Source organism: Notothenia rossii (genome assembly GCF_949606895.1).
Source record: "Notothenia rossii genome assembly, chromosome: 4".
Classification (NCBI taxonomy): Eukaryota; Metazoa; Chordata; class Actinopteri; order Perciformes; family Nototheniidae; genus Notothenia; species Notothenia rossii.
This window is the reverse complement of record NC_136902.1, coordinates 31496645-31626803: the sequence shown is the minus strand read 5'-3', so window position 1 is coordinate 31626803 and position 130159 is coordinate 31496645. Positions and strand designations below refer to the sequence as shown.

At 42.3% G+C, this 130159-nt stretch overlaps 4 protein-coding genes across 5 annotated transcripts; 2 read left to right on the top strand and 2 right to left on the bottom strand.

The window, feature by feature from the left end:
• Positions 1 to 18874: 18874 nt before the first annotated feature.
• znf341 (zinc finger protein 341) lies at positions 18875 to 44739 on the bottom strand. Of its 2 annotated transcripts, none has more exons than XM_079675952.1 (16): positions 44571 to 44739; positions 43397 to 43507; positions 42726 to 42940; positions 41745 to 41894; positions 33630 to 33956; positions 32778 to 32961; positions 27120 to 27213; positions 26922 to 27012; positions 26262 to 26442; positions 24637 to 24878; positions 22761 to 22969; positions 22555 to 22651; positions 22336 to 22468; positions 20760 to 20871; positions 20544 to 20614; positions 18875 to 19735 (listed from the first exon to the last, which is right to left on the bottom strand). In XM_079675952.1, the coding sequence occupies exons 1-16, from the start codon at positions 44599 to 44601 to the stop codon at positions 19224 to 19226; spliced, it is 2760 nt and encodes a 919-aa protein (XP_079532078.1). In that variant the 5' UTR covers positions 44602 to 44739; the 3' UTR covers positions 18875 to 19223. The 2 variants fall into 2 exon arrangements, with proteins under 2 accessions (XP_079532078.1, XP_079532079.1); XM_079675953.1 differs by having other exon boundaries at positions 42726 to 42916.
• LOC307036021 (zinc finger BED domain-containing protein 5-like) lies at positions 36207 to 41721 on the bottom strand. Its single transcript, XM_079675958.1, has 2 exons — positions 37843 to 41721; positions 36207 to 37604 (listed from the first exon to the last, which is right to left on the bottom strand). The coding sequence occupies exons 1-2, from the start codon at positions 39130 to 39132 to the stop codon at positions 37128 to 37130; spliced, it is 1767 nt and encodes a 588-aa protein (XP_079532084.1). The 5' UTR covers positions 39133 to 41721; the 3' UTR covers positions 36207 to 37127.
• Positions 44740 to 45221: 482 nt separating the features above from the next.
• On the top strand, positions 45222 to 55618 carry e2f1 (E2F transcription factor 1). The gene is made up of 7 exons (XM_079675959.1): positions 45222 to 46500; positions 46670 to 46769; positions 47525 to 47744; positions 47888 to 48040; positions 48737 to 48851; positions 50549 to 50831; positions 51631 to 55618. The coding sequence occupies exons 1-7, from the start codon at positions 46255 to 46257 to the stop codon at positions 51870 to 51872; spliced, it is 1359 nt and encodes a 452-aa protein (XP_079532085.1). The 5' UTR covers positions 45222 to 46254; the 3' UTR covers positions 51873 to 55618.
• Positions 55619 to 56330: 712 nt separating this feature from the next.
• LOC307036707 (protein-glutamine gamma-glutamyltransferase 5-like) lies at positions 56331 to 125707 on the top strand. Its single transcript, XM_079677251.1, has 16 exons — positions 56331 to 56588; positions 81770 to 82009; positions 82108 to 82226; positions 82322 to 82450; positions 83052 to 83229; positions 83776 to 83911; positions 85170 to 85273; positions 87014 to 87253; positions 87403 to 87444; positions 87529 to 87558; positions 87692 to 87742; positions 88925 to 88966; positions 104880 to 105092; positions 105652 to 105812; positions 120734 to 120873; positions 123057 to 125707. Exons 3-16 carry the CDS (start codon positions 82122 to 82124, stop codon positions 123211 to 123213), a joined length of 1728 nt encoding a protein of 575 aa, XP_079533377.1. The 5' UTR covers positions 56331 to 56588; positions 81770 to 82009; positions 82108 to 82121; the 3' UTR covers positions 123214 to 125707.
• The last annotated feature ends 4452 nt before the right edge of the window (positions 125708 to 130159 follow it).

The following is a 130159-nucleotide window of genomic DNA, read 5'->3' as shown; positions in this document are numbered from 1 at the left end:
TGTGTCATTGTGATGACAGTGAGGGTGAGTCAATCTGTTTGTTGGAAAGACAGTAGTTGAGTGATTACTGAGAGAAAATTATTAAAAGAGATAATTATTCAGTGTTGTTACTTTAAAGTGTTGTTACTGACCTTTTTCTCTTTTATTTTCTTTACCTCACCTGTAACTGCTGAGACCCTGAGGAACATGCACACTGACCTGCTCTGGCAACCTGATTTCCACTGTACGTAATAGTATTTGGTTATGGTATATTATTTATATACATCAAAGGCACAATGCACCCCCCAGAGACACACATGTATTGAGTGTGATATTTTGCATAGGTCATGTGAAATCATCTTTACATACTAGAAAACTGTAGGAGCGGCAACTTGTTTTGAAATTGAATTTTTAATATCCGATAATAAAGTTGATCTGTTTTCTTTATTCTTCTCTCTTCCCAGCTCCATCCATCACCGTTCTCTGTTCCTGCAGGTCCTGCTTGCTAATCAATGCTTTATCTTTTTACACAATTACAAATAAAGTCAATGTATTGTATGACATGAAGTTGTGCTTCATTCTGAGTCAATAATAAATTCATTCTGCCTTCAACTGCAAAATGATTGTGGACTGCACCAACATCCATGTAGCTGCCCCCAGTAAGATGAACCAAGCAAAGCTGACACTCAACATACAGCTGTGCTCTTAAGTTGACATGAAGAATTTGTGAAATATTGGTAATTATTTGGAAAAAATGACTTACGATGCAGAAAACTTTTTTTATTTAGGAACAGTGGTCAAGTGAAGCATTTATCACTACATATGTGTCACACTTAAAAGGCCAAACACACTGGCCAAACACACCTCGTTTACAACTCCCCAGTTGACAGCCATGACTCCGTCTAAATTGTACCCCCCAAGCACCCTCTTCATGAGGGACGCGCATGGAGTGGATGAAAGTCCCGACCTCAGCACAGCACCAAAATTGCTGGCTGTCAACCTGCCCTGCCTGTGTAACTGCCACGGAGGATTTGTCCGCTGTCCTACGTTGGCTGTCTGGATGGCAGCTTGCTGGTCTCTGCTCAGTTGCATTGAGGCAAGAATTGCCTCAAGCCCCCGACCCCCATGCTCCTTCACTAGCTCCGGCACGTTGAAAATGGCCTGATGTTGAGGCTGCAGCTCTGGCTCAGGTGACAAAAGCCATGCCATGCCACGCTGCGCCCCTCAGTGCAGACCTGAACCAGTCTACTTCCTCAGTGGCGATGTCTCTGGCCAGTGGGTTGTATGTCTCCTCTTGCTGTTGGTAGAGTTGAGACACCGGCTGGACTACTTTTGAAGTGCCAGGCTTCCTCCACTGGCACTCAACTTCTGTGGAGCTGATCTGCCACATGGCAAATATTGCCAATGCTGCAGCGTGGCTGCATTTGTACATCCCCCGTGCACAACCACAGACAGCGCTCTGCATCGCGCCATCCTCTCCCATGTAGATCTGTACAAATAAAGTAAGTACCATGTTTGTTAACATGCTATAATAGATTGAATGAGCAATACAAGGATGGTCCAGATCTGGGGGTGGGAGGGTTTATTTTTCCATAGTTTTTTCCTCTTGTCTGATTGTTGTTATTTTTAGTTTTTTCTGTATTTTTTGTCATTTGTGTTGTATTGGTTGTGATTGTACATTGTATTTTTTTAAATGTGTATTACATTTTTGAAAAACATTTGATCAAAAAAAAAGGATTTGGTCAGGATCTAGACTCAGTGTGTAGTTTATGAATTAATCAATGCTCTCTACATTAGGAAAACACATACCAGTGTACCAGACGGAGTCACACACAGCTGTGCCTAGATAACCAAACAAATTGACAAGATAACCAAAATCCTTGAATCTACACACAGCAAATAAACTCAAATGACACAACGAGATGTAAAAAGGAGATCACACATATAGTCGATATAAAACTGGCCGCTTCAATCTGAAGAGCAACTAAAACAAAACACGGGAGTGTACCTTGTTCTTGTGAACACTAATGTTATCCATAGCATACACACCCGTATACAGTACACCCGTTCTAGGTTCTGATTGGCTCTCTAGGTTGGCATTCTAGCTTCTGACTGACTGTCCAGGTTGTCAATCACAGCCGTGGGCATATTATACTAGTCGACTCGTAACATCGCTAAACTTTTTTTCTTGACGGTTTTCTCAGTCAACTAATGCTATTGATAACAGTAACATAAATTAAGCACACTGCATTCATTATATGCCGGGTCTGTGGTTCATCATCTTCTTTTTCATTCTCCTCCTTATTGACTGACATTAACGTTAAACATTGCACTTATGTTACTCACCGAAACCTTGTAAAGCCGGTCCCGCATGCTGGCTCTTACAGAACCGACTAACTCCCCTTTCGTGTATGTACAGCTCTCAACATGCCCAGACTTGTAGTGATTTTCACCTCGTTTTATACTTTTATTCTCATTCTGAAAGAATGAGGTGAAATGTGCCAACGTGACGGCCATCTTTGTGTTGGTGACGCGTATTGTGCGGGACCAGAGACATGTAGTTCACTGAGCGGCTTAACACAAAAAAATGTGTTTACGACACATTTTTATTTTTTTGACTTGCAAAATGTTCTTTTAAATTGACAAACATCATATGTGTAGTTCGTGGCACAATTCAAACGGGATCAAAAGATACGTTTTCTCTCTCCATTGAATTCAATGTATAATTTTCCGCTTCCGGGGTCCCATGAGCTCCCCCGGAAAGGGAGGGACTTCGCCTGTCATCTCCGTTCACTCCAATGGACCACTTTTTTACAGCAATGGCGGATCGTGGAGCCTCTCAATCGTTCCCCGGAAGTTAGCGCCAAGGCTAGCAGAGCTGTAGAGCTGCATAATAGACCGTTCGTGACGGACTTTTAAAGGTAAGAAGAAGTTTAAAGATTTATATTGCGGATATTATCAGTACATCTGATTCAAATTAACATGTGTATTAAAGGATGTCAGTGGATTATCCCTAAATTAGTAGATTTAGGGAACGTTTACAGATAACAGATAAAGCTAGGATACCGGATCAAGTTAGCAACACACGTTCAAAAGCCTTTTAATTGTAAATTCCGTTCTCTTAATGTCATTTCGTCCAACGTTGTTGAATTAGAGAAGAGGGGCTTCTAAACGGGATTGTGTGCGGGGGTGGAGGGAGTTAAATATTAGATAAATATAACTTTGGTGCGTGTAAGAGTGAGTGTTTATGGCAGAGCCATATTGTGTCCTTGTGATTATGTTGATTATTACCTGTCTGTATAATGTTGCAGCTCAGCTGATTTTGGATTGATGGCAAAGGGAGAGGGACTTAAGTGAGAGTGAAAACACAAGGTAAGTTTAATACTACTGTTTTATATAAGTAAGCATACTAAACATGTATTCTATCACTGTATTATATAAGTAATCTTGTTAGTAACCTACTGTATGGCAGGTGGAGGGGCAGTGATGTTACAGGTGGAGGAGCAAAACTGCAAGACTGCAAACTCACAAGACAGAGAAATCAAAGTTTGTTCTCCAGAGAAGAGGTTGATTTCACTTCATTTATTTCATATTTTCTAAAGATGTGGAAATGGCAAAAAAAAAAAAACTTGAGGGCTGTAACCAAGACAACTGTAACAACATGAGTAGAGAGCCACCAAGGTTTTTCAAGTCCCTCTCTTACTCCATTTTGCCAACCCAAACTTCCAGGTACATGACGGGACACCTTGCTTGTTTTTGTTGTTTGTGCTCCTCTGGCTGGGTGCTGGCAAGTGGAGGGCAGGGAGGTTGGCAGGTGGAGGGGCAGTGATGTTAGCTGTTACACACCAGGCTCAAACTTAACACATTGCATCCTTCTTTGCAGTGTCCTTATTCCTGGAAGGGGAATCTGTGGGTTTTGTAACCCGTTGGTCCGCACGCAAAGCAAATTTTTAAAGCCTTCTTAATTGTCTCATTGCTCCATTTCATCCTCTTTGTGGTGAGTCTGCCTAATGCCTTAAGTTGGTCTTTTGAAAACGTTTTCTTATATTTCTTGTCCCTAATTTTCATTGTTTTCTTGAGAGCTTCATTTTCCTTCCTGATTTTTCTTAGTGCAGACTTTGCTTTTTTGGTGATTCCTTCTTGGCTCTTTAATTTTCTCTTTAATTTTTTTAATAGATCTGTTTGACTGGCTGCTGGTTCCCTTGTATGCTGACTGGCTGCTGGTTCCCTCGTATGCTGACTGGCTGCTGGTTCCCTCGTATGCTGACTGGCTGCTGGTTCCCTCGTATGCTGACTGGCTGCTGGTTCCCTCGTATGCTGACTGGCTGCTGGCTGAGTGGATGGTGTCCGCCCTCCCTGTCTCTCCTCACTAGCCATGTCCTCTCTTTCTTCACCCTCACTTTCCTTTCTCTCAGTCTCCTCATCCCTTCTTCCCTCAATCTTTGAGACTAATGTAAGTAGAAGACATGGCACTGTAGATTTTCGAACATTTAAAATAAGAAATATGACTTTTGTTACTAAGAGTTCATACTTATTATACCTGTGTCACCTTTCACACTATAGCTGTGATCATGAGCAATGGGTTTTGTAGATACAGGTCCCAGGGTGAATCGTGGTGCAGGGGCCCTTCTCTTTTTGACCACAGGGCGATGCACGAAGATGGTGGGTATAGCCTCTGCTCTCAGCCTAGTCTTGCCCTTTTTTGTCTTGAAAAACTGGTCTGCATCAAAATGTGCCTGCGGAGTGACGTGAGGTTACTTCACACACAGAACAACTCAGTTTTGTCTGCCCACATACATATTCAATAGTGGTTGAATACACAGTATTAGGAAACACTTTATACTTACTGGACATGTTATACTCATTACATACTGTATATAAAATATGACCAAAAATGTGAGACAACTTTATAGAAATTCATATCACATCTGTTACTGATGCCATTTGTCATACTCACAAATAATAAAGTTCCATAACTTCAGTTGGGAACAAAGACCACACCTTATCTCCCCAAGGCAATTTCCCATCCAATAGGTGTGCTATATAGGTGTGTATAACCCTTTCTCCTGTCTGTTACTCCCTCTTTCAGCACAAGAACCAGAGGGGGATTCAATGGAGCCTGAATACCTGCATTGAGACCCTCACCCTGCACCCTGAGTCTCAACTCTGTGTTTTTCAAGCCTTTCCCTATTTTTGTATATTAAACAAAACATTAAGCTTTCCCAATGGTGTGGTTTTCGTTTTGTGAAAAAGTGCAAATGCAGTGTTTGTATATAATAACCTCACATATTTGTTTGCTGTTGGTCATGAAATTGCTCCTGTTGACTTGAGCCAGCCATTTTTTCCTGCGCTCTGTGTCAGTGGGGAAGCCGTACATTCGTACTCCTTTCTCTGAGCGATTTGAGCATCCCCAGGCAGCACAGCAAACCATGGTGGCGACTAGGAGGCAGCACAGCAAACCAGGACAACACGGAGGAAAAGGCACAGACAAACTGCATGATATGCTATTCAATGTTTATTGAATTCCATGTATTTGCAATGGATGTTCCTAAAACAACACATTTAACATCATCATCATGCTGCTGCTGTTAGTCCTTTGATAGTCACCTGTCGGTCTCCTGTCCTTTCTGAAAGCCATAACGATGACATTAGTCATTTAGATAACTTGTGTCCTCAATTACCATGGGATTACTGAAACTACCATGAATTTAAGAAAATGGTAGAAATTAATCTAATCTGGATTTTGAAGCATTCCTTTAGATCCCCTCCCTCTAAATATATCAATAAACATTAGAAAGTGATGCTCCTGACTACCATACAAGTTTAAGAAGATAATATTGATTTTAAAGAATTCAAAGCTATAAACAGCAACAGTCTCTTTAACCAAGGCACTGTTAGCCTAACATGTAAACTAGTTGTTCACACTAATCCTAATATTATCACTTAATATTAGCAAATTCTATTTTATTTTTTAAAACATATTGATGTAAATACATACACATATCGATTTGTTGTATAAATATTGCAAATCAAAACCTTTATTCACTAATAATTACCAAAAATCGTAGTTCTATCTCCTGTTATCAATGCATTCACATTGCCCGCAATGAGGAACAATCCTCGTCTGCATGAACCACGTGATGATAACCGTTTTTGGACTTCCGCTGTCGTAACTCTTCTATCTATATGGCGCCGCACACACCAAGACGGCTGTCACGCAGTGTTGGAGCTGGGGGGTGGCTGCCACCAGCCACCCCCAGCTGAATCCTGGCCACCCTATTGGCCACCCCAAACACCCTCACCACGGGGGCCCAAACCTTTTAGAACATTAAGGAAAAAAAATATATAAGTAACCTTTCATCATTCATCAATAATTAAAATAACGTTATATTGATAATGTACTCACTAAACTTACAATTCATTTAACTTATTTTCTTCCAAAGGTTAATTAACCAAACCCTCTACACCCCCTACTATTTACATGTAATGGTTTGGTCCCGCCTCTACCTCCAAACGGCACTTTCTAGCAGAGAGTGAGAGCATGTGAGCAGGGATGCTAGTACTTACGTGTGTGCCATGTCTCAACGACTAACAAAGTCAGGCTTTCAAAAAGAAAAGAAAGGAGAGAAAGAAAAGAGAGGGACTAAAGGGCGACAGTATATCACCCAGTATTTCAAAAGAAAAGGTGAGTGTGGTCCATGAGTGGTGGAAATTAGTCTGTTAGCTAAGCGTGGTCCATTTTAAATAATAATTTGTATGTTTTTTTTTTTACTAAGCTGACATTAAGTACTTTTAATGTATAGAAAATGCAGAGGTTTTTAATTTCCCTGCTCTTTTAGCTGGCATTTAACAAATGCAGTTGCATTTTTAGCAGCAATTCATACTAATTCAGTTGTCCCTCCCCCTGGTGCCAGGACCAACAGATCCATCTTTAGGCTCAGCAGTCCTGTCCCCCCATAATGCTGAACCAGCTTTTCTCCCAACTGAAGGAGGTGAGCAGCATTGTGTTGAATTGCATGCCACTTAACATATCTGAAGGGAGACTGGAATACAATATATATATATATATATATATATATATCAATATCAATACAAAAAGCTAACATCTCATTTCAATTATACATTTGAAACACAGTATTTTCCCACATATTTAAGTTATATTTATTTGGATTGATGCATTTGTGTTGAGAATGTTCCATTCAAAAATTGTATTATTAAAAAGCCATTTGCACCATAAAAGATGACTATTGAGATATATTGTCAGGAATGTTAGTCTTATAAGAATGCTCCAGAGGGCAGGACCTATAAAAACATTTACTACCCAATAGCATTGTGAGGCTGAACAAAAGGACCTTTTGACTATGTAAATGTAGACTTTTCAAAAAACTAAAACATTTACTGACTTTTTTGGATAGCTTAAAGTAATGTTGTAAAATTACAACAAGGGGCCTTACAGGGTTAAGGGCTATTGTTTATTGTTATTTACTTTAAGATGTTTATTCTTAACCAATAATTGAATTAAAAAACTCTTTAAATTATGTGTGTGTCTCTGTATTCCTGATGATACACTGAGAGAATGAGCTCGTGGGCTGCTGATCACCATAAGCTAAACAATCTGTATATTGCACTACATTTGTATAATGTAAGCTTCGTTGATACTTTGCCTGTGGGAATAAGAAAAAAGATATACTGAATATTATTTGATCTATTCCACCCTTATTTTATAATGACATGTATTTTTATGTTCATATAATAGTTATTTCAATGCCACCCCAAAATTATCACTTGTTCCATCCTGGCCATCCCACTGAAAATGTCCTGGCTCCGCCACTGCTGACACGTTGGCACATTTAAGTTCTTTCTTTCAGAATGAGGTGAAAAGTATTAAAAGAGGTGAAAATCACTACAAGTCTGGGCATGTTGAGAGCTGTACATACACTAAAGGGGAGTTAGACGGTTCCGTAAGAGCCAGCATGCGGGACCGGGATTATGGGATTTGTAGTTTTTCTAGTTGCTTATTTTTCATAGTCTTATATTTCAACAGTTTTAAGAAAAACTGTGACTTTTTTGACATGGAAATTGTTTTTTAAGATTGACAAACATCATATGTGTAATTCAGGGCACAATTAAAACGGGATCGAAAGATAATGTTTCTCTCCTCATTGACTTCAATACATAATTTTTCCGAAATAAGGTCCCATGGGTCGGAAGTAGATGGGCGGGACTTCGCCTCACTATGGTCAGTCGCAGCCAGCGCCGTATAGATAGGAACATAGGGCTCTGGTCCAACCCGGTATCACGGCAAGACGTGAACATGTGACGATTTACCATGCTGGGAAACGTGACAGTTACACGTTATTGTTAACATGGCCCAACCAGTGGAGATATACCCGGAAATGCCAAGCAAATGCTACCCAGACGGTCGGCTGTTATTGTCAATATTAATATAATAATGATTTCTTTTTTAATAGTCACACTCGATTTCGCCGATTTTCTTGTTGCCCCAGCTACACCTCTTTTAGCAGAAACAAAGGCTACATTAATGTATTAAATCAATGTTAATCCATGTGTGTGGATGCGGAATTAACGGACGTGACGTTGTGTGATTGCGTTGCCAGGCAACAGCTTCAGTTCATTTTAATTTACAAACTTTTCAACTAGAACCGTGGTTATATTTAAAAACATTTTAGAAGACCTCACAAAATACTTTAATGCTACTTTCTACGTTGGGGGCGGCGCGATTACATGTAAAGTCAATGCAGAAACACGATCAGACGCGAATTCGCTCCGACGGCGGGGATGAAGCGGTGGACGCGGCGCAAATCACGCAATTGAGGCGATTGAAGGGGGCCGGGTCAAACGCGAGAGTTCAATTTTTTCAACTCGAGCGTCAAATTCACGTGACGCGTTCTCGCGGAAGCCAATCAGAGGTGAGGATCTCAACCTGCCGTCACTGACGTTCAACCAGAAAACATCAGCCATTAGCTGTTAGCAGTTAGCACACAGAGATCACAGCTCCTCATATCTGTTCAGAAACTGTACAGAAGTTAAACAAGTACAAACCACAGACTGTCTGTGTCATGGCAAATACAGTCGCTGGTTTATTTATGTCTGTAGGCCGTTGTTATGAGTGTGGAGTGAGCATATACAACGTTAGCTTAGCCTGGTCGACCCAATCTCCATTCAGAAAACAAGCATTTAAAAAGGTTTTTCGCCTGCCGTCTTGTCTGCAGACTTATCAAGCATTAATTCATGGTTTTTACTAACCGATATCAGTATGTTGTTACGTCGGCATCATTTAGAAACGTGTATTACAATTTAATCACGGTAAAATATGTTCATTTTGTTGTAGTTGTAGCTCCCGAGCCAGCGCGTCTTGTTTGAATGATGCGAGTAAACACAGCTGGCAGCCGTAGTGAAACTCGAGCGACGAGAGCAGGGGTTTTCAAAGTGTGGGTAGGCGAGCCTCCCCTCAGAGAACATAAGAACAGCCGCGCCCCCCCTCCCAATTATTATTGCTGTTATTATTATTATTATTATTATTATTATTGTTGTTGTTGCTATAATGCAGGGGTATTCAATTGCATTTCAAAGAGGTCCAGTAAGAGAAAATGTAATTAAATGCTCTGTTTTCGCTGTCTACCTTCCGCCATTTGAAATTACTCCGACTGCTTCTCTCCTCTTGTCTCGTCTCTGTGTTTGAATCTATCGTGCTGACTGCACCGATTTGATTGGCTGAGTAGCGTCACCTCCTTAAAACATTAAACAATAACTTTTTAAAACCTTTTTATTTTTATGTTTTAAAAATATTGTATAAAACTCCCCCACTACTTGGACTATTCCTTGCACCCCTCTAGAATAAGCCCGAATGGTCTCAACCATATTGCATCAGTAACGTGCACTTGTTATTATAACAAGATCGCAAGGACGCTGGTAGCGATCGGAAAATTAAATGTTGTTCAGTTTGTGTGTTGTGGAACATGCGTGTCCGTGCATGAAAATATACCACACACCCAATTACAATTGCATGTTCAATTCACTACCCTGGAAGTTAATACAGTTGTTAAAGTTGGAACAACCTGTGGACAGCCGTTCTTCCTTGCATGTCAGTCGCCGACACCTTCTTACAGAGGACAGGCACATCTAGCTGCTGCACGACCCGTATATGTCCGCACGCCGTGTTCTCAAGACATATTTTTTTTAACATTTTCAACACGGTGGATAAATCCTTATATGCTCCCGGTAACACACTGAACGTTAACTTTGCCTCCTTATTACACTCACCCCTACTTTAGTGGGAACAATGAGTCTGCGTCTTTGATGCACACAGGAATAAACGCAGATCATCCTCTGGCTGCAGCCTTTACCGGTACTTGCTTTTGATCAAAGTCAATGCGGAAAACCTGCACTCACAGAGGTAGGTGGAGGTGAAGGGAATGAGCACTTTTACAGCCTTTTTGGCGAGGTGGGGGAACTCGGTCTCCACAGACAGCCACAAGTGGGCAAGTGTCACTTTACTCGTCTTTTTCTCGTTCTTTTGTGTCTCACGCTGCGCCTCCCCTGAAGCTCTAGGCGAGCCTCACACTTTGAAAACCGTTGGACTAGAGCGATGCGATAGGAGCGTTTAGAACACCAACAGGCTGATCAGGAGCCCGACGCGAAGCGGAGGGATCTAGATCGGCATGAAGGTGTTCTTTTCCTCATAATAACCGCGTCGCAGCACATTATCCCGCTTATTACATGGCCACATTCTCAACAAAGTAACGTTATGACTCCCAATATTAATTGAAATGCTTTAATGGATTTAGAAAAATATTTTATTGATTTAAAAAATAGTTGTATGTATTGATTTAAATTGACATGCATCCGCTAAGAAAAATAGTCTGTTGTTACCGTTTGAACTAACGTAGCAACGGCAGGAACTGCTTCGATAGCGTTTTTGAGGAGCTTTTTGATTACAGATTTGAAAACATCGCTGCTTGCTTTAAAAGTAGCACAATTCATTATGTCAAACCTTGGAAAGTATCTAGATGTCCTTGCCCTAATGCCAAAGTAACTGGCAACTGCATATGTGTCGCCGTATGATGTCTATGTCTGGACCGTTGCGTAAAAAGGAGGATTTCTGCCCGTTACTTCTCCGCTGTTTTCTTGTCGCTCTTGTCTTGTCAGTTAGAAAGCCAAACTGTATACAGTTAAATCGAATGGACTTGTTTGTGCAGAACGGTCAATAAGTCCTTGACAGCGGTTCGTCTGTTCGGTATTAACAACGTGTCACGTGTTCTGAATTGACCAATCAGAATCTAGTATTCAACTAAGTCATGTAATCATTCAAATTAAAATGTAAATGTGAAGGAATGTGTGTATAACAAAAAACATCCGTCATTAACAATACCGGAAACAGACGTCAAGATCCTCAGCAATGCACGTTGGGAAATGGTGTTTATGCGATGTGAAATCCGAAAACATTTTTTAAAAATAAAATAATACTTTGTTCCGAGTGTGCTTGCTTTTCTCTTTGAAAGTCATCACATAATGGCATTGTAATACACGGTTCGGCTGCATTAAATATTACAAATCTGCCATGGTTCTCTATTTATAGAGCCCTGATGAGAAGACTTCGAGACAAACAGGAAGAACTGCCGCCAAAACTGAAAACGTGACGTGGATCATAAATGTATCAGCAATTAAACAACAACTTCAATTTCTCTTCACACAATACGTCTCCTTGCAGTATCAATACTAATTCGGCTGACTTTCATTTTTGATCCAATTGGTAGATAGGTTATATTTAAACCATAACGGTGCACAGCTGATATAAAAGGACTTGTAGTTTTTAAAGATATTACTGATTTTCTTTGAATATAAGAATGTAAATACTGAGTTGAGAGAATAGTCAGGGGTTTTGGGTGATGGGAGGCACATCTATGGATTCAGAGTTTCAATATCTTACTGTTAAGATACGGATCTTAATACGGATATACCTATCTGTCTGTGATGTTTTACAAATCAGATATTAGAAGTAAAACATGTGAAATAATATAGCAATATCCTGTACAATTATGTGAAAACATGAATACAACTTCACATCTTCAGATGTTATACACAAGTGTCCTACACTAATAATACAAAGTTATTATGGCTGTGTGTACCTTGTGTGCATCGCCTAGTGGTTAAAGTACGTTATTGAATTAGTTGTGTATATAATATGTCAATAAACCTTAGAAATTCTTGAAATCTTGAAAGGGATATGCAAAATAGCCATTACATACAGTCTTTAATTAACTATTAGTACAGAATAACGAGTAATGAATATACTTTAAAGGAATCTGCAGATAAATGTTTAGTCTTCTCAAGCCCCAACTATCAAATATCTCGCCTGATTGTTGGCATTTGACAATCACCTTCCCTGAATTTTACTAAGGTGTAACCAGTGGTTAATTTGAGCCGGATCCTGCCGGAACAGGATCCGGCACCTCTTCATTTTGGCCACCCTGTGTTCCAGCACCCATTTGGGCAGATCCGGTACCTCTCACAAAAAATAAAAATTAAAAATGGTTAAAATGAAATAAAATATGCATATATTAATTTACAGAAAAAATCCCAAGAATTTTATGTCGTTTATTAAGATTAAGATTTGAAAGAGTCGGAGATCTGTGTTGACGCACTGAAAAGCTGGACCAACGGACAAACGTCTTTCACTTTTGAAATTCGCCACATGAGGAGCACGTCGCAGAGAGGAAGAAACGGTGATTCAATGCAAGCATGTCAAAAAGACAGTTACATTTACTGTCTTTCTTCAAAAAGAAGGAAGAGGTAATAGACACTTCAAAACGAGTCAGAAAATCCTCCACAAGCAGCGACGAGGGCAGCTGCAGCGGTCATGTTGATGGTCAAAACCAGGAGGTTAGCGCCGCAACAGCTAGCCAGCTAGCTAACCGACAGCTAGCCAAGCCCGGGCAGCGGGTCAGGTTCACCGCCAGCCGGAACAGGAGCCAGCTACCGTCAGCCAGGTGGACCACCAACAGCAACGGGTGGGTACCCTGGCATCAACTAGCCCGGTACAACAGCCGGAGCAAGAGGCGAGCGGAACCGCGACATCAGCTGGCTTACAGCAGGAAGATTCAGTAGGAGAGGAGAGCGCATTGAGCGTAGAAGAGTGTGGGACGTCCAGCGACAGGTCAGTTTTTTCTAACTGTGGCCAAGAACTTGGAGGACCGTATGTTATCTCAAGGAGGCCGGATGCCAGATAAAACTGGATATAACAAGTTCATTGAGGAGTTGAAGGTGCTTTACGCACAATACTGGCCCGAGGACGCAGGTGCGCTGTATGGAGAGACTGAGGTCGAGTCACTGTGTCAGCGCTTCAACATTGCCAACCCGCGCGCAGTCATACGGGCCTACAGAACGTACAGAGACTCAGATGGTAAAGACACCCCCGATGAGCTGATGGAGTTACTTGTTGCTGTCAACAGCATTCCCATTGCAAGTGCTGAATGTGAGCGCGGATTTTCTCAAATGAACTTGATTTGCACTCCCAACCGTAGCTCTTTGCTCACATCCACCATGTCATCTTTACTCTTCCTAAATCTTGTTGGACCCCCCCTGGCTAAATTCAATCCAGTCCCGTACGTGAGGTCCTGGGTGGCCAAAGGACACAGAACTGCCACAGACACACGCAGTAAAAGCAGAAAAAAAGAGATAGAGGACAATCCGGACATGCTCGTGATGTGGGGTGTTTTAAACAACTAAATATGGTGAGCAGACATACTGTCTATTAATAGGCCGCCGTGCCAATCTTTGAATAGGCCTAATAAATATTTTTTTTACACGTTAAACCTGTTGAGAAATTAATTGCTGGCTGTATACTGAAGTCCCACCTGTGGTGATGTGGGCATTTGCCTATGTTGTGCGTACTAGCCTAAACAATTATAAATTATCGTCATAACATTTATACCATAGATACTATTTGAAATTGAGGCTTATAAGTCCCACAGCGTTGCAAGTGGACATTTTCATGTTGTTTTCAGCACCTTTTCTGTATACGTTCCGGGACCTGTACGCGTCTCGTCATCCCTGAGCTGTCATATGTACTTTGCGTTCCGGCACCTTATGGTTTACAAATTAAGCACTGGGTGTAACTAAAGTCTGATTTAAGGGTTGTTTATATTTCACATCATTAATTAGAATCTCCAAAGTAACTAAAATAAATGTAGTGGAGTAAAAAATACCAGGTTAACCTCTGAATTGCTGTTTTATTTAGTAATGGATATTGAATATGGAATAAAGGTTTTGACAAGACCTGGTGTAACAATAATTAAAAAGGACATCTATACCTCATTCACACCAACGCAACTCCGGTTCAAGCTCCGTGCTAGAGCTTTTCAGGTTCAGAACCGGTTCTTCGGTTTAGCTCCGGCTCTTTTCACACAGCCCAGAGTCCGACTGGTGCTGCGTCATCGTTTGCGTCATGACGTTTGCGTGCCTGCTTCATAAACCCAAACCGCGCGGAAACCCCTTACAGCTGACACCGACAACAACAACAATGGCCGATTGTGCTCCAGCTTCCTCTGTAGCTCTTCGGAAGACCAGATTCCCGGTAGGTAGCTGGTCTCTTCAGTGGACCACTGCTGCTTGTTAAGTTTCTCCATCGTTGTGTACAAACTGGATAAAACGCGGGCTTTTTGTTGTTGTTCAGGAGTTGATCTGCCCCTACCACCGCCTCGACGTAAGCGTGACGTATGCGGTGCTTTTGCTCTGGCCGGACAATTTTTTGGTGCTCGAAATGAACCGGATTCCGGAGCTAAGAGGCTGCTCCGCTGCTGTGTGAACAGGAAAACCAGGTGCTTTTCAAGCTCCAGCTCCGAACTGGCCCTGAAGCACCGTTGGTGTGAATGAGGTATAAAAGAGCTCCAGATGTTAATTATCTAACAAAACAGCAAACCTGAAATGTATATTTAAATACTTTATTACGGGCAGTGAATTAATTTGTTCTGTATGTTTTTCAAATCAGTGTTATAAGTGTCAGACAGTGTTACATTGCTATTATTATCCTTAAAATATGTAAAACAAAACCACTTATAATTTTTTTATTTGACTGGTTTACTAATGACAGTTAATTCTGTTTTTGCTATTGATGGTTTCATTTTTGTGAAAAATAATAAAATAATAAGATTCAATAATGTGTTTTAACCACTAGGTGTCCCTTTCTATCAGCTGTGCACCGTTATGGTGTAAATACAGCCTATCTACCAATTGGATCAAATATAAAAGTCAGCCGAATTACTATTGATACTGCAAGGAGACGTATTGTGTGAAAAGAAATGTAAGATGTTGTTTAATTGCTGATATATTTATGATTCACGTCACGTTTTCAGTTTTGGCGGCAGTTCTTCCTGTTTGTCTGGAAAAAGGGGTCGGCAACCCCTGGCACGCGTGCCAGCATTGGCACGCGGCACGGTAACCAGTGGCACATTCGGAATAAGTGGAATAAGTGTGCAAAATATTTAAATTGTATCTTTGGATCCTGACCGAGACCGCCGCCAGAGCGCGTCTCCCCGTTACCTGCAGAAGGAAGCCATGCACGCAACGCAGCCCCGCTCTCTTTATAGGTGACTTTCTGCCACTTTCCTCCGTGGTGCAGTGCTGATCGTTTCCCCACGGAGGAAAGCACTTCACTAATTGCAGTACCCATAAGGAGCTGTACAAATGCTGCAGTTTTTGCGTGGCTGTGTATTTAGTTGAAAGCCCTCCGTCGATCTGTTATCGAAATAATATGCTACAAAGGGGCGGACTGGCCATCTTGTGTGTTGAACTTTCCTGTCGGCTCCCAGACCGTAGTCGAGGAGGGCAGAAGCAACAAGCTTCAGGTTCAATAACCCACTTTAGCTTCAATGACTGGAGAGAGGCGAGCTCTTCTTGGGAGGCCGTTGCATTTATTTAGCTGTTCTTCTGTTTCACTAAATACATCACAGACCTCTGTTTTTCTGCTGCCTCGTTTCACTTCCAGAAACATACACACGTTCCCTCACTGTCACACACACACACACACACACACACACACACACACACACACACACACACACACACACACACACACACACACACACACACACACACACACACACACACACACACACACACACACACACACACACACACACACACACACACACACACACACACACACACACACACACACACACACACACAAGCCACATCCCTCTCTCTCTTAAAGGGACAGCGATCTCATCTCACTCTGCATGACCCTAATATCATAACATGTGTGCTCTGGAGAATCACAGAACGGACGATCGTCCTTATTATTATGCCGTTTAAACCAATTATTTAAATGTGTTTGTTAAATTCGGCATCATGTAAGTTGCGCTGACAGGTCCACACACTTCTTCCCGCAGCGAGGCTCCCGCGGCCCGCGCCCTCCTGCTGATAGTTGACGAGCGTCAAGCTCCTCAATCCCCCCCCGTTGATAATTCTCGATCGTCGGCACGCTGATAACAATTTTTTTTTTTAAATGGCACTTCATATCAAAAAGGTTGCCGACCCCTGGTCTAGAAGTCTTCTCATCAGGGCTCTATAAATAGAGAACTACGGCAGATATGTAATATTTTATTCAGCCGAACTGTGTATTACAATGCCATTATGTGATGACTTTCAAAGAGAAAAGCAAGCACACTCGGAATAAAGTATTTTATTTTTAAAAAACGTTTTCGGATTTCACATCGCATAAACACCATTTCCCAACGTGCATTGCGGCTAAACCATCGAATCCCCGAGCTGAGGATCTTGCCTACGTCTGTTTCCGGTATTGTTAATGAAGAATGTATTTTGTTATACACACATTCATTCACATTAAAGTGTTTCGTGAGGCCTTCTAAAATGTTTTTAAATATAACTACGGTTCTAGTTGAAAAGTTTGTAAATGAACATGAACCGAAGCTGTTGCCTGGCAACGCAATCGCACAACGTCACATTTACTTAATTTAAATAAAAAGCAATGTTAATTTTGTTCACAATATGTTTAGTTCATTTACCTTATTTTTTTCAAAATAACCAATAAGATTACTGTTAAAGGAGCGGTATCGATAAAAGTAGTAGTACCGTACATTTTTAGACAATATTTGATACTCTGATCTTTTAATTTATTTTCAGTTTGCTTCAAGTAGTGGCTGTACGAGAAAGACGTGGAGGACCAAGAAAGGCTGGCCAGATTGGCAAAGACCGGAAGATACATAACAGAGAAGATAATGGCTATTAACAAGAAAAAGAAAAAAAATACTTTACTTTTTTTTTTTACAATTTCTTTGTTGCTATTTACATTTTGAATTATATTTGTTATTTTTTAAATCAAATGCATCTATTTTAGATTATATATGTATTTAGATTTAGGTTTTTTTCGTAATATTATTGTATTGTTAATGTATCATTTATTGAATAAAAATACTGTTATGAACACTATACAATGTCTTTATTTTGATAGTCACCAAAATACATTGTATATTTAATACTAACATAAGATGGTGATAGATAGATCCATACGGTGTCAGAAAATAAAACCCTCTCTTTTCCTCCGTGCGCAAATAAAAAAAAAACGGGGGTACAACGGAGCTGATCCAGATTTGCCATGCGATATGACGTGGTCCCACGAAACGTCGCTGTATCAGAAACAATTCCCGACGTGTTTTGGACGTAATGGTCTTTGTTTACATTAGCTAGCATCGCTAACACTCAGAGCTAAGCTGTACTGAAGAGAGCATGTGTAAGAAGCAGGATATAAAAAGGAGCTCACCTTGTGGTAAACCGGCAAGAGAGAAAGCCTTTGAGCTCCATACTGTTTCAGAAATAATCCTTGATCTAATAATCCTTGTTTCTCATCACCGCAGCATTTTAGACGTAGGCATAAGCTCCACCCCCTCTTATTTTTTTCAGTAAAAAAAACAAAGAAGCTTTATACCCAGAATCAGCACTTTTGTAACAGGATATGAGGCATGGCTAGAATGGGTGATCTGTTTGGTTTTCTGACCAAAACACTTCATAGACATGTTTTTTATATTTTTTTATATATCTGAGACCTATGCTACTGCCTAAAAATAGCATTATAGGTGACACTTAAGCAATGGCAGTTCTAGACTGGGGGAATGGGGGGGGGGGGGGGGGGGGCGATCATTTAATGCTGGAAGGAGATTTTAAATGTTTAGTTTAGTATAAAGTAAAATATAAAATACATTTATTGGTGTTTGATTTAGTAACAGAGTTTGTCTCTTTTTATTATTATTACTTTGGCCCAAGATACAGAACATACAAATACATTTGGGGTAACAATACATTATTTAAGCAGCCAAACCTCTGTTTTTATCTTATTTATTTAAATTAGTTTTAGTCACAACATTTGTTTCAGTAACTTACTTTCAACTTTTATTATTAAATAAAATTCATGAATTGTAATGTTATTTTAACTTTAGCCCACGTTACAGCACAGTTACTTAGTACTTTACACGAATTGCATTGTCATAGATTTATTCTTTTGGAGGGGGGGCACAGGGGGGACCAAGCTCTGTGTTACAGGGGCACTGGCCCCTGTTGGCCCCACCTAGAACCGCCCATGACCTCAAGTGTTGTATTTTGTGTCTATTTTTTCTTTGTCAGATTAATAACAGTTTTTCACCATGTTTTCATTTTTCTCACATCATGTGGGGAATTCCAGCAGCAGCACAGCCTGATAGTGTCTACATTACTAATTTAACCTTTCAATACTGCCCCTGATGGTCTCCCATCAGCTTTTTTCAGAAATCTAAAATATCCCCAACTAAAGTAGAAAATCAAGAAAGACTGAAGGAAAGTGGATACACCCATAAGTTAAACAAACTGAACGTCAAACAGATCATGTTTAACGGTACGAGTACCAGGGAGTATTTTTACTCAAAGTGCAAGAACATTGATACTGAGACAAATTCAAATAAGTTACTATTTGATGGATTAAAAAAAAATATATCTGTGGCTTAACTTGCACAAACTGCTATACACAGGTACAAAACAATGGTCCTCTGGTTATTTTTGGCAAATAAAGATCTACCAGGTTACATACTGTCCTTTCTTTACAGTTCAGTAAAAGCAGTTTGTATAGTGTAAATAACGTTTTAATTTAAAACAAATAATGAAACAAATTCTCAGACTTATTTAAAATCATGAATATCTTGGTTTGGTCCATGTTAAAAAAATAATGTTTAAAACTACAAACATGGCTGCCGCAGACAGTTTTGGTCATTGCTCTGAATCTGCTCCAGTGCCCCGTGTTCCATCCCATCATCCTCCTCTTCTCTGTCCTCCTGCCCTTCCATGGTGGAGATAGTCATTGCAGCCTGACACCCCTCGTCAGTCCCCCCCTCCTCCTCTTCCTCTTCCTCCTCCCCATGTGTTTCCACCTGCTCCTCCTCCGAGCTGTCATCCTTCTCCCCATCGTCTCCCCCGTTTGTGCTTCCTCCCCCGTCATCCTCTCCGTCGTTCTCCTCCGACATCTCCATCCCTATGCCCTCCTCCCCCTCTCCCGTCCCTCCCTCACTTCCTGGCACGTAACCCGCCACGGGACACTTGTGGGCTCTGTAGTAGCTGTGCCGGGTGAAGCCCTTGCTGCAGGTGGAGCATCTGAAGCGGTAGTTGTCAGTGTGGGACTGCTGGTGCTCCAGCATGTGGGCCCTGCGGCTGAACGCCTTCTGACAGAACAGACACTTGTAGGGTTTGATGCCTGGAGGAAGAGAGGATTATGGGTATCAATGTGACAATGTATTTTGAGTTAACCTACTGTATGTAACTGCAAATGTGGGGTCCACATTCCTACAGGAGTAATTTGAAACCTTTATTTACACTAGAGAAATAAAGCTGGGAGAATTCTGCATAATACACATCCTTGAGAACACACTGTTTATTGAGTCAAGGCTGTTAAAATTTAAAGATTCATTTAATTAAAGACTTCTTCAGTTATGCAAAAAGCTAAATACTACCAAAAAATATACAAAAATATTTTTGTTTTAAAGTCAGAGCATGAGCAACAAAGAAGGAAATGTAACTTTAAGCCTTGGTTTGCACAGACTACTTTAACGCAAATGTGCATCTATGTAGTTGGTGTTAAACTGTGGAAATCTTTATGAACATATTTAGGTTTAAGAAAATGTATACAGAAATAAGATGTCAGGTAACATGTTCCGCTGATGGTAGATCAGCGGAACAGCAGCACTGCAGTGATGTGCTTAAGTTTGTGTATAGTAAATGGATTTTTTTTTTTAACTAATGCATGCCTGGAAGTCCGTTTGTGTCCAAGTGTGCAACACAAACTGAGTAATGCAGACAATTATTTTCGAGCTTCTCTTGTAGAAAACTTGCTTCCATGTCTAAAGATAATATTCTATCACTCAATTTAATTTCTTGGCTTTTCAAATATGGACTAAGGATTTGTAGTCAACCTGGTTACTGTAAAAATTGAAACAAATAACATCGGAAAGGAAACGTTGTGTCTGCCGCTGGCTATCCAAACATCACTAGTATTATTCACTCACCAGAATGGGACAGGATGTGGGCTTTGAGTTTGTCCGGTCTGTTGAATTCTTTGGTGCAGCCCACATGTGTTCTGATTTTAAAAACAAAGCATTACATTTAATAACTTCAATAAGATTATTAGAAAGAAAATAATCTAATGACATGAAATGCCTGGGCAAGGATTCATAAGGCTTGAATGATAAAGGAATGAACTAAGGAGAGGAAAAAGGAGTTACCTGAAGGGGCACCTGTATTTCTTGAAGGGTTCGTGGATGAGCATGTGCCGCTTCACCTTGTCCTTCCTGTTGAATGTCGCCTCACAGAGGGAGCATTTGTAAGGCTTCTCCCCTGAAATATGGAATCAACATTTAAGCCTTTACTTTCATCAATGACTTGTACAGTTATCACTTTAATGAGGTGGCCTACAACTGGGGGGAAATGCATAGACTCTGTATAAAGGGTGAATGTAAGGGTTTGCTCTGGTAAAATTGAAATGCTAACATTTTAGCCAAAGCTACAAGAGATGAGAGTAAAAAAAAAAGCCTCTCGCGCAATCCTTCTTGATAGACTTTGAGTATGATCATATCAGAATTGGCATATTTAAATATGTTTGTTCTGATGAATAGCCTAGTTGTATAGTTTCAAATATAACTGTAACTACATCCTCTCTTTACAGCTTAGATGGCTTGTTGTGTTTTTGGAAATCATGTGATTATGAGCAGATGTGTTTCAAGTGCATTTTATATGCTGCAAATAGCTTTTTACATTTGTTTATATTTAATTTAGACAACCAGATATAGTGCAGTTAGTCTGATTTAGTTGATCTAGAGCAGAAGTCGGCAACCTTTTTGATATGAAGTGCCATTTAAAAAAAAAAAAAATTATCAGCGTGCCAACGATCGAGAATTATCAACGTGGGGGGGGGGGGGGGGGGTTGAGGAGCTTGACGCTCGTCAACTATCAGCAGGAGGGCGGGGGAGCCTCGCTGCGTCCCTTTAAGAGAGAGAGAGAGGGGTGTGGCTTGTGCATGTGTGTGTGTGGATGGTACAACGACAGTGAGGGAACGTGTGTATGTTTCTGGAAGTGAAACGAGGAAGCAGAAAAACAGAGGTCTGTGATGTATTTTGTGAAACAGAAGAACAGCTAAATAAATGCAACGGCCTCCCAAGAAGAGCTCGCCTCTCTCCAGGCATTTAAGCTAAAGTGGGTTATTGAACCTGAAGCTTGTTGCTGCTACCCTCCTCGACTACGGTCTGGGAGCCGACCGGAAAGTTCAACACACAGATGGCCAGTCCGCCCCTTTGTAGCATATTATTTCGATGAGAAATGAGCTGATCGCCACTGGGCTTTCATCTAAATACACAGCCACGCAAAAACTGCGGCATTTGTACAGCTCCTTATGGGTACTGCAATTAGAGAAGTGCTTTCCTCCGTGGTGAAACGATCAGCACTGCACCACGGAGGAAAGCGGCAGAAAGTCACCTGGAGATAAAGAGAGCGGGGCTGCGTTGCGTGCATGGCTTCCTTCTGCAGGTAACGGGGAGACGCGCTCTGGCGGCGGTCTCGTTCAGGATCCGAAAATACAATTTAAATATTTTGCACACTTATTCCACTTATTCCTAGTGTGCCACTGGTTACGGTGCCGTGTGCCAATGCTGGCACGCGTGCCAGGGGTTGCCGACCCCTGATCTAGAGCTTACGTGCTCATCATTTGGGAAAATGGTAGTTAGAATGTATGTCCTTTGGTTGACTTAAGTCTTAAATATCAGCGAACTAGACCTGACTTTGCTACAACTCGTCACAGTTCCAGACCTGAGTGAATGCGTGTGTGCAGTTTGAAGTAGTGCTCTGTCTTGAAGGCTTTCTTGCAGATCTGACACTTGAACCTCCCCCCGACGCCGTGAGTGGAGAGGTGGCGTCTGAAGTACCTTTCACACGGGAAAACCTGGAGGCCAATGAGAAAACAGATCAGACACAGCACGTATATCTTAAAAAGCGAAATACTACATCCTTACAGAGTGTGTATTGTACCTTTTGACAGTTCGGGCAGGGAAAGTTGTGTGTGGCCGTGAGTAGATGTTGTTCCAGTGCATCCTGGGTAGAGTATCTGCTCTGACACTTCCCACACCTGAGGGGAAATGAAAACATAATTTTTACTTCTGGGTTTTGTCTTATTTTCCTGAGGAGCTTAACTAACGAGAGAAACTTTTCACACCGAGTTGAGGGACGAGGCTGACCTGTAGATGGTGGGCTCCTTGCGGGTGCTCTGCTGGGGGCAGAAGCAGTGGGAGTACTGGTGGACCCCCAGCTCGAACAGGGAGGGGAACACCTTGCTGCAGAGGTGGCAGCGGTAGGTCAGCTGCTCCTGGTGCGTCCTGATGTGCTCCAGGAACTGATCCAGCTTCTGGAAGGTCTGGGAGCAGGACTTCATAACACACTTATAAACCTGCAGGGAAGGGTAGCTGGTCATTCATGTTGTAAAAATACAAACGTAGGATATTTTCTAAATATCCTATCCCATTTTGTCCGAATGAAGGATACTTTACTCATATCCTCTTCCTAATGCATACCCTCAGCTTCATATTACAAGCATGACTGAATAAAAAACATGCAAAGACAGACATTATGCTTGATAAATGCATGACAGTAGAGTGGTGCAGTGATGACTAGTTGTGTATGTGGACCAGGAAGTTTGCATTGCAAGGGCTCCCTTGACCAAAAGCGTAATTTTTCCATAACATTTTTAGAATATTGCAGGAAATAAAATCTGTGGCAAACACATGTTTAGGATCCTTACAAGTTTTGTCCAGGAAAATCTCCACATGTCAACACCACTTTTAACATTTTTCAATGTAAATAGCTAAAGTTACGCTATAAAGGAACCACTTGACGTCACTACTGCTAAGCTTAAGGCGGCCAATTATTGTTGCGTTGACATTTAGCAGTCCTATTTAGTCACTTTTTTCAAGACGTTAAAGACACAAATATGGTATTTTATGTGGTAGTACAACAAGGTCCAATGTCATGGCCTTTCTACTGAACATAATTCCATTGTTGAGGTCCAAATGTTCCAAACTCACATTGGTTTCTCATACAGCATCTCTGTATAGTATGTGTGTTCACTCTCTGTCCTAAACGGCTTGTTGGAGCTCCTGCCCCCCCTGTGAGCCCACTGTGCTCTGATTGGTCAGCTCGCCCACTCTGTTCTGATGAGTCAACCACCGTTATAGCGGAACATCAGTGATTATGTGTTACAATGGCGTTTGTTAGCAACCAGAAAACGACACCAGTAATGACAAACTGATGAGAATGCTGCGTGGTGTCTGGGTGCCGTGTTGGTGGGACGTTGCGGGGCTCACTGCTGGAGCAGACAGTGTGAGCTGGCTTGCTGCGGGGGATCTGCGAGACAGCGAGAACCCAGCCTGAATTCAGCCCGAGCACACACACACACCTGCAGCCTGGCTGTGAGTCTGCGTGTGTGCTCAGAACGAGCCCAGGCAGAGCCCGGACCGAGCCCGGGCCGAGCCCAGGCCGAGCCCCACCGCGTCTCTTCGTCTCAGGCTGAGTTTAGGCTGATAAATCTGCGGAGCTGCAGCTGAGAAAAGATTGAGTGTGTGTATGTGAGGAGACGTTACGTCACTGTACCCAATATGTCACTGTACTTACTAAATTATAAGAGGAAAACAATGGAAAAAGAAAAATCTCCAACGAGGCGTTCTGGGGCAGCATAGACAGGTCTTTTCTGTGTTAGAGTTTTACTCGCTACAGGGTGTACTTTGAGGGTTTGTGACTCTGCAGACCGTTTACATGCATAAAAAGCTACATAACACACAAGGGGACGGGTAATAACCAGAAAAGCATGACATGGGATCTTTGAGCTTATCTTAACCACATACCTTATTTCAGGCATCTAAAGAAATCATTAAAAACACAATGACTTGGAGGCGTGCTATATAAGTGCTAAATGCTAACTCATTCCTGCACAACTCTATGTACCTCATTGTTCATATTTCTTGTCAAAACCAATTGTGTGGTAATGTATTGATGCAAGACACTGTGCACTCTACTGTCAGATAATCCCATGAGATAAAAAGGGAGCAATCGCAGACTCACCTGCTCGCCTTTGTGCTGGGTCATGTGTGACTTCAGCTGGAAGTAGGTCTGGAACTTGTTGGCGCAGAACTGGCACTGGTAGGAGCTGTCTATCACCAGGACGGTCTGGGCTTGGCACTGTGGGTCCTGGTTGGTGGTCTGCATCTGGACCTGAAGGTGGCCGTTCTGCGCGGCCTGCCCTCGGCTGACCTCCGGATCAGCATGAGCCTCAGTAGCACTCTCCTCCATCTCCCCTGATGGTTCTGTAATCAAGAGTGTGTTTATAGTGAGAGCTGGAGCTGCTAATCTGATGCTGGATCAGAAACTCTTTTATGATAAAGAGTGCAGCAGGGATGATGTATTTCTGTAGTCCAGTTTGGAAGTTAGCATCACGCTGGTTTCCTTGACAGAAAGCCAATGGAATTTCTACACAAATGTTTGGTTTTTTGCAACACATATTTTCTGAAAAGGTACTTATTTTTGATACTTTCATCATATTTCAGGAAGAGAATCGCTTTTATTAATTTTGAAGCAAAAATACAATCGTCAGAAGGTAAAAGCTAACATTAAAGAATGCTAACAGCTAGCAAATGGCTCTAAATGTCCCGACAACTATGGAGTCAAACCTCTCTGAATATATTTATAAATCCACACAGAAGTATTCACCAATTTTCATGGTGAATATTATGCAAATGACACAAATATTTTTCAATGCACACAAAAATAGTTGCTGTACCAGTATTAACGTTATGTTTCTGTTATGCATTTAAGTGACGTTTTATTGAAATTCATATAATAAAAAATTAGATTTTCTTTAACAACTCTTTCGCTCTCTGAAGAACCAGCACCTTACCGTGGTAAAGTGTGCCCTGATGAACCTGGGGGCTGTGTTGTCTGGAACCTTGTGTTCCTGGTAGGGTCTCCCATGGCAAATTGGTCTCAGGCAAAGGGCCAGACTAAGATTGGTTCACAAGACCTCATGAAAGACGACACACGAAGTGAGGATACCCGGCCCGGAGGAAGCCCGGGGTCCCCTTCTGGAGCCAGGCCCAGAAGGAGGACTCATCGGCGAGCGTCTGGTGGCCGGGCTTGCCACGGAGCCCGGCCGGGCACAGCCCGAAAAGGCGACGTGGGCAACACCTCCGCTTCTCCGTCCCGCGGGCCCACCACCTACGGGAAACAGCGATGGGGTCGGGTGCGCTGCCAGAAGGGTGGCAGTGAAGGCAGAGGGTCTCGACGGACCAGACCCGGGCGACAGAAGCTGGCTTTGGGGACGTGGAACGTCACCTCTCTGGGGGGGAAGGAGTCGGAGCTTGTGCGGGAGGTGGAGCGTTACCAGTTGGATCTGGTTGGGCTCACCTCTACGCACAGCGTTGGCTCTGGAACCTTACTTCTGGAAAGGGGTTGGGATCCCCCAGTCAGAGCTGGTTGATGTGGCCGGGGAAAAGAAAGTTTGGGGCTCTGGGAACTGCTACCTCCGCGACCCGACCACGGATAAGCGGGAGAAGATGGATGGATGGATGGAACTCTGTAGCTAATAGGATGTATAGTCACTTTCCAGCCAATCACATTACTGCGCCCCATGGTACTTAACAACCAGGCAACTGGGTCTAATTTCCATACCGTCATTGAATATTGGCAATTACCTGTTTGAACTTCCTCCTCTTCTGTTTGTGTTGGACAGTGCTGCTGCTGTGGCTCCTCCTCCTCTTCTTCACCTTGCTGCTGCTGCTCCCCGCCCACTTCCTCCTCATTGGCTGACACTGGTACCACCTTCAGTGTGATTGGTAATCTGGACACTGTGCTGGCCACACCCCCAGGCCACACCTTTAACATAGAGACAGATGTTGATTTTCTGGCACTATGCTGCATTCAGTACTCATGGGAAATACTTTCTGATCTCTTTTATCAGTGTAGGATATCAAAATGTTCTGGTTTCAGTGGGGGACTGTGTTTAAGCTAACGTTATAAGCAATCTGAATACACCTCAAGTCTGGCGGTGACTGTCGTTAACAGCTAGAAGTGAGAGGCCTGCTTTTTGCCCATCTGAAATGCAAGACTCAATTCAAAAATGGCTATGAATCCTGCATCTATCACTATTTGAAACTGTGATGTGGCAAGAACAAAAAGGAAATTAGCATATCTTTGAGCTAGCGTTACCTCAAATCTAAGACAAACCGTAGATTTTTATAAGAATTAATTTTCTTAACTTTATCCATCATTTTATAATTTCATCCAAATTGTGGCAAGAGTGGACACTTTAGTAAAAAAAAACTAAAATGTGTGTTATCAAAAACTTTTCCCACCTTGTGTGTCTGCATGTGTTTCTTCACGTTGGACTTCTGGGCGAAAGCTCGACCACAGACGATGCACTGAAACGGTTTCTCTCCTGTGTGACTGTGGACAGAAAAGGGTCATTACTGTGAGGGAATTGAGTGGCTTTCTTCTGGGTACAATGTTTATTTTTAGATGGATAGAGTCGACCATTACAAATTCTAACTCACCTTCTGATGTGCTGCTGAAGGTCAAAGTTTTTCGAAAATATTTTGTCACAGAAATTGCACTTCAGCTTTGGAAGTTTTCCCTTCAGCTGCTCTGCTGAGGAAGGAAATCAAGTGGGTGAGTATTTATCCTATCATCATTTTTACAATTAAAACTGCGTGCTAAAAGTGTCATGTCCAAGAAACTTATAGTGAAAGTTTATTCTTTATGTTAGAGTTGTCATGTCCCTTTGTCTTGTGCTTTATGTCTATGCCCTTAATTATTTCTTCCTCTCATTTCAGGCCTCCACGCTCCCCGCCCCTTTCTGTCTCCTGCGTCCTTGATTATTTCCCCCGCCCTGATTGTTTCCAACTGTGTCCCCTTTACCTGTGTATATATTGTGTTAGTTCCCTCCTGTTAATTGTCAGTTCGTTGTCTCTCGAAGACCTACGTATCGGCTTACCTCACGGACCTTTCACGGACCTATGCTATAGATCACCATTCTAGTTTTCCTCGAAAGAGTGTTTTGTTTTCCTTATTTTATTACTGTGCAAAATTCCAGTAAAGTCTTTATTTTGAAACGCTATCTGAGTCTGAGTTTTGAGTCGTGCAATTGAGTTCATGCCTCAGTGTTCACCCCTTGACAGTACGAACTGACCATCAAAATGAACTCAGCCGACTCAGATCAGATTAAGAACGCTATCCGCTCTCAGGGCCAACGTCTTGGGCAACAAGAGGAGCATATGGCCACCATGCAGCAGGGAGTGCAGAATCTAACCAGCAGCCAGAGGGAACTACAAACATCGGTGACGACCCAAGTGAATCTACTGGCAGCAGAGGTTCAGCGTGTGCTCACTCACCTGCAGGCTGTTTCTCCTCCTACGACTCCTCCGGTTCCAGCGGTGACCGGATTCGATCCCAACCGGGTTACTGAGCCGCACAGTGCTTCCATGCGTCTGGCTCCACCCGAAAAGTACTCAGAAGGCTGCCGGCCGTTCATCGTGCAGTGTGAGTTACACTATCACCACCAACCGGCTGCTTTTCCCACGGACAATTCCAAAGTGGCTTTTATGATCTCTCATCTCTCCGGTCGAGCAGCAGCGTGGGCCACGGCAGAATGGTCCAGAGGCTCGCCTATCTGCGGGTCTCTGGAAAACTTCATAGACACTATGAGGAAGACCTTCGATCAAACCACGCCGGGCAGGGAAGCAGCTCGGGCTCTGATCAAGCTGCGACAACATCAGCGGAGTGTGGCTGACTACGCCATCGAGTTCCGGACTAAGGCAGCCGTCAGCGGCTGGAACTCCGCTGCATTGTTTGACGCTTTCTTCAGCGGTCTCTCGGATTCTTTACAAGACCAGCTGGCGCCTCTCGATCTGCCCGCTGACTTGGACTCTGTCATATCCATGGCTATAAGGATAGACAATCGTTTTTGACGGAGAGGAGAAGGAATAAATCCAAGGATGGGGTTGATCCGCCTCTCCAGAGGAGACGCTCGCCGCTTGATATTACTTCTTCTTGGAGGCTCCGTCACCCCTCACCACCTGCGTTCCGGACAACAGCGCCCCCTGGCTCCGTGGAGCCGCGCCAAGCTGTCGCTGGCAGAACGTCAGCGTCGATTCAAGGAGGGTCTCTGTTTCTACTGCGGGCAGCGCGGACACCCACAAGTGGCTTGTCCGGTAAAAGAGGAGGCTCACCAATAAAGAGGAGTACGTTGGTGAGCCGGATCTCTTCCTCTGACTTTCCTCCTCGCACCCTGACCCGGATCCAGGTAAAAATCAGAGACAATGTAGTTACTCATGGTGTTCTCATTGACTCAGGGGCGGACGAAAGTCTTATGGATTGGGGTTTAGTTAAAAAATGGGACATAAAAACTAAACCTCTACCCCAGCCTCTTGAAGCGAGTGCTCTCGATGGGCGGCTGTTGTTTAAAGTGACTCACCAAACAGAGCCTTTGGAAGTAAGATGTAATGATAACCACCACGAGACAATGTCTTTTCACTTATTTAACTCAGCCCAACATCCACTCATTTTGGGTTTTCCCTGGTTGAAACTTCATAACCCTCACATAGATTGGCAATCTGGGAGGGTGGAGGGGTGGGGAAAGAATTGCATTGATCACTGTTTTAAGCAGGTAGCAGAGATTGACAGGAGATGTAACACTGGGAGTGTTAGGCAGGATACAGTCCCAAAAATATATCTTCCGGATGTACTTTCAGTTCCTTCCTGCTACCACGACCTGAGTGAAGTCTTTAGTAAGTCCAAAGCTCTGGCTCTTCCTCCTCACCGCTCCTATGACTGTGCTATTGACTTGATTGCCGGGTCTCCCATTCCTAAGGGTCGACTTTATGCAATTTCAGGACCTGAGAAAGAGGCCATGAAGGACTATATTGATGCCTACCTCAAAACAGGGCTTATTCGTCATTCCTCATTCCCAGCAGGTGCAGGGTTTTTTTTCGTGGGCAAAAAGGATGGGTCTCTTAGGCCCTGTATCGACTACTCACCTCTCAATGACATTACGGTTAAAAACCGGTACCCCCTCCCTCTCATCTCGTCCGCTTTCGAGCAGCTTCAGGAAGCCAAGGTTTTCACCAAGTTAGACCTGCGTAACGCCTATTATTTGGTCAGGATCAGGGAGGGCGATGAATGGAAGACGGGTTTTAACACCCCTTCAGGACATTATGAATACCTGGTCATGCCGTTTGGCTTGTCAAACGCTCCTGCAGTCTTCCAGGCTATGATCAACGACGTGTTGAGTGAGTTTCTGAACCGTTTCGTTTTTGTTTATCTGGACGACATTCTGATCTACTCCCCTGACCTTCACACCCACAAACAACATGTCCGTCTGGTTCTACAGAAACTGCTCCAAAATAAGTTGTTTGTCAAAGCTGAAAAGTGTGAATTTCATGTAGAAACAGTCACTTTTTTGGGCTTCATCATTTCCCCAGGTCAGGTTAGGATGGACCCAGAAAAAGTTAGCGCAGTAGCCTGTTGGCCTACCCCTGACTCTCGCAAGAAAGTGCAGCAGTTTTTAGGCTTTGCTAATTTTTACAGACGTTTTGTGCAGAGCTTCAGCGCTATTGCAGCCCCTCTTCATGTCCTCACGTCCCCTCAGGTGCCTTTTGTGTGGTCTCCTCAGGCTGAGGAGGCTTTTTCTCGGCTGAAAAAGATGTTCACCACTGCCCCAATACTTACCATGCCGGATCCCAATCGCCAGTTCGTGGTGGAAGTGGATGCCTCCAACGAGGGGGGGGAGCGGTCCTCTCCCAGCAACAACAGAAGGACAACAAACTTCACCCCTGCGCTTTCCTGTCCAGGAAGCTCTCTCCGGCAGAGAGAAATTATGACGTGGGAAACCGTGAGTTGCTGGCCGTGAAGTTAGCGTTGGAAGAGTGGAGGCATTGGTTGGAGGGAGCCGAGCATCCTTTTGTGGTCTGGACCGATCACAAGAACCTGGAGTACATAAGAAAGGCAAAAAGACTGAACTCCCGCCAGGCTAGGTGGACCTTGTTTTTCAACCGTTTTGACTTTGTTCTTTCCTACAGGCCGGGGTCTCAGAATGTCAAGCCTGACGCTCTGTCCCGTCTGTTTGACCCTGTGCCTGCAGCCAAGGAGCCAGAACCCATCATCCCATTGAACCGGGTGGTAGGAGCGCTGACTTGGCCAGTAGAGAAGGAGGTAATACGTGCCAATGCTGGAGCTCCTGCACCAAGGGGTTGCCCGCCTAACCTGATTTTTGTTCAGGAGGCCGAGCGACCACAGGTGATCCACTGGGCTCACACTTCGCTGCTCACCTGTCACCCCGGAGTCAAGAGAACTATGTTCATTATTAAACAACGTTTCTGGTGGACATCCATGGAGAAGGAGGTGAAGGAGTATGTGGAGGCGTGCCCTATCTGCGCTTGAAACAAGACCTCTTCCAGGTCGCGAATAGGACTATTACAACCACTCCCTATTCCCAACAGGCCCTGGTCAGAGATCTCCATGGACTTCGTCACTGGCCTGCCCCTCTCTGGAGGTAAAACCACAGTTCTCACGGTAGTGGACAGATTTTCCAAGATGACACATTTCATTGCTCTGCCCTAGATGCCCTCAGCTAAGGAAACGGCGGAGGTCATGATGCAGAATGTGTTTCGGCTTCATGGTTTCCCTAAGGATATTGTCTCCGACCGGGGCCCCCAGTTTGTGTCACGCTTCTGGAAGGAGTTCTGCAGCCTCATCGGTGCCACGGTCAGTCTCTCGTCTGGATATCATCCGGAGTCTAACAGCCAGACAGAGCGCCTAAATCAAGAACTGGAGACCTGCCTGCGCTGCCTGGTGTCCCAGAATCCATCCTCCTGGAGCAAGCACCTCACCTGGGTTGAGTATGCACACAACATCCTCCCTACTTCTGCCACGGGCCTGTCCCCGTTTCACTGTGTTTATGGCTACCAGCCGCCACTGTTCCCAGCCACGGAGAGGGAGGTCACGGTCCCGTCTGCCCACGCTCTGGTCCGGCGTTGTCGGCGCGTGTGGGCTGCGGCTAGGAAGATACTCTGCAGGAATGCGCAACTGGTTAAAAGAGCAGCAGACCGAAAACGCCGACCAGCCCCTGTATACCAGCCAGGCCAAAAAGTCTGGCTCTCTACACGAGACCTTCCCCTCCACGTACTCTCCCGAAAACTGGCTCCCCGGTTTGTGGGTCCTTTTCCCATCACCAAGGTCATAAACCCAGTCTCAGTGAGACTACGGCTTCCCAGGGCCATGAAGGTACATCCCACCTTCCATGTAGGGAAATTAAAACCGTTGAAGGAGAGCGCTATGGTTCCCACCGTCAAACCCCCCCCGCCCCCCCGGATGATCGATGGAGGTCCGGTTTACACGGTCAAGTCACTATTGGCTAGTCGGAAAAGGGGTAGAGGGCGACAGTTACTGGTTGACTGGAAGGGTTATGGTCCTGAGGAGCGGCAATGGATTCCTTCCCGCTTCATCGTAGACAAAAACCTCATTGAGGATTTTGACCGCCTCAACTCAGAGGAGCCTGGGCCGTCAGGAGCCGTCCCTAGAAGGGGGGGTACTGTAATGTCCAAGAAACTCATAGTGAAAGTTTATTCTTTATGTTAGAGTTGTCATGTCCCTTTGTCTTGTGCTTTATGTCTATGCCCTTAATTATTTCTTCCTCTCATTTCAGGCCTCCACGCTCCCCGCCCCTTTCTGTCTCCTGCGTCCTTGATTATTTCCCCCGCCCTGATTGTTTCCAACTGTGTCCCCTTTACCTGTGTATATATTGTGTTAGCTCCCTCCTGTTAATTGTCAGTTCGTTGTCTCTCGAAGACCTACGTATCGGCTTACCTCACGGACCTTTCACGGACCTTTCACGGACCTATGCTATAGATCACCATTCTAGTTTTCCTCAAAGAGTGTTTTGTTTTCCTTATTTTATTACTGTGCAAAATTCCAGTAAAGTCTTTATTTTGAAACGCTATCTGAGTCTGAGTTTTGAGTCGTGCAATTGAGTTCATGCCTCAGTGTTCACCCCTTGACAAAAAGTTTAACAAATCAATACTTGTTTTTTATGCAATGAATACAATGTACAGTAGAGAGCTTGTGACACATCTCAAATATCATCTATGAAAGACTTCCGTTGGAATACTAAAAAAAAGCTGGTGTTGCAATGAGTGTTGATGTATTCCCTCTCCTACCTGTGGCTCCATCAGGGATCTTCTTGCTGCTCCTCGTCCTTTTGGGGATGATGACCTTTTCGAAGTGGCCCAGCTCTGTGAGGGTGGTGCTGATGCTGCAGGTCTTTGTTTTGGTGCACTGCTTCCCGGGGCTGTAGACCGGGGGGCTGTTGAAGGACTGGCTCTCCACACACTGACTGGGCACCTGAGGGAGAAACACACAGGCTCAGCTTTATGATTTCAGTCTTCCTCATACTCTGGACTTTGACACTTTACACTTTCCTCTGTCTGATAATCCTACGCATTTCCGTACAATACTACCACTTTTAAAACTGAAGAAGAATAAGATTAACCTTTATTGATCTCCCTAGGAGGAAATTTAGTTGCTGATGAACTGCGCAGTTCATCCAGTTTCACAGTACTTTTTCTTATTGTATTTCCTTTAATGTATAACTCAATTTTTTTTACACTTTTTGACATTTAATAATAGTTATTTTCATTATATCTTTTAATCTTAAATAAAAATAATATCTGCTTCTTTTTAATCATTCCACTGACTGGGTTTATATACACCATCATTTGGAGTTTTCTTAAAGGGGCAGTTCATGTTTCTACGTACGCTCCAACCACCTAAAACTCCCATCAAAACAATATGGATAAAAAGCACTAAAACGATTAGCTATACAAGAGAAAACACATAATTTCTCACCCACAAATATGTAGATTTGATTTAGGGTGAACTGTCCCTTTAATGTACTTCCTTCCGTCACCACGAACAGAAATAGCTTACATTTTGTTCTTGTGCAACACCTAAAAGTCTGGAAATATGTGGTGCATAACATATGTAATACTAAGCTGTTGAGCTGCACTCACTTGTACAGGATGGAAAGGCTGCAGACCCAAGGTATGGATCTCTGCCCCCCCACCCCCCACCATATGGGGCAGCGTGCTGTACACCTGCACCACCGAGTTGCTGTGGCTCGCCGGGACTTGTGAGGAGAGCGGCTGCTGGGGGGGCTGCCCGGACGGCAGGGGGTGGGCCGGGGTCTGTGTGTGGGGGTGTGAGGACTGCTGCTGCTGCTGCTGCTGCTGTTGCTGTTGTTGTTGTTGCTGTTGTTGTTGCTGCTGGGCGTGATGATGATGATGGTGATGATGGTGCTGCAGGTACGATACACCAGCTGCGTGCATGCTCAGGTTACTCTGCAACAGCAAAGAAAGCAGATTTGATTACAGAACAGCAACATTGATGAAGCATATAATGTAAACGAGAATGATTCCTAATGCACGTTTTTGTCCGAATATCATTGCTCTGAATATCACGTCACACTTTACAAACTAGAAATTATCATTTAAAGTTTATTTTTGAAGAATTTGTGAAAAAAGGAAGCTCCGGGGCCTCATTTATAAAGCCGTGCGTAGGATTCACGTGGGAAGGTTGCTTACGTAGTAGAAATCCCAAAAATAGGTACAGAAATGTTCCGACATTTTCCGATTCACCAAACATTGCGTACCGGTGAGGAAAGTGTGTACAGCACTTCCTACGCCAGTGTCGGTACCATATGTGTTCGCCCTACCATATGGATTCGTGGCGGGGTCCGTCGCTTACCAATGACGTCACGCATTGTGATTGGCTGTACGGTAATTGCACGCTGATTGGTGTAACTAGGCGTAGGCCGAACACATATGGTACCTACACCGGTTTCCCTTTATAAATCACAATCGACTCGAAATGCGGTGCAGCTTTTGCGGGCTTCACGTAACGCCCATATTTGCCTATAAATAGTCAAAGAAACGCCCTTTCATTCATTCATTTTGACTAGGCTTGTTTGAGAAAAGCGAGACCTGCGCAGACCTGCGCAATTTCGATCAACGTCTTGCTCGTGCGGTTAGTCATTTTGTCCGACTTGCTCTGGAGGCTCGCTCACATGAGACGTTGAAATCTCGCGGGACAAAGACGCCCGCAGCCTTGAGAGGCGCGGCGAGGCGGCGCAGTTCCTCTCCACGGGCTGCGGAGGCGAAATGCTTGATGGGAAACGACTCGCTGGTATCTCGAGCTGAGCGCTCATTGGTGGTTTTTACCCCGTGTTGCTGATGAAACTCTCCAATTGGCTCGGCAAATGTTTGTTGTTGTTTGGTGTCAGTTTTACGTCGCCACTTCCATTCACTTTTTTCATCATTGTTCCACAATGTTTATCATCATGAAATTAATATCTATATATGTTATACTATACTTGCACTGCTTACCGTTTTTATGCTTTATATATCTTAGCATATTCATACACACTGTTCATACTGCTTACAGGCTGCTGTGTATATTCATACCCCTCACTGTTTATTCATCATTCACTTCATTCTATATTTTATTCTGTAGATTGTGTACATTACTTTTCACTTTACTGCTTGTTGCACTCCTGGTTGGAAGCTAAACTGTATTTCGTTGTCTCAGTACCTGTAATCTGTGCAATAACAATAGAGTTGAATCTAATCTTGAGCAGGAACAAATGTATTTACTTAGTACATATCTGACATTAACAATTAAACACATGTGTGCATTCTTTATAAATGCAAACCGAGTCAAGCCGACTCCGGAGGTGGCGGTATGCACCTTAAAGTTGTTTGCAATCCGCCAAAAACCGAGAGAAGAAGAAGGCTAAGCAGCAGCAGAAGAAGAAGAAGAAGAAGCCGACTCGGAGCTGTCTGACTTCAGGCGAGCTTTTTGAGACCTCCCCCGGCTGCGATCGGCTATTCTCGTCTACTTTCGAGGCGAGCCGCAACGCGTCTCAAACAAGCCTAATGACTTTATGAAGAAGATAGCAGGAAATGACGACAGAACAGCTAAAAAAAGACATCTCACACCGTGTCAGATTTTGGTTATTTTGGGGAGGTCGAGATAAATCATATTGTTTGGTGGATGCAGTTTGAACCAGAGTAGCAGCATGGAGGTCGGATCGTCACCAAAATAAATAAATAAGTAGTCCGAAAAAGGTTCATGACAAAAAAAATACACATAGCCTTCCTCAGGCAGTGTGTTTGTACCGGGGACAGGAGACACCCCCTTGATGAGAAACTGTAAGAAATGATCGGGGAATCCCTCCGGAGTGGAGTCATGACGACTGGATCTGAATTATGTTTTTGTAATTGGCGGTTTGTGTCCCAGCTGTCGATCAGCTGTGCGCAGCGTCTCCACTGCAGCAACTCTATATCCACCAGTTAAAGGAAATACAACTAATGTGTTGTTATATTAGCTGTACAATTTACCACATATGGTGTTCTTAGTTTCCATATCTCCTGTGTTTTATGAGCGACTTATCAAGTCTTAGCAAACGGCATTAAACATGATAGTATATACAGTGGGGCAAAAAAGTATTTAGTCAGCCACCAATTGTGCAAGTTTTCCCACTTAAAAAGATGAGAGAGGCCTGTAATTTTCATCCTAGGTATACCTCAACTATGAGAGACAAAATGAGAAAAGAAAATCCAGAAAATCACATTGTCTGATTTTTAAAGACTTTATTTGCACATTATGGTGGAAAATAAGTATTTGGTCAATAACAAAAATTCATCTCAATACTTTGTTATATACCCTTTGTTGGCAATGACAGAGGTCAAACGTTTTCTGTAAGTCTTCACAAGGTTTTCACACACTGTTGCTGGTATTTTGGCCCATTCCTCCATGCAGATCTCCTCTAGAGCAGTGATGTTTTGGGGCTGTCGCTGGGCAACATGGACTTTCAACTCCCTCCAAAGATTTTCTATGGGGTTGAGATCTGGAGACTGGCCAGGCCACTCCAGGACCTTGAAATGCTTCTTACGAAGCCACTCCTTCATTGTCATGAAGACCCAGCCACGTTTCATCTTCAATGCCCTTGCTGATGGAAGGAGGTTGTCACTCAAAATCTCACGATACATGGCCCCATTCATTTTTTCCTTTACATCAGGGGTTCTCAACCTTTTTTGGGCCAGCGCCCCCCTGTCCATTATCCAGGTCTCTTACAGCCCCCCATCAAAAAAAGTAGACTTATTTTCTTCCCTGAATATTAATGTTGACTAATATTCTGTGTTATATCATTTAAAAAGCATGTCACTGAATGCCAAATAATATATTTGATTTAACTGGGCAGTTGGAATATCATTATCATTAGTTTACCAGAGAGCAGAAAAGCCATGTGAATATGAATACAAATGATATTTATGAGTGTTAAACAAACTCAGACAAGAGCAGAGACTACAAACAGACTGCTACGGAACAGCAGCAATTTCACACATGTCCAGTGCAGAACAAACAGTAGGCTACAAAACTGTACATTAGGCCTACAGAACTAACAGGTCGGAAAGGTGTTGCATTTCGCCAAATTGCGGGGGGGGGGAAGGTTAGTGTGAGCCCTGCGCTTGGTGGTTCTCCGCCAGTTTCTTCACTGCGGGTTGCAGAGAACTTAGTTTCAGTCGCAGTGCACCTGAGGCCGTCAAGTTCAAGCGATTGCGGTACTTGGACTGCATGTGGAGGACCTGGCTGAATCCCTGCTCCACGAGGTATGTGGTTGGGAAAGCCAGAAGAAGCAGCCTCGCTTTCTCCCAGAGAGCCGGGTAACGCTGAGAGTATTTGACCCACATGTTGCCCCAGCCAGAGGTGCGGAAAATAGCCTGGGCCTCATCATCACTCTGGATGTCGATGAGATGCTCCTGTATTGCTGGCTCGCATTCCGCCACGTCCGCCTGAAAGGGCTGCACCACCCAGGTGGGAACATCGAGGTCCAAAAGATCTCTGAAGCGGATCTTCAAGTCGGCATTCACCATCCACAGGTGGTCTGTGTAAATGAGGAGGCGCTCATCGGTAAGAGCCTCAGACACCTGCAATGAGTATAACCAGGAAATTGTTATCGGTGCAGAATATTTCCATCCGATTTTAAACTGGTTATTTTATTGCTAATTAGTTTACTAATTGATGTTTCTTTATTCTCATAATACATTCAGAACATAAGTTATTTATACTAACCAGGAACACAAATATAGTGTTGCATAGAGTAGCCTACATTTATTACATGTATTATTTATTATTATCATTATTTAGTAGCCTAGGCTAGATCACCTTGGTCAACAGCGGGAAATGAGCAAACTGCCTCCTGCCTATGCTCTGCCGGTATAGATCCAGCCTGGAGGTGAGACTGTGGATGAACGCCTTGCTCTGGATCAGAGTAACTCCTTTTCCTTGGAGCTTCAGCGTGACTTCATTCATTTTGCCAAAGAAGTCTGCGAGGTACATGATGTCGCAGCGGCTGGATGACACCTGTTCCCCGAGAGCTGCATCCACCTCCTCCAGGAACTCCACGATGCTGTCAAACAGCTCACAAAAACGAGCAAGGCAGTTTCCTTTTGAGAGCCAGCGGACATCAGTGTGGATAAGAAGACGCTCAAAGGTCTCATCATTTTCCTGGCACAGCTGTCGGAACAATCTGTTATTCAGGGCGTGGGCTTTTATTTTGTTTATTGCCTTTACTGCAACATTGAGAGACTCGTGGAGAGGTGGACTTTTAGATTTGGCCACAAGGTTTTGGCGGTGCAAGACACAGTGGACTGTGAGGACATGCGGGACCTGCTCCTTCAGCAGAGTGGTGAAGCCACGGTACCTGCCAACCGCACCGAAAGTAGCACATGCAAGGATGTTGTTGATCGGGATTGACTTCTCCTGTAGATAAGCATCCAGTGCATTAAAAATGGTATGGCCCTTGGTGTCTGTGACCAGATATTTGGAAAATAAAAATTCCTCAGCCATCTCCTGACTGTTGGAGGTGCTATAGCGGACATAGGCCATCAACAGAACATTGTTGTCAGAAGTGGTTGTCTCATCCAGCTGAAGGCTGAATGGAGTTTCCCGCAGGATGGCACACAGCTGCTCCTCTGTATCAGCGCCCATTTCATCAATCCTGCGTGCTACGGTGTCATTACTGAGTGGGATGGATTTCAGCACCTGTGTGGGATCACGCTCCATCACAGTAGATATGACCTCTTTGATGGCAGGGAGTACTAACTTCTCTCCGATTGTGAACGGCTGCCCACATTTGGCTATCAGCAAGGAGATGTTATATGACGCTATTAGCCCGCTGTCAGTCTGGGTGGTCTTCCTAACGAAGAGACTGCTGATGGTGCTCCTACCATGTTTCTCTTTGAGGGCCTGGAAGAACCGTCGCTCCTTATCTGCCTTATCCGGGTGGATCTTGGTAAGGTGCTCCTTTAAACGTGAGGGTTTCATTCCCTCATTGGAAAATACATGTTCGCAAAGTAAACACATTGGAAGTTGTGCATTGGTAGGAGACGGTATGAAGCCATAGCTAAGATATTCAATAGAGTACTGTCTGCATTTTATCTTTTTCGCGGCCATTTTGCTGATGTGATATGATTTTTGTTGTTTTATGATGCTAATATTTAGGGGGGGGGGGGGGGTAGTGTCACGATATGGCGGCACACGCTAGAGGGCTAGTTGGTGCCATGACAAGACATCGTGCCGGGAGCGGACCGGAAGTCGTTGTAATTTTGAACAAACAGAGCTCTGTGTGGAGCAGCCTGGCTAGCCAGCTCTTCCATGTCGTAGCAGACATAGAAACGGGTATTATTTTCATAAACTGACCACTTAGTTCGAATCTGTTAGTGGAATTTGTCATATCAAAACATATCAAAATTTAACAAAGTGACACAGATTATTAACAGTCGCGATCTCAAAATTACAACGACTTCCGGTCCACTCCCGGCTGCTTTTTGTAGGGTACATTCGTAAATGCGCTCAGAGCGCTCCGAGCGTCCCCGTTCCACAGTCCAGAGCGCTGCGCTCTGAGCGCTCACAGCTGGGTGCTCCGGCAGAACAGACGGGTTGTCCGAGCGGACTGACCGTTCGTGCATTTACGAACGTACCCGTAATAACACTGCTGACAGCTGACCAATCGCAAGCAGAGTTGTGGTTTCCTATAGCAACAAAAGATGCTGACAGCTGCTTTTTGTACAGGAAAAGACGCTGTGGCCAGCGTTTTTCATGACAAAAAGACATTATGCGTGAACGCCCCCCAAGAACACCTCAACGCCCCCCTTTCAAAAATATTGCTTCCAGCGCCCCCCGATGTTCTCTGAACGCCCCCTGGGGGGCGGTACCGCCCCCGTTGAGAACCAGTGCTTTACATGGATCAGTCGTCATGGTCCCTTTGCAGAAAAACAGCCCCAAAGCATGATGTTTCCACCCCCATGTTTCACAGTAGGTATGGTGTTCTTTGGATGCAACTCAGCATTCTTTCTCCTCCAAACACGTCTAGTTGAGTTTTTACCAAAAAGTTATATTTTGGTTTCACCTGACCATATGACATTCTCCCAATCCTCTTCTGGATCATCTAAATGCTCTCTAGCAAGCTTCAGACGGGCCTGGACATGTACTGGCTTAAGCAGGGGGACACGTCTGGCACTGCAGGATTTGAGTCCCTGGCGGCGTAGTGTGTTACTGATGGTAGCCTTTGTTACTTTGGTCCCAGCTCTCTGCAGGTCATTGACTAGGTCCCCCGTGTGGTTCTGGGATTTTTGCTCACCGTTCTTGTGATCATTTTGTCCCCACGGGGTGAGATTTTGCGGGGAGCCCCAGATCGAGGGAGATTATCAGTGGTCTTGTATGTCTTCCATTTTCTAATAATTGCTCCCACAGTTGATTTCTTCACACCAAGCTGCTTACCTATTGCAGATTCAGTCTTCCCAGCCTGGTGCAGGTCTACCATTTTGTTTCTGGTGTCCTTTGACAGCTCTTTGGTCTTGGCCATAGTGGAGTTTGGAGTGTGACTGTTTGAGGTTGTGGACAGGTGTCTTTTATAGTGATAACGAGTTCAAACAGGTGCCATTAATACAGTTAACAAGTGGAGGACAGAGGAGGCTCTTAAAGAAGAAGTTACAGGTCTGTGAGAGCCAGAAATCTTGTTTGTTTGTAGGTGACCAAATACTTATTTTACCGAGGAATTTACCAATTAATTAATTAAAAATCCTACAATGTGATTTCCTGGATTCTTTCACCCCTTTCTGTCTCACATAGTTGAAGTGTACATAGGATGAAAATTACAGGCCTCTATCATCTTTTTAAGTGGGAGAACTTGCACAATTGGTGGCTGACTAAATATTTGTTTGCCCCACTGTAAAACCATGCTCGTATACAACCTATAGAAATGCAAAACGGCATCAGTTTAGACGTAATTCTGTCCTCCTGTTTACCGCATAATTTATGAGAAAACACTTCATAACATTAACACAACATATTCGAGGTGGTTTTAAATAACATATCCGTATTTATTTATTTCTCCAAGTTATGTTTTGGTGTGCACTGAGGAGTCGCAAACAGGCGTTTGTTTAATCATTTTAAGATTGGCTTTGATCAATGTTTGAAAAATGAATTCTTCATATATGATAAATGAGAGGTAACATTTTATTTATGGTATTATTTCCAAATATTTCTCTCCATTCTTCCTTCTGCCAACGGTGTCGCAGTTTCTTGTCTCTCCCGTTTTTGTGCTTAGTGCCTACGCATGGGTTAGAGTTTGCGTGGAGGACCGCACGTTTTCCCGTCAAGTTAGTATTTTATAAATCGCAAACATTGCGTAGAAACTGGCGTACGCCATTTTTTGAGCGTATATCCCTTTATAAATGACGCCCCTGGTCTCTCACAGGCGCACTGCTCATACTGTACATGCATGAACTGTTAATGGCAAACTGTTTTGACATTTCTGTGAATTAAAACACGAAATAACACTTTTGGATGTTTGTCACAGTTTTGCCATTGTTGTTCGCAGTCACCATATACTTTCAGTTATCAAGAATATCTTTATTTGTCATTGTGTCATGCTTAAAAAACAACGTTTTCTTTAAGAATTGCGTGTTAACAAATAACACGCAAGTCATAAATACATATATAACCCCATTTTTTCCTTAAATGGAAAGCTTACTTGATCTGCTGTGCTATGTGAGCTGTATCACCTGTATTGGCGCCTGCATGGAGGCCATAGGCTGGTCGATGGAGGTGAAGGCGGAGATCGCCGACATGAGAACGTCGTCACTGACCAGAACGTTGCCCTGCACCAGGGTGTGTGTAAGGGGGGAGGGAGGCACTGTGATGTAGGTGGACACCTGAAGCAGAAGTTGAAAGAAAAACACAAAAGATCAGAATTAACCAGTGAGAAAGGATGCACGATTGTAAAAATAATTCTAACCTACTTTGTTAAATACTTTTATAAAAGGAAAATACATATTTGTCTTAGTGTCATAAGACAAAATAAATGTTACTGCACAGTTTTATCTTTACACATCTCTATAAATTCTCCTTTTCTTATAGTCCTGCTCTCACTGGCAGGATCTTGTGTTACCTGCTTTATTTTGTAACATACTGGGTAGTTTATTTAGTTTAAAAAAAAGTATCCAACGATGTACAGACCACTCTTTCCCCATGTAAGTCAATGGGAAAAAGTGTTTCCAGGCCTGGCAACCAAACAGAAGTGTAGTACCGCCGTTTGGCCACCACGAATATTTTCATCTGAGTCCGGCACACTTCCTGGGGGCTTGGCCCCACCCTGATTATATCCATCTGTGTTAAACAGCCCTGCTGCCCTTAGGTCTCTACCTACCATTCCAGCTTTGTCTTGTCAATGGCATTAGTCCTGTGTGTGTATATATTCATGTCTTTCACAGTGTTGCAGTTTGTCATCAATGTTCCTGTTGATGGTTTCCTGCTGAGGTTCTGTTGTCCATATTTCTGTATCTGGATTATTCCTTGTGATGCTCTTGACACCCCCGGTTTGTTCCTTGTTTTATTTTGCTTTTTTTATTTTTCTATTACCTTGCCCAGTTCCTGTGTTTTTTTGTATACTAGTTTTTGTTATCAGCTTCTGTTCATTTAAAACTTAAAAAAGTAGATATTGATCAAATTCTTTATCTCATTAAAAACTCTATAACTATCCTCACCTGTCTGTTGGCAGGAGTCCGTGGCCCCGAGCTGATGGAGGGGACCGGTGTGTAGGCGTTGGTGGAGGCCAGGGACACTGTGGACAGCGAGGGGACGCTGGATTGACACTGCTCCCTCTTGTGTAACATGAAGGCCGGCAGGGAGTTAAATTGTTTCTTGCACTTCCCACACAGGAACACGTCCTCGTCGTCTGTACACATGCAGGTTTGAGGTGCTGAATATGCAGTCATAAAATGGTAATTTATAATAAAAGATAGTACATTTCAATCTATAGTCCCTACTTATCTTATCTTGTGTATTTATTGCAAAGTAGGTAAACAAATAAAAGGAATTTGATTTAGTGTATAACTGTGCATACATAGACAGTTAGACACATAAGGAAAATTAAGTTATAGATAGAACTATTCATAACTATTTAAAAATAAAGAGAAATCTTTAAAAGAAATATAAACATACAGAAAATGAATGGCAATTAAAATATAACTATTATTACTCTGAAAAATATAGTCAGAGGTGTAAAATGTGCAAGTAATAGAGAAATGAACATTTAATCTCATATAGGGCATAGAGTGAATGTAATGCATGTCACTGGCCAAATAAAGAAATTACCCGAACATAGAGTTTGTTCGGTTACCGCTCAGCTGTCATTCACTGTGATTTCTGTACATACCCATGGTCTGGATCGCCGACGTCCCAGAGACGTTCTGGTTGTTTGGGTCAGGAACTTCACCCTGGCCATCCAGCAGAGACTGGACCGCCAACACTGTCTGGTTATCCATGCCTGAGAAGGAAATGTGTAATAAGTCACGGAAGTGGCTCAGTCAGTCGGGGCTTGTACTGTGAGCCGTAGGTTCAAGTCCCCGACCAGACCTAAATATGGAGTGTGGACTTCTACTTGGAGAGGACCCAGTTCACCTCCTGCCCTGCCGTGGTGCCCTTGAGCAAGGCACCAAAAAATAAAACACTCCCATTGCTCCCCGGGCGCTGTACAATAGCTTCCCACTGCTCCTAGTACTAGACTCCTGGTACTAGGATGGGTTAAATGCAGAGAACAAATGTCACTGTGTGTGCTGTGTGCTCTGCATATGTGACCATCAAAGAGGGTTTCATCCCTCCCAATTATATTCTATTATGCCCAGCTATGTAGTTATTCCACCGTAAAGGGGTCTGGGTAATAAGCTAAGAGAAAGGAACAGCGTCTGGCACTGGTGATGGATTGTGTCTTGTTATAATTAATTTCACCAAGGACCCATCTTTGCGATCATAGTCAGGTAAACCTTCAGATATAATATAGAAAAACGATGCATGCTCTAAATCGAGTTCAGCATTATATTGTATATTCTCAAGCATCTCTTTTAAGCTATATTGATCTTATAACACATTTTGGAAATGTGACACGCATCTAATGATTGATACCTCAATAAACTAATATATACACAGCATCTGATCAACGCAAATTAGCTTTAACAGATACTCTATTTGCCCTTATACCATCAACACAGTGTTTTGTCATCAAAAGAGCCTGCTGCTAAAAATGTAAATGCAGTCTAGATAGCAAGAGAGGGATACATAATGACTGCATTGCATGCCTGCAATGTGATAAAAAAAGACTTCCAGATCCAAGATAAGATATGGACAATTAACAATCTATTTGTTTGTTTACAGTCTATCACTCTTCATTACATGGCATGTTATGATTGTTATTACGAAGATAGACACATTTACATGGTTTTATAGGGAGTGTTCTGCACACCGAAAGGGTCCTGGTTCATTGACAGTGTTTACAAAGTACATTCACGTTTAATTGTATTTGCATTTACGTAGTTATAAACAAATGTTCCTACCTTCAAGCACTTCAAATATTGCCTGCGCCATCTTGTATCTCCTCTGCTGCGCGATAGGCGCTCGATTAGCAGGGGCTGCCTGTTTGAGGCGCTAACTGAATCATGGGTAATTACAACACTAAACACTTAAAGGAAAACATATTCCTAGGAAGTCTTCATAATAGACTGGTGGGTGTTAAAAATATTAACAAAACGGATATACAGCCTTCTTTTTCCTGCAACCATCAGAAAATATGGTTGAGGTTCAACATTTCTCCAAATAACAGTTTTCCGAATGACACAACAGGAAAACATAGGTATAAACACACTTAAGTTTGTTTATCGCCATATTTTGAATGGGTAACCATTTTCTCGAAATGAAGTGATACAAATGTGAAGTTATTCAATGTAAGATGACAAAACGAACGTGATGCTAGAACGATCATTTTGAATGCTGGATACTGAATGCAACATCACATCACATCGATGAATCCATGAGGAATCCACGCTGAAATAACAGACAACTGTTTACACCAATCAGACGCAGCCGGTCCCTTCCTCCGGAAAGGGCTGCTTGTCGACCAATGGCAAGCGTCGGATTGAGGCACATGGCACTTTCGCGGCAAAAAAGATTTCGCGCGAAAACCGTCCGATCCCTGTTTAGATGTAGATCAGCTGGGACAATAACAACAATAACAGCCGATATCGGGGTCGGAGCGGCGCTTTTATAAATGGACCGCGCCCGGTGTGAACACCCCACGGAACCGCAGATGGTCTTTTAACCGATGAGGGTTTATTTCACCGGTTTATTTCCTTACATTTCCAGTTTAGTCAGACTGCTTCCTGCGTGCCCCAACAAAACGAGGGGGTTGGAGAATTGCAGCTAATAACCCAGCTAGCATGCTAATCTGCCCTATATTTTCATATTCAACAATACCGCTTTACACTCCTCTTAACTGGCTTTCGCGTCATTACATGTGCTTGCAAAATGCTTCTGGGTTACAGTGTCGGTTTGATATTTTTATTTCGATAGCCCACTGTGGTAATGCTGCTATAAAGTTTTACTATCATTTTTGAATAAGCCCTTACTTATGTGTAAGGAGAAATACTAATGTTTTAAATACTTAAATAGCTATTTTCTTGGCTTGACCGTGTAGTTTGTTAACTTGTTTGTTGTTAAGCTAGCTTGTTAGCAGAGGTTGTGTTAGGTGCGTGTGGCCAGGCCTCACGGCTGTACTGTACTGACAGGACAGATGACAACAAAAGATTAGCTTGCTCCCATGCTAGCTCGCTAACCCCCTGCGTTTATTTCTGCCACGGCTCATTTTCGACTCTTTATTTTTAATATATGAGCTATATCAGTTGTTATGCATTTAGCTCAGTTTTCTTTGCCAAATTTCCTGTTTGGCATAACATCCTGTGTTGCTGTGTCACCACCAGCCTTAAAGTGGTGGTGAGCAGTTAGCTTATTATCTAGGTAATATTGCTAGTTATAATGCATTTGTAATTGATTGTTTATAAGATGGACAATGCAGAGAGGGGAACTTTTTTTAAGCAATTTTAAAGCTACCCATAACCAAGCAAACATTTAAGGGGTTTTATTATTGTTTACTATCAAACCCAAGAGTGTGCTGAAACTCAAGTTGCAGCATTTGAATGTGCAACCCTTGACGTCCATTAAAGGGGTTTTAAGTGACACACTGCAATGTCAGAGACTCTGATCACGGGCCACACATCAGAGGATCTGTTGGCTGACTTTGAGACTCTGCTGAACTCTGGGAGCATTGACCTGGCTGAGGACCACCAGATAGTGATCATCACCAGCCCCAGCAATGAGGGACTCCACCCGATCGCAGCCCCCACCAGCACGGGGGAGATCCTGCTGTTTGCCACGCCACAGGGCCCTGCTGATGTCCAGGACAAGAGGCGACCGGCCCTCGGGAGACCTCCGGTGAGTAATACGGGGATATGTTGGAAGAATATAAGGGCATCTACCTGTTGCTTTAAGACGATTTGCTTTTAATTCAACAGGGAGTTTCATTTTCAGTAATTTCCTCATAACACATTGTTGTTATGATCTCATGATTATTTATTTTTTCTCGACCATATGTTTTCTGCAGGTAAAGAGGAAGTTGGACCTGGATAGTGACCATCAGTATTTCAGCACCACTCGCCCGTCCATAGGCCAAGCATCGCCCTCCACACCTGCCCCTCCGAGAGGTAGACACACACACACACTGACACACACTGACAGCTTACCACTGCTTTTTGTTCCTCTTTGTTACCCAAAATTCACAGCAGAAGCAGCTACACGTGAGCAGCTCGTCCATTCAAACCATACAAACTTTGACCTTTGTTTTAGACGTCATCGTCCAAAAAACAGCTGTTCTCAGCAGAGACAACAGCCATTCTGTGACGACGGCAGGCAAACTCATATCAGAAATTATTCAAATGATTGGAAAAAAAACAAATTGCATAGACTTTGCCACAGCACAAACACATGGAGTGTGGAAGACAGACAGGGTTTGGTAGTTTATGTGACAATTTTAGTGTACTTTCACAAATAAAAAAACTACAAATTCATGGGATAAGTAATAAGATTAATACATAATGTAACTTTTTGACAGGGAGTGCAAACATTAACACATTAAATAGCCAGTTGAAAAGTAAGGTTTACTTAAATCAACTTATAATTATAGTCCAATAATCCCAGTTGCATCCATCACATGAAACCAGAACAATCCAAAATAAGAATGATAGTTTTTACTCTTGAGTTGTAATTTCCCACTTGTAATTGCCATGTTATTTTGTCGGGAAGACAAGATAAGCCTATAATCCATTAGTTAGGAGAGATGCTGCTCCTCTGTACTGCTTCAGTCTGCTGAAGGGCATTAAGGGGGTGTTTTACAGTAAAAACAAACTACCCAGTTTGTTTAAAAGCAGAATGTCAGAACCCATATGTTTCCTCTCTTCAGTCCCTCGAACAACGACGGAGAAGTCCCGCTATGACACTTCGTTGAACCTGACCACCAAGCGCTTCCTGAACCTTCTGTCCCAGTCTGCTGACGGTGTGGTGGACCTGAACTGGGCCTCGCAGGTCCTCGATGTCCAGAAGAGACGCATCTACGACATCACCAACGTGCTGGAGGGAATCCAGCTCATCTCCAAGAAGTCCAAGAACAACATCCAGTGGCTGTGAGTTAACATGAGAACCAAACATGACTAAATAAACACCAACTATTGCAATAAAAAAAACTTAAGAAGTTGCTGGTATGTTGTATTTGGATTCTATAAAGCTCAACTATTGTTTACTTTTTTCTGTAATTTCTCTTGTGCAGTGGTAATCGAGTTGATGCGGCAGTGGTTTCCCGCCATAAGGAGCTGCAGAGGGAGGTGTGTGATCTCACAGAGGCTGAGGAACAGCTGGACGACCTCATTTCAAAATGCAACCTACAGCTGCGACTGCTCACAGAGGACCAGCAGAACAAGAAATATCCTTACACCAGTTTTAGTAACTTGTTTAATTTTTACAGCTAGCTAAGTGCCCTTCCAAGCCCTGTTTCTAGCAGAAATGCCCTGCTAGGGCCCTAGGAAGAGCCTCCTCCTAGCACTTATTTTAATTACATAAGTACCTTGATGTATCACGGCTTGATAAGAGAAACCAGCTCTATCTCCTTGGATGAACTGTTTGTGCCACTATATCTTTTTTTAAATGAACACCAAGAGAACGATTATTCTCAAACTTTTGGGAACTGAGCCTGTCCCCACTCAGACTCCCATAAAGCCAGTAGAACGATCAAAGTATGACCATAAGTCCTCACCGATGCGCTCCAACAAAATAAGCGTATTGGTATTTGTTATGGTAGTTTCCATCTAAAATACACAGAAAAAAACCAGCTTCGCCTGATTTCTACATCGATGTCACCAGCGCTTTTTCATGAAAAGGTACAAATATTTTCAACTTCAAGCCTCAAAGCGGTCGAACAAATACTATGGTGCACTAACAGAAAGGAAAAAACGTTTTCTTGAGGAGGCCGCATGGACTTGTGATTTCTCATTAGAAATATTTTTTTAATGTCACTGTCGCTCGGGAAAAAATGGTACTTAAAGATAACAAGCCCCAAGATAGCAGAGTTTCTTTAAGACAGTGTTGCAGATTGTTGTTGTGTTCCTTAACGGTTCTTCACGTTGGGCTATGTGCGCTGCCAGGACCTGAAGAAGTCGTTTGACTCCCCGGACCAGCTGGTCATGGTGATCCGAGCTCCACCAGAGACCCAGATGCAGGTTTCAGAACCCAGCCAGGTACGGGCCTTAATGTTATTCACTGTTTAAAACATGTTGATTCTGAGGTAGGCGAGGCAACAATTGTTCTACATTTCGAAAATATATATATCTGAAAGGAAGAAAAAAACAACAGACAATCAACTCTACTCTCAAGCTGAAAAAGGAATAGGTCAAGAACAACCGTAATGATGCCGACGAGAGTGAGTTGATGTCCCAACACTGTATACATTTAACATACATTCTGTTGCACTGTGAAAACAATAACATATCACATGTGTGCTTTATACCAGACTGGGGAGGTGACCAATTCAACATCACCATTTGCACTTTTCCATCACAAAACACACATTTTATGTTGTTATATTTACTGGAAATTACGTACAATATACCCAACAGCAAGAAGGACACTCTCAGGCGTTCTCCCTCCTGCAAGCTGCAACTTTATTTAGGTTTATAGTGAAATGAGTATTGAATAGATAATTCCTCAATCAAAGTATGCAATCAACACCTGCTCACGTTTTGTTAGGACTTAGTGGAGCAGTTCACTCAATTAAGTTCAGATAAATGTCTACAGTTTTTATTTGTTTTTTTGGAAAAGTATTGGTATGTAATTCTTGAAAAGATAGAAGACACTGCAAATAAAACAGCAACAAAAGGAATAAAATCCCATGAAAACATTATAATATCGAACCAGATTGCTTTGACTTTTTAACTAAATAAATATAACTACACAAGTATCATAGGTCATGTTTCCCACAGGTCCTCCAAATTCATGAAAGTGTATGAATTTCATGAAAAAATGTCAAGTCTTTGAAAACTTTTGTAAATATGTAGGGATGCTCCGATCAATCGGTCACCGATCGAGATCCGCCGATACTCACTCTCTACCGATCGATCGGTTCTCTCTAAACATGCCAATCGCGAGAGCCGATCGCATGACGTAAAATTATGACGTAAAATACGCTTTTCTCTGTGCGCGGCAAAACAAGCTCGCCAAAATGGCTTCACCGGTCTGGCATTATTTGAAGGTGTCCGAAAAAGAAAGTAAAACAGCGGTATGCAACGTGTGTGAAGCAGAAATCCTGCAGCTCCGCCCGCTGTGACGGACCGGTGAGCGGAGCAACACACACACTAAGTTAGACCTAACACACTTAGCTATTTTATCTACCTCTGAAACAAGCTAAACTAGTTATAAATATATTTATTCTTCACTGTCGGATCACTCATTACTGCATCAGTGAGCTGCATGAGATACTGACAGGCTGTCAGGAGAGGGAGAGAGAGAGAGGGGGAGAGAGGAAAGGAGAGCGCTTCCGCTCATTTCTCCCGCGTTATTATCCAAAGTGAATGTAAACTTGAATAATGTACTTCATTTGAATGTAATAATTAAGTTGGTTGTTGTTTGTGGAAGCTCCAGTAAATGAGCCCCATTAACTGAGTTTTAAAAATCACTTTAAATGGAAGATTTAAAGTGATGTTTAAATCTTCCATTTAGGCCCCGCCCACTCGATCGGATCGGCAATCGGTATCGACCGATACTGATTCCGGCGATCGGCCCCAAAATTGGCGATCGGAGCATCCCTATAAATATGTATTCTTTCTGTAAACGTCCTTAAAGCTTGCTAGTTTCATTATACATATTTTCAATGTTTTAATAGTTCTAAAGAAACATTAAACCGTATTTCAACTGTGCCGTGTACACATCTGTCTCTCAGGGTTACCAGGTGTCCCTGAAGAGCACACGGGGGCAAATCGACGTCTTCCTCTGTCCAGAAGAAAGTTCCGGCGTCTGCAGCCCCGTGACAGGAAGTAGTCCCTCCAAACCCGATTCCGACACCTCCCTGGTCCCGCCTCCCTCACAACCCATGGACCAATCGCAAGCCAGAACATCCGCAGCCGCTCTTGAGGTGGGTTTATCATCTCCAGCGTCTACGTCGTCCACGGTGACAGCCACCTCCCAGCAGGACCCCTCCTCCATGGCGTTAGGGGAGGAAACAGGTGAGCATTTACATTTGTCAGTAAATAAATGTAAAAACCATACTTAAATGATAAGGGAGGATTCCCTTCAAAATGTACAAATCTGTTATTTTAAGAGATCAGATTGATAAAGATATGTTCCCCTACATTGTCTATAGAGTGGAGTTGGAGTATTCCTTATTTTGTAACAGTGTGACCTGTACCTTCACTGCAAAACATTTACTTAAAATGAAATGCAGTCAAATACATTTTAGGTCACATTTAGTATTACCCATCATGCTGGTAAGCTTGTACTCCACATACAAATAAGTAGCTACTAAGGCTACCTATGATTCCCATTTTTTTCCAACTGTCATGTGCAACTCCGCCAGTATTGTGTTCACATTGTAAAAAGTAAGGACTAGCTAATATGGTATGGCTGATGCAGTCTTTCTTCAATGTGTTTAATCGAAAATGTGCCAACTGTGTCAAAATGCATTTCAGCAACCGGCTGTTCTGTGACCTCACCACTTCGTATTGTGTAACAGCTGATGAAACCACAGTTACCAGGAAAGGCAAAAGTGTTACCAATGTTGTTCGTTGCCAACTAGTCAGCAAGCACAACACAGTTCCTGGGAACTGACTCAGCACAAGGCGTGCAGCTATTGTTGACAAATTCCACCTGTGCTTATCCTGCTTTGACCTCTCCAAATGTGTATATACATGCACCTTCAGAAAATGGTTAATACACATGTTTGCCAAATAATGATAGATCTAAAATGATCTAGAACAATCTTACCATGGTTGTGTATGTTCTTTGACATTTCACTTTCTACACCAGAATCTCTCCTGGGAGGCGACCCGTTCTCCAGCCTCGGAGACATGCCCGACTTCAACCTGTCCCCCCTCTCCTCCTCGGACTTCCTGAATGGAGACGGTCTCCCTCTCCCATTGGACGGTTTTATCAACCTGTCCCCGCCTCACAGTCACGACTACCACTTTGGATTGGAGGACAATGAGGGCATCAGTGAACTGTTCGATTGTGACTTTGGCGACCTATCGCAAGTGTTGGGGGACAGTTAGATGAAGGAGACGAGGAGGAGGAGCAAGGAGACTTCTAGATGTCTTCCCTCCTTCCCTATAGGCTTCAAATTGAGGGCTGCAAATCTTTGTCAAAAACACAAAATTAATGATTTAAGTGTGCCGGGAAAATGTTTTGTGTAAAAATCTCAGTCCCTAAAATAACATTATTAGCACTTCTCTGGCCATTACAATTTTAGACCAAGAATTTAGCTTTAGTATAGCTATTTAAATTATTTATATGAATGTTATTTTGATATTTCTTTTCTTATTGATAATGTTTAATTCAAGTGGATGAGCAGGTGTTGGTGTGTGGAGTATGGACTCATAGGGCTGGTTTCCTTTACACCAACAAGATACAGATACAAATCACAAGGCTGGTCTTTAGACATTGTTTCTCCAAGGGGGAAAATGTAGCATCTCACAGCTGAAGGTCATCGATAAACTATCATTATGAGCGGTATAGATTCAGTGTGGGACTATCCTTAAGGCAGTTTCACACTTTCAATATTATTTTCCACAAAAGAGTGGTGCAGGAATAAGTCCTGAATCCAGAAACGAGTTAACATTTTAGCCGGGTTCCATCCTCTCAAAGTCGATGTTTGTTTTTTTCTGGTTAGATGCCTAAAATAAGGTCTGTTGTTAACATAAGCTTACAAGATTCTTACATTTTGTTCTACCACATAAAATATGTCAGTTAATACTTCACTGGTGAATGTCTGGTGCTAACAAGGGGCAAAATGAACTTATGGTCTTCACTACGAACACGGTGGATGTAGTTCCTTTATAGGAACGCTTTTTACCTGCGCTTCAGCTACTCTAAAAGTGATGTTATCATGCTGTATAATATGGTAAAATAAAAGGATACCATAACATTTTAAATATTAATCATTTGGAAATAAAAAAAAACAACAACTTAAAGGCCATTTTATCTTTATCTTAGTGTCTAAATGACAAAAGGAGAGACTTCAGTGTCGCCAATGATGTGGAAAAACAAGCAATTATCCGGGATGTGTTTGTTGGTGTGCGGGAAACCAGGTTATGATGGTGTGCTGCAGTTAGTGATTTTAAAACTAATACTGAATTTGTGTTTCTCTATTAGTTAGCTTGGCGTTTAGCCTTTATAGTCTCAGGTGTTCGGGGAGCGGAGCAAAGTCTTAAAATGATTTTGATGCAAACATGTATGGGGTGTAATGTAGGTCGATAGTAAGAAACAAGGAAACATTTTCAGTCAAGGGTTCAAGTGAGATCACCAGATGCCTGTAGACCGATGCTCCACAAAGCACATGACTGTTATTGTCATGCGGGGGAAGCTCCTCACAAACCATCGTTTCATATTATAATTCATATAAAAGCATCTCCTTCATTATGGGTGAATCAAAGAACAGCTGTTTTTGTGCTGTGCCCATTCTAACCAGTGTAGAGCAGCGAGGCCTTCAGGGAAAGTTCTGTGGAAGTGAAAGGAGGAAGTGAAACCAGGGATGTGTTGGGGTTGTTCAGTAACGCAGCGTCCACACAGCGGCATTCTTTGAAGCTTGGGCGTGTCTGAAACTCGACCAACAACCAATCACATGAATCTCCCGCCCCGGACACACAAGCACGCGGTTTGATTGGCTAGAGCTTATACTGGCATATGATTTGATTGGCTGACGCTTCCGTCGAAGCTTCAAAAGTTTAACATTGCTCAACTTTTGAAGCGAGCCACGCTAGCAAAGTGAAGCGACGGAACCATAATGCAGTTCGGCAAAGCGTGATGTCACCACGTTCAAAGTGAATGGGCAGAAGAGTTGAAAGCTTCACCATTCACTTTGAATGGGGTGACGTCACTTTTCGCCGAACTGCATTGTGGGAAGCGGAGCTTTGCTGGCGTGGCTCGCTGCAAAAGTTGAGCAATGTTCAACTTTTGAAGCCTCGGCAGAAGCGTCATCGAATCATATGCCAGTACAAGCTCTAGGCAATCAAACCGCTGCTTGTGTGTCAGGGGTGGGAGATTTAAGTGATTGGTTGTTGGTCGAGTTTCAGACACGCCCGCCGGCAAGCTTCAACGCACACAGCTGTGTGGACGGGCCGGAAGAGTTTGGAAAGTTAGCGTTCATGCCTTAAATCAAATATGTTAGCCTCAAAAGGATCAATTCCTTCTTGTTGTTCACATTTGGTCCCCACATGCTTCTTCATGAATTGGTTCTTAACCACATTGGTATTCAGTTGAAGAAAAGCAGCAAACATTCTCATCATGCACTCAGATGAAAATCTTGTTTTGTTTTAGTTAGAAATGTCTTCGTCAAACTATTTTTCCTGTTTTAAGTTATGTAAGCTAAGGTGTGTGTGTGTGTGTGTGTGTGTGTGTGTGTGTGTGTGTGTGTGTGTGTGTGTGTGTGTGTGTGTGTGTGTGTGTGTGTGTGTGTGTGTGTGTGTGTGTGTGTGTGTGTGTGTGTGTGTGTGTGTGTGTGTGTGTGTGTGTGTGTGTGTGTGTGTGTGTGTGTGTGTGTGTGTGTGTGTGTGTGTGTGTGTGTGTGTGTGTGTGTGTGTGTGTGTGTGTGTGTGTGTGTGTGTGTGTAAAATATAAAGATTGCTTGGTTGAATTTCATATTTATTTAAAGTGGTACAAATGTTTTCATTTATTTTCTGGCAGGACGCTTGGTTCAGCCAAGCAGATCATGCGATGATAAATGTGTCCTTTAGTTTAAAAAAAAAAAAAAAGAGTTTGTTTGTAAATTAGCTTCTGTAGCACATTTTATATTTTGCCTTTTTTTTTTCTTCCTGTCTTGCCTGTTGTAGTGCATGTGCAACCTTTGCATTTGCTCATGATGCAAAAATAATTTTGACTGATTAATGTGTGACTCAATAGTTATTTAGTCACATGAGTTTACAGAATGAGCCGTGTTGCAGGCAACATAGCTAATTTAAGGTTGTACATGTGCTGTAGGGAAGCCTACAGTCATCTTTTTTTTCCTTTGTAAAAAATCCAGAATATAATTTCAATTGACAGTGGTGTTACACGCCACTCAAATGAAAGTCTTCTTTTGTAACTTAGATTGTATCCTACTTTTGTCTTTTTTATTTAACTTCCTTCTGCATCTGAACTGATCGGTGTTTTTGAATTTCTGCAGTTCTTGTTTTCAACCTGTCATGTTTTGGTTCCCTGCAGGTCAAAATGGAGTGCCTTGTCGAGGTAAAATCTTTCTTTAATTATTAATGAATATTCAAATCAGGTTTTGTTTTGTGTGTGCGGCCGTGGTGAAAGAATGCAATGTTTTTGTCTGGAAAAAAAGGTTTAGGTTCGAATTTGTGTAAGGGTTGAAATCAAATCTACTTTGGTTAGAACTGAAAAAATATATATTATTGGCATTTGAAGGAATTAAACCATGTTTAAGTCATGGTTGTTTTAAATTCAACTTTACATATGTAATTTGATTAAAGTTTTATGCAAAGTTTTCATGTGTGAATTCACTTTTGGATGCTAAAAGGTTTACAAATTCTGACACTTTTTATGGAATGGAAAAAATAATAACGAAAGTGAATGGACTCCAACCCTGATTCAGTTGCTGTCCAAAGTGCTTTTAAGGGACTCTTCAGCTTATCCAGCAACTTAACAATCAATCGTTTTTTTACAAAATGTATTTTTGTGGCTACATACTGCATGGGTAAAAGAAAGAAAGCAGATTTGTACTTGTGAATTATTAATGGGCCCAAATATGTTCTTTTGTATCAAATGTTCTTTTACAAAAATAAAAAAATAACAATTTTGATTCGACCCATGTGCTCAACATCTTGTTTTTCTGTTATAGAACTTTGAATCTAACTCCAAACACAGCACCCCGTTTAAATAGTTGTACGTATTAACTATTTATTTTTGTGGGAGGTAATAGATTATAATTAACTACAATAAGAGTAATAAACAAATAAGAGTAGTCACTACTCTTCTACACCTCCATCATCGAGTCCATCCTCACCTCTTCCATCACCATCTGGTATGCCGCAGCCACAGCCAAGGATAAGGGCAGGCTGCAGTGTGTCATCCGCTCTGCAGAGAAGGTGATCAGCTGCAATCTGCCATCCCTCCACGACCTGCACGCCTCCAGGACCCTGAGGCGGGCAGGGAAGATAGTGGCCGACCCCTGCCACCCTGGACACAAACTGTTCACCCCCCTCCCCTCTGGCAGGAGGCTTTGCTCCATCAGGACCAAAACCTCTCGCCACCTGAACAGTTTCTTCTATCAATCATAAATCTATCGATTAGATTTATGATTAGAACATTATAAAAGTAGGGTAGACATGTGGAGATTATCCGACTGAACAAAACATGATCTGTCTCTTAAATGTGTGTCAACCACAGACCTTATTTCGAGCTATTTTCCAAAATCCTATGGAGAAATTGCATTGCTTTTTTTGTAGAAGGAACAGGAAAAAGCTTACTTCCGGGTTTTAGGACGCGTCACTGTGGCACTGAAGAATGTTGATTATTACACTCCGAACTAGTTAAAACCTCCTACCAGAGGAAGGTTTCTTCAGAATTGATTTGGCATCTCTACCTGTCTCAACTCGTGGCTCATGACATGTCTTGTAAATTCTCCAGCAGAAGCTCCAAATAAACCGTCAGTGTTTGCCATCAAAGCTCCAGCTGTCCTCGTGTCTCTCTGAGTCCTGTCTCCAATTGCTTCAGGAGTTTCCCCAAAAAATTGGCGTTGTCGGCAGGATACCAACAAATCTTCAGAACTGGTAAGTGTAATTTCAAATCCACATTTGGACATTGCCTTACCAGAATCAGTGATTGACCTAAAAAAAAAATTAGCTGTGAAACTTAGCCGCTATTTTTCGTTTTCGGTAAATGAACATCTGAAGCTTTGTAACGCCCAGGGAATCAGTTTCTGGGGACTCTGTCCTGGCTGATTTTCGCAGCTCATGTTCAGAGAAACCTTAAAGAAAGGCATCAGTTAAGTGAAACTTCTCTGTGAAAGCAATTTAAAGATTTGTATTGGGCAAATCTCCGAATTTTAGAGGTTTCAGCGGCCAACACAAGCAGTTAGAAAGAAGCAGTCAGAGATATCAACCCCAATCGCCTCTTTAGGCACAGCTCCAGCTGCTGAACACGGGAGCGTGGGTGCAGACACCTCTCCCGTTTCTGGCCGTTTCTCAATCGCGAGGATACTGGCTTGGTAGTCGCATACTTCCAAGTCACTTCCTTCAGAAACGAAGCAAGTATACTTCCAAGCCACGGCTTCGGAAAACTAAGAAGAATGGGACAGGCTAACAAGTCTGCCACTCTCTCTAACGGTTTCAACATAAACTGTACCGAAAATAAATACCTCACGATGTCTATCTAATTATGAACTTGCTTTACTTTCGGTGATTTTTGGTGATAACAAATGCAACAAAGTAACATATTTACCAATACATGTTCAACGCCACTACATACTTACATTTAAATGTGTGGTGCGCTGCGTAGGTTCAGCCATTCTCCGCAAGGGTTTTTGAAATTGGTCCGTGCGCAAAGCATTGTGGGGATTTGAAGGACGCGAAGTCTACCCATGAGCAGCCTCGAAATCACCCCCAAACCAAGGACGTGGCCTCGGTGGAATTCCAAGTATGCTGGAGATTGGAACAGTCCTCCGGCGGCACTCGATGACGTAGTATCCTTGAAATATTGGCTTGGAAGCCAGTTTCCTCGCGATTGAGAAACGGCCTCTGTTTAGCTGGTGAGGTGCTATCTGAGAGGGAGAAACTCACAGCCTGGGCTGCAGCCACACGGAGACGATACGGGTCGTATCTGCTACAGTTCTCTATCATATAGACCAGGGTTATTCAACTAAAATTCAACGAGGCCCAGTTAGAGAAAATGTCCCCATGCAAAGGTCCGGAACATCAAAATGTCTAAGGGTGCGTTCACACCTGCCTTGTATAGTCCGGTTGAATCGAACCCTGGTGCGTTTAGCCGCTTGGTGCGGTTCATTTGGGTCGGTGTGAACGCAGTCCGCACCAAAACATAGGAAGCGCAGTATTTACGTGTCACAAGAACGCAGATACCTTCAAAAATCTTTAGCGAAAGAGTCTTTCAAGAAATCCGCGGTTGTTTAGTTAAAGAGTAAAGCAGAATTAAGTGTTGAACAGTGTCGTGTAAAGTAAAAGAATTCCGTCAGCTACATAAAAGTAAGAACACCTGTCGTCGGTGAAACGCCCCTCCTTACTGCAGAACGTCTCTCATGAACAAGAACATGCCGATCTAGATCCCTCCTCTTCGCGTTGGGTTCCTGATCAGCCTGTCGGTGTTATTTTTTCCCATAATGACCACGCCGCTGCACATCATCCCGCTTATTACATGGCCACATTCTCAACAAAGTAACGACATGACTCCCAATATTAATTGAAATGCTTTTGTGGATTTAGAAAATGATTTTATTGATTTAAAAAATAGTTGTTTGTATGTATTGATTTAAATTGGCATGCATCCGCTAAGAAAAATAGTCCATTGTTACTGTTTGAACTAACGTAGCAACGGCAGGAACTGCTTCGATAGCGTTTTTGAGGAGCTTTTTGATTACAGATTTGAAAACATCGTTGCTTGCTTTAAAAGTAGCACAATTCATTATGTCAAACCTTGGAAAGTATCTAAATATCCCTGCCCTAATGCCAAAGTAACTGGCAACTGAATATGTGTCGCCGTCTGATGTCTATGTCTGGACCGTTGCGTGAAAAGGAGGATTTCTGCCCGTTACTTCTCCGCTGTTTTTTAACGGACGTTGTCTGATTATATAATCAAATGCTCGGGCCGCTAGTGTCTGTTGATCTCCAGATTAACAGCAGCATGAGAATAACCTGCCGAAAGTGCCGATGCTCCATGGCGGAGGCTTCGCTAGAAATTGCCGGGATTTGCGTTTTTACCCCCTTAATGTCTGACCAATGGTTGAACAGAATCGTCCCGTCAAAATTGAAATCCCCTATTAATGTATCGATTATAGGTCCGGGTCCATATAGGTTGGCGTCTGGGTCCGGATCCGGACCGTGGTCTGCCTGTTGCCACCCCTGATATAGACGGTTCGGCCACATGAGCCCGACAGGGAAACGCAGAAGCGATAACGATAACGGGTCCCAAGGTAGGTAGATCTGCGGGCGCAGCGCTCTGGGGGGCCAAACGGCTCTGTGATTACGCCCTATACAATCATTTTCTGATAACGAAAATACTGACGGGCTGTCAGGAGAGGGGGAGGAAAAGAGAGATTCTGTGTATTATTCTTATATTATTATATAGTCGTTATTCATTTGTTTTATAGCTCGATAAATAAATGAGCCCTGGCCCCTGCCTCTCCCCACCTCTGCTGCTAAATCCACTGCGGAGAATAAACAGCATGGCAGCCATGCATGCTTGTGAAGTCTTCTTCGCTGCTTTTGGTGTATTTTGTGGCGGCACTTACAGGCCCGGCATATGTACCACAGCGGGTAGAACGGTCTTGTGTAGACGGACACGTTTCTGGTGCCGATTGCATGTGGACGGAATACTTTTTTTATATCGAATTCGGTTCGTTTTCGTTACCGTCTCTGTGTGGCTAGGGTCTGGGCCTCTAGCTTTTACTCACACCACCGCCATCTCTGTTAAAAAGAGATGGTCGAAAAGTACATTCGCTGTCTGCATCCGTTTCCTACTTGCTGGAGAAGAAGGGCAGCGCGGGTTGCGTGTATTTCCTGATGCGCTACAGTTCACTACTTGCTGGCGGGACTGGTGTCGACAGTGGTGCACACATAAAATGATAGGCTAATTGATCACGGGTGGGCAGTGGCATGCGAGTGTAGAGCAAGCCTGTTTTTCATCGTTAATGAACTCGATAGTGAGTGGATATGCTGGTCCATGGGGACTACAACTAACTGTGTTGTCGAGGAGAGAAAGGGTAGAGGACCAAAGTCTATGCGCTCCTGATCGGGGGGGGGGGGCATAGCGCCACTAGGATAGAGTAGTGGTTGTCGCAAGGGGATAAGATAGTTATCGCTCTTGGACGGTCATCAGGCACCAATCTAAACTTGTATACAAGGATGTTAAGCACGAGTCAAGGTGCATCCACTGGAAGTGTTTCCCTACCCCCTCTGAAACCACTTAATTCAAACTCAATTGAGCTGGATGATTTTGCTGACGTGCTGGTGTTTATTATGAGTTCATGATTCTTTGTCTGATTGTTTGTATCGGGGGTCTATATTGGTTTGTCTAACCGCCGTCTTGTCTATTTTTTGTAAAAACTAATAATGAATCAGTCCACAACCAGGGTTAAATAAACTAAGCTTTGGTTAACTCACCAAAAGTAAACGACTTAAGACAAATAAATAATATAAAGATGTAAAGCAAAATTCTGGTAGTATAAATGTGCTGGAAAATGAAATAGCAAAAGAGTGTTTTTTTGTCCTGCATCTGAGTGTGCAGAGAAAAATGTGAACAAGAAGCACACTGTTCAGGGTGTGCGCTGTAGGTGTAAGAGGAAAAGAAGATTATATTGCTTTAAGAATCCATTTTAAAATTGTATTGCTGTTGTGTTTTCTTTCTTTCTTTCTTCTTTATTTCGAACAGATTAAAAAACAAATAAAAAAATAACAAAATGTGAAAAACAGAATACCGCATTGTTAAAATACAGTATCCATCCACATTCATGGTAATATCTGTATTCAACAAAAAACAAAAAAGGTCTTCATATTAATAATAATAATAAATCATATGTGTCCGAAAGGGAGTAGGAGGAAGCAAATGCTTATTAATTCCCACCCCTTACTTTATCAATGATTGTCCTTTAAAATCACAATGCAAGTTTTTCCTACATACATTTACATTTATGCATACATATACAATAATTTCTCATCTTCAATCACTTTTCTTCATTCTCATAGTTTTTCAAAAAGGTGTTTCTGTACATCCTTTTAAACTGAATGATGCTTGTGCTTTGTTTTAACTCCTGCTCCAAACCATTCCATAAAATCACCCCACAGATTTTTATACTCATACTTCTCAGAGTTGTTCTGACCTTGAGTTGTTTAAAAAGTAGATTTCCTCTCAAATGATACCCACCCTCTCTGTCTACGAACAATGTTTTTAATTTCCTAGGAAGTACATGTAGATTATGTCTTGCTCTGTACATGATTTGTGCTGTTTTAAATTTAACCAGATCACTGAACTTCAATATTTGTGACTTCAAAAATAATACATTAGTGTGTTCAAGATATCCAACATTATTGATTACTCTTATAGCCCTTTTTTGTAATGTGTTAAGATAGGATTGTGAACTTTTATAAACCCTATGCCCCGTCCTGCACCCTGAGACCCTCAGAGGCATCACTGCTGGTCGTAAAGACCTGCCTGAGGAGATCAGGGTTGCTGCTCTTTTAGGTAAATGTTGTATTATTTGTTTCATTTATTCTTAATCTATGTATTATATGGTAATAATACAATAAAAAAAACGTTATTTATTGAACACATTTCGAAACAAAGCTGATAAGACAGAACTAGACTCAGACATAATATTAATTATTGTAGAAACATTTTGCGCTGCTGCTGCAAAATGGAAACTTTGTTGATTATCTGGCCACAGGATTCAGATAATTAATAAGTTGAAGTTCAATTAGAGTTTAAATATAGTTTAACATTCTTTATTAAAATGCATCAAATTGTTGCTCTGCAAAGCATGGTGGGGTTAGTGCCCTGCTGAACTTGATTTTGCAAAGTTGGGCGTACTCCTCGAAAAGCTTAATTGCATCCTCCCTGAGCCTATCTGAGAGTGTCATGTCCCATGTGTCCTTTACTGCAGTGATTCTTAACCATAGGGCCGCGGCCCACACTTCGGCCGCCAGCGCCCCCCAGAGGGCCACAAAAAACTTTCAGTTTTGCACCTGTGGGCCGCAAGGGCCGCGAGACTGCGTGCAGCTTTCGACCACGTGGTGGCGTTTTTTTTTTGTCAATGTATCTTTATTACCACTCAGTTGTTAACAAGCGCCAATACACATAGATGAAGCGGCAAAAATGGAGAAGTTTTTTAAAAGAAAAAATGAAGACGAATGTCCTGCCAACCCCCCCACCCAAAAGACAAAGTTTTTACGGAAATACAATCTCGACTTCATTAAATACGGTTTCGTAAATGGAGGAACAGAGGCAGTGCCAAAAGCCCAGTGTGTGGAGTGTGGGCTAATGCTGTCCAACGAAGCCCTCAAGCCCTCAAAACTACAGCGGCATCTAGAGACCAAGCACCCGAATCTCGTGGGAAAGCCGGTGGAATATTTTAAGAGGAAGGAAAGTGGGCTGCAGATGCAGAAAAGGTCTGTCGTGTCACTGACAAGCAACTCTAAATGTGCATTGAAAGCGAGCTACCTCGTAGCCAGACGTGTGGCACAGAGTAAGAAAGCATTCACCATAGCGGAGGAGTTGGTTCTGCCTGCCGCTGTTGATATGTGCCGTGAGATGGTCGGAGAGGCCGCTGCAAAAAAGCTGCTGACCATCCCACTCTCAAACGACACTGTGAGTCACCGTATCGCGGACATGGCATCAGACATACAGCATCAACTTATAGAAAGAATAAAAAGCAGCCCTTTTTTTCCTTTGCAATTAGACGAGTCCACGGATGTCACGAATGCTGCACTGCTGCTTGTTTTTGTTCGCTATCGCTGGGACAGTAGCTTGCACGAAGACATACTGTTTTGTGGAGAGCTACCAACACGAACTACGGCTCAGGAATGTTTCCGCTGCATGGATAACTACTTCACTGAGAACGGCCTGGACTGGCAGAACTGTGTCGGGGTGTGCAGTGACGGTGCAGCATCAATGACTGGCAGGCATCATGGTGTCATTAGACAGATCCTTGATCGTGCACCAGAAGCTAAATGGACACACTGTTTTCTCCACCGTGAAAGCCTTGCAGCAAAAAAGATGTCACCAGACCTCCACCAGGTGATGGATGTAAGTGTGAAAACCATAAACTTTATTAAAAACAATGCTGTGAACTCCAGATGTTTTGCTAAGCTTTGTGAGGACATAGAAGCAGATCATGTCCAACTGCTATATCACAGTGAAGTGAGATGGCTTTCCAGAGGACTGGTCCTCAATCGTTTGTTTGAACTGAGGAATGAATGGTCTTCTCTTTTCTCAGTGAGAAAAAATCTAATCTTGTAGATTACTATGCTGACACAATGTTCACAGCAAAACTTGCCTACCTCTGTGACATTTTTTCACTACTGAACCAACTGAACACCTCACTTCAAGGAAGAAACAGCAACATATTTTGTGTTGCAGACAAAGTTGAAGCTTTCAAGAGGAAACTTGCTTTGTGGACCAAGAGGGCCCAGGAAAATAGGATGGACATGTTTCCACTTTTGTCTGACATTTTGGAAAACTCCCCTCAGGTGAAGATCAGCGACTCAGTCTCCCAGCACCTCTCACAACTGGCAGAGAAATTTGGTGACTACTTTCCTGAGGATCCCAGAGAGGGAAACATGTGGATTTTGGACCCATTTTCAGTGGATCCCACTGCAAATGATGTTGCTTTGCCCTCACACCTGGAATCCCAGCTTCTGGACGTTTCCACTGACAGCACTTTAAAGCTGCAGTGGGGCAAACTGGACCTGGGCTCATTCTGGGTTGCTGTGAAACTCCTTCTCCCATTCACAACTACGTACCTGTGTGAATCAGGATTCTCCATTGTGGCCACAACTAAGACCAAAGCCCGAAACAGACTCAGAGCAACACTGGAGTCTACTCTGAGAGTGAGCCTTTCTCCCATTCCACCCAGACTGGATCTGATTATGTCTCAGAAGCAGGCCCAAGTGTCTCATTAAGAGGTCAAGATAAAAAGGGAGTTGTATTATTGTTGTTATTGTTGTTCATTGTTGTTATTATTTGTGTCATTGTTCATTTGTCACAGATATAAAGATTATTCTGGTTCTGCCATGCAAAAATGGAGACTGCTGAAGCAATTTTCAAATAGCTTTGCAGATTATAAGGCTATAGTTTCATTTGCACTTTATTTCAATTTCATTTAGTTTATTTATTTAATTTAAAAATAGATTTATATTATTTGAATGCATTTATTTTATCACCCCCTTTTATTGATTGATTGATTATTTATATATATATATATATATATATATATATATTTTTTTTTTTTTTATTAATTTAAAGTAAAATCCTAATATTGGTCTTTTTTATTATTATTTAAAAGCCTGACTTGATCCTTGACATTTTTTCTTGTCACAGCTTGATTTGGTCCAGGAATTATCAGCCTGTTCGGTGTCTTGATACAGTATGTGTAGGTTTACATACACATGTTTAATAAAAGTATTTGTGATGATCCCATTTTATCATGTCATTTTATTTGATAAGGTTTTTGCTTGTTAAACAGTTAGTGGATTTGGTTTATTATTGAATACAAATCAAACCGAGAATGAGGTAAATTAAACCTATACAGTGTTAATATTTAATGGGCCCCGGGCCACTTTGTACTATAAAAATTGGGCCTCAAGGTCAAAAAGGTTAAGAACCCCTGCTTTACTGCACAACTTTTGCCTCTTGCCTCCTGGAAGGCCCGCCACACCAGAATGGCTCCTTTCTGCTTAGCAGGAGATACCGTCATACAGTCCTGACGCTTGGCTCAGCAGTTCTCATCTCGTCAGAGGGTTTGGTGTCTGGGCTCGGATTTCCTCCTGTAGAAGGTCTTGACCAAGTCACATCTTTTTCTTTCTCTTGGAAAAGTTTATTCCAACCATGACATTGAGTTTGTCTTCTTCCACCATGTAGCCCAAGCCAAGCGCCTTATTGTTTTCCTCACACATTTGGTTTGGTAGAATCATGGTTTTTCCCTTATCCGATTCCAACCCGTCGCTGCATTTCTTCCTCCCACTTTGACCAGAGAACGCCCATGGCTTGAGCTCAGACCCTCTAGCCTTTAGGATCTGCTGCACATTTGCTGTGATGGTGTACAGCTGCTCACGATTGTTGTGTGAGGTGAGATGTCATCGACGTAGCTTTCCTGATGAAGTACCTGCCGCTCCTTTTCAAGGTGGGTGAAGGGAGGCAGGTTAGCAGTCTCCCGCATGGCTAGCTGTGCGATGCACCCTACATGTTTATCTCGGATGTTTACCCTGGTGACTGCATATTCCTCCAGCTCTTGATCTTCGGAGTCTCTCCAAAACCTGCCGACGACCTGTTTGTTTGGTTGTGGCTGTCTTCCAATGTCCTCCTTGTTTTGGACAGCAGCTGCCATCATTGACCGGGCAAAATGTGTCTTGGACAGGTGAGCCGACCCAGCAACATCCTCAAAGAGTTCAGGGTGAGTTCCTCCAACAGTCTTCCCAGAGGTCCGTCCCATAGAAATAGGTCTCCAACAGCTCTGATTATTTGAGGTGCTAGTTGACCTTCTCTGTGGCTTATCAGCAGACTTATTTCCCTGGGTCTTTTCAGTTCACAGAGTGGTATGTCTGGAAATAGTTTTTGCAGTTGCCCTGGAGTCACACTTCCCTGGACATCTGCTATGCTGTCAAGCCCATAACAAACCAACTGCTGTGATTTGAGGGTGCCCTTGGGAGTATTCACTCTGATCTTTAGAAGGTATCTTCGGGTCTACACGAAAACCTTCATCCCTCCAATTCCATGGATGACAAGTGTGATTTATTCACTCCTTAGGTTCAGTTTCTTTGCAGCTTTGTGAGTTATATCGTTTGTGTCAGAGGCCAAATCAATTAATGTCCCAACTTTTTGTCCAGCATTGGCTGTGACTTCAAGAAGCATCATCAGCACCGGTGCTTCCTTTAATCCACTCTCCACTAGAAGTCCTAACTGGTCTTTTCTAGTGCTGAGGGTTCTTGACGCACCATTTGAGAACACATCCAGACCAGTGCTTGAATTGGAATAAAAAAGGTGCCAGTACTCTAAATCAGCAACAAGTATTTCGCACAAAGTCATAGTATATCCTATAATGCTGGTGGGTTTATCTCTTTACTGTATATTTTAGAAAGGCTCACTGTACTTAAACAAAATGACTCAGGGTGCATCTGAGATTAGAGGGGGTGCAGTGGTAAAGTGCTATTTTTATAAGTGGGGAGTGGACCTGACACCCTCTAGTCTAGGGGGGTCCGGGGGCATGCTCCCCCAGGAACATTTTTTTTTAAATATTGAAGTTAGATACATCAATCTGGTGCAATTTGAGAGCAAAATGAAGAGATATATGGATACCTCTCAACATCCATAATGAAACAACTGTAAACAGATTTACTTTTTCTTTATGGATATAAAAGAAAGTAAAGCTTGACTCCTACTGGCTGGTTAAATGACCCCTCGTCCCTGAGGCCACTACCAGTTTTTTGTGCCATTTTGCTGGATTTATTTGTCAATAGCGTTGCTGCACAAAGTGATAGCCCTCTAGTTTAAATCTACTACCCCAAAAGAAACATATGGAGATGGGTTACTATTTAAAAAAAATTGCAAATCTATTTGGGAACAGTGGGGCCGGGCCTCAAATCCTATAGGGGGGTCCGGGGGCATGCTCCCCCGGTAAGATTTTTTTTAAAATGTTGGGACTTAAATGCATCAATCTGGTGCATTTTGAGGGGGAAATAAAGAGACTACACCCATATGAAACAAAAATGTATACATTTAAATAATCATAAAATCATAAGTACATGGCCATAACAAATAACATACAATATCCAATATGAAAAAACATTGAAACTTGTTTATTTGTTTTTGGTTCATTTATAGTTGTGAGTGTGTCTGGGCTCCTGAATCGGCCTCTCCTGTCTCCCTCCTCTCCCCCCTGCTCCTCTTTGAGGCAACAGCAAAGACTAGTTTTAGCTCTCAACAAGTTTATCTTACCTTTTTTCACCTAGTTAACATTTTGTTTGTATTATTCATGCATATTTTACTAATCACTACCCCCTCAAATGGAAATATGTGTTTACATAAATGGTGACCGAACCGTTTGAGACCCACTGAGATAACTTAAACTAAGTTAAATATCTAAAGACTCAGAGAGTAATTTACCTCACCAGAGCTGTAGTTATCAGCCTCTCAGTCTGACAGCAAAGGACTCTCCCTCCACCTTGTTGTTGAAAAAGCTCCTTATATCCGTTAGCGCAGCTAGCTAGCACCAGATGCTAACAACAATACACGTAACCGGTGCGCGCGCTTTCTCGCTCGCTCGCGCCACACATACACCAACACACACCCTCCCGAGCTTGAATGACACACAGAGACCAATCGAGGGGATTAGTATGATCTGTATGAAAGTGGCAATGTCGGCAGGCCACGTCATGTAGACAGCCAGTCACCCTCTGTGAGGCAGAGTCAGACCCACATTTGCGCTGCGTTGCGTTTACAATATATACGTATATTGCCGGCGGCTGAGTACCGGCATTTTACTGAGTACCGGCACCTTGCCGGTACTCAGTAAGAAGTGCCGGTACCACATGGGTAAAAATCAGAAGTAACCGGCGTACCGGTGAGTACCGGCCCAATTCAAGCACTGATCCAGACACTGTTTAGCCAACTCCGGAGGTAGCTCGTTGAGGAAGTCTTCTTGGTCCTTTGTACATCCCCTCCTGTCTTTATTTCCCTCTGAACCAGGTCTGCTTTTATTCTGACTTTCTTGGCTTGTCTTCCCCTTGGTGTTGGGACATAAGTAGAAGTGATGGTCGGGACCATGCTCATTCTTGCAGTCTTGGTTCTTGCACAGAAAGCCAGGTTTGCAGTATGAGCTTCCATCATGGACCTCAAGACATCTCCTGCATGCTCCCAGCTTCCTCACTGCACTCTTTTTCTCCGTTAGCTCCAGCGCTCTAAACTTTCTGCTGAAGTAGAGCTTTCTCCTGTGTTTCTCGTCTCCAGAGATTACACACCCTGCCTGGTCGTCATTTTGGTAGACTTGGTGCATGCCTTGGATCAGCCTTGGCCTCCTTTCTGTATGGTTCCTCTTCCCTCAGTTGCTCGAGCTGCTTATATTATGCTCTCTTGCTCTTTAAGGAAAGTCAGGAGACAGTCAAACCGATTCTGCATCGGACCAGAACGTTTTCTTTCAGTGGCATAGACAAGCCACTCCTTCTTGAGGGTATCTGGGAGTTTACTCTCAATGGGTTTGGTTACTAGTCGATTTTTTATACCACCTGTGTCCCCAAGGTCACTCAAATCTTGAAGAGCTTTTTCAAAAGTTTGGATCAATTCCACAATTTTACGTTGCTGATATCCTCTGACAGCTGGCATCTTCTGTAACTCATCCACTATTTCGATCAAATCAAATCAAATCAGGTTTTATTTATAAAGCACATTTTAAAACGATTTTTGGTCGAGACCAAAGTGCTGTTCATGCAATTAATAAATAACACATTACTACATTCGCAAAGAACAGAAGACAATAAATTACCACAACAAATATAAAAATCCAACACAGGGAATTGTCCATAGTCATACTCTGCTTGGACTAGAATGCCAGGGAGAAGAAGTGAGTCTTTAGTTTTGTTTTAAAAAACCCTAGAGTCTGGGCCAACCTCATATGGAGGGTCAGAGTGTTCCAGAGCCTGGGACCAGCTGCTGCGAAGGCTCGGTGCCCTCGGGTTTTGAGCCTGGTCTGGGGCACTACCAGCAGTAGCTGGTCAGCAGACCTTAAGGCTCTGGCTGGGGTGTAGCGCTGGAGGAGTTCAGCTATATAGGCCGGAGCCAGCCCATTTAGTGCTTTAAAAACAAATAAAAGGAGTTTAAAATCAATTCGGAACCGAATTGGAAGCCAGTGCAATGAGGCCAGAATTGGGGTAATGTGTTCACGCTTTTTGTGGCCAGTAAGAAGACGTGCAGCGGCGTTCTGCACTAGCTGCAGGCGTCTAATTGAGGCCTGGTCCATACCCACATACAGACCGTTGCAGTAATCCAACCTTGTGGTTACAAAGGCGTTGATAACCCTTTCCAAGTCTTTAAAAGATAAAAACGACTTGGTCTTAGCCAATAGTCGTATTTAAAAAAAATCAGGTTTTAACTACGCTGCTGACCTGTTTATCAAATTTAAAAGTGCTATCGAAGGTCACTCCAAGGTTCTTGACAGAGGGGAGGATGTTTTTTTGCAGGGAGCCCAGAGTATCAACTGGGGAGGCTGGAGGTTGGGGTCCAAAAAAGATGACCTCAGTCTTACTCTCGTTTAGGTTGAGGAGATTTTGGCTCAGCCAGGATTTGACCTCTGTCAAGCAGTCCATCAATATCTGTAAAGAGTTTGCATTGGAATTGAGAGCCAGATAGATTTGTACATCATCTGCATAACAATGGAAGGGGACATTGTGTTTTGTAAGGATTGAACCCAGGGGCAGTATGTAAAGTAGAAAAAGGATGGGGCCCAGAATCGAGCCTTGGGGAACCCCACAGGTAAGAGGGGCTTTGGCAGAGGAGAAGGCACCCAGCTGCACTGAAAAGCTACGGTCTGTCAGGTAGGACCTGAACCATGCAAGGGCAGAGCCTGTGATACCAGCGGACTGTTCAAGCTGTGAAAACAGGATGCTATGGTCCACAGTGTCAAAGGCAGCTGTCAGGTCTAACAGCACCAGGACAGCTGGGCTACCTGAGTCGGCGGCTAGGAGCAGATCATTAAAAACTCTTAAAAGGGCTGTTTCAGTGCTGTGCATGGGTTTAAAGCCAGACTGAAACTTTTCATGGATTCCATGCGTGGTTAAAAAAGACTGCAGCTGGGCATAGAATACTCGCTCCAGAACTTTGGATAAAAAAGGTAGCTGGGAGATGGGCCTAAAATTTGCAAGAATGGAAGGGTCGAGATTTTTCTTTTTAAGTAGTGGCTTTACCACGGCATGTTTGAAGGCAGCTTGGACACATCCTGAGCCAAGAGAGGTATTTAATAGTAATAAAATACTTGCTCCAACTGGATTAAAAACATCTATGAGAAGGCGAGAGGGAATGCTATCTGAGCTGCAGTTTGTCGGCCGCAGGTGCTTGACCACATCCGAGAGAGAAGAGAGGGATACAGGCTCAAAGTGGTCGAGGACAGCAGGGCACAGGAAAGGAGCAGGATCTGGGGTAGCACTAGTGTGGGCTAGCCTAAGAGCAGATACTTTTTCGATAAAAAATGTAAGGAACTTATCACAGAGAGTAACTGATGGCACAATTGGAGAAGCATCACAGGGATTAATGATCGAGTTGAGGACATTAAAAAGAACCTGAGGTTTATGGCTGTTTTTGGAGATTAACAGAGAAATGTGCTCTGTTTTGGCTGCTTTGACTGCCGTCTGGTAGTCGGAAAGACAAGCACGAAGGATTTCTAAGGAGACATGGAGTTTATCCTTTTTCCATTGTCTCTCAGCGCGGCTGCAAGCGCGTCTGAGGGCACGAGTACAGTCATTTAGCCAAGGCTCTGAGAAAACTTTGGTGCGTCTAAGCGTAAAAGGAGCAACAGAATCCAAAATTAGTGTACATGTTGAGTCAAACATGGAGATAAGCTCATCAGCATTAACACCCTTTAACTGCCAGCACCACCATTTGGTAGAGCACATATCTCGTCTTGATATCTTGTTGAAAAAAAAAAAAAAGTTGAACTCCATCTGATTCAGCCAGCTCTACCCTTTGGTTGTCATTTTATGCACAAAACAACCTCTAGATGTCACTGTGGTTCAAACAGAATGCCCTTCAGCTAGCTTCAACTGAGAAAGTTGGCAATGCTAAAAATCACTGCTGAAGAAATCACTCTTTTTTGTCAACTTTTGTAAGGTAAACTACGGAGCCCCTAAAGGGACATGGAAAAAGAAAATGGAGAGAGAAAAAAAATAAAGTCAGGAAAACGGATTCGTTTCTCGTGCGCACGAGAAACAAATCCGTTTTCCTGACTTTATTTTTTTTGAGAAAGTTACCGATGCACCAAGGAGGAAGTGGAACACACATTAGACAACTATTTCATTGCAGACTGTTATTTTTACGTGGGGAAATGACAGAGCATACATTATTTGAGATAGACTATATTTTGAAGTCAGACTTAATTTTATGGACATTTCGGCCAGGGGTGTAGAGCTATTGGTTTAAGCACCGGATTGGCAAAACAGGAGAGTTTGTAAACCAGTCTGCTTTGATCTATGAATTAATGTCCGTGACTCGCAGAGTACCTGCTTCCCCCGCAGCTTTTTTATAGGGAAACAAACACTCAGAACACACACACAGAGCCAGTGGCTGACTGCCCCCCCCGTTGACAGTTTACGTCGGCTGGGCAGGGTGCAATTCCCGGGCTGATTTTTAGTCCCAGTCCGCCCATCATGCGTCCTGATGACCGGCGATCTCCTTCATAAAACTAATAAAAGGGGGAGTAATCGGACAGTGCTGGTGCTGCTCTTCTCTAAGTTACACGTTCCGCTGCCTCCTGGAGTGACCACACACCCCTGGCCGAAATGTCCTTAAAGTGAAGTCTGAGTACGAAATATATCTCAAATAATGCACTGTCATTTCCCCACGTAAACATAACAGTCTGCAATGAAATGGTTGTGTCCTGTGCGCTTCACTTCCTCCTTGGCGCACCGGTAACTTTCTCCCCCCAAAAAAGTAAGGATAACGGGTTAGTATCTCGTGCGCACGAGATACTAAGTCGTGCGCACGAGATACTAACCCGTTATCCTGACTTTTTTTTTTCTCTCTCTGTTTTTTTTTTTTTTTTCATGTCCCTTTAGGGGCTCCGTAGTAAACATATCCTTTTTGACATATTTTATTGTCAGAGCACTGACTGAACATAATTAGATAACTTGATGCACAAAAAAAGTTTTAACAAGGGTGTAATTATGTTTTTGAAAATATGCTCAACCAATCGGTCGAATTGGCCTTTTATGATAAGCTAGCAATATGAGTTTCAGAGATGTTTTCCAATAAAATATGGTAAATAAATGGCTAGATTCATGGTAATATTACTAAATCTAGTACTGCCTTATGAATCTCAGAGTGAAAGAATGATAATAATTTATATAGCACCTTTCATGAATGGCATTCAGCCCAAAATTGCACACAGATGAGCAAGTTTGGCCAACACAGGATATGGACATGTGCTGTTAGGCCAGTGGTTTCCTGTTAGGCCAATTCAGCATACAGTAAGATGAGCAAGTATTTTTTTTATCATGAAAAACACTTTACATTACTTTTTTCCATTTTTTTCTTTTACAATTATAATTTATTATCTTTTATGAATATATCTGGTTGTATATATTGCTCATTTTCCATAAAAGAAAGACATGTATTTGAGTTTGTGTTTTATTTGAGTTTGATTCATAAAAATACTGTACTGTATATGATGATTACTTTTACCATAGAAGACCAGCTCGACCATTTGGTAGAGGCTCAAAAAAAAAAATGTGTTTGTGCTTATTTGTGGCCCATTTGATAAGAAAATGCAAAAAACATTTTTTTACATAGCTTTTTTCTTGGTCCGGCAGTTAAAGGGTTAAAAGCACAGTTCACATCTAATTTACAGATCAGGGAAACATTAAAAACATCAGAAAACTGTGAGGCAGTCAAGGAGTTAATCGAACGCAGACGACGCCCAGGAGCACCTGATTCGACTCCTGCGGAAGGGATCGAGGTTGTAAACAGAACCGGTAAATGGTCTGAGATACGCGTTACACAGATTTCATCCACGGATACAGACAGTCCAAACGATAATACTAAATCTAAAGTGTGTCCTTTTTCGTGTGATGGGCCAGCTACGGACTGAATGAGACCGAATGAATCGAGGAGATTTAAAAAATCCCTAACCAGAGGTTTGGACTCGCAACACACATGGACATTCAAAATACATTCATCAAAATACGATCATATTTTACCATGATCCCGGACAGAAAGTCAGCAAAGTCATTTATGAAATCCTTATTGCACTTTGGCGGACCATACACGACTGCGCAGAGTATAGGCGAGGACGGGTTAAGTTCAAAAAGCTGCAACTCAAAGCTAGCATAGCTAGTTACAGGGTGAAGCAATCTGCATTGGAGGCTAGCTCTAAACACTGATGCTATTCCCCCACCATGGCCGGTGGTACTGGGGGAGCTGAAGAATGTACAGTCAGGAGGAAGAAGTTCAGAGAACAGTGTATACTCACCAGCGTGGACCCAGGTCTCCGTCAGAAACATAAAATCCAGATCACGAGAGGTGAAGAAGTCATTTAGCAGGAATATTTTGTTTGCTATCGACCTAGCATTTAGCAAAGCCATGCAAAGTTTTTGCTCCGGGCCGGCCGAAGGTGTAGTGCGTCTCAACGGACGAAGATGTGCGTGTTGAACGCCACGCGGGCCGGGAGCAGTCGGACGGACAGGAGGAGCTGCCAGTGGGCCCAGCATAGCTCCGGAAAGACAGGGCGAATCCATCGATCCCTCACATGGCGTGCAGCAGGAGGGCCATGACATCCGAGGCGTGGATAAGTCCCAGAAGAAGCCGTCAGGTATGCCTTAAGATTGACCAGTGCACCACCACGCTTTCCCCAACGTCTAAAGCGCTTTCGGCAAGGCAGGATGCAGGGGAACCGGCGCAGGTAGTTTGGAATATCCGACAGTAGAGTGGGGGGGACGAGTTATGGTTGCCAGATGTAGGTTTGGGCAGCAGTATACACTCCAATGAGGGTCTGAGGTGGAGGAGGGCTTGGCGATTGTAGCAGAGCAGAGCAGAGACATTCTGACATACATAAAACAAAAGTAGGATCGCGAAAGGAAGAGAGCTGAGGGAGCGGCGAGCCGACACAGGCGCCATCTTGAAAACTCAGTCTACAGGTCACAGCTGTCACTCAAATCTTGAAGAGCTTTTTCAACAGTCTGGATCAATTCCACAATTTTACGTTGCTGATATCCTCTGACAGCTGGCTTCTTCTGTAACTCATCCACTATTTCGATGGCGATGGATGTGTGATTTCCATAGCGGGACACTAGGACACGGAAGATATCATCAGCAGTGTAGTAGGCAGTGAGGCGAAGATCTCTTGTCATTTTGTCTTCGAGACTGTCCAGCAGTTGGACCTGCTTCACCTCCTTTGATCCTGTTGGCTCACCTTGCTTCTGAAGTGCCTCCCAGTCCACCCTCCATCTTTGGAATTCGCATTTGTTGCCACTGAACATGGGAAGTGCTGTTGGCTTCAACGTAATGGATGCCACAGGATATCTGGCTGAAGCAGGCGTCCATGCTACTCCTTCAGTGTCCTCCTTCATTTTTACCTGAAGGAAGTCTGCCTTTCTGGAGACTAATTTTGGGAAATGAAGTTAAAACCCCCGTAGGTGACTTTGCAAGTTCTTCTGCATTTCTGGAGGGATCCACTGCCTCCACCGACTGTGCACTTCTTTTGCAACCCTTATATTATAGAAATGCCTCCCGTCTACACGCTTCAGTCTACCCGGCTCGCACGCACCAACTATTTAACTCCTTCTTCAGGATGCAGCACTGGGCTCTGTGATTAGGGTGATTACACCCAGCTTGTTAGAGGAGGCAGGAACGCCTGCGATCATTACACACTCGTTTTCTATCCCTATTAATGGGTAATTTGTATTTAAATGAAACATATTTGTAACGCTAATGATGTAATTTATTAAAATGGAGCTATTTTGTTATTGATATGTATTTATATATATATTTTTCGACTACTTGTAATCTGTTTTTTATTTTATATTTATTAGAGCCTTAGGCTCTGTTTGACTTTACACACACTGTTTATGAACCCCCCACCCCCCACCCCCCCCCCCCCCCCCCCTTCTTGCAAATGAGGGCCTAGGCCCCTTGTCATGTCTGCCGATTTCGTTTTTTTTATGTCTGTTCTTTTTTATATGTGTCTATGTTGTTGTCAGTGACGTATGTTTTATCTTTTTAAATGCCTTGTGATGTCCCCAACGACAAATAAACGAATACTTTACTAAAGGTGTGCACAGGGTGTGTGTGCAGGCTGATTACTGTCATGTCTCAGTTCCAGGGAAAGGCATCTGCCCAATTGATTGCATCAAAACGTTAAATCACTGTTTGCAGCTTCCATGGAAGATATTGAATGTGTTTAGTTTGCCAGGTTTTTTACCATGTTATTTGTTTTCCTTATATTTCAAGATCTCGATATGTGTAGGTAACATGTATCTCGAGTGTCAGGGGAGATTTTACCTAAGCTCCTGGGGTTTTTCCAACTTTCCTGCACAATCTTTTCTGGGTTTGTTACTTTTATATATTTGTATTTGTATCACTTCCTTTTTTGCTAAAATAGTACACATTACAAACTGTATGGTGAGCTGGAGGATATATGTGAAAATGTAAATCCCATGGGGAAGGGTTAATGAAACAAAAATAAAGAATAAAAAGCGGATGGAGGAAATACCAACAATAGTAAATATGAGAAATAGTCAGGACCAGATCAGACAGATCTCATGGAATATATTTTAATCAAGAAATATTCCCAAATAATAAGCGTACCGGGAGTAAAAAATTAAACTGGACGATATAACACACAGGATGATTAATAAAAGGTTTTGAATGTTCATCTTGAGTTGCCATTCGATACAAATTTGACTGAAAGTATCCAACAATGACTCCCCCTCAGCTTCAACTGTTCTTTGTGCTTAGTGCTAATTAGCAAATATTAGCACTAAGTAACAATCTTAAAGAGTTCTGTATTGTTCTCCTTCGAGATCAGCTGTAATTTGCATGTAGTGTCTCACTTCCAACGGAGGGCTGTCTGGATACATTCAGTAAAATAAGCTCACTAAAATAGAAAAGTCCATTTCAACAAAATGGGAGTAATATCAGATTAAAATACAACTTTGAAAGAACTCATACTAACAACAGTGCCTTATAATGATCTTACTTAAAATAATGAAAGCAAGATCAATTAAGAAACTACAATTCCAAACAAATATTGTGGATGATATTGAGTTATATTGTCATGCTTGTGTGAACATTAATATTCTTATATATTGGTAATGTTAACACCTCACTAAATCAAGTCAACATAAAAATAAATAAAAATCATTACAGAGTATTTAACATTATTAAAACCAAATAAAATACATTTGTTTACATTTTTTTCTTTATTGCTGCGGCGATCATTTTTTATATCGATTTTTTTTTATTGCAGCCGTTAGAAAAGCCTTTTAAAATGAGTTGCAACCTGGACTTGATCTGAAGATAGAAAGAAATAGACAAACAAACAAAAAGACCTGTCACAGTCATAACAAAGGAGGGAGTTACTTATCAGAGGGAAGGTGGAGTCGCCTGTCATTCCTTCACCTGCAGCTCCAGCTGTCACACCATGGACTTCATGCAGCAGAGCACACAACAAATCAATGGTGAGTTTAATCTCCAAACCATGCTAAACTTTAAGATCTGCTTAAGAGAAAGCTGTGTTAATGCTTTTCGGTTTCTTTAAAATCAAATTAGTTTTTTTTGTTGCAATGTTTGTGCTAAATTACCATATGGTCAAATAATTCTTGCTTGGTAAGACACTTTCGAACGTGATTAAACCCATCCCACATTGGATAAATAACATCAGTTACCTCCACATAAATCAGATTTATATGTGAGTAACAACATTATAGCATTTTTATCATGGTATTCTACTGAAGACAGAGTCAAAAGGAGTTGCAAAAGTCAAGTTTTTCGCTCACCAGTTGAATTACATTATGCTGAGAATTCATAATAGACTTTTCCCAATGATGGCCAAAATACAACTTCCTAATTCGTCTTTAATAACAATTATTTAGTCTAGTATTTTTCCTGAACTATATGATGACTGGTTTCCTTCAACGTTAACACAACTTCCATCTTTCCTGCATCTTTTATTTCGGTTCTCTGAGTGATAGCAGATCTTTAATGTGTTTTTTATAATAAGTAACCTTTCTTTACCCAGGCTTTAACAATAGCCATTGCCAACTGAAGATTGTCAACTATGAGGCTGAGGAAAACAGCATTTCTCATGAGACACACGGCCTCAGCAAAAAACACCTGGTGGTGCGACGAGGGAAACCTTTCAAACTGACTCTGTGGTTCCACTGGCGGCTGTGGAATCCACAAACAGAGTACCTGGTCCTCGAGGTCTTTCTGGGTAAAAAAAGATGGGATAAATTATTCTAACATTAAGCATTAAACCAAAACTGTAGCAGGGATGTGCACAGACATTTGGAACAAGAGGAAGTAAAGTCCCCTGGTGTGGCCCGGACACACCAGGCCGAAATCGGCCGTTTCGTTAGTCGGACGACGAAGCTTGCCCTGTCGCCCAAACTCAATTTGGTGTGTCCCGCACCGTCGGCCGTGACACGCCTTATTTGGCCTTGATGTTGAATCGGCTGTGCGTCGGCCACAGGCAGTCGGACAAAGAAATCACTCTGATTGGCTGTTCAGCTAGCGAATCAGTGCATGAAAAGTGAAACGGTTGCTTGAGAATGTCTTCCACAAGCAACACTCCAATGGCTGATGGCTCCAGTACCGCATAAAACATATATTTGATGGACGAGAGTGAAAACGGAACGCACACGCTATTTGTTGTTTGTTTGTATCATGTAGCCCAGGGGTGCCCAACCTTTTTTGAACCGAGAGCTACTTTTAAAGTTGCCAGTCTGCCGAGATCTACCAGTCCAAATCATGGTCCAAATAGAGAGGCGTAGCCATTACTGACAGCCTACTACCAGGTAAATACACATTTCTACTTGTATAAAACTGACCTTTGTACGATGAATACTTCATAAAATACTGCAGATCCTTTATCTTACCTCTTTCTAATCTACACACATAACTGAAGTTACACAACAGTGTTGTTGATACAGAGTTGTATTCACGCGTCACATACTACAGTGGGTAATGTTTTCAATAAACATTGAACAGTGCTGCCACATATGACACAGGAAAAAAAGAAAATACTCTGAACCCTTTCTTTGCCATTATATAAAAATAGTGTTGCTACAAAAGTATAAATTAGGCTTACTAATAAGACAACTCAGATCTGAAGCTACACAGGAATCTGCTGCCAAAGTGCAATAAAAGACTAAATTAATAGAATCAAACCCTTTTTTTGTTGTTATCTAACTTGAGTTTTTATTATATCAAAAACCTGTTGAAATGCTACTGTTATTTTTACTGTCCCCCAAAAGCGCGTCGGCAGCCTCCAGGAATGCTTCTTTCACAACTTTGCCGTCTTTGAAAGACTTCATGTGTTTTTACAAGAACGTGACTGACACGATAAGATGCTATGGTAGCAGCCTTGCTCTTGTTGTTGGGCCTGGTGAAAATGGACTGCTGTGCATTTAGCTGTCCTTTCAGGAGGGAATTCCGTCTCGTAGCGTTTGTACACTGTTTTGAAATGCCGCTCCTAAATTACCTTTCTTCGATAAAGCCACGCAGCTCATTACAGATGAGACAGATGGACTTTGAATTGGAACAGATACAAAAATAATCATCCTCCCACTCGGAGTTAAAATTATATATTTTGGACTTTTTTGCTTCTGCCATAATTGCGGTCTTGTGTGTGTGCGGATTGTCACTCCTGTTGACACGGACAACGTCAGCAAAATAGTAGGCTTGTTTGAGACGCGTTGCGGCTCGCCTCGAAAGTAGACTAGAATAGCCGATCGCAGCCGGGGAGGTCTCAAAAAGCTCGCCTGAAGTCGGACAGTTCTAAGTCGGCTTCTTCTTCGCCTTCTTCTTCTTCTTCTCTCGGTTTTTTGGCGGATTGCAAACACCTTTAAGGTGCATACCGCTTACCGCCGCCTCCAGAGTCGGCTTGACTCGGTTTGCATTTATAAAGAATGCACACATGTGTTTAATCGTTAATGTCAGATATGTACTAAGTAAACACATTTGTTCCTGCTCAAGATTAGATTAATCTTTATTGTTATTGCACAGATTACAGGTACTGAGACAACGAAATACAGTTTAGCTTCTAACCAGGAGTGCAACAAGCAGTAAAGTGAAAAGTAATGTACACAATCTACAGAACAAAATATAGAATGAATTGAATGATGAATAAACAGTGAGGGGTATGAATATACACAGCAGCCTGTGAGCAGTATGAACAGTGTGTATGAATATGCTAAGATATATAAAGTATGAAAACGGTAAGCAGTGCTAGTATAGTATAACATATTAATTTCATGATGATAAACATTGTGGAACAATGATGAAAAATGTTACTGGAGGGGGCGACGTAAAACTGACACAAAACAACAACAAACTTTTGCCGAGCCAATTGGAGAGTTTCATCACCAGCACGTGGTAAAAACCACCAATGAGAGCTCAGCTCAAGATACCAGTGAGTCGTTTCCCATCAAGCATTTCGCTTCCGCAGCCCGTGGAGAGAAACTGCGCCGCCTCGCCGCGCCTCGCTCTCAAGGCTGCGGGCGTCTTTGTCCCGCGAGATTTCAACGTCTCATGTAGGCTAGCCTCCAGAGCAAGTCGGACAAAATGACTAACCATCATGCAACGCAGTAGCAAGACGTTGATCGAAATTGCGCAGGTCTGCGCAGGTCTCGCTTGTCTCAAACAAGCCTACAGCCCACTGCCCACCAGCCACGCCCCGACACATGGGGTCACGCCGGCCAATCACAAAGCTTTGATGCGTTCAAGTGCATTATTCTGGCACAGGAAGATTATGTTACAGGACATTAAAGATAAAACAGAATGTTGTTGTTCTATTTTTAGACACATCTCGCGATCGACTGGTTGGGCACCCCTGACGTAGACTGTTCTTCTTCTCCGTCTTCCGGTTGTTGCCTCTTTTGAATGACGAATACACACTACCGCCGCCTGCTGGTAAGGAGAGTTATTGCCACTCAAGCATGCACAGTTCGTACATGCTCGGCTGAAGTCTTTGCGGTGTGTTCCAGTGCGACACATAGCCAAGACGCAGGAGAACATGCCGACGCAACAGTCGGCGTCAGCGACGGCGAGTTCTCTGGTGACTGATTGGTGTGTCAGGGCCTTTATAGCTGCCATGAGACAACTCAAAAAAGTTTCCAAAATCCGACACTGAGGTGCTCTTAACGGACCGGCATGACAGCGCTGACTGTGTTTCCCGCAGCGAGACGCAACAATACTAACTGTGGGCTTATCATGTTGATTCGGCCACAACAGAAAAAAGAAAAAGAAACTCTCGCTCTCTCCGGAGGGGCAGGTCAGCCAAACGGGCCGTTGCCCGGGCAACATTAGCCCGTACCTGTGCACGTCCCTGGACTGTAGCATTTATGAAGGAAATAATTGTCCAGTCCTTACATAGGCTATGATAAATTACATCCAAAAGAAATAAAAAGCACACTTGTTTGATCCAATGCACCCAGGGGAGTTGATATACAGTAGTTTTACTTGGTCTTGTATGACCAGGGGCCGTATTCACAAAGCGTTTAAAACATTTTACGTGGGAGTTTTTTCTTAAAAGTTATTCACAAAGCTGCTGAGACCTACTCATACTAAGGATAAATCACTAAGAGTGAACTAAGAGTGACGCGCCGTTGCTATGGATTACGTCGATTCTCGTGCATGAGTTTAGAAGCGGTCAGTACGGTGATTGGTTGTTCAGAGCAGGCGGTCTCGGTGAAACTCATCCGCAACATCTCACAAACGAGCCCTCTAAATCACCGAAAAACAAGGAAATAGCCTAGGCTAGAAATGTATTCCTATCAAATAGTTATGGACAGTGCAGTTAGCAGAATACACGTATGATGACAAGTTTGGGCAGACCACGATAATGACGTTGTATATGCACGTTAAAGAGAGAGAGCAAAAAATAAAAATACGTAAATTGCATTAAATCAAGGAGGCAATTAAAAGCACCCTGCAAACTATTATCCAATGAGCATATTTCCAGCACTTAAACACTTTCAATAACAGCCCATACCGCCGTTCAAGTCCCCCTATCATGATGAATGAAAACAATCTGCGTGTTGATGGAATGTACTTTCTTTCTATTGACGAACACGTCCTCATCTTTTGATGGCGCAATTATTTTTATGTGCGTCCCGTCAATAGCACCGACCGCACCGGGCATACCTGCAATTGCCATGAAGTTGGCTTTGATCCTGTGTGTAGTTGTTGATTGTCCAAAGGAAACCGGATAAACTGTTGGATGATATGTGGTCTAGAGAGCGCGTTGATGGTTTGGTTTATGGCACGGCTGACTGATGGTTGAGATATTCCTAAATCGTCGGCATTGCAAAGTTGCATTTTCCCTGTTGCTAAATATCGTAGTGTTGCCAAACATTTTATTTCCGGACTAATCGGGTTATTCCTGTTAGTCGGGGATGTTATTGCATCCCGCACTAATTCCACAACAAGTTTGATACCCTCACGATTTAGCCTATATCTCTTGATCAATTCACAGTCTTCCATTGTCTCCAAAACATTTCGTCTCGCAGCCATTTTCAGATTCTTTGTGAATAGGTCTTACTGAGTTAGGAGTCCTCTAGAGGACTTTTAAGCTCTCCCAAACTTAGGTGCTACTTTTAGGCCTAAAATACTTTGTGAATTGCTCTTAGTGAATAAAATTAGGAGTCCTAAATGTAAGACTGACACGCCCATTATGTTTAGGAGTTTCTCCTAAATTCGCCAGTTAGGAGCTACTTTTAGCCCTAAGATCCTTTGTGAATACGGCCCCAGTAGTTTAGCTGCAAATGTTAGCAAAGTTCACAAAGTTATCACTGAGTCAATTTACTGACTTTTAATTGTTTTACTAATTTAAAATATTTGGAAATAGAAATACTGTTATTTACTCTTGAGTTAGATGAGAAAAAAACATTATAATGATAATGCTCCGTTTGCTAAGCTAAAATTAGCCACCATTAGCTACTGGTTGTACAAAAACAAATAGATGTTGTAACAAAACCCCTTCTAGTATTGAATGGAGAAATGTTCATATAGCTTATAAGTTAAACGTTTTTTTCTTGTTATTTCTTTATTCTCACTTTAGGTAACTAGTATAATTAGTTGTTTCACCTTGCAGGAAATCATTCAGACAGGATCATAGTCCAGATCTCTGACGAGGAACACGACCCCCAAGGCTGGTCAGCCAAAATCTACCCAGGCGACATTCATTCGAAGTCAGTCACCATCCACATCTGCTCCCCTGTTAATTCCCCAGTGGCTCAGTATCACCTCTTCCTCCACATTGAGACGATACATAGGAACAGAAGTACCTTTGAAGTGGGAACATTTGTGCTACTCTGCAACCCTTGGCTGAAAGGTGGTACCATTTAGTAATATTCCTTCCTTTTATTGTCTAAATGTGTTGCTGTTACCTTGTTTTAGAGGTGAACCCGTTCCACTGCTATTGCCTTTCAGAGGATCCAGTGTACATGCCACTGAACGCCCAAAGAGAAGAGTATATCAAGAGTGATTGCGGCATTTTGTTCACGGGCACCCCTCAAAACATTAATGAAAGACCCTGGATGTTTGGTCAGGTAGGTGATGCTCAGCTTTCATGAACGGGTCACAGCATTATGTGATGGTAAGAATACAGTACAGGAATTGTATGTTTCCTTGTCTGAACATAAAGTATGAGCCTGGAGTCCTGGAGGCGTGTATGAAGCTGCTGCAGGTCAGCCGGTGGCACTTCAAGAACAAAGAAAAAGACTACAATCGACGAGCAGACCCCATCTACCTCAGCCGGGTGATTTGTGCTATGGTGAGCAGCAACATTCACATTTACTCTTTGTGATGGATATGTAAAACAAGCACATGTACTCCCTCTAATGTGGAATGTTTTTAATTATATTATCAATAATATACAGAAGCCTCGTGAGGCAAATAAGTCTGATCGAAATTGTTTTTCTATATCTTGTTTATAACTTAAGAACAGTTTAAAGATTGTGCCAGTTCCATTTTAGGCACTTTTAAATAAGTCTTTAGGATAACATTTTTGGTGTAATTATTTCGGCCAACAAGGCAAAAGTGCTACTAAATAGGAAGTGAAAATATGAATATTTTTTTCTAAACACAGGTACATATTGTTTGGTAGAAAGTTATGTGAGATAAATGTCATGGCCAACTTTTAAATTGTGTATTGTTTATTTGCATTGGTCCTATTTTGAACATGAGGTAGTCGTGCACTTCAGCCTTTTCAGGTTGAAATGAGTCTAAAAAATATCACTTAGAAGAATTGCTCTGGCAAATGTATTTTAAGCCTGTTATTAAGACTTAAACACACACATTTAATCTAGAAAATGGTTCACAATTTTTTCTGACACAGTTATACAAAGAATGTAATGTGTGTCTACTGTCTTAAGGTTAACTGCGACGACGACCTGGGTATTTTAATGGGAAATTGGTCAGGCGACTACAAAGATGGTGTCAGTCCCGCAGAGTGGAGCAGCAGCGCTGACATCCTCCACCAATGGGCCTTGTCCAACTGCAAACCCGTACGCTACGGACAGTGCTGGGTCTTTGCATCTGTCCTCTGCACCGGTACGGTATAAATTAGGACACTAGAGTTCTAAAATCGTGGCTGACAATCAAGTGTTATTTAGCCATCAACGACACCAAAGAGTTGCCTTACATCTCTTTAAGTTTGGCCTATGATTAAGGAAGATATCAAACTTGGCTTACAAGTATTATAAGCTAAATCCACCTGAACCTGTTTTAATCTATTATATTGATACAGTATTTGCATTGGCTTATGTTATTTAGTAGTTTTATCCCATTCCTTTGTTCTTCTAGTAGTTTCTGAAAGGGACAATCCTAGGATCATAAACCTAAATAAAGGGCTTTTCAACCTAAGCAAGCTGTTAGCCTGTTTCTAATAAATCTTTCATAATGGCACAAACCTGTCGACTTTTAGGTAGGGTTTGCTGTCCCTGCTTTCATCATCATCGCTACGTTATTTGAATAAAAAAGGAATGTTTTGTCTTTACAGGCTTAACATATCAAGCCATAATTTGTCCTAACAGATCATTTCAAAATGTTGGTCCATCTAGTCTAGTATAGTGTGACTTTTTTTGTGTTTTTTTCCAGTGATGAGAGTGCTGGGTGTTCCCTCCAGGGTGGTGACAGTTTTTAACGCTGCCCATGACGCTAACAGCAACCTGATAATTGAGGAATATTTCTCAAGCAGCGGGGAAAAGCTCCCAGGACCAAAGGACAGCACGTGGTGGGTGTCTATTGCTCTCAAACAGTTGATCTTTTAGGATGATTAAACTATGCTTAGTCCAGACCTACTCTGGTACTCTATTACTCTAGTACACTATCTTTAAAAGTAACATTAAACTTGAAGTAATTTCCATCTTAAATGATTAATATACACAAAACATTTGCACGTGCTTTGTATTGGTCAGGTGTATTATGTTAGTTTAAATTATGTGTGTGGAAATCTCAGTTCATTTGTAGGGCTGCACGGTTATGGCCAAAAGTTTGCTGTAAATCTCACGGTACATAAGTAACAATTTGATCATAATCCCATTCTGTGATATTATGACCGATCATAACTCATCTTTATGCACACACATACATTTGGCATGGCTTGAGAAACGGGCTCTGTGTTACAAGACGGACACATTTTAGAGTCAACACATATGGACCCTAAATATAGTCTATGTTAAGAATGAGAAAAGTTTTAATATATAGTTTTTTGTAAACATGACACATTTTGAGTGTGACGACGTCAGACCATCGTCCTAATTCAAACCCTGCCTACATTCAATATTTCAACATATTTCAACATGCATCATTTTCATTACTTCCCAAAACGCTAGAATATAAAATGAAAGAACAAAGAAAAGGATAGGATAAAATATGGTTATCATCCCCTACACTAGATCGACCAACCACACATGCATATGCCTACTTGCAAAACAAACAACCACCCATAAAATTAAATAAAAACCCACACAAACACATTGATGTGAAAGACGAGCTAAAGATTATTGCTTTTCCTTTTTTTTCTTTCCCTAACATAATGACATCATTATGTAACACTCACGCTTCTATTGGCTTGCAGCCCGCCACATTTTACGTGATAGGGGCTAAAGGGCACGACATCACACCTGGCCAGCTAACCAATCAGGGCAGACTGGGCTCTGGTTTCAGACAGAGGGGGGAAAGAGGTGCAGCAGAAAAGGCAGTATGGGAAAAATAAAGAGCTTGTTGTACATTAAAGCATGGAGACATGTCACAGTAGAGACACAATATACAAATATGAAACCTGAAAATTAGCATAATAGAGCCTCTTTAATGTTAAATAATATTACAGTTTTTGAGTGAAGGTGCTTCCTTATTTTCCCAGTTTTGCAGTATCAACTTTTTATATAATAATGACGGAAAAAAGTGAGTTGGCTATCTTATTTTCCCAGCATATTTGATTTTGCATTATTGTTAATTTACATCATCCATTCGTGTTTGTCCTCTTGCAGGAACTTCCATGTGTGGGTGGAGTGCTGGATGAGGAGACCAGACCTCGGCTCAGCGTTTGATGGGTGGCAGGTAGTGGACGCCACCCCCCAGGAGAAGAGTGGAGGTGGGTTCTCTGCTTTGATCGATTAATATCAAATTTGTTGACATAAGAGCTTCCTTTTTTCGATTAAATGTCAAAGAAGGCGAAATACAATTGATTACTAAATCAGAGGTAGTCAAATCCATGTTTAACTGTATTTTGATCTCCTGCGCTCTGTCACAGTATCAAGACAGTGCGGCATCCACGCCAACAAAATTGTTATCCATCGTTCTAAAACAAGAGCTAAGCCTAAGGGCTGCCAACATTCACACATTGAGCGTGAGAGTCACGCAATGAATCCATATCTCACGCACTCACGCCACACTTGCCTTTCCTCACGCTAAGTTTTCGTCCAAAAATAAATGTATATAAATATAAAAATAAAGTTAAGGAACAGCAAACCGAGTGGTCTACGAAATGAGACGGTATTCTGGCTTAGTTCAGTAAAGTTGGAACGATATTGGAAGATTCTGATTTCACGGATCAATAACTGATGAACAAAACGTTATTCAGACACAAATGACGTCTCCTAAGTACCGTGGTAATGTTGACAACGAGCTAGAATCACATTTTGATAAAAAAAAAGCCAATACACGCCGTCCTCCGAGCTGGAACGACACATTACATTGGTCTCTATCCGCAGCCGGAGAAGAAACGATTGCTCAGGGACCGTCTGCAAAGTGGAACTCCGAAAAAAGAGAATACATATTCAATCACTTTTCTACAGCTTATTACTACCAAACTCACTACACACATCAATAGTGTCATACTACAGCAAGGAGTTTGGAAGAATATGCTTTTGAATAATTTGGGGGAATATTTATAATGTAACATCTTCAATAAATATGGCTGAATAACTTTACTATTAGCCTATAGTATACAGTATATTTCTACCAAACTCACTATTTGCATTGTTGTTGTTAGCATCTGGTTAGCTTAATGGATATTAAAAGCTGTTTCTAAAACAAGGAAAGGGAGAGCTCTGTCCTGTCAGACTGAGAGATAACTACAGCTCAGTGAGGTAAGGGACTCTCTGTTTAGATAGTTAACTTTAGTCTAGTTATCTCAGTGGGTCTCAAACGTTTTGGTCACCATTTATGAGAATAAATGAAAACAGAAATACTATATAACAGTAAAGCAAGAATACAGTTTAAAAGGTGAGTGATTTGTAAAATATCCATAAAGAAAAAGAAAATCTGTTTACCATACATTCGTTTTGTTCTCAAAGTGCACCAGGTTGATGTATTTAACTTCAATATTTTAAAAAAAAGTCTTCCCGGGGAGCATGCCCCCTGACCCCCCTAGGTGAAGACCCCCCCCCCACACTTACAAAATAGCACTTTACCACCTATATGCTATTTTATATGCTGTGAGCTGATTATTGAGCCTTCAATGTAAGAGTCGCGTTTAAACTGTGTATGTGCGTATTCCACTGTAGCGCCCGGTACATTAATGGGAAACCCTTTTACATGTTCAATACATTTGTAACACTGTACACATGAACGTTTCTTTTTTCGGTTCACCAAAAAAAAGTCTCACTCCAAGCTGAACTCAAATGTTGGCAGCCAACATGCTAAGCTAAGTCGCTGTCTTATAGTTTCATATGTCTATGAATCTCTGCCTCAACATAGAGAGATCAATAACCATGTAGCACCATACTAGACTAATTAGATTTGTGATTTCTACATTATTGACACCCCTGGTGAGTTATTTGGGATTGTAGCTACTTAGCATGTACTGTAACTCAAACACCTTCCTCTGCAGGGATATACTGCTGTGGCCCTTGCCCAGTAGTTGCCATCCATCAACGTGTCCTTAGAGCCAGTTTCGACACCCGGTTTATCTACGCTGCTGTTGATGCTGACGTCGTACGGCTCATCATACACAATGGACGGGTGATGAAGAGGAATGTGGACACTGAGACGGTGGGTCGGCTGATCTGCACCAAGAGCATCGGCTCAGACCTACTAGAAAACCTGACACAGGATTACAAGAGCAAGACAAGTAAGGCAAAAAACATTACTGTTTTTAAGGAAGCTATATTGTGTTAGAATGATTCAAATGCACTATTTAGAGAAAGTAGAAATAGGGTGGTCAACTTTGTTCTCTACATGTGTGGATAAAGTTTTTCTCCCCATGTTTTACCCTTTCAGAACCACAAGCAGCAGGTTATGGAAGATACTCAGGTTGGAGAGGTCAGTGGTTGAGATTAAGCAATTTTTTACCCATTCTCAATGTGTTTTGAGGTTTTTAATCCCCATTTTCTGTCTTTTTCTCAGGTGGCCAAGATCAACCAATGAGAAGAGATGGTGAAAATGTCATCCAAATTATCTTTGGAGTTTCTGTTAGCCATAGGCCTACCACAATTTTTTCTCTGTTTCTTGTGTTCTGGGCATACATTTTATACCATTGTTTTTTTATGACAAAAACCCTTTTTCGCAGTTCGCATGTCAGGTACACTTTTTCTGTCCAGCTCAGTGGGACATCAAGAAGGTAAGCTCTTATATTACAAATACGGGGGGGAGGGGGTGTGTGTGGTGAGGTGCCCCCACAAATAGAATCAAATTCTGTGATAAACATTACATGTAATTTGTTAGACGCTTTTATCCAAAGCGACTTACATACATTCAGTCACTGTGATCTGTTTGGTATTTTTCAGCAAAACACTTCATATACATGTACGTAACCATATGTTTCGGTAGTGACTGTTTCGGTAGTGACTGTTTTGGGAGTGACGATTCTAGCTAAAATTGAGCATAACTAAAGAATGCTAGCAAGTACGTGGCTAGCATACACGTTTTTTGAAGAGGTTTTCACACATAAAAACCTAATACTTTGCATAAAACCCCGAAAGAGTTGACTTAATTGAAGATAATATGTGTTCGGTAGTGACAATTCTTAAGGTTACATGCTGATTTTCAGATTTTGGAACAGATTGATATCAAAAAGTATGAGATACAGCTACTTGTCATTCAGCCATGAGGGACAGGGATGCAGTCTATGGGCTCAGAACAGTCTCATAATACACATGCACACAGAAGGATTCACACTTTTATTTCATGATCCGCAAAAGGATTCACACTTGTATTTCCGGATCCACACTTGTGTTTTTCAATGCACACACAAATGTGTTCCGTTTCATATTAATGTAAATACAATCCAAATACAGAAAAAGTTTTACATATGTATTTTTGATCCATACATATTTGTTTTCCGTTTAAAACCTCTGAACCTGCAAACACAAACCGCTTTCTGTGCACGGATCGCTGTGCATTCGTGTGTGTTTTTTTTTAGACTCCCCTGACGGTCAGCCGATTCGTACTTGTAATTTTTTCTAACCATAGCCAATCCGATGGCTCCTTCATTCTAAACCAGCCAATCACATGAGCGCGCCCGCACGAAGGTATGATTTCTTGCATTCATGACACTTCATATACGCATTTTGCGCAGTCCGGTCAGCTCGCTAAACAGAAGGCGGAGCTTCAGGTGATCATGCAGAGCTGCGTGTCTCCATCAGACTCAGCAGCTGATCTGATCTCTCTCTCGCGTCCGGTTACACTTCACTCGCGTTTATGTCCATATCGATCAGATCCAGCTTTCCTGATCGGCCTTTATAGAGAGCACCGATCAAACTATTAAGAGTGAATATCAGTATCATCCCTTTCATTTTTACAGATGGGGGTATTTTGGAGTACAGCCAAATGTCAGATGGAGAAGGTAAGCTTTCATTCTAATCTAACGCCACAAGTTGTATTTAGGTGTTGCCACTGACAATAGTTTCATAGTCAGAGGGTCAGTTCCAACTGGCATCATCCCTACTAAAAATACCAACAAGTCCTCCAACTCATATGACCAAATAGGTTGATTGTTCAAGCCCTTATTACGACCAAATAGGTCGATTGTTCAAGCGCTTATTAGGACCTTTAATCGCGTTTTAAAGTTTTCGACCTCTAGTGCTCCCGTTGAATGCAAACGCTACGGAGGGTCGTATGTTCACAAATAACCAGTGTTGGGTAAGTTACTTTTAACTTTTACTTTTAAGTAACTAGTAATAGTTATAGTTACTGTTCTCAAAAAGTAACTAGTTACTTTATTAGTTACTAAATTATAAAAGTAACGAGTAACAAGTTACTTTACTTTACTTTAAAAATAATAACAATAAAAATACAAGTTTTTGTGTTGTTTTTTGCTGACTAGTTATCTGAAGGCATGCAACAGACTCGACCGTTGCGATGGGCAGCATGTCCTCAACAACATACCTGGCAATCAATCATAATGTTAGCATTAGCAAGTGTTCGTGTGTATCTATTTTCCCCATAAGGCAAGACCCGCCCAACTCTGTCTCTGATTGGCTTACCCTGAAATGTTACCCCGCGTTAACCAATCATCAGTCCTCTCTGGTTACTTTCACTTTTCCATGGTACTGTGAGAGGACATCACTGTATTCGCCTGTAAGTTACATCCGCAGGGAGATTCGGTTCAGTCCCAACACATAATGCAGGGGTCACCAAACTTTTTTCTCTGGGGGCCACATTATTGTTCCTGACTGTGATGGGGGGCCGGGGCCGAGTCAGCTCATTGTGTAGAAGAGATTAATAGCCCGGCACAGCCATCCCCGCTACTACTTCCACACTACTATATCAACACTTAATTCCTGTCACATATTTGTTTACCATCTTTACTAGTGGTTTACAAAAGTAGCAATTGAGTCTTCACACTTTGCTTTAATTTGAAAAACCACAGATATTCCATTTATTTGTTTTCTAATAAAAATAACATCAAAGCTGTCAAGGTAAGAAACATCTGCCTAGTTGAGGTGATTGACACTGGCAAAGGTGAGTTCAAAATTATAAATTATAGGTAGGCCTGATGATGATGATGATGATAATAATAATAATAATAATAATAATAATAATAATAATAATAATAATAATAATAACAATTGTGTGCAGCACTTAATAAAGGTCAAATAAATAGGCCTATAAAATAAAAAAAGAAGCACCATATTCAGTAAATGGCAAGACATGCTGCTGTCTGCTTTTCTCTGTGACATAATTTTACAACATATATAGCAAATTAAAAAGAGCCTTCACATTTCATATTTATTGCAATTAAAATCAGTAATTGTTAAAATCAGTGTGCTTACCGTATCAGTGTGAACTGTGTGTTTGCTTCTGGCTGATGAGAAGTTCAATGTCTGGTTGCAGTCTAGTGGTAGCCAGTCTCAAGGTCTGATGCAAGTGTTTATCTGTGAGTCTGTTCCTTGTTGTATTCTTGGTTTGCTTCATGCGGGAAAAGGTTTGCTCACAGATGTAGGTGCTGCCAAAAACTGTGGACATCTTCATTGCATAGAACTCAATGAGACTGTCAGGCTTGAACGCGTCTTTAAGGATATCACAATTCTGCAACTCGGCTAGTTCAAACTGAAGAGAGGGATGGGCATAATTTATATCGGCAGCAAAGGGGTTCTGGAACAAACTTATTGCTTTACCGTTGACATGAAGCTCACGGAACCGCACACTGAAGCATTTCCAGTGCATCCTTGCACTTCTCGACAGGGAACGGGACAGGTGGTTTCTCAGCGCAGTAGCTCTGGGTGGCAGGGAGATGCGTAAAGTCCAGCTTTTCGACCTGTCTCACAAGCAGCACTAGTTTGACCTCGAACGCTTTGATGTGGGAATACAGGTCACTGATTAGCTTCCCTTTGCCTTGGAGCTGCACGTTAAGGTGGTTCAACATTTCAGTCACATCTGTTAAAAATGCGAGGTCCCATTTCCATTCTGGCTCGGTAAGCTCTCGTACCGTTTCACCTTTAGACTGCAGGAAGGTGTTGATTTCGGGTAGCAGGTCGTAGAAACGGCGCAACACTTTGCCTGGGCTTAACCACCGGATTTCTGTGTAGTACAGCACATCCTCATAGGCAGACTTAAGCTCGGAGAGAAAGGCCTGGAACTGTCTGTGTTTCAGACCATTTTTTCGGATGTAGTTGACACAGTGCACAACCACCTTCATGACAGACGCCCACTTCAAAACTTTGGAGCATAGGGCTTGCTGGTGAATCAGACAGTGGACTTGTAGTGGGGGGGTGAGACCTCGTTCCTCGAATTCGCTGTTCAAGCGCCCTACTAGCCCCCTTGTCGTGCCAACCATACTAGGTGCGCCATCCGTAGTGATGCTGGCAAATTTACACCAGTCTAGACCCAACTCTTCCATTGTTTTGCACACTTGGACAAAAATATCCTCTCCTGTTGTAGTTCCTTTGAGGCTTTTTAGTGCTGCCAGCTCCTTAGACACTTCAGAGCTTTCGCTAATCCCATGAATAAAAATGAGCAGTTGTGCTGTGTCCTGCACATCATTGCTCTCATCCATGGCCAAAGCAAAACACTTGAATTGTGACGCTTTCTCGTTCAGCTGCTCATAAACGTTGTCCCCCAATTCTTCTACTCGCCTGGTCATAGTAGTCGCGGAGAGACTCACACCGTTGACTGCCTCTCTCTTGTCGGGACACACCTCCTCGGCCACAGCAAGGATGCATTGTTTAACAAAGTCCCCATCAGTGAAGGGCTTCCCATGGGTAGCTAGTATGTGAGCTACCTTGAAGCTAGCTCGAACAGCAGCCTGGTTTACCTGGGTTTTGCGAATGAATGTTTGTTGTTGTGCTGCCAGTCCGCCTTTCATTCTGCGAATTCTGTCTGCTCTTGCTTGCCCTCGCAAACTAGCAAAGTCACTCTGGCGGGTTTCGTGGTGACGACGAAGATTATATTCCTTGAAAACCGCCACACTCTCTTTACAGATAATGCAAACGCCACGGTCATTATACTGAACAAAAAAATAGTCGTTGGTCCACTGTTCTTTGAAAATTCTGCACTCTCTATCAACTTTTCGTTTAACGTTAACGTTAGCCATTTTTGCTGTCCTGAACACTGACAGTTCTCTACGCGTGCGTTGTCTGTCACTCACTTGATCTCCATCATGTCGGGTAAAGACAATTCGGCAAATATAGTGAATTTTATTTTATAACTAAATATAATTTTTTAACTGAAACAAAATCAACAAAATACCAAACGCAGACATGTTATTATTTTCCAAAAATCAATTTGAAAAAAATAAGCCATGTCGACTTTTGGGGATTTGCCTCATAGGGCCGGTTCAAGTAGTGGGGGGCAGAGGGGGTGGTGGGCCAGATCCGGCCCCCGGGCCGTAGTTTGGTGAGCCCTGACATAATGTAACGCAGTAACGCACCCATTAAAATCACAGTAACTATAACGGCGTTACTTAATGAGAATAGGTAACTAGTAACGCTATTAGTTACCACAAAAAGTAGTTGCGTTTCAGTAACGCGTTACTTTGTAACGTGTTTGTCCCAACACTGCAAATAATCCTCTCTGAAAAATCCTAAATTGTAGGATAGTTTGGCCATTACATCTTTGTTTTATTAGATTTCTATCGAGAAGTGTATATTGTACTTTCAGAATTCACGTCCAGTGGATGTGTAGGATCTATAGTTTGATAGATATTACGAAGATGATTTGAGGTCTCGCCAGGAGAACGTGTAACGGCAGCGTTTAAGTAAAGTTAGCGTCAACCCTCACGGGGTGAAAACAGTATTTCCGGTCTCTAAGTTTTCAAAATAAAACCGTATTCCCCCCACTGTGAAATGATTTTAAAGCTATATCTGCAGTTCTCATCCATTAAAAACATCAGTTTATCCTTTTTTTTAATTGTGTACAATGCTTTTGTGTTTTTCCCATATGTTTTTTCCTTTCGATTCTGAGACACATTTCTTTTTTCAGAGGTTTTGAAAACAGGGGTGTCAAACTCAATTTCATCCCGGGTCACATCAACATTATGGTTGCACTCAAAGGGCCGGTTGTAATTTTAATTATATATAAATATACATTATACACACAGCTAAGGGGGCGTGGCCGAACCACGCCCCTTAGCTGTGATATAATGAGCATATACCACGGCCTGTCGTGAGCTATTGCTTTTATAAAACGGTTACCAAGTGTGGCAATATGAAAGAAAAATACACACTCTAATTTAAATAGTTTTTATTAGTAAATAATGATGTTCAAAATAAAATAGTCCCTCCGTTGCCTTCTGCACAAAACATAGTGCAAGGTGGTTGCTATGCAACAACACTAACAGCAAGCGAACATATTAGACAGAGAGCGTTGATCCATTATTTGGCTGTTTATTTACATTAATGTGTATGTTGCTGTTTATTGTGCATCCACTGAAAAACTGTCCAGCATCAGTAGCATGGCTTACGTGTTCATTTGTATAGGTTGAGGTTGTTCGAGGCTGTTGCTTGGCGTGGCGAGAATATTGCTCCACTTTCTCCGGTCCCCGAGATTGGGCTTCCAGTAGCTCTGGAGAGAGCTTTCGCACCTGTGGCCACTAACGGTCATAATTTCTCTGCTTTGTTTCAAGACCTGCATCAGAAAGCTTTTGAATGGTGGTACTTTTCCAGTTGTTCTCCTGCTCTTCACGTAGCTCTGCATGTCGTAGTTTAGGTGCTTTTTTTTCCTGGAGATATCACTGCTCAATCCACTCCTCAATACTATAGTAAGACCCCCCCGGAGGTCGAAGTTAATCTTAAATGTTTCCATTTTATGCTTTGTAAGTTTGTTTCGTAACGGAAGACATTTAAATATATTTATAAAACTGACAAGTCAAATCAAGCAATCTGATTGCTCGATAGCGTTTTTGCGGACCTCTTTGATTACAGATTTGAAAACATCGTTGCTTGCTTTAAAAGTAGCACAATTCATTATGTTAAACCTTCAAAAGTATCTAGATATCCCTGCCCTAATGCCAAAGGAACTGCACACTGAATATGTTTTGCCGTTTGATGTCTATGTCTGGACCGCTGCGTCAAAAAGGAGGGCTTCTGCCCCGTTAGTTCTCCGCTGCTAACTGCCTGCAGTTTGCTTTTCATACTGCAACAAGAAAGCAGCGGAGAAAGTAACGGGGCAGAAGCCCTCCTTTTTGACGCAGCGGTCCAGACATAGACATCAAACGGCAAAAGATATTCAGTGTGCAGTTCCTTTGGCATTAGGGCAGGGATATCTAGATACTTTTGAAGGTTTAACATAATGAATTGTGCTACTTTTAAAGCAAGCAACGATGTTTTCAAATCTCTCCAGAGCTACTGGAAGCCCAATCTCGGGGACCGGAGAAAGTGGAGCAATATTCTCGCCATGCCAAGCAACAGCCTCGAACAACCTCAACCTATACAAGTGACCACGTAAGCCATGCTACTGATGCTGGACAGTTTTTCAGTGGATGCACAATAAACAGCAACATACACATTAATGTAAATAAACAGCCAAATAATGGATCAACGCTCTCTGTCTAATATGTTCGCTTGCTGTTAGTGTTGTTGCATAGCAACCACCTTTTGTGCAGAAGGCAACGGAGGGACTATTTTATTTTGAACATCATAATTTACTAATAACAACTATTTAAATTAGAGTGTGTATTTTTCTTTCATATTGCCACACTTGGTAACCGCTTCGCGTCGGGCCGAACCACGCCCCTTAGCTGTGATATAATGAGCATATACCACGGCCTGTCGTGAGCTATTGCTTAAATATATTGCATAGTTTATTTTGGCACTTGACAATCACCTTCCCTGAATTTTACTCAGGTGTAACTAAAGTCTGATTGTGATTACTGTCTGATTAGTCTGATTACTGGTTGTAATATTTCACATCATTAATCAGAATCTACAAAGTAATTAAAATAAATGTAGTGAGTAAAAATGCCAGGTTTACCTCTGAATTGTAGTGGAGTAGAACAAAGTAGTACATGCTGCTGTAACAAAAACATTTCCCAACTTGGGATCAATAAAGTATATATTATCTTATCTTATCTTAAGATGATCGATGGCTACTGTCATATTTTCAAAATGTGCCATTTATTAATTATATGTTTTAAATTTGATAACACCAATGTGTTTCGTATCGCCTAAACCTCCAGGGGTGTACACAGTTTAATACTGGCAACTTCTAATTATGGGAAATACGAAAACGTCTTTTAAAACTACAATTCCCAGTAGAGACGTGCGATAGAACATGTTGCGAATCACAATTAGCCAGCATGTGTAGTTCTGGGGGCGGGGGGAGACCCGTTCGAGTTTAGTTTTGGATAGTCTGCGGTGGTTACATTCCATTTCAAAGAGCTGTTTGACGCTCGGCGTAACTTTCTCGCATTGCCACTATTGCGGCAGTAATCTTAAACAAAGTGCCGCGAGGGACTAAACAAGAGAAAAAACACTGTGGACGCGCAAAAACTCAGTCTTTCCAACACAATATGCGTTTGACCTTTTATTTGCAAAGCAAAAATGCAATATTCCATATCCATATGCGTGCATGCGTGCGTTCATGCATGCGTGCGTGCGGTCAACAAAAATTGTCCTTCTCTAGCTCACCCCCCCATCTATTACCAAGTGCGCGGGTAAAAGCAACCGGATATAAGCACAAACGTCACCACACAAATCCAATGACACGCCCACCACCTATAGTGACTCAAAAAACATGTATCGTAACAAACACAGAAATGGCTTCATATTTGTTAAAGTTTCCTTTTCTTCTTTAGGCAAAAAATAGAAAATAAAATAAAAAATATAATTTGTTAGCCTATGAAGGAGTGATCTTTACTATCACGTCGGAAAATACGACAATGTCAAGGTCTATGAAGTTCAATAACCCACTAATTTCCTCACGGCTCATCTGCTTCCTGTAGAAGGCAGATCTTTGTGATAGGCCTGTCCAGATGGCTAGTTTTTGTCTTCACTCGCACCTGACGTACAAGTCCTCTTCTGTCTGGAATGGTTTGTACAATCCTTCCTGTAAGCCATGAATTGCGAGGTGCTGAGTCATCGACTATGAGCACAATATCTCCTGGTATGAAGTTGCGCTTGACATTTGAACACTTCTGTCGCTCCTGGAGTAGAGGCAAGTATTCCTTAATCCATCATTTCCAAAACAAGTCTGAGATGTACTGAACTTGTTTCCATCTTCGACGAGCATATATGTCCTCTTTATGAAACAGTCCAGGAGAAAAAGATGGCTTGGTTTTTAGCAGCAACAGATGGTTAGGGGTTAGTGCTTCCAAGTCATTGGGATCTGTGGATGCTCTCGTTATGGGACGGCTGTTGATGATGGATTCAGCTTCACAAAGAACCGTGTGAAGACACTCTTCATCAAGGTTCTGTGCCTTCAGGCTGGAATTCAGAACCTTCCTCACAGATCTGATCAACTTTTCCCATACTCCTCCATGATGGGATCCAGTAGGGGGATTGAAAGTCCACTTTATTCCTTTCTGAAGGAGGGTGTTGTTGATTTTAGCAATATTCAACCTTTCTATTGCCTCTCTCAATTCACGCTCAGCTCCGACGAAGTTGGTTCCATTATCTGAGCGTAATTCCAATACTTCCACGTCTTGCGATGAAGCGTCAAAGAGCATTAACAAAGGAATCTGTATCCAAAGATGAAGCTACTTCAATGTGGATGGCTCTTACTGTTTAGCATGTGAAGAGAACACCATAGTTTTTAACTGTACTCCTTCCTCGCTTGACCTCAAAAGGTCAAAAATAGTCAACTCCAACACGAGTGAATGGAGGTTCATCCGGAGAAACTCTGTCTCGAGGTAAATCTGCCATCTGCTGCATTCCTGGAGCTCCATTTAGTCGCCGACAAACAATACATTTTGACAGGGTTTTCCTTATAGCCACACTAGCACCAGGAATCCAGTATATTTGTCGCAGGCTAGATAGCATGTGGTTACGACCACCGTGTCCCACATCTTGGTGTACTTGCCATAGAATGATGTCAGAAATGTGAAGGTCTTTTGCCAATATAGCAGGATGTTTACATTCTTCAGGCATTGCTGCTCTACTGAGACGTCCTCCCACTCTCAGAACACCATCTTCAAGTACTGGGTTGAGCTTGTAGATGTGACTAGTCCTTTTCACACCTTCTCCCTTTTGCAAGCCTTTGATTTCATCAGGAAACCTTTTTCTTTGGCAAAAGCAGATAATTTCTTTCTCAGCGTTTCGGAGGTCCTCAATAGAAAGAAAACCAGAGACCACCTGAGCCTTGATAGTCTGCATTTCCTTTTTTATCTCTCGGTCTTGTTGTTCCTTATTCAAGCCAGGCTGAGCAAGAATCAGACTAAATTGCTTCCTCTTCCGACTAAGGCACAGCAGCAGGTTTTTCAACCTAAGGATCCAACCAACCGTCTTCTTCAGGTGGATCCAAGAAGAGAAGTGATTGATCAATCGGGTTACAGTATCCATCTCTTTTTCAACCTGCACAGCGTTCACATTCAGACTTATCTTGACCTCAGGGTCTTCTGGTGCCATTTCAGAGCCATCAGGGTTCACAGGCCACTGTTCTCCAGGTCCAGTGAGAAACTGAGGTCCAGACACCCATGTGTCATCTTTCAGGAGCATTTCCACTTTGACTCCCCTGGAAGCCCAGTCGGCAGGATTGCTTGCGGTGGGAACATATCTCCACTGAGATGGATTTGATAGGCTGCGTATTTTTGAAACCCTGTATGCGATGAAGGTTCGAAACCTTAAGGTCTCATTACTGATGTACTTCAGTACGGAAGTACTATCAGTCAAAAAGATGGAGTCTTTAAGTTGCATTTGCAGCTCCTTCCTACACATCTTGTCCATACGACTTGCAACCACGGCAGCCGTCAATTCCATTCGAGGGATGGGTATTGGTTTCAATGGGGCCACTCTAGCTTTTCCCATAATGAAGACACAGTGCACTTGTCCTTTGATGTTATGTAATAACAGGTAAGTCACTGTTCCATAGCCGTCTTCGCTTGCATCTGCGAAGTGGTGTAGCTGAGCAGAGGTCACTTCCCCCAAATCCACCGGTTTTAGGCATCTGTCAACTTTAAACTCTTCGAGATTGCAGAGCTCCTTCAGCCAACTTTTCCACTCTTGTGCAGCTGAGGCTGGTATAATATCATCCCAACCAAGTTCTCTTCTGCACAAGTCTTGAAGAATCATCTTGGCTGATAGGACCACAGGTGCCAATATTCCTAATGGGTCAAATATTGAGCTGACCATGGAAAGGATCCCTCTTCTGGTTATGGGTTTGTCCTTGATCATGATATTGAACTTAAAGACATCTGACTCAACACATCACTGTACGCCCAATGCTCTTTCCACAGGGAGTGTGTCATTATCCAAATCCAGATCCTTAACTTCTTTCGCTCTCTCCATCGAAGGTATAGCAGCAAGCACGATACGTCTGTTGCTAATCCACTTTGTGAGATGAAAGCCCCCTTGAGCACAAAGTGCACAAAGGTCATGATAGAGTGCCACTGCCTCCTCCTCTGAGACCACAGATGTTAGACAATCATCAACATAGAAATTGTGCAGGACGGTGTTGATTACTTTGGGGCTGAACTGCTCCTGATGGTCCTCTGCACACTTTCTAAGGGCAAAACTAGCACAACTTGGCGACGATGTAGCTCCAAACAGATGTGCAACCATTCTGTGCTCTTCTAAGTTCTGATGATGATCTCCATTTGGCCACCAGAGAAACCTCAGCAGATCTGAATCCTCAGCTGGTACTCGAACCTGATGAAACATGGCTTCAATGTCTGCCATGAGTACAACAGGTTCCTTTCTGAATCTTGTCATGACTCCAACCAGTGTGCTGGTAAGATCTGGTCCGTGTAGGAGCTGCGCATTCAGCGATGTTCCCTGGAATGTAGCTGCACAGTCAAATACGACCCTGATCTTTTTCTTCTTTGTGTGGTATACACCATGGTGTGGTATATACCACACCCTGCCGTCACTGCGTTCCAGATCCACAATTGACACTTTCTCTGCATAGCCCTTCGAAAGGATGTCATTCATGAAAGCGGTGTAATCAGCATGAAATGAAACATCTTTATCAAACCTTCTCTTGAGGCTCAGTGTACGTTGTTCTGCTACTCTCCTGTTGTTTGGCATACTAACATCTCTTTTCCTTTAAGGTAAGCCAATACAGTAATGGCCATCCATCAACTTAGCAGACTTTGTGACGTACTCCATAAAGTGACAGTCCTCTCTTGACGGTCCCATCTGCTCATCCTGACTGCATTCAGGGAAATCAGCCTTTAGCTGCTGCTTCCACAGATCTTCAAGGTTTGCAACAGATATCCTATTGACAGTGACATCTGGCTGTCCACAAGTCATTTCACTACTCCTGTCTCCTCTGAGAGGTCCATTGACAGTCCAACCCATATGCATATGGGCCCCCGTCTACACTCCGAATAACTTCCCATGGCTCCAGTGCCTCAGGAACATTAGTCCCAATCAACAGGTCCACATCTGAATCAATCTCAGTAATCATTACATGTTTCAGGTGAGGCCATCTCTGAAGGTCTTTCTGCCGAGGAATGTTTCCTCGATGAACTGGCATAGTTTTCTGGGTATAGGTGTCAGGCAGCTCACAATAATGACTGCTGTCTAATCCAGCCACATGCAGGTCAGAAACAATGTGACTTCCAACTATTTTCTCCTGACCCATTTTCCGAAGGAGAATGTCTGTTCTTCTTCCCCTGAGATTCAGTTTGTTCATCAGCCGCTCCGTGCAGAATGATGCTGAGCTCCCAGGATCCAGGAAGACATATGTTATGAATGTTTCATGTCCCTTCTTAGACTTTACTTGAATAGGCACTATGGAGAGAGTACAATCTGGCTCACCGGCCCCTGTAAGACCACTGGACTGATCGGAGATCAGAGCACTGCTTATAGCTTTTCCTTTAGCTTACGTTGTGTCAGTTTCTTTCTCTTTATGATAGATATGAAGTATGCTTGGGTGCTTCAGATTGCATACTTTGCACGAGAGGCGTTTCCTACAGTCTTTACTCATGTGCCCAATACACAAGCATCCAAAACACGCACCATGTTCCCTTAAGAAAGCGATTTTCTCACTATGAGCCTTTCTTTCCAGTTGAAAACACAGATCCAGTATATGTCCACCTCCACAAAACAGGCAAACACTTGTACCTAGTGAGCCTCTCTCCTTCATTCTTATTTCAGGTTCCACTTTCTTTTCCGCTGTCGTAATAGTAGTAGCAAAGCTGCTTCCCCTCATCCTTGAACGAGGTTGAAACTTAGCTTTCCTCACATCTTTGTTGGCTGCTGGTGGAGTATCCTGTATATCTCCAAACAGTGGATCGCTCACAATATCCACCTGTCTTTCAATGAAGTTAACAATATCCATGAATGTAGCTCTCCGGCCCTGCCTTTTCTGTAAGTCATAGGCCAGAGTTCTCCATTTGTCCCTATATTTGTAGGGTAACTTTTTTATGATGGCTAGCATATTGCTACGCATGTTCAACTCATACATGTATTCAAAACGAAAACTGTACATCAGACTGGCCACCTGTAGGCCTGTTTGTGTCAGGCACAAATGTTTTTGCTCCAGCACTGAGTCTGGCTTCCTTTCGTCCCCTTTCCAAATAAGAATGCATGCCATTGGGACTCACAGATGTGTTACTTGCAGCACAAGACCTTCCAGAGCGTCTTAGCACATTCATTTTAGCCCTTGATGCGGCTATTTCCACTTCCATTTCTAATTGCTCCCTCTTTTTCCTGAGCTGTTCCTTATTTTTCCTGAGCTCTTCCTCTTGTTCATCCAATGCATGCTTGTCTTTTAATAACATTTGTCGTGCCATGAGAGCGGCCATGTCAGCCTCAGCTTTGATGCATGATGATGTAGTTGAAACACTGGACCTGGTTCCAGCAGAGCTCCGCTTGCAAGACCCAATACTTCCTATGTTTGAAACACTGTCGCTTGGTTTTATTTCCTCTTGTGCTTCAGAAGTTTCAACATTTTTCCCAGATTGTTTTGAAACATGAGACATACTTTGTTGGTGTTCATCAGATATCTCAATTGAGGAAACATGTGCAATGGTGCTGCTCGGTTGTCTCCCAGTTTTAGAAAGCCATTGCTTGACATCGTCGATAAATCCATTATTGTATTGTATTGTCTTGGCAAACCATACATTTTTATTTTCCTGTTCGTCTGCAGGAAGAAGAGGAATTACAGACTTGTGTAACAGGGTGGTTTCTTTAACCAGTTGAATTAAATGTTCGAGTCGAGTTTGTATTTGTGAGGCGTTGTCATCCCTTTGCATGAGATCCTTCATTGTTTTAATCACACTTTTCATTTTGTGAACCGTTGATTGACGTTCCTTTTGAAGCTTTTCCATTTTATTTGCCAAAGCCTTGTCAGTGAGTATCGACTCTCTCTTTTGTTCATCCATTTTTGCCACATTGACATCTGAATTTGATCCACTTATTGACATATCCTTTTAATGTTTTAATGAATGAACAACAAATGCTCCAATCCACCCAACCTCTAGCGGCAAGAACCAACACACGCAAGCAACAAGTCAGTCCCCAATGGACACGCAGCAGTAACTTATTCACAGTGTTCTAACAAACATTTACACAGCATGAATGAAGAAGTTACATACCGCTCGCTCCTGCTGCTGTGTGGATTGTCCGTCAGTCTTTATCCTCCCGGCAGTACGCTGAAGTTTCCTTAAGCCACTCTCCAATACAGCGGCGAACACGGCGTTTCAATGTTTCCTTTTAATTGTGGTACAAGTCTTTTTTGTTGACTTAATATTGCGGCAGTAATCTTAAACAAAGTGCCGCGAGGGACTAAACAAGAGAAAAAACACTGTGGACGCGCAAAAACTCAGTCTTTCCAACACAGTATGCGTTTGACCTTTTATTTGTAAAGCAAAAATGCAATATTCCATATCCATGTACATGCATGCGTGCGTGCAAGCATGCGTGCGGTCAACAAAAATGTTCCTTCTCTAGCTCACCCCCCCATCTATTACCAAGTGCGCAGGTAAAAGCAACCGTATATAAGCACAAACGTCACCACACAAATCCAATGACACGCCCACCACCTATAGTGACTCAAAAAACATGTATCGTAACAAACACAGAAATGGCTTCATATGTGGCTCCTACAGCCACTCCAACATCCAATCACAGAGCTTGAGGACTAATCACGGGGGTTTGTAAAGGAAAGCGGATGTTGTAGTCCCAAACGATAGCTGAGGATTCTGGGTAGTGTAGTGTCTTCGGAAACTCTGTAGTGTGTAAACTCCAAAAAATCTATTTGTTTCTCCGAATCGAAGGTTAAAAACTTTGAGACCGGAAATACTGTTTTCACCCCGTGAGGGTTGACGCCAACTTCACATGGAGGCTGCGCAGGGCCGGTCCTTTACATTTTTGTGCCCCCCCCCCCTCCAAGCAATACAGAATAGAATTTATAAAGAATAAATGAAAAATCTCTACAAAAGACCAATACACTACAAAAACTGAAACGTATTGACATGTTGGTTATATACATAAAGAAGGTTTCAAATGTATTAATTATTGTATGAACATTTTTTAATTGGGGGGTAAACGTCACATCCTCTAGGGCAGGGGTTCCCAACCTTTATTGTGCCAAGGACCGGCAGATACATTAAAAAAGATTTGCGGACCGGTTGTCAATTTTAGCTGATTTTAATATTTACTCACCAGCAGGTGGCAACAGAGGCTAATTGTATTTAACAGCCTGAAGAAATACCAATATGCATCCAAAACATATTAATAACGTTTAAAACTAGGATACAATTAAAACAAAAAATTAGGACCGCTTTACAAATATTAATATAATATATAATATAATATAGCCTAATATGGGTGGCAACAGTGGCTAATTGTATGTAACAGCCTGAACAAATAATAGAACAATATGCATCCAAAAAATATTAACAATGTTTAAAACCAGGATACAATTAAAACAAATTAGGACCACTGTACACATATTGATATAACTGAAATGTCAGTGAGACCCCTGGGCTTGTTTGCCAACCATAATAACGTCATACCGGGGCGTTCGTTCCGGTGCACTCCGACAGCATTTAGCAATACATCGAGATTAAGATTAAACTAACTTATTTTGGGAACACCCACATACCTATGGAGTTGGCCAGATGTGTGTAAATTACTGTTCATGGTAATTTGAAAACAAATGCCGTTGTTGGACACACACAAACACACCGAACATACACACACACACAGCGGAGCTGAGCAGAGCACATACACACACACATCATGCGCCTTTGTGACCGGACATTTCCTTCATACAACGAGTTATAGGGGGAATAATCTGGCCGATCGATGTCTGTGTGTGAAACGTAGCAGCCTGCAGTGGGGAACACAGCGAAGGCGGTGTGTACGCGCTTGTGCTGCACTTCTCAGAGGCTGCCTCCTGATGCTGCAGCCATTCCATGAAGTGAAGGAGGTTTTACAAATAAAAAAAATAGCTCTACACCCCTGGCCGCAATGTCCTTAAAATGAAATCTGAGTTCAAAATATATCTCAAATAATGTATGCACTGCCATTTCCCCACATAAAAATAACAGTCTGCAATTAAACGGTTGTCTCCTGTGTGCTCCACTTCCTATTGGCGCACCGGTAACTTTCTCTGTGCACGAGAGGCTGAGACCTTATGCTAACCAATTTTGAATTATTTTGGATGTTTTGGATGAATAATATCCAATAAAATATTTTTAAATATTTCTAATTCTGCAAATATTACGATAAACTCACAGCTATTTCGCGGCCCGGCAGTAACACCTCCGCAGCCCGATACCGGTCCGCGGACCGGGGATTGGGAACCCCTGCTCTAGGGGGTCCGGGGGTATGTCCCCCCGGAAAGATATTTTTTAACATTTTAAAGTAAAATGCTTCAATCTGTTGCAATTTGAGCAGAATTACTAGAGACTAGATAGAGGGTACAACTCTAAACACCCATATGAAAAAGATTGGTTTACATTTTAATAACCAAATAAGTATGTGAACATAACAAATAACCTACCATAGCCAATAACAAATAAATGTAACGTATTTTATTTTTGTTGTTCATTTATATCTTATTTTAAGACATTTATTTATTTATGCATATTTTTTTATCTCTCCAGTTTTAAACGATATTTTTGGTTTACTGTCCTATAGTATACATTGAAATTAATTCAAACCTGTTTTTATTTATCCTAATAATTATAAAAGTGTGCCTCGGAAATACTTGTTTACATAAATTGTGACAAAATCGTTTGAGACCCACTGAGATAACTTAGACTAAAGTGAACTATCTAAACACTCAGTCCTTTACCTCACTGAGCTGTAGTTATCAGCCTCAATCCAACAACAATCTGCGGTACAGATGCGCGCCCTCTCTCTCTCTCTCTCTCTCTTGCTCGCTTGGAGGCTCGCTCGCACTTTGGCTGTGAGCTGCGGGCGCCTGATAAGTCCACATCCCCCAATTTCATCACTTACAGCGCCCATCGTACAAGGCAAATGAAAAGTTTATAAAACCTTATATAAAACCTTACATAAACCTTAATCTGATATAGAAATAACAACTGATTGAGAACCCTTTCTTCCTCTCCCTATTTTTCTGGAGCAAACTTACAAAAGCCTAGTGTTGCTGCCTGATCCGTACTGGAAACCCAACAATCTGATTAGGTCATTTACAAAGCAAGAGAAAAGGTATGTTACATGTAAGGCAAATCTCTCCTTCATCTGCAGAAGAAATGCCTCCTGGTTTGGAGGTGTCCCTAAGCCTCAAGAGGGTGCCAACAGTGGGTGAGAGCATTGTCATGTTTGTAACGGTCAGGAACAACTCGAGCAGCTCCCGGGTTCTGATGGAGCACGTCAACGCTCAGCTGAAGGAGTACAACAGAAACGCACAGGAGAGCTTCTGGAAGTCTCACAAAGAAGAGTGCATAAAGGCGGGGGAAGGTGAGAAGAGGATAGTATGAGTGTGTACTTTTTCTCATGCTAAAGAGGCCCTTTGGGGTTTTCCCTTTCCTGTAGCATTATAAAGGTTGGTGTGCATGTAAATGGTCTGAAGGGGCAAAAATCTGTTTCTCTCCCCCACACTCGACTGAAACGCATCCATTGGACTCCTTTGTTTACTTCTCTAACATAGTGACATCTCTAAATAACACTCAAATCTCTAAACAGTTCACAAAAACCTATATAACACACTACAGGAAAGGGAAAAGGCCAAAAATGCATAAAAGCACCCCTTTAACAATGAATTATAAAGCTGGTAAACAAGAAGCTATACTATCCAATCATATTGTTCCTTTCTAAAAACTACAGGAATATCCACCGTGTTTTTAAAAAAAAAGTTATCAGGCCTTGCTTTTATAATATGGTCTAATTTCTGTTAGGCCAGAAAAGGATAGAGGTTTTTAAGCCAATATTTTTCCAAAAGACAGATATTTTATGTTAAGCTTGAAGAAGGGAAAACACTTTGTTAAAAATGTGTATTTTTTTGTGTGTCCATCTGCAGTTCTGAAGCTGGAACACTCCATCCTTCCCTCTGAGTATGAGTTTGTGTTGGCAGATGATGACATTATGAATGTGGCAGTTGTGATAAAGGACCTCCTGACGAAAGAAAGGTTCCTGGCCACGCAGGAGTTCAACGTAACCTCACCAAAGATAACCGTGGAGGTACAGTACAGCAGCAAACTCCACCCTTCACAAATACACTGTGCTGTGTTCTCTCTATTTCTTTTTCTTCTGCAGCGCTCTTTACTATGATATTCTGTATCCTGTTGGTTGCACATGACAAGATTAATGTACGTAAATGAAGAGCATAAACCAAAATGTAACCAACATATGTTACTTTTCTTTAGGCAAACAACCTCCAAAAAATTACAGTTTTCCTTATCAACCAGCGCTTTTAATATAGGTACTTTTGTCAAAGAACAATGTTTTAAAGGTTTTTATTTTTTAATAGATAAGCTAATATTGCCCTTTCGAGCAGAACATAAAAATCCCTATGCTAGTGGGTAGCACTCAGTAGGAATGGTACTCAACTGTAAAGTGTGTATTGCACATGGGCAGCGCTATTGCACGCTATTGAGTTTTTTCGGTGGCTTTAGTGTGTCTTCCCATGTAAATACTTAATTTAAATGCATGTCAAACAAAATAGGATCGGTTTTCAATTTATCTCCATCCGAGTCTGAAATCCAAATGTCCCACATCAAACTGTGTTATCATTAAACTGTAGTCAGGGTAAGGGCATAAAAGGGATAAAGGCATGGGTTTGAAGAAGGTCTTTATTCTTTATTTTTGATCCACAATAGCTTCCATAAAGTGTTGTCCAACACTCTTTTTTGGCCAACACAAAATCAAAATAAATAAAAAAAGTAAAGAGCAACAGGTTCCAAACGACCTAACTAACATAAATCAGTATTTGTTGATGGACATTTTGAAAGAAAATGTCCTTATGATCCATCTGACGTTTATATGGAGGTAGAAGAAGCTTTAGAGAGCCAGTATTAAAGTTTTTCACAAAATAAAAAATTGTATTTTTCCAGAATATCAGGCCCTTTTAGATGATAATCATGTTTAAATCCCACACAACCTTGTAATGAATGTACAATGCACCACTTATCTGGCTGCTCTTGACCAACTAGTTTCCTGTAATTCGAAAGAACATGTTTTCTATCTGCTGGCAGCAAGAATGCTTTCTGTTTCTGTTGGAACAAAACCTCAACAGGAATGTAAAATGAGAACAATGACCTAAAGAAAAATGTAGTTTGTGCTGATTTAAAGCCAACTCGACCACACCTGCATTCCTTTTTTTGTAAAGAAGTGTAAGTGTTGACCAGCAAAGATTCAAAGGATTTGTTTATGTGTTTATTGATTTCACTATTTAAAGCATAAACACAACAGATAACAAAACAATGGGTTACGTATTGTAACCCTAGTTATATAAGCACTGGCGGAGCCCTCTACTGGCCTCTATGGGTACTGCCCTTGACCTCACTATGCGAGCGTTCACCTACTGAAAAATCTATAAACGTAGCCGGCCCCAGGGGCGGGTCTACCTGAGTGTGCGCGCAGGCCCACAGTATCAAGGCGGCCTCGCCTCCCGACCGTTATCCTACACCCTATTCAGCGAGCGGCATAGGGCAGACCGGGCCCCCTAGTAGAGGGCTCCGCCTCTGCTTGTATAACTAGGGTTACAATACGTAACCCATCCTTATATCTCTCACAAGCTCCGCCCTCTACTGGACTCTATGGGTACAGTGGGTGGAGCACTGATGGATACACGCCCTGTCGTCCAACAACCCATCACACTGCCCCTAGCCGGCATTTTTTGGTTAACAGCCACTGCACCGCAACATCTCCTCCCTCGGTTATGACCCTGGAGGAGCCGGGGCCGCAGTTTACTTGGCTGATAGAGCACACCCAGACACGCTTACCTCGCAAAGGTTGTGCATGGGAAAAATAGTGAGGACGGCTCCCCCTGCCCTAAGGAGCATGGGAAAACACAAGTGCAATATGTTCGGGGGGGGGGGGGGGGGGGGGGTCAGATATCTACTGACCCACAAGACAAGGGCTCTAGACTCCCCTCTTCACACCATCGCTGTGGTGGATCCTGCTCTCGCTGTTTGGATAACTTTGTCAGACAATCCCCCCTGTCTCAGCCTGTCCCTCTCAGGAGCCAAGGTTGGCCCAGAGAGGGTAACGGCCCCACTGCACTAGCCCCCTGAGACATCGCCCCCCAGACCTGAGGAACTGCCCAGGGCTGGCTGGCCCGCCATCATCTGTGCCCCCCCCCCCCCCCCCCCCCCCTCAAACCACAGCGCCACACGGCAGTCTGGGGCCACTAGGATGACTTAGAGGTGTTCTCGTCTCACCCTCTCCAGGAGGGGGAGAATGAGGCGCAGCGGTGGAAAGGCGTAGAGCAGCTTTCTTGGCCATGGCTCGTGTGCAAACGAGCCAAACGAGCTCGTGCCCCGCCGAGCCATGGAAAACCACAGAGTACAGTGGCTGTTTCGTCGGTTGGCGAACAGGTCCACCTCCGCTCTCCCGAACCGGGCCGGGCCCTGATCTGCTTCACCACCTCCGGGTGAAGCACCCAATTGCCTGGCGGGGGCCCACCTCTTGACATGAGGTCGGCCCTCCCGTTCTCCAGTCCCGGGATGTGGAGGGCTCTCAGAGACAAAACAATCTCTGAGGTCCATAACCACTGCTGTGGTCAACAAGGCGGCGGAGCGGACTCCACTCTGCCTGTTGATGTACGCCACTGTGGTCCAGTTGTCGCTCCTCACCAGCACATGTTTGCCCTGTATTACAGGTTTGAAGTGCTGGAGGACCAACCCCACTGCCCGCAGCTCTAGGAGGTTTTTGTGTTGAGTCTCCGTCAGAGCCCAGCGACCACCTATAGCTCTCTCCAGGCAGGTCCCCCCCCCCCGTCTGTCACGGATGCGTCTGTGAACACCGTGATGTAGGAGGTCACTCGCCCCAGCGGAGCTCCCCTCCGGAGATGCACTGGGGACCCCCAGTACCGGAGGTTGCCCACCACTGAGGGGGTGATAGTTACCGGACGTCGTTTGTGCCTCTTGGGATCTAAACGACGGCCGGCAAACCACCTCTGCAGACGGCGCATATGCAGCAACCCCAGCTGCACCACGGAGTGAGCATGATAGTCAAAGCTGTCACTGTTGCCCCCTGTCACATTCTGTGAACTGCCCGCAGCAGGGACGCCTGTCTGATTTCTGACAGGGTGGTGCGTAGCCTGCCTGCATCGAGCACCATCCCCAGATACTGCACCTGCTGGTGAGGTATGGGATTGCTCTTCTTCTAATTGAGCGCAAAACCCAATTTGGTTAGCTGTAGGATCAATTGGGCTGTGTGAAACATTGCCCATTCCCTGGACCTGGCCATGACTATGAGGTCGTACAGATAAAAGAAAACCCTCATGCCCTGGCCACGCAGCGGCTGAAGCGCTGTGGCCACACATTTGCTGAATGTGCGTGGGGATAGGGAGTATCCCAGGGGTGGCCAACCCGCGGCTCTCGAGCCGCATGCGGCTCTTTGCCTAGTTTCATGCGGCTCTTCAGTTCATATCGAATTTTATATGTGTGAGTTTGGGGGAGAGACACTGACTCCTGACTAGTGTTGCACGGTGTACCGATACTTGAAAGGTATTCCGCGATACCCTGCCGTTAAAAACGTTACTATTCCTACGTTTCATTAGTATGGTACTTTAAGAATGACGGGGGAAAGTACTCCGGTGAGAAAGCGCTGTTTTAATAAGAGCCGTGTGTGTTCAGCGCTCTGCTTCCACTCCCTGCACTGCAGCAGCCGTGCCTACAGTCCCGCCCCTCTCAAGCACGCTCTAAGTCCCTCCCCTCTCTCGTGCACGCGCTAGCTGCCAGAGCATGTGAGAAAACGAGAAGCATGGCTGCAAGTGGGAGTGCAACTGCTGCTGCGCCTCGGCTTGTTGACAAAAAAGACGCCAGAAGCGAAATTTTGATGTATTTTAGCTATACCTCCGACATTGAGGGCAAGCCTACGGACACCACGAGGCCTGTCTGTAAGAAATGTTTTAATTTGATTTAATACGAATTCTTGTCATTTATTTTATTTATTCTCATTGTTTAAAAGTTTGTGTTATAGTTATGGTTCTGGTGTGAAATAAAGCACAATAATTACATTTAAGACTGTTTCGAAAAAGAATCGGAATTCTTGTCTTGGTATCGAAACCAAAATGTTGGTATCGTGACAACACTACTCCTGACAGTTAAACCTGATATTTAGTAGGTCTGTTAAGTATCGAATGCTGATAATTCTGACGTAATTTGGCCGGTCAAAGTTGTTTGGGCTTGGATAAAATCGCTCTGTTACTTTCGTCCCAGCTCTACGTGTGTATGTGTGGTGTCAGGTGTCAGTATGAGAGGATGACAGCGCGTCTAATTTTGATGTGGCCCAAGAGCCACTCACAATAATATCTGCAATGCAGTGAACCAATCACGTTTGAGGGGGGGGGGGGAAACCTAACGTTGATTAAACATTATCAAGTGTTTCCCTTACCATTGTCTTGGAGGGGCGCTGCGCTCCGCCAACTGAGCCCCGCGCCCCCCCCTGAAATTGAAGGTGTTTAAATAATATATAATTTTTTTTTTTAAATATATATATATATAGCACCAAATTGCAAATAATCTATAACTACTGTCACTTTTTACATTGAACATTTGCTCTTTTATTAAATAAACTAAACGCTTTCATTTTGAGTTGTGAGTTTATTGTTTTTGACCCTAAGAAACACTGATGCATTAATCAATAACAATAATCCACAGCTCCTCTCTCTGCTCCAGAGGATTTAAAAAATATATATCCCAATGCCACAAAAATGCATCAGTGACGTGGTTGAAATCTTGTCTCCAGAAAACAAAAAACTGAAACAAGCGGTATCAGCGACTGTGTGTTTGATGTGGCTCTTTGCAGTAACATAGACAAAATGTGGCTCTTAACCTCTGACTGGTTGGCCACCCCTGGAGTAGCCGAACGGTAGCCTGTTGTACACGTAGGCTACCCCCTGGAAGGCAAAACGCAAATACATTCTGTGCCTTGGAGCAATCTCGACATGAAAGTAAGCGTCCGTCAGGTCGATGGTTGTGAACCAATCGCCTGGCTGTACCAGCTCTACTAACTGCTTTACAGTTAACATCTGGATTTGTTTTGCAGCCGATGTTCCGATTTAGGCTGCGGAGATCTAGGATTGGTCTGAATTCTCCTGTTTTCTTGGGAACCAGGAAGTACATAGAATAAAGACCCCTCTCCCTGTGCTGGGGGTGCACAACAGACACCACTCGTTTTTGTAACAGGGTCTGAATCTCTGCAGAAAGAAAACCTCCTGGGATGGTAGATTTGTCACTCTTACACCTTTGAACAGAGGAGGGATGCCGCAAAACTGAAGTGTATAACCCAGTTACAGCGTCCTGTCCATCCAGTCTGTTAATAGCTGTGCTTCCATTCCGCATAACATTGTGTTGTGGGATGAGCAACCAGCTGGGGGGCCATAGCTAAGAAGCTGTGATACTCCCTGGTGGCCCACTCCGCCGCAAAACACCCCATGAAGGGAAGTTCTGCCCATGGGGGGCTGACACAGAAAGGCCCTCCGATTTTTCTACTGAGGTCCCTGAACGCGCTCTCGTTTCCCTTAAACCAGGGGTGGGCAACATTTTTCATATGAAGTGCTATTTAAACAAATAATTGTTATCAGCGTGCCAACCATAGGTGCCAACGATCGAGAATTATCAACGGGGGGGGGGGTTAAAGAGCTTGACGCTCGTGAACTATCAGCAGGTGGGCGGGGGAGCCTCGCTAGAAGCAGTGTGTGGACCTGTCAGCGCAACTTACATGATGCCGAATTTAACAAACACATAATAAATAATTGGTTTAAACGGCATAATAATAAGGACGATCGTCCGTTCTGTGATTCTCCAGAGCACACATGTTAAGATATTAGGGTCATGCAGAGTTAGATGAGATCTCTGTCCCTTTAAGAGAGAGAGAGAGAAAGAGGGGTGTGGCTTGTGCATGTGTGTTTGTGGATGGTAGCAATAGAGTTGGTTTGCAGACCACAGCAAGGGGGCGGATCCTATAGGGGGCGTTTCCTATAGGGGGTGGATCCTATAGGGGGCGGTACCTAAAGGGTTATGAGCCCCGCCCCCCACGTATTTCTTATAGGTATATAACGCTCTGTTTCTCATTTATTTTAATCCTTATGAATCATAAACGAACTTTGAAAAATAATAATTATAATTAATTTCCATAAAGAATGAACAGTATACAACCCACAGAGAAGACAAATTAATTGACCTATTGACAGATCATAATGAATACAGAGTCAATTTGATAGTTTATCATAACATAGGATATATTAAACTCGTAAATTGTAGGCATATCATTTTTTACTGTTTGTGCAGTGGTAGTAATTATTATTCAAATCAATCAACTACATTTTATGGAAGATATTGCTGTATATCATTTAACAACATGAGTAGAGGTTTCTGTACACCTAAAATACTGAAGTTGAAGTTACTGTCGTGATGTGTATCATTCATTTGTTCATGTTATGACTGGTGGTAAGATTAATTAAATTAACGTATTTGTTATTTTTGAAACATTACAATACACATCAAATACTAAACATGAAATGTATAGCATATACCAATACATTTTACAAAGGAAAATATACACAGTACAAACAAAGAGGAAAGTCTTCATTAAACATAAACATTTTATTGAACATAAACATTTTATTGAGAGACAATAGAACAAGAGATGTTTGCCTAATGGAAGCCTAACCCCATCAGCCATTTTCATGGAAGGTGCCTCCAGCATAATAAAAACAGTCAATGCTGCAGAATCCTGCCAGATCATCTTCTGGGTACATTCCCAAGAGTTGTCCTCTGCGCCCATGTCCCCTGTAGCCTTCCGAGTCCTTGTACAGGTTGCGGCACTCTCTGCAGCTGGAGATCTGGAACGGGACCCCAATTTGTCCCCATGAGGGAAGCGAGTCCCCACATGTGAACTAATATATTCATAAACTAAACATACCATTTACTATGCCAGTGAATGTCACTATGTTGGCTTTATGAGTTACCGGCATAGGATCCAACAGAGGAATTTTTCCTGGGCAAACAGTGCAAAAGTTCTCAAGAGGTATGAGGCGCTTTGGCAGTGTCGCCATGTTCTGCGGCGAACACGCATCCGTTGACAGAACAGCTGGCAATTTCTTGTGGTCCAACAAGTAAAGAACAAGTGATGTCAAAGCGGCTCCCTCAGGTGGATAGAGAATGTCCTCAGTACTGTGGCCTTCAGGATCAGATTCAACAAAGGTCTCAAACACATCACTGTCTGTACTTCGGACCTTTAGGAAGAGTTCAGGTCGGGTCTGATTCAAGTGCCATTTTGCAATGGACTTATGAGCACAGGAATTCTTTGGCTTTGAGCATGGACGCTGCCAAGTATTTCTTTTTATGTCATAACATACAGACACTCTCCCTAACCGCGAATAATATGAGGTGCATGTTTCAAGTACTGACACATAAACTCTTGATGCGCCACTGCAAAATGTCACCTCTTTACTCAGTGGGCTGTTTTCAGACTCAGCTTTCTTCTTTCTGACTAGACACATTCTTTTTGTGTTGTCAGAAATCCATTTCTTCCCAACCATATCTGACAGAACTTCCTCCTTCAGTGTGACGTCTGGTTTGGATGAAGTAGGACAGTATATCAGAGACCTAACATGAATACACTGAAACCCTAATAATTTACTTCTTCTGGAAAATTCTGATGCCTGCATGCAATTTTCAAGAAAATGTTCTTCCAACATCAAAAATGCCCTTTTTGAGGTCTAAGCATTGGGATGGAAGATGGTGACTAGAAGTAATATCAGGAACAGATGATGAGTGACGTCGATCCATGTGGGTCTTGAAGTTTTTCATATACAGTTCAGTTTTACACAAAGGGCATGTTGTCCTTTTGGCCCTTGACTGGACTACTTTGCTGCGACTGATGGCTTGGAGTGGAGTGGAGGCTACAGATGCTGTGGCAATTTGGGAGGCTGCAGAGGTGACAGGGTAGGCTGACGAGGCCACCGTGGAGGCTGGTGGGGAGACAGTGGATAGATTACATTATAGCAGTATAGTTGTATAATACATTTTTCCCATGTTTTGTTTAAGTTGTCTTTAGGGGGAATAAGGTTATGACCACTGCTTCTGGTGTGTTCATGTACATCACTTACTCTGGCAAAGCGATCCAATGCTGCAGGCTGCCCCTGCGCACTTCTGAACATGTTTCAGAATAGTGGGCTGGGTTCTGATCTCCCCACAGTAGCAGCAGTGGAAATGCGAGGTTTTGCAACACACACCAGGCCTGTACACCTGTACATTGTGAATCCTACAAAGAGAAATCCAGTTTACGAATGACTTCATTCTTAAGGCAATATAAAAATGTAAACTGTATTCAAATTCACGTTAGAATAATATTAGTTAGTAATAGTTAATTGGTTAGACTAACTAAAATTAGTCAACTATTTGTACATTTTGGAAGATCTGCAACATTTATTTAGATTAAGAAATACCTCCATGTTTAACAGCCATTCTTCTATGGGTCTGCAGATGTGCCACAATATGGCCATAGTCCCCCACCTTGCTGCAGAATGTGAACTTGTATGTATTAGGGCCTTCACAAAGGGGTGTTAGAGGGGCATCCCCCTTGTAAACAGTTGGGTGAATCTGGAAGAAAATGAGGAATTGTTTACTATTCAAACTGTTTTTATTTGCACTTTCAACAGTAACCATTCATATCACATAAATGACAGGAAAGTTTTTGAATGAGCTTTGATATTTATATTTCAATTGGATTGCTTATTAGTTTATGCAGCTCTAAGGGTCACATCATTTGTATAATATAACTAGTGTTTTTGTTTATCGATATTAGGTAGTTTTTATTATGTTACATTCTTTAACCTGTCTTTAATAGTGTTAGGTGAGCTATTAAGCATGTGTTAGATGACCAGTGACTCTTCTCTAATCATATTACTTTACCACATTTCTGATGATGCTATAACTAATGTTACATAATTATAGAAAACAAATCCGAAGTGTTATTTTTACATATTGATTAGCAGCCGACATTTACTGAAAGGATGCGTCCGTCTCTCTTCTGGTTCATTACAACCAGTAGTTACAAACTGTTACAGTTACAACCTTAATCAGTACCGCACATCTTATTACTCAATTCAACCAACCAAGCTAGCCATGTTGTCTATCCGAATCCATACCATATTATTTGATTAAGTTACAGTATGTAGGGCAGGCCTACTTATATTTCCAAGATAATACAACAGTACACAACAGTACACTAGCATCATGCTAAGTGCTGGTTAGCATCACAGCATATACGCTAACCTCAGGTCAATTAGATGATCAGCTTTGGTAACACAAATCAGTATTGTTACCGAGCCTGATAATCTATTGACCTATCTAAGCTTAACGTTATTACAACAGTAGAGTAGGCCACGTGTTTATAGCATCATGCTAAGTTAGCATTTAATACCACAAACATTTTGACCACATATAACTATTTACTTTATTAACGCTTAACGAGGTTGGACAGTCGATGTTGTACTTTGATAACGAGACAATTGTGTGTTAAGAAAAATGACATTACAATAAATTAGGGCCGGGACTCGATTAAAAAAATTAATCTAATTAATTAGAGGCTTTGTAATTAATTAGTCGAAATTAATCACATTTTTAATCACATATAAATATTTGACTTGAGAACAGTGAGAAGCAATTTTTTTCACATGGATTTTAGTATACCATTGAATGACTGAATACATAAGCTTAAGCAACAAAACATTGTTTATTTTTTTCAAGGTGGTACTTAACCAAGACCAACAGAAAAGTGCAATTTTTGCCATAAAGTGTAGCAATAGCATATTTAGGAATATAGTACATTTCAGAGATTCAGGTAGCCTATAGGTAGGTAGAGATTCTGTAAACTATAACACTTTGTTTTTTAAGTAAAACACAATACTTTCAAGTACATTCAGAACATTAGAAACCCTGACTATTAGAAAACATCTCTCTGTTGCTTCAGAGGCCATAACAGACTTTGTTGATTTACCAACAGTTGATTTAAAAAATCTAATCAATTTCAGTCCAACTCTCTCAATAACCTTGGCCAAAACAATAAACAGTTCAACATAAAGTGCCAGTTGCACCAACAACGTAATAAATAGTTCAACATAAAGTGTACCATTTAAAATAAAATTAAAAAGTGCCAGTGATTGACCTCAATCCCTCCTATTCTTCCAATATCCTAATGACAAATAAAATCTCTCTGTTGCATAGGCCACTGTTTGATCAACGCGAATTGGGTGTGGGTCCTTGTACTCCGAGTCCGGCTAACGTCCACAATAGCTTCCACGCTAGCTGCTATATGTTTTGCATTGAGGTGATACTTGAGGCTTGTTGTGCTGCGGTGATATGCGAATTCCTTTTTGCGTAATTTGCAAACAACCGTGCTCTTATTGACGCTTCCATCCGTCCGTTTTTTAAAACAAAATGTCCCATCCACGGGGCCAACCAAAGCGGTCTCATCAGCTTCTTCGTTCATGTTTGACTATTGTTCACTGTGGTTGTTTTTGTCTGAAGTCATGAACGTTCGTTGGTGCTCCAGTATAATCGGTACCCCTGAAACTCATCCAGTGAGAAACGTTCCGCGGTGCAAAAATAAGTGCGATTAAAATGCGTTAATTTTTTGAACGCGTTAATTTTTGTGTAATTAATTAATCTTAATTAACGCGTTAAAGTCCCGGCCCTAACATCTCTGGAAAATACTATTACCGCTGTTTCAAAGTGTTGTTCGGCCATCTCGAAAGAACGAATGACTTCTTCGGCGAGGATTTGTAAAAGCAGCTGGAATCCCTTAAGTTGCATTACTGCCACCTACAGTATGTATTTCTGCTGAGTGTCATTATTCATAGGATCCTCCCCTTATAGGAAACGCCCCCTATAGGAAACGCCCCCTATAGGAAACGCCCCCTATAGGATCCGCCCCCTGCCTGCGGTCTGCACCCAGACCCGTCTCGATGGTAGAACGACAGGTAGGGAACGTGTGTATGTTTCTGGAAGTGAAACGAGGAAGCGGAAAAACAGGTCTGTGATGTATTTTGTCAAACAGAAGAACAGCTAAATAAATGCAACGGCCTCCCAAGAAGAGCTCGCCTCTCTCCAGTCATTTAAGCTAAAGTTGGTTATTGAACCTGAAGCTTGTTGCTTCTGCCCTCCTCGACTACGGTCTGGAAGCCGACAGGAAAGTTCAACACACAGATGGCCAGTCCGCCCCTGTGTAGAATATTATTTCGATGAGAGAGGAGCAGATCACCACTGGGCTTTCCACTAAATACACAGCCACGCAAAAACTGCGGCATTTGTACAGCTCCGTATGGGTACTGCAATTAGTGAAGTGCTTTCCTCCGTGGGGAAACGATCAGCACTGCACCACGGAGGAAAGCGGCAGAAAGTCGCCTGGAGTTAAAGAGAGCGGGGCTGCGTTACGTGCATGGCTTCCTTCTGCAGGTAACGGGGAGACGCGCTCTGGCGGCGGTCTCGTTCAGGATCCGAAAATACAATTTCAATATTTTGCACACTTATTCCACTTATTCCTAGTGTGCCACTGGTTACGGTGCCGCGTGCCAATGCTGGCACGCGCACCAGGGGTTGCCGACCCCTGCCTTAAACGGAAAAATGCATTACCCGGAGTTTTTACGCTAAGTGCCGTGTGCCTACTGACAATCACACACCGGCCATAATGCCCCTGTACCCGCAGAGCGCTCTGATAGCACTTCCTGCGGTTTATTACCCTCGCCTGCGCATGCCCACTAGCTGCTTCCTTTACTGGAGTTACAACTGGGGCAGCGAGTGGGGAATCAGTAGCCTAGAGTTAACATTATGTGGAAGTGTGGAATTGTTGAAATAAATTACATTTAGACTGGGATAAATGCAATCATCTTTTTATTGAAAGTATGCCTCACATTACTTGCATTAAAGAGTCCCACCGGCATGGGCGCGGGAAGGGGGGTGCTGAGGGCGCTGCAGCACCCCCTAGCGGCAGGCAGGGGGTGCGGAGCTCCCCTGTCTGAATTATTATTTGACGGTTATTGCTGCTCCCGCTGTGCATAATCTGTGTAATATGTAGCCAATAAATTCCACATTGTTGGTAAAATAATATTTCGGCCTGCCCCAAATGTTTTTTCTGTAGCCCCGGACAATTCTACCTCAATAATATAATACATTAACCGTGCTTTACGTGAACCTCATCAAGACACTAGAAAGGACGGCAGGACTGTAATTTCCCGTGTTCAGTGAATGCAACAGAGGCAAGACACCAGACCAATCAGAGAGTTGCATGGAAATAAAAGTGTGCTTGTGTCATTCAAGCTCGCGGCTCTGTGTGTGTCCGGAAATAGCGCATTTAGTGTGTGTGAGTGAGGGGGAGAGAGAGAGGGACCGGTGCCAGCAGCAGGGATCGTGTTGTTAGCATCTGGTTAGCTAGCTGCACTAACGGACATACGGAGCTGTTTGTTCCACAACAAGCTGGAGGAGAGCTCTCCTCTCAGACTGAGAGGCTCAGGTGAGCTAAAGGACTCTGAGTGTTTAGATAGTTAACTTTAGTCTAAGTTATCTCAGTGGGTCTCAAACGGTTTGGTCAAAAAATATTCAAAAGATTATTTCCGCGGCACACCCTCACATGATCATTATAGTTATAAAAAAAATAAGAGAATAAAGGAAAAACAGTTATGAAATACTATATGGCAGTAAAACAAGAATACAGTTTGAAAGGGGAGTGATTTGTAAAATATCCATAAAGAAAAAGAACATCTGCTTACAGTTGTGTTTCATCTGGGTGTTGAGAGATGTATCCATAGATCTCTTAATGTTGCTCTCAAAGTGCACCAGATTGATGCTTTTAACTTCAATATTTAAAAAAAATCTTCCCGGGGGAGCATCCCCCCGGACCCCCCTAGAGGAGGTGAGGTCCGCTCCCCACTCGTAAAAAATAGCACTTTACCCCTGCCTATATGCCGAGAGCTGATTATCGAGCCTTCATTGTAACAGTCGCGGGTTTACTGTGTGTTTGCGTGGGGGAGTTTTTTTTGTGCGTGCTCTATGGTGCCCGTAATACTGTTCACTGGAGTCCAGCACCTCCGCACCCCCACTCAAAATACCTTCCCGCGCCTCTGCCCACCGGGACACTTCCTCCCACGGCCAGTCAGCTCCGGGAGGACGGCGCACCCCACTCCGAAGCTCTCTGCTGAGGTGGGGCGGGAGCGGAATTCAAAATGTTATAGAGAATACAAGATAAATATAAATAAGAACATATGGATTCAAAGTGATGACAAACTTACAGAACAAAACATGATAAAGCAAAAATAATAATAAAAAAAGAAGGAAATGTTATTTTGAAGTGTTTAAGTATTTGTGTATGTGGTATGCTTATGTTGCTGTTTTTGATTTGTACTCCTGCATTGACTCCTAATCAATAGTAATGCTAAAGGTCACTCAGTGCAACAAAACAATATAGTAATACAACAAGAATGCAGAGATTTTAAAAACATAGGGAAAAGCAGTTACAAAAAGGTGGATAAATGGTCTTGTAGGAGCTTTTTTTTACCCTTCCACAGTTTGGTACCACTACATTTGACAAAAAATTCCATTAAAAGGCTTTATAGGTCGAAAAATACATAAAATAATGCAATAGAAAAATTGGTGCAAGTAAGTTGCAGGAACAACAATATATAGCCTACATATAATATAGAATAAGATAAAACAGAGTTTACATTTTAACACTCTACTGTATAATAATTAGAATGGAGCAGGAATGAGTCCTAAACCTGGAAATGAGTCAGCATTTTTTTGGTTCCCTCGTCTCAAAGTCAACTGTTTTTTGAATCAATTTCCAAAGTTAGTCAATATCATAGAAAACAGCGGTTGCTAACAAGTGAATAAATGAGACGACTAAACATCATCACGGCTAACATTAGCCGCTGTTAGCGTAGCGGTGGTAACGTGAATCTTGTGACTGTAGTTTGTTTATATTGTAGCGATCTGCATTTATTGTTCAAGTGTTCTGTTAACTGTTTGTGTCAGGCTTCTGTGAGGAGAGCAGGTAGGGGCGGGGTTGGGGAGCAGAGGGTGGTGTGTGTGTGTCTGTGTGGGCGCGTGCAGGTGAGTGAGAGGTTGGCGCGAGAGGAGAGAGAGTGAGAAAGGACGGATGAGAGCCGTTGGTTGTTAATAAACCTGTTTAACTTGAGAACGCTTCACTCGTCATTCCGACACGTCCGGGTGGACGTTACAATATAATAGCACCATCTCGTTTTCGGGACCCCCTTGAAAACAAGATGGTGCATCTCAAAGGTTTTATCCCAATAAATACAATGTCTATAACAGCATAACATTAGCTTTGAACTTCTTGTGATTGCAGTTCCAATGTGGTTAGATGCCTGACATAAGGACTGTGGTTAACACTGGCTTACAAGATTTGTTTGTTCTCCGACCAAATATGTCAATAAATGCTCGACTTGTGAATATCCGGAGCTTCTATGTGTCATAAAAACAGCGGTTGCTACATAAACTTATAAACGTCATCACATGACACAAGTCTGCCCGGTTGTGCGCATCACCACCACCCAGACGATGCAGTTCGTTTATAGCTCAGCATTAGCTTTTTACTCCTGCCGATAAATGGTAATTGTGGTAATAATATTTGGAGATTATCCTGCTGAACAAAACATCTATGTACCATAAACGTTTGCTAAAGAGTTTATTTTTTGCAACATTCAGAAGTCCAATGGTAAAATGTCATTGCTTTGTATGTAGGGAGCCATGTGCTAACTTCCAGGTTGACCTAAAAAAAATATGTCATTAGTGCACCACTCTATACTGTAAAATAAAATAAAACTGTAAAATATTTTTGGAATAATTTATAAAGAATTATTGCACAGAGCTTGTTGTCTCGTGTCTCATCATTTTACTGTGTCTCTTCCACAGATTGAAGGAGGGGGCAGCATCCAGATGAAGAAGGAGTACAAAGCCCATGTGTCCTTCACCAACACATGCAGCAATAGTGTGAATGGAGCCATGCTGACAGTAGAGGGGTCTGGCCTGCTGCAAGGCAAACAGGAATCCAGGTGAGTCTGACACAAGGGCCTCACAATAAATCATCTTGTGCCAAAGAACAGGTGTCGTTAGAAAGAAACCTTGTTACCTTGGAGGGTTAGACATATCCTTCCTTTATCTGTGAGCTGGATGAAGAGTTGCTCTGTAGTGTCAGTGTCTGAGGAATGCTGTCAGATCAGTTTGTGCAGAACGATAACATCTGAACGTGTTTAGCTAAAGTATGGACCTGTCATCCTCGTTAAATGCAATAATATATATGCATGCAATGATCCCCTCCTGACTTTCTAACCATTATTCAAATTCAAAGTACAATGTTCTTCATTGGCAAAGCAGCTAACGATTTAAATCTAATTAAAAAAACTACATTTGTTAAGAGCATTATAATCTATGGCAATAGAAACTAATTATAAAATTGACATTTACTTAAAAACACTTAAAAAGCCAAAAACATACAAACTACAACAAGCTAAAAATAAATAATAACTGTTGAGAAATACAAGAATAAAAACACTTAATAATTAAATGCAATGATGAGGGCCGGCTTCAGACAGAGGGTGAAAAGAGGTGCTCCAGCACAGACAGTATGAGAAAAATAAAGACCATTTTGAACATTAAAGCATGGAGACATGTCACTATGGAGCACGACGTACAAATATGAACCTGAAAAGGAGAAAAATAGTGCCCCTTTATGTTCAAATACACACATTAAAAACAAACTGGACCTATACACATTAGGCCCAATTTACACATACATTATTGTGCTATAAAAGAAAAACACGACAAAAGAAAACAGAACAAAAGCAATGTTACCTTCCTGTAGGGACGTTTTCAAATGTGTATCAGCGGTAATGAACACAGCAGAAACAAAGAAATGTGGTTTTACAATACTTTCTTAGCCTATTTGCTCCATGCGGGGGCTTGAATCGGAGACCATCTCAACCCAAGCCAACCCATGCTGACTGTGGCATGTGGGCATTATTGAAATCCACATGTTCTGCTTAGCCTTTATTAGAGGGATTTCATTTTGCAGTGATCGCTTTTACCTCTCACCTTTGTTTCTGATGTTTAAATTCCTCCTGATGCAAATTTGAGAAATGCCTTACAGGAATGTAACACTGGTTATGTTCTCTTTTCTTTTGATATGTTCTTCTGACAAAGCTGCAACTGCATTTAGTTGTGCAATCCCATTGTGCAGAATGAAAATAACGATCTATGAAACCTTTTATTTTTTAGACAATCTGTTTTTCTCTGGGTTCTCTTTCAGTGTCACTAGTTCATTATGTTATAAGTGTTTGCAATGTATAATCAATAACACATTTTAATATCCATTTGTCTTTATTTGTTTTTAATGCATTGTAGTGTTAAGATTTAATCTCATGTTTCCCTCCCAGACAGGAATAAGATTGCTAAAAAGAGAAGATATTCAGCAGAGTCATGTAGAGGGATGATTGTAAGAGGGATCATTGTGCTTTAGCATTTGTTTTATTCGCTTGAAGGGGCCCTAAATGTTCATATTTGTAATTGTTGCCTCTACTGTGACATCTCTCCATGCTTTAAGGTTCAAACAGTCTTTATTTTTCTCATACTGCCTGTGCTGCAGCACCTCTTTTCACCCTCTGTCTGAAACCAGAGCCCAGTCTGCTCTGATTGGTTAGCTGGCCGGCTCTGTTGTGATTGGTCCGCTGCCTAGAGATGTCCCACTCCTCAGCCTTTCACGTACAATGTGTTGGAGTGCTGGCCAATAGAAGCGCAAGTGTGACAAAGTGATTGTGGATAGAACAGACACTACCCACAGTCACTATGTTACGTAAGTAAACAGAGGGGTCCAATGGAGGAGTTTCAGGCAGAGGGGGAGTGTGTGGGAGAGAAACTCCCTCTGGAGGGAACACAGGGATTTTAGCCTTTGCAGACCATTTACATGCACTAACATCTATATATAGAGCACTACAGGAAAGGGATAACCTCAAAAAGCATAATAGGGCCCATTTAATAATCTCCACATGGTAAAAGATCTTGAATAACTTGAAGTATAAATCAACACTCATCGCCGACACACACAGAACTATTAGAATAGTTTTTGGCTATCTCACAACAACAATTGATCTCTGATTCATGGCTGCTCTGATCATATTCTAAGTGGGTCCCTGTGTGTGTTGAAATGGGGAAAGATTACAGTTTTTTCTCTCTCTGTTAGGATGGCTATCCTGAAGCAGGACGAGAAGATAGAGAAGACAGTGACCATCATGGCCGCTTGCCCCGGCACTAAACTGCTGAAGGCGACTTTCTCACACAGTAACAGCCCCAAAGCCATTTCCAGAACCTTCCACAAAGTCACCGTCGTGAGTGCATGACACTCATGAGTCCATCCTCCAGAAAAGCTCCAGGAAATTATTTTCTTTGCAGTAAGACCTGGACAGTGACTTTGTTTTATTGTTAAAATGTTGTGTTTTGGTAGTCTCCATTCATTGATCCATTCAAAATAATCAACATACACTATATTCTGTAACGGTGATCGGGTAAATCAAAGTCAGAGAACAATATTTCTGTATTATATCATACATGGTTTGATCATTTAAAAAAATATCCAACAGGTTCTACATACATGTACCATACTATACACAAAACACTTTTTATATATGATAATATGAATATATCATAGTATTTAGTACTTGTCTTCTTTACCTTTTCTTTTGGAGTTGCATACATACATTTCCATCAGTAAACTCAACCAGCTGATTGTCTCAGAAATGTCAGGCAAAACGAAATGTCTCTAATATGATTGGTAGCAACCTATAGAAAAAAATAACTTATTAAGTAGCCAGTTTCAAAAAGATCTGATGACAGCATTATGAGTATGTCTTCACACTGATGGTTCATATATAAAGAATACAAACTGTATACTTTTCACTTTATGATTATAAAGAAGGGGCCTTATGTGAATTATGATTAAATAGTTATCACAAAGATACGAGATAATGTCATGATTCCTTAACCTCTACTAGTGAGTCAGATCATGGGACACTTAGTTGCCTTTAACTTTCAAAGTGCTTTACAGATTAAAAGCAAAAGACATTTGAGAACAAATACAGCATAAATACAATATTAAAAAGGCATTTGAATCTCGTAGCACCATTTTTCGCATAAATAGCATAACAAAATTATATATATTTTTTATGAATCAACCAAATAGTAAAACGAATAAAAGAATCAAATAGAATGAGGTGGTTTCACAACAAAGCAATATTATAATAAATCAAAAAAGAAAGTCGAGCAGATCAAATACCAACTGGAAGATGGGACTGCAAGATTATTTTGACTGATGTGGCAATTAGATATCGAAGAGATTCATCATAATTGAATGATTAAAAAACACATAATACATGCTCATTGCGTGATTTTCCTTTTCAACAGGATCTGTACCAAACTAAAGGCTTTTTTGAGTCTGTAGAATACAATTTGTAGGGCGGTACTTCTCTGCTGCTTAAAAATACTTAAATCATATTGGGATTTTGTTTACACTTTTGATCAAATGTGCAGCCCTTCTGGAAGAGGTACCAATACAGAAAATGCTTGATTTCCCTTTGACCTACTTCCTGTCAGCCTTGCCAGTCAAGTTTCTCACCATTTATAGAAAATAGCAATATAACAGACATTTGTCCTGTCAACACCCCCAACGTGCCTTTGACTTTCTGCGAATGTCACTGAGTTCAAACTTGTAATCATGCATTACGATGGAAATGACAATAGTGAAGCTAGGTAGATTGTGTGCTAGATAATAAACGTGTAACTTGTGATTGTCCCTTCACAGGCTGAACTGCATTTCTGTTATTGAGTATCAGCACTAGATGGCAGCATTGGAGTGTCTACCAATGGTTCTGTATCTGTTTTCTCTCAAGAAATCAATGATCTGCTTTCCTACGCTTTTGACTCTGGTTATTTTTATCACTTTGCCTTTGGCACTGCCTGCACCCTGTGATCATTCAGGGAATATTTGACATTTAGTCTCAGAAGTCAATTTAAATTAGTGGCTAAATGATTTTCCTGTGTTCCTTTGCCCCTTTTGTAAAACTATGTCCCAGCTGTCAGTTACAGTGCAAAGAGCATACATATTTTTCCATGCACACCAATTGCTTAATGCATCAGTAATTTCTTTTTAATTGGCACAATGTCTTTATTTAAAAGAAATATTTACTTTTTCATTGAAAAATCTTATTTGCTGTGAACATCGGGAGAGAGAAAGAAATGTTAAAATTCCTATATTTCAGACTTATTTCAGAACTTATAATCACAGATTCTTGTGGCTAAATCTTTTGACTTGGACTGATTTGAGTTGAATAGATAATTAAACTCATCAAATTTAGAAAAGTTCTCATCATGCATTGCTTCATAGTTAAAAGCAGCCATTTAACCCCTGAAAATAAGTCATGGCTGCTTCTCTGTTTTCTAAAATGTTTTTTTGTGTGTTGTGTTTTCACATTATTTTTGACAGATGAAAATGTGGAGCTGAGAAAGCAGGGTAAACAATGCAACAATTGTCCCAAAGCTGGAACCATAATAAATTAAACAATCCTGACGACGATAATGTTTGGTATACATTGATTTTAAATGCTCCTTTGTTAACCTTAGTTTTGTTGTTAAATCTTGTTACATTTCAGGGATAATTGTGTTCAAGATTCATAGTCACCAATGATGACTGTCCCATTGTTTGTTTGTTTATTGGTTGAGTTGTCCGGCATGTACAAAAGAACATAAATCACAGATGCGTTAAAGCAGATTATAGCAGTTTGCTCTTTTCCATCTGCAGTCCACATTATTGAACTTGTCTTAAATTCACTTCACTATTTATTTACCCGTCTATTTGTCCTTTTGTCTTAGTACTGTCAAATATTGTTTCCAGTTTCTATCATATAAAGTCATGCTGATCCATTACTCTTTGGTTCCGTAGTGTATATACAAATAAAGGACTGGCTTATCTTAAGCCAGTTGAGTAGCACTTGAAATGTTTGGCTCTATGAAACCTGATGTGCTTATATGATTCTGTTTTCTTCAAGGTTGTATCTTCCTGGTCGAATGTACTTACTGTAAGTCGCTTTGGATAAAAGCGTCAGCTAAATGTAATGTAATGTAGTGTTTTGTCATTGACAAAAAAGCTAATTGATCAGCATATTAAGTGATGTATGTATGTAACACCTCTTAAATGTCAGCTTCATTTAGCTAAACTCATATTGTTAGGGGAGCTAAACCCAGTTTAAATGTTTTTCTATAGTGGAGAAGCATTGTTAACTAATATAAGGTAAACTCTATTCGTGTTATATACTTTTCCAAACTCTTTCCATGAGTCCTGCATGGTGTACAGACCATTGCCAGCAGCTCGAAGACCATTTTGGCCACTGAAAGAGAGGCTACTTTACTGTAGTAATTCCTTCCAGAAATAGGCCCATCAGAAAGCCTGTAAAACTATACTGAGTGAGCGCGGACAAGGGCACTTTACTGCTCACCCTGCACTTTTCCCTGTCAATATAATGGGCTTATAAATGGGATGATATAGAAGACCTCAGCTCTGTTTTTGGGCATTTAATTTCAGGCAGCTCTGAGAAGCTTTCCACTGAGATGCTTTACGGATGCAGCTTCCTCCACGAGGATTGTTTTGACCTGAAGGATTCCAGGCTGACATGTTTGTACCGAGCAGCTTGTGATCTCACCTCGGTGTCAGGGAGATGGAAGCAGAGGGGTTGGCAGACGGAGACGATAATCAGACTCCACGCTTGCTGATTTTCAGACAAATTAAACGTCAGGGGAAAGCAGGGAGCGGGACCGCTGGGCTGCTTTGAAAAGCTGAGGCTATCATAAATTATGAATGGCTCCCCTCTCTGCATCCCTCGCTCTCTTCAACCATCCTGATCTTCATCCATCCTCGACTGTTGATCCCATTTATTCCTTTCTTACTTTCTTCCTCTTCCTCTGTCATTTCTCCCTCCTCTGCACCAATCACCTCTTTTTTAATCACTTCTTCTTCGCCTCCTTTATCTTCTGTCCACACCTCCCTCCCTCGGTTCTCCCCCTCATTTCTGCCTTCTTTTTGACTTCACTGATTTTCCTCCCTCCCATCCATCTGCTGTTCATTACCTCTACCCTCCTTAATCTTAATCACTTTTTCCTCTTTTGCATATCCCTCCCTTCCTTCATTACTTCCTTCACTTGGACCCTTATTGCCTCCTGTTTTCCCGTTGTTTTCTCTTCTGATTTTTCCTTTGTCATTGTAAGGCCAATAGTTAAGCTAGTAAACATATCTATTTTAGATATTGTTTCAAACTTTGACTTTAGTAAAGATCCTCAAACACAGCCCACTATCCAAGCAATTCCAATCATATTAGACAATTCTACACCCAACGATTAACAGCCAATACTAACATTCAGTAAAAAATGCAGGTCTCCTATCGCCTATTTACCTATTGGATCAAATATAAAAGTCAGCCGAATTAGTGTTGATATTGCAAGGAGACGTACTGTGTGAAGAGAAATTGAAGATGTTGTTTAATTGCTGATATATTTATGATCCACGTCACATATTCAGTTTCGGCGGCATTTCTTCCAGTTTGTCCAAAGGTCTTCTCATCAGAGCTCTATAAATAAAGAACTACGGCAGACGTGTAATATTTAATGCAGCCGAACCGTGTATTACAATGCCGTTATGTGATGACTTCCAAAGAGAAAAGCAAGCACACTCGGAATAAAGTATTCTTTTCTTTTAACATTTTTTTTGGGGGATTTCACATCGCATAAAGACCATATCCCAACCTGCATTGCGGCTAAAACATCCAATCACCGAGCTTCAACGATAGCTGAGGATTATAGGTAGTTCGATGTTTTAGCCTATCAAAACCTCTGTTTTGTATTATAGCAGCTAACGCATGGAAACAATTCATGGGCTGCACAGGTTGTCATGTCCGACTATCACAAGTAGAATAATAATGAAAAATACGCCGGTAAAATGTGCCTGTAGAAAACGGCTTATGCCACAAAAGGATAGCAACAATTAGTCAAGATAGTCAGTTTAGCTTCGGTTGCTATGCTAACATCACCCATTTTATACCAGAGAAACTTTCATACAGTGTTGTGATGCCAAACAGCGTCAATTCAGACTGACACACATTCACTTATGGGGAATTAGGGATATGTATCAGCTGCTTGTGTGACAGTCGGACAGTGAATACTTTACAGCAGCCGCTGCTGTGAGTTAACGGGAGAATAAACTCCAGTGGACGAGCAGCACTGCAGCAGTCGGTAAATGCAGCTGAAACACATTAATAAACAATGAACCACGGCACCCTGGAGAAAAGTATAAGCTTGGAGAAGTCGTTATTTTATTTAAATCTGACTTTGTGTGATTAAAAGTAACACGATCATCGACCCGACGCAGTCCCACATTGTTGTTGTAGTGAGCGCCGTTGGGGAGAAAATCAGCGACGTAAACGGTTACGTCATGATGCAGCAGTGGCTGCACCAGTCAGGCTCTGGGCTGTGTGAACAAAACGGGGGCTGAAAAGAAGAACCGATTCCGAACAAGAAAACCTCTAGCACAGAGCTAGAACGGGAACTGCGTTGGTGTGAAAGGGGCATAAGCGGTGGACCAATCACAATATAGCCAGCCAGCTAACCAATCAGTACAGACTGGGAGGCACAAAATACAAATATGAACCTGAAGATGAGCGTAATAGGGACCCTTTAAAAGAACAGCATTCGCTTATTTCAGGGTACTAATATGTCAAGTCATATCGCTGTGGAGAGCAAGTATAGTATTACATTGTTGATGTGCTCAGTGTTGCTAATCCACTCCTCCCTCTGTCCTGCATCCCGAGAAACAGAAGTTTGTAAACTTCCCGCTGCAAGTCGACAAGAGAGGGAGCGGTGAGGGAGCAGATTGATTGATCTGCGTTTGATGGATTCAGCTGAACAGATGGAACAGCTGCAGAGCCCTGAAGTGGCCGTCCATCCTCAAACTCGTGTGAGCAAACCGAGACAGGATTTTTAATTTGCCTATTCTCCAGATTTAGAGCTTGAGCTTCAACTTGTGATGCTTAAAAACATTTTCCTCCGCAGGGCAAAATCGAGTCCAAATGTTATTTGAAATGACAGACCTTTTCATTGCAGCCCATAACATATGAGCAAAACTGTTCCTAGCTATAAAGGCAGGGATATCCTTTTTCACCGTATTGTAACGGTCTATAACTGCTTGTAACAGTATCTGTCTTGTGCTTTATATTCTCACACACACAGTATATACCTCTACCAGCAAGCCCAGCAAGCTGCAATAAAGGCGGCTCTGATAATTATGATAATGAATCTAGCTTCTGTCTGTCGTCTATTGTCACCACGTAATGAGTTTGTCCCGAAGGTCACTGCTGTAATAGCTCATTACCAGCGCTGGCTAATGCTGCTGTGATGTAGCTCACCATTGCCGGAGGGGCATTGGTCACACTGGGCAATTTGTTTGCTGTAGTGCTGAATGGCTGTTTGCCTGACCCCGTCTTTCACCGTTGATCAGTGTGGGTTTCATTATCGCTGAGGAGCAAAGTGGGGCTGGAATGAATACAAAAACCTGGAAATTAGTTATATATTATATATATATTATAATATTCCAAAATCCCAATTATTGAAGTGGAGAAAGCCCTTGCGATGCTAACTTCTGAGTAGGCCTACAAAAAATATTCATCACTACAATTACTGTTATATGTGGCAGAATTAGTTTTTGTGACAGCTTCCAAGGTTCCACTATATGTTGCATAAAACACAATGATACAAAATAAATCAAACACAATGATAACAAATTTATAAAACACATTTCAGAAGAATATTTTACGGCAAACAAAACATTTTATAAATGTTAAAGAGAATAGACAACAACAAACAAAAGCTCAGAAAATGTCATCTTTAAATATACATAGTAAACTTTCATATTTAACTAAATAGGTAGTTTTAGAAGAACATAGTTCTTTAAAAAAAACACATTTCAGGGAGAAAAAAAGTATTATTACAGAAAAATGTTACCTTTGAAATGCTGTTGTTGGCAAATAAGGGCCACCGTAATCTTGGCCTGTTTCTGTATCCTGTCGGTATGTTCACGCTTGCATGAGTAAAACTATGTGTGAGTGTGTGGTTTTAATATGACCACTACTCACTGACACAGCACTGCCTCATTAGCTCAGTGCAGACGGATGTCCTCGGTCTCTGAATTTTCCCATAGACGAACTATTAGACTGCTATCGCTGCCTATGGGGTATCCTAATATAAATGAAT

Bases quoted from the DNA above. Each gene is read 5' to 3' on its own strand.
- LOC307036021 (XM_079675958.1), bottom strand. From the start codon at position 39,132: ATGGCCGCGAAAAAGATAAAATGCAGACAGTACTCTATTGAATATCTT. The intron at 37,605-37,842 runs GTGATCTAGCCT...TACTCATTGCAG, and splicing joins ATTTCCCGCTGTTGACCAAG to GTGTCTGAGGCTCTTACCGA.
- znf341 (XM_079675952.1), bottom strand. From the start codon at position 44,601: ATGGCGCAGGCAATATTTGAAGTGCTTGAAG. The intron at 32,962-33,629 runs GTGAGTGCAGCT...TTTCTCCCTCAG, and splicing joins AGCCTTTCCATCCTGTACAA to GTGCCCAGTCAGTGTGTGGA. The intron at 22,652-22,760 runs GTCAGCCTCGTC...ATTTCCCCTCAG, and splicing joins AAGGAGCCCACCATCTACAG to GTGTGGGAAGTGTCAGAGCA.
- e2f1 (XM_079675959.1), top strand. From the start codon at position 46,255: ATGTCAGAGACTCTGATCACGGGCCACACATCAGAGGATCTGTTGGCT. The intron at 46,770-47,524 runs GTAGACACACAC...TCCTCTCTTCAG, and splicing joins CACACCTGCCCCTCCGAGAG to TCCCTCGAACAACGACGGAG. The intron at 47,745-47,887 runs GTGAGTTAACAT...TCTCTTGTGCAG, and splicing joins AAGAACAACATCCAGTGGCT to TGGTAATCGAGTTGATGCGG.
- LOC307036707 (XM_079677251.1), top strand. From the start codon at position 82,122: ATGCCACTGAACGCCCAAAGAGAAGAGTATATCAAGAGTGATTGCGGC. The intron at 105,813-120,733 runs GTACAGTACAGC...TCTCTTCCACAG, and splicing joins CACCAAAGATAACCGTGGAG to ATTGAAGGAGGGGGCAGCAT. The intron at 120,874-123,056 runs GTGAGTCTGACA...TCTCTCTGTTAG, and splicing joins CAAGGCAAACAGGAATCCAG to GATGGCTATCCTGAAGCAGG.